Consider the following 144,179-nt stretch of genomic DNA (forward strand, 5'->3'; position numbering starts at 1 on the left):
GGCCCTCTTGAAGTTTAGGGCTACTGCCTTTCTGTAGGCCCTTGACACTCCACGCTGGATGGTGAATTCCAGCAAGCAGTGATTGCTGTTGCCCAGGTGGTCGAGGACCTGGAGCCATCTTACCAGGTCATTGCCTGTGGCCAGGACCAGGTCCAGCAGGGCATTCCCCCTGGTAGAACAGTGTACCTCCTGGGTTAAGTGGAGGTCCTGTATCTCAGCCAGGAACCTCCATGAGCATTCCGACCTGCCTGACTGCTCCTCCCAGCAGATGTCTGGGTAATTTAGATCACCCATGACAACTACATCCCTTGCCTTAAGTGCCTCCGTGAGCTGACCTGAGAATTCGCGGACCAGCTCTTCCCCTTGGTTGGGAGATCTGTAGTAGACCCCCACCTTTAAGTCCCTTTCCCCATGACCCCCCTTGTATCCTGACCCAGAGCACTTCAGCTCCTTTGAACCCATCCTGCTGGTAAAGGATGTGTATTGCTCTTTGATGTCAAGCACCACACCCCTGCCAGAGAGCCAGACTCAGCCAGGGATAATGACAGTGGTGTGCAGGTGCCTTCTTCTAATGCCTGCTCCCAATCAGCAAGAGACACAGGGTATAGGGTGGGCCAAAAGTGAGGCACAGGAAGGATAAATCTGTACACTGCCACTGCTGCTATCCCTGGCAGCGCACAACACCCTGCACAGTTCTTCCCCTCAGCTCCCAGCTGGAGGTGGCAGGATTGGCACTGGGGCTCCCCTCCTAGCTTAAAAAAAAAAAAAAAAGTATGAAAAAACCCAAAACCCCTCCTAGCTTTTTGCAGATGAAAACAATTGCTTTTAAGGGTCTTTCCAATTTATATTTAATGAATTTATATAAGAAATCTGTTTAGAGTGTGCAAAGTTGTGTAGCTCAACCTTTAAGGGCTACAGACTGTAGGCAGTGCTATTGTCAGCATTACAGCTGTTTGAAGGGCAACTATTCAAGATTCTTATATTGAAAAGCATACTCTAGCTGAAACGTTAGCTACTTTCTCCAGTGATAAAGGACTAGGTCAAAAATAAATAAATAAAAGGACTTTGGTACCCAGAATGGGGTTGATGCAGAATTTAAGTTCCTAGATCCCAAACTTTGATCCTTAAATCCCACGTTCATTTACACCCTAACTCAGGAGGCATCAAAACTCCATAGATAATGGTTTTTTTTTTTTAACCTTTAAGTTCTCTTAGAGCCTAGAGCTCTTCTTTTGTAAATGGCCAGAAGACTCTCAGTCTTCACAGGGCTGAGCAATATATAGGCTAACTATACACATTCAGGTATGTTAGAGGGGGGTTAAATTGGTTCAAAATGGCTGCCCAATATCACATAAGTTGGGGGGTGGTGGCAGGGTGGTTGGGGGTCCAGCAGGCTGGAGGGGATTGGGAGGAGGTGAGACCCAGAAAGGACTGGGGAAGGAAAGCGCTACCTGTGGGTGAGGTAGGAGGCAGGCACAGTCAGTGGGTAAGGTGGGGGAGGCAGGTGCAACCTAGAGGTGGGGTAGTGGGGGCAGGCATGACCCACAGGGTTTTGCTGGGACCTGGGACTGTCTGGTGGGATCAGGAGGACTCATGGAGGGGGCTTGGAAGGATCAGGGGCTATTCTTCACCCCCTGACCTCCCCAGTGAACCTACACTCCCATCCCACACCCACTGAATCTTATGTGCTTGGCTGCAGCAGCAGAAAATGCTGATAAAAGTGGCTACACCTGGAGCAGCTTGTGGGAAGGGGGTTGAGAGGGCTGGTTGGTTAGAGGAGGTGGGGAAGCAAGGGGCCAGGGTGCCAAAAAACAGTCCAGTGCAGGGGTCGGTAGGGAAAGAGCAGCCCTGCACAGGGAAAGTATGCAGAAGTTCCATGCACCAGTTTGACCTAAATTGAGTAAGTCTGATGCTACATGGATCCAGGGTTTATCTTAAACTGGGTTCTGCAATTTTTAGACTGGTTTGTGTGCATGGCACTTCTATACAGCTACAGGTTTAGACTGATTGCTGGTCACTGAGACTGGCTCTATAGATTGAAGATCGGCACGGGGATGAACCAAGTTAAATTGAGCAGTCAGTTTGGGCATTTATACACATACCTTTTCATCCCGTAATGTGCTGGAGATCTGGCAGGCCAGAGCAGACTCAATTTAATCAAGTCTACTCTCCACATGACTTTAATAGGTGCAATCTAACAACAGTTGTTATACACCTACAGGTTTACATTCTATACAGTGCTGTGTTGACTGCTGTTCCCTTCCTTTCCTTTTAAGAATCTAATTGTTTCAACAATCACCCAGGCTATAAAATATTCAGGTAGGATACTTGTAGGATATCTTCCTCATATTCATAGATATTAGGGTCGGAAGGGACCTCAGTATGTCATTGAGTCGAACTCCCTGCCCAGGGCAGATGAGATACACATCCAAATGTTTCTTAAAAGAAACCAGAGTAGGTGCTTGCACCACCTGTGGAGGAAGTCTATTCTAGGCCTTGAGGCCTCAGACAGTAAACAAGTTTTTCCTTATGTCCAGCTTAAAATGGTCTTGGAGGTGTTTGTGGCTGTTGGACCTTGTCATCCCTTGGGGCTCTCTGGTGAACAGGCGTTCCCCCCAGATCCTGATGCACACCCAACTATGCACCCATGATAAAATAAATGAGACCCAAGTATGACAAACACTTGCAGAATGAACATCTGCTTTTGGGTGATAGTTCAGTGGAACTGAAGATGCTACTGAACAAGAAAAGGATTTTTGTCTGTTGTCATTACATTCTGAATGACTGAAGTGCTTTCTGACAGTGTCAAAAAATACTTTTTATAGAGCAGAGAACTGACCTGCTAGGATGATCTTTATTTTAAAATTGCACCAATTGCTGATAGTGGGTTTGGCAAATAACATATTCATTTAAATTTTGCTGTGAGTGATTGGAACACATCTGGATTTCAGCAGGCTGGGCTTGGGGGGTGGGAGGGGAAGGGTTGAGGTAGGAATTTCACACGTTTAGGACCATGAAATCAAGTAGTCAATTGACCGTTCTTATTTTAAGAACATATGTAAACTATGGCTGGTTCCTCCTTTCATTTTTATTTTAAATATATATAATTATATATATATGTGACTGCCGGGTTTCAATTCCCCGCCCTCGGGTGGTTCCCCTTCTGCAGGAAGGTGTCGCTCCCCTCTGGGGATCACTTTGGGATCGAAGCAGCTCTCTTCTGGCCCAGTCCCTGGCCTTGTTCTCGCCCACCACAACTTGATGTTTCGTTCAGTGTCAAGGTCAGTTCGTGGTATGCTCCACGGCCCAGGATCCCTCGGCGGTCACATCACGGGGCTCTGCCACCCCTACACCCTGGCCTCATGCCACCTTCCGTGCGTTCTTCTTCTACAAGTCAGGTCTACAGCCGTAGGGTACTATATTCCTCCCGGCCTGCCCCATTTGTGGTGCTTAGCTCTATGCTTGGCCCACGGTCCCTCTGGCCTCTCCCTATTTGACCCTGGACAGGGTCGCTGCACAGGTTCTGGCCTCACCACAATACCCTAGACATCCCCTTCTATAGGGATACCAACTTGGTTCTCCCTTCCCTGACCAGGGATATCCCCTGCCCTAACACAACTTAAATCACAACTACTCAGCTTTCACTCAGCTAAGCCTTCTGACTAGACTTCACCGGTCCTTTCTAGCTGTGCTTGACTCCAGCCTTCCTGGTGCCTCCCTCAGCTCACTGTACCGTGACGTGGCGGAGATCCCCACCCAGTGGCACCCTCTCGGAGTTGTCCCAGGGTTTCTCCCCTGTTCTATGGCTGAGCCTTTGCAGCGTCGCTCCGGCACTTCCCCCGGGACCCACGCTGCCGTCCCTCTGGTGCTTCGGCAGGTCCTCCGTGACCACACTTACTGTACCTTCTGCTTCTGGAGCAGCCTCCCACCACGCTGCTTATCTTCGCCCCTCCAGCCCCTCTTCCACCTCCTCCGTTGTCCTGGTCACTGCCGCTTTCTCTGGCAGAGTTGGTGGCTGCTCTCCCTGGGGGCTATCCGCCCCTCCCACTGGTGGAGCCGGTACCTGCTCTCCTGCGGGGCCCTCCATTTTCTCCACTGCCACAGCCACTGTTTTTAACCTTGTCAGCTGGCAGCTCCCGATGATGTCACCGGCCAGGTGTACCCGCATAAAAAGGCGGCTGACGTGCCACACGGGTCTTTCCAGTGGTGTCGTGTGCTCGTCGTCCCACTCTGCCGGTAAGTCCCGTTTATTATTTGGTTCCCCGGGACAATATAAAAATAAAACATTGATGAGATTAATATCAAAACTGATGGAAAGCATTTTTGAACAAATACTGGGATTTAAGAATATTATTGTAATTAAAACCTTTAAACCTAAGGGGTCTTGGTTTTGGTTAAGTTGTCTCTCCCTCCTCAGTGTATTTGCAGAGAGGGACAAATACTTTCCTTCCTACTCTGTTTGTTTAGGGAATTCTATTTTTTGTTTGGGGTGGGGATGCAGTTGGTTTGGTTTGGTTTTCTTTTTCTTTTTCTCATTACTAAACTACCAATACATTTCAAGGTGGTGTCCAAGGTTAACCAGCTAGAACAAGCAGTTTTGTCCAGGCAACATCTGACTTTTAAGATATCTGGCTCCCAGAAGAGAACAGAGAATCTTATAGTATCTATGCTCCATATCAAGTTAAACACCTTGGCACAGAATCTGAGCAAGGTTACATCTGTCATAACATAGACATGGATATAATGACAGTTCTGAGGCGTTTCTTTCTTTTCCCCCATAATAAGCATATATCCTAAATATAATTTCTAGATGAACAAATCAAATTTTGTATATATATGACATATGTGTATATATATGACACTCTGTGTGTGTGTGTATATGTGGTTTTTTTTTTTTTTGTTACTAGTGGTGATCTTTAGAGACTGATGACTAACAAAAGGATAATTCTTTTGGTCCCAGAGAAGTGGTGCAGGGGCAGTCCATGGGCCTGATCCAGCACAGGTTTGGTGCATTGGGTCAGTTCAAGGGTGCAATCCAGTGCGCTGGCCCAGCCTGCCTGGTCTGACCCTGCATGCTGGATCTAGCTGTGCACCAGCCTGAACCCACACACTGGATCTGGCTGCAGAGTGACCCCACACTGATTCCATGTCATGCCAATGTGATCTAGTATGGAGGACTGCATCATCTAACCCACAGGACTCTCCACAGAAATTTGAGTTGCAATTAACACTGTCACTGTGTCACTGCTGCCAAATTTTTGGATCTGTGAGGAGACCCACAGGGTGGATGACATGACTGGAATAATACACAGCTCATCCTGCTTGCCTCCATGTAGCTCATTGTTAGTGATTTACATTCTTTGCTTTGCCGCCTACTTGTTGGTCAACATTGGCCTTAGTTTCTCTGAGCTTTGCTTTACCTAAACATAAAGTGAAGATAATAATGCTGATAGCGTTTTGTGACACTTCCTTAGGTGATATGCATTAAGCTGATAATACCTGGGGATTAGTCTCTGATTTTGTTCCGCTTGCAGACAGACAAGAAGAGACAGTATATACCATGTGTGCTCATATGCTGTTAAATCAATACCCTGCTGGAGGGAGTCTTCCACATCCATTATAAATAATGGGCTGAGTGCTGCTCACGGCAACATTGATGTATATGCAAAGCGCCTCCATTAACTTCAGCAGAGTTATTCTAGATTTATGGTTTTTACTGCATGATTAGCTTAACCCTCTGTATCCTGAACTGTTTACATTGGAAATTAACACTTAATCCAAGTGAATAGCTGGGATCAACTTTTTCTGATGGGACAAAGAAAAGTTTTCCAGCACTGGAAGATTTCTATATCCTCACCCACTAATTTAAATGGGAAGAGAAAACAAAGATGAGAAGTGCAAGAATTTATATTAACATCAAATCTCCTGAATCATGGTCATCCAAAAAACACAGTGGTCCTGGAAACCATTCTCTCTGGAAATATAAAGCACTTATTTTCAAACCTTTCATGATGTACTAGGCTTCAAACCTGTCACTGGTTTCTCTATGCAGCAGAGCTTTTTGCCATCAGTTTAACACAGCAAAGGCTGAGTCTTGTTCTTCACACAAGCTTAACTTTCTCTAGCTGGTCATCAACAACCTGGCAGGTTTACTCTGTGGCACAGGCATGCATAGGTGTGCCATCATAGACTCACTAATGACCCTGCTTATCAAGGTCAAGAAGCTCCTTGTGGACTTCTTCCACTAGCTCCAGTGGGTTCTCTTCTACTTGATGCTAGTGAGGGAGGTCAGGCCTTGACCTGGTGAGCAGGATGGCTGCCTTTTGCCCATGAACTCTTCAGTGCCTACCCTTTGTTGGTGAACCCTTTCCTGGGTAAAGGCTGGCCTTTAACTTTCCTGAATTGGGGGAGGAATCTCAAACTGAATAAGGAACTGCTTCTCTTGGATCATAATTGCCTGACCTGACACACACTCCCACCCTTCTACCTTGGCCTTGACCATGCCTGGCAGGCCTTCTTCCAACTGACAGAGACCCCACCGCATGCACCAGCAATTTCCAAAGATGCTGCAGGAGCCCCTGGTCCATAATGTAAACTTACAGTAGGGCGCACCTCACCTCATCTCCAAAAGCCACATCACTTTCCTGCTCCAGTTGCATACACCCAAGGTGATGTATCGCCTCAACTCAGCCCAGTCCACCTGGATTTCAGCAAAAGCCCTAGTCGATCAACTGGACCTGTACTCTGTCTACTTCGTTTTGTGGCTGAAGTGAAAGCTGTCCTCCTTGCAGATGTGCTTGCTTCCTTCGACCACCTCTGCACATGACAAGTCCTTCCTGATAGTAGTTCGCTAGAGACCCCCACCTCATAACTGCCTATTTCTCTGGCTGCAGACAACAGTCAGAGTGGTAGGCCCAGTACTTTGCATCCCTCCCTGTGCCCCATGAGAACAGTGGTGGGATCTGTTTTGGGATACTGTTTGGGAAGGCACTGTAAACCTGGACAATTAAAGTACATCATGCCCATGTCCTTGCCACCTGCCCTGATATGATTTGGAGGTGGCACCTACTGGCAGCAGCACAAAAACAAGCCTGTCTGGGTGGCATACCCTGTACAAACTACCCATCACCAAGAAAACTCATGATCTCTAGTGCTGACTGCTGCACAGGGCCCTGGCCACAGGCACTTTTGTCCATCACCTGGACCTGGTGGTGTCAATGACCTGCCTTCTCTGCAAGGAGAAGATGAAGAAGCTATTTTCTATTCCTTCCTGGACTGCCCCTGACTGCAGTCACACCTTGCTGCCCTCAGCACCCTCTTTGGCACACTGGACATGGACTTCTCTGAGATTGTGGTGGTTTTTTTGTTGTTTGTTGTTTTGTTTTGTTTTTCCCTACCCTGAACTGAGCAGATGAAGGAAGCCTGATTTGCTCAGTCACCTTGGCCTGCCGGGCCAGGCTAAGATGGAAACCTTGAAAAGTGACAGAAACTGGCTCTCGGGGGATAGCTCTGATGCCATGCTTCTTGGTAAGGGAGCCTGTCCCACATGAATTTGGACATGTCACCCTGCAACAAATGTGAACTATTTTGTGTCACACTAGGACACTGAGGAAGCATTCTGAAAGGTCAAACCAGGATAACATGGAGAAATGGTGGATTTAACAGCAGGAGGGTTTGGGGGGGAAATTCATAAATGCTGGAAGTACTTGAACATAATAATGGATACAATTAGCAACATAGCTAGCTAGATGTGTATATAGATGGGCTTAACTGAAAGCTATTCAGAGTATCTGACATTCTTCTGGAGCCATTTTTTTCCATAGCCTCTTAGTCTCCTGACCTGCTAAACCTCTTTTTTTTTTTTTTCCCTCTCTCAACAATTTTTAATGAAAGTAAATATGATTGAGGGGGGAAAAACACTATTCCTGGGAAATATTGTACATAATGAATAGGGAGGCAGATTCTCCCATTTCATTAAATGAATGTGATTATAAAAGCCAAATAAAAAATGTTACGCTATCAAATTATACACCATATGTTCTGTTAGATTGTTTCCTCCTTTCCACTAGAAATTGTACTGGAATTTCAATAACAGTTATTCTTAGCTGACAAATGCTGCAGATATTAAGTGGCAGGGTCCTAGAGAAGATATTGGATGCTTCTAAAGATCATTTAGAATGGGGCAGGCCAGCTTGTGGCCACTCTCTGAGGGAGAGGGCAGGCAGCACAGTGACAAATGGCAGGAAGCAGGGCAGCAACTAGGGCAAGAAGCACAGGGCTGGGAGCAGAAAGCAAAACAGCAGATTAGACTGGGAAAAGGGATCAGAGCAGTCCTTGGGGAGAGCAATGGGCTAATTTGTGACACGCCTGCCAAGAAAGTTAGTCCCAATTTATTCAGAAAATTCTGCTAATTTTGCAACATAAACTGACCTCACGTTGCCACCCCTATGAGAAGTGGTTAATGAATCAGGCCTTGCAACATGTTTTAGTTACTCCATATATACAACATCTGGAATAAAGGTCATAAATAGCATGTAGATACCTCAGCCCTCACAACAATACTTATTTGAAAGAGTAACTGCTTTCAAAATTGATGCTGTTTTAGGGAGGTCAAGTCAGAGAGCAGGGCTAGGGACTAGAAGTTGCACATAAACTGGTTTAAGTGATCAGAAACTTGTTCAAACCTATAACAGAACAGATGCTCTGTACACATAAACCAGCTTCAAAATGGCTGAAACTGGTTTAAGATAAACTTGGTTGAATGTAGGATCAGACTTAACTAATTTGGGTTAAACCAGTTTATGAAACTTCTGTCTCAGACCCCTTCCCATTTCAAGTTAAATCACAGCCCCCCAGCATGCTCTGTAGGCCTGGGCTGGGCTGTCTACTCCAGAGAGCAGGGCTGGCCCCATCCCTCTGCTCCCTAGCTGGAGCGGTGAGGGCTGGCTGCCAATGGGTTGGGGGAAGGGGCAAGCCCAGCTGGAGATGCAGCTGTCTGCAAGGGGAAGGACTGCCTCTCTCCCTGGGGTGGGGTCTGGGGCCAGGGAGGGGGTTAAACACCCCTTCCCTTGCTCAAACTTACTGCTGGCTGTGACTGAACTACAAATCCCAGAGACACCTGGAAACAGGAAGAGGAAGTGATGAGCAACCCTGCAGAGTCCTACTGCTGTAGTTCTGGACTGCAAATCCCAGACACCTTGGAGGCAGCAGAAAGAGGAAGTAAACACACAGCTGAAGCTGAAGGTGTTGCACATGGGGAGGAAGAACCGGCACCACACTTACAGGTTGGGGAACTCCCCTCTTGCCAGCACGGAGACGGAAAAGGATCTTGGAGTCGTCATTGACTCCACGATGAACATGGGCCGGCAGTGTGGGGAGGCGGTCAAGAAGGCCAACCGTACCCTGTCATGCATCCACAGATGCATCTCGAGCAGGTCCAGGGAGGTGATCCTACCCCTCTATGCAGCACTGGTCAGGCTGCAGCTGGAGTACTGCGTCCAGTTCTGGGCGCCACACTTCAAGAGGGATGTGGACGATATGGAAAGAGTTCAGAGGAGGGCCACTCGTATGATCAGGGGTCAGCAGGTCAGGCCTTATGAGGAGAGGCTACGGGACCTGAACCTGTTTAGCCTCCACAAGAGAAGGTTAAGGGGGGACCTTGTGGCCTGCTACAAACTGGTCAGGGGGGATCAGCAGGTATTGGGGGAGTCCCTGTTCCCCCGTGCGCTCCCAGGAGTGACCAGGAATAACGGTCACAAGCTGGCGGAGGGTAAGTTTAGATTAGATATTAGGAGGCGCTACTTCACAGTCAGGGCGGCTAGAGCCTGGAACTGGCTTCCAGGGGAAGTGGTGCAGGCTCCTAGCCTGGGGATTTTTAAAAGGAAGTTAGATGAGCACCTTGCCGGGGTCATCTGACCCCGGTGCTCTTTCCTGCCAAGGCAGGGGGTCGGACTAGATGATCTACCTAGGTCCCTTCCGACTCTAGCTACTATGAAACTATGAAACTATGATCCATGTTCTAGCACCCCCTGGATTCTGTCCTGAGCCACTGCAGGCATGTGGCTGCATTTCCTGAATCAAAGGTAAATATCTGTTCAGTTTTGTTTCAATTTAGTCTGTGCAGTTTAGATTAATCTGCAAATATTGAATCAATTCAGCACTGGGTTTTTTGACTGTACCTAGCCCAGAAGCACAACAATCAGGTTCTTCACCCTGGGCAGCAGCAGAGGCAATGGCAATACCTGCTCTAAGTCAGTGCCCGTGGCTGGTGTCCCTGTCACGCCGCTTTAGTTACGCTACAGGAGCAGAGTCCCTTGCTCTTTGCCACAGCTAAATAAACTACCAACAAAACTGAATTTTGTACCAAGTCTGAATACTAGCTTAATTATAAGAGAAAATAACTTACAAGACTAAGAGTAAAATTGCCATCTGGTAACTTGGGTTTTAATATTCAACTCGTCTCAATGGGCAGTATACCTTCATCTCTTTCGACTCGGAGTCTTTCAAGGACCGATTTTATTGTGTTAATTTGTTATGTTTGGATTCAAGCAGACTTGTATACAAGCCTCTAAATTAAGGCAGTGGTTTGAGATAATAGGAATCTCTAAATCAAACAAGAATTACTTAAATTGAACCATATAGGCTCTATGTTTAGGAGTAAATCATGGCTGTCCACACATGTGGAGAGAAGGTGCAGAGAGCAATGCAATGTACTCATTTATAATGAAGCTGCTTGCTCTTTCTAAATGCTGAGAGTGGGTGGAGTCAGTAGCACTACATAGCACAAAGGGACTGTGCTTGGGAAGTCTGTGGGTGTGTTCAGGACCTTACTCCTCTGTGCAGCTACTAGCACTATAAAGGCAGCTCTGGAGGTGAGCACTGGCTGCACTCTCTGCATATGTGTAATGCCACTGCTGAGTCCCTTGACATCAACATATATTATAATTTCTTCTCATCTGTGTATGGGTATATCATGAGGGCGGGCAATTATTTCAGATGGAGGGCCACTTACCCAGTTTTGGCAAGCTGTCAAGAGCGGCATGGGTAGCCCCACCTCTTCACAGGTGTCCTGGCCCCTGGTCACCATCTTGGGACCTATGTCCCAATGTCTTGGGACCAATATCCCAGGGCCAGCCCTGATGAGGCCCAGAGCAGGGTGCAGGCTGACAGAGGTCTGTGGAGCCCAGCTGGGCTGCACCAGCAGGCAGAGGGAGAAGCTGGCCCAGCCCCATAGAGCTCTTGCCAGCTGGGACCCTGTACCCCTGCTCTGGGCCCTGCTTGTGCTGGCCGTGTTCTCCCACACCTGCTCACCCCCAGTGTCCCCCCCAGCCCTGTGGTACAGGTGGGGGCAGCACACAGCCTCGACCCCCTGCTCCACAGCAGGAAAGGAGCTGGGGTTGAGCTGGGGGGGGCGGGAAGCAGGCCCTTGCTTGCCCCGTGGCTGGCGCTCCCTGCTGCAGCCTCTTGCAGCCCACATGGGGCTGTCCTGAGCAGGCACAGGCAGCCCCACATTGGCTGTAAGAGGCTGCAGCGTGAGGTGCCAGCCACAGAGCGGGGGAGGGCTTCCCCATGCTCTGCACCAGCTCGTAACCCACCCCCGCTGCCAGCCTGGGCCCCATGCCAGTTCCAGGCTTGCCCACTGGGCTGTGTATGGCAGCAGCAGCTGGGTCCCCCCGCTTGCTGTGCCGGGCAGCGTTTGCTGCTTCTGCCCACCCAAAGCTCGTGCACTGGACAGTATAGGGATGGCGGTGGCAGCCTCACTGCAGATTACCGTGGCGTCAGCTCCGGGCAGGAAGCAGCAGCAAAGACTGCCCAGCACGGCAAGCAGGGGGGGCCACAGCTGCTGCTGCCACTGCGCAGCTCTAACGGGCAAGCCTGGAGCCAGCACGAGCCAGGTTACAAGCTGGTGCTGAGCACGGGGAGGAAAAGCGGCCCCTTGCCTGCCTCGTGCCTGGCACCCCACGCTGCAGCTGCTAGCAGCCCATATGGGGCTGCCTGTGCCTGCTCAGGACAGCCCTGTGTGGGCTGCAAGTGGCTGCAGCAGGGAGCGTGGGCCACAGGGTGGGGGAGGGAGCTATCTTTCCCGGGCTCTGCACCAGCTCCTTCCCTGTCCTTCCCCCACCCACCCTTTTACATGAGGTTCTGGTGCCAAAGCAGCCACATGGTCCTAAGTCAGAAGCCCCTGCTTGGGCTTCCAGTTGGGGGGGGGCAGGGCCAGCTGGGCCCTGCTGTTGTGGGAGCCTGCCGGGCTTCCCCTGGGTCCTACAGTCCCTAGTTCCTGTCATCTCTGACAGGAACCAAGAACAGATAAATTTTAAAATTTCTAAAAAAATTTAGGGGCCCCGTGGGCCACATAGAATGGCCTTGTGGGCCAGATGTGGCCCACAGGCTGTATTTTGCCCACCCCTGGCATATCAGCTGTTTTCTTTTCTTTCCAAGTCACAATTTAGTCCTTGCTAATTAGGCCACAAGACTGGTGTGCCACGCAAAATACCTTCCAAAGAGATGATATATTCTTATTTTGGTATAATAAATTTATCCATATTTCTTTGTTTACACAATGCTTCCTAATTTAAATGAAAAACCTCAAGGATATAGACAATGTCATAAAATATTCCCTAGCTTTTGTTTTTTGATGTCTAATTTTTTTGTTATAATTATTCTTTTTGGATGTTAGTACCTGCATAAATGAAGCAGTAGCATTCTACAAGGTTATTTCTTACCCCTTATTCATGGTTGTGTCAGAGAGTTTGTAAATATTAGGAATAGCCTTTAAATATAACTTATGAATCTCACAAACCCTGGAAGTTCCTGTTATGTTTAAAATTAGTCAGAAAGAATCCAGAGGCAAAGTTAGAAAATAAATGTATATATGAGCATTACTTCAGAGCTTAAAAGCAGCAAAACTAGATAGTTCTCTGAGTAAAGAAAATAGCCAGTTCTTTAAGAACTCTACCTGCACTTAATAAAGACACTAAATCAGCAGAAGGATGCAGTGTATGCAATTAAATGAACTCATGCACACTCAAAATCAAGTTTGTTCATACATGTACAAAAGAATACTGACAAGTCAATACTGACAAGTGCAGGGTGCTGCACTTCGGCAGTAGAAACCAGCAGCACACTTATAAGATGGGAAACTCCCTTCTTGAGAGCACAGAGGCAGAAAGGGATCTTGGCGTCATTATTGACTCCAAGATGAACATGGGCCGATAATGCGAGGTCACGGTTGGCAGGGCTAACCGGACCTTGTCGTGCATCCACAGGTGCATCTCAAGGAGAGCCAGGGAGGTGATCTTCCCCCTCAATGCGACGCTGGTCAGGCCCCAGCTGGAGTACTGCGTCCAGTTCTGTGCGCCCCACTTCAGGAGGGCTGTGGACAACATTGAAAGGGTCCAGAGGAGGGCCAACCGCATGATCCGGGGACTACAGGGCAGACCCTACAATGAGAGACTGCAGGACCTAAACCTGTTCAGCCTTCACAAGAGAAGGCTGAGGGGAAACCTGGTGACTGTCTATAAACTCACTAGGGGGGACCAGAAGGGTTTAGGGGAGACACTGTTTCCCCTAGCACCCCTGGCATGACAAGGAACAATGGACACAAATTATTAGACAGTAGATTTAAATTAGACATCTGCAAGAACTACTTCACAGTTAGGGCAGCTAGGAGCTGGAACCAACTTCCTAGGGAAGTGGTGCTGGCTCCTACCCTGGGGGTCTTTAAGAAGAGGCTTGATGCCGACCTGGCTGGACTCATTTTAGTCCAGTCTTTTTCTCCTGCCCAGGCCGGGGGTCAGGCTTCAAGATCTACAAGGTCCTGTCTGACCCTACTTTTATGAGTCTATGAATTTGTTAACAAAGAATTGTTGAACGTGGTTATATCCCCATGAAATGCAAATCCATCAAACAGAAAAGCTCCATGCTGGTATTCTAGCTTGACAGCACTACAGTCTATATTTACATCTCCAAGCCACCTTAATCATAAAGGAACAGGCAGGCAGGCATATATTTTCTTTGCTTGGAAAGGCACAGGAAGCCAAAATTTGAGTCCCAGTCAAGTGTCAGATAATTCCTTTGTTTATTAATGCAACAGATGACAAAGCACAGAGAGGCACTGATACCTGTATAATCTAAGATTTAAAGCTGTGTAGCTGTAATGTGGCTGTGACTGTATCACATAAACCTGGTACAATGGGTGTGAGATGAGAGTTTTTAATTTACTTAAACACCCCTATCTCTTCTTCCTTTCACTTCCTGGGTGTAGTTAGTATTGCTTTCTCTTTTCCTTTGTGCTCCTTTTCTTCTTTCTTTTTCCTCTATCCTGTAGCTGAGGACAGAGACTCTTCCAAGGGAGAAGCCCTACTCCTATTGTCTGGTGCTCATGAAGCTATAAAAAGTAAATGGCTCTGGCTTTTGCCTTTCCAGACAGCTCTAAGCAGCTGAATAAGAATAGGCTGATTAGTAGTAGCTGCTTTTTTGATGTCCCACTATCGTTGATTAGATAAGAGAAGTTACCTAATCACTAGCAAAAGTTCATCTGCATTTTAAAACAGGCTAGAAAAGTGCTAATATAGAAAGACTTATAGTGACTTGATCTAAACATGGTTAACATAGTTAATATGTGTTTAAATAATGCATGACGGCTCCCCCTGTGTTGTCCAAGATGGCAGACATAAGCTGGGTTTGCCACCCTCAAGGCATGTTGCAGAGCTCCTTTTCTCTGGGGTATCTGAGCAAAGCCAGACAGATGGACATGTGATAATCGGATGTTTGGGCTATTGCTGATGTGATTGTGAGTCAGTATTATTGTGGTTTGTGTATGGATGGTCCTGCAAGGATTTGTGCTATGTGATTTTTGATTTTTTTTAATTTTAGTAATTATACGTCTCACTTGTTCTAAAAGCACTTATAAACAAATATAAAGTTTTCAATTAAAATAAAAATGCTTATTTTATATTCTATATGCGTGCCTTAGTTTCATCCCACGGGGCAAAAATTTCCAGAGTATCAGTCCTCATAGCTTATAGCAGTATATCTTGCTACCAGCAACAAAGACAAATGGCAGCATTGTTATTCTATGGACTGTACCTTTTCAATAGCTGTATTGCAAACCTCAGGCTGTGTCTGGGTTGGGTGGGATGGAGTGGGGGAAGGAGGGGTGAGATCTGTCTGCAGTTCTCTGGTTTCAGGCTTTGTCAGTTGTTTTAGCAGAAGATGATAGTGCTTTGGCAGGCTGTTGTAGTTTTTGTCTGGTCAGCTTTATCTCACTCTACCATACAGGGACCTATCACTCTTTGCCTCTGATGGGGCTATTTCTGTTGTTGTGAGTGAAAGACCTAGAAACAGCCTAAAATTATTTAGGACACTTTGAATAAGGCATCATACAAATGCCCTATTCAAGTGCCCTTGTATGCCTTGAATAGGGCATACAAATGATGCCCTATTCAAGTGTGGGTTTTTTGGGGGTGGGGGTGGGGGTGGTGGAGGGGCAAGGTGGAGGAGGAGCTTAATCTTTTTCACTAGTTGCTTGTTTTCACCCTTCTGTATTCAGTGATCTATTATCTGAGAGCAGTAAACAGTGACATAAAATGCAAGGTTCATTTTGCTGAACACTGTCTTTGACTAAAGGTCGTTAAAGAAAAACTACAGCTTGGTGGTGTCAGGCATCTGTATAAAATTATTACATTCTTAACTGATCAGTATTTTTCTTGTATAATTTTTGGTCAGGTGAAATAAATGGGCTATTTAAAAAGAATTGCTTAGTTCAGGTATTTGAGGAAAAATCAGCGAAAGTTTTATTTCCCAATTAATTGTGTTTACTGTTTCTTTCCATTTTTGCTTGTTCTTCATCCCTTTTTCCACCAGCGAGTGCTCATATTAAATCTTGATTCTAATTCTCTTCCAAGTCTATCAGAAGAGGAACTCTACATGAAGCTGGTGAGCTGGTTTTGTATAAGTGTGTATGTATTGTCTGTCTGTCGGTCTGTCTGTCTGTCTGTCTGTCTGTCTCTCTGCTAGAACAGAAAATAGGTTTAGCTTTCTCCTGCTTTTTTCATGTTGTCAGTACTAGCAAATACTGACACTTATCACCTGCTTAACATTACAATCTTAATAGCAGCCTTCAAAAAATAAAAATAAAACAGCTTAGGTAGTGTATGCTTTCTTTTTTTCCCCCCTTTCTTTTGTGGTATATAAAGCAGGCTTTAGTTGTATTAAGGTTTCTGCCTGCATGCTTTTCCCTATGCCCAGCCTACAGTTAGAAGTATTACCAGTTTAACCAGGTGGGGAAGCAAGGAGAAATGCCAATTTTTTCACTGTATTTGACCATTAAAAACAATTGTACAGGTACAGTTATACCAACCATATAAAGTAGTATAATGAAAGAGAAAAAACTTCATGGTATAAGCAAGCCATTAGAAATACCGGGAAAATAAATTATGGTTTTCCTTAGTTCTCTTTGGAAGACTCCTACTCATATAGGAAGTGTTTACTGGGAACCTGTAACATATTTCCTGGGTCCCCAGAGTAGGCCACTGTAAAGTGTTTGTTTGTATGTGGCCCACAAAATATCTTTTTAATGGTGACTCTTTTCAACAGAATGAACTGGGCACTAGGACTGCAGCCATTGATTATTCAGTAGTAATTTACTAACAACCCTTAGCAGCAGCTCAGTAATTATCCTTATTTTTAAATTTTATGTATGTAAGGCATACTTTATTTCGTCTATTGAACATAAAGGTACTGCATGGCAGAGTTATGTTATGTTCCGCTCATTAAGCCGCCCTCCATGTACAAAAGTTTGGGATCCCCTGTGACAGGATCTGCCTCCAAGGGGATGGCCCTGGCATTCCCAGGACACTCCTATTCCAGTCCTGTCTTGCTGGTCTCTCAGGCCAGCACCCTATGTCTGCCTGCAATGCTCTGGACAGCCCATGCTCACAGCAGTTCCCTCTTGCCCCAAGCAGGAGTGATGCCCAGCCCAACCCCCACTTCCTCCCCCGACCTTCTAGCCAATGTTCGGGAGCCAGGCCAGACACTTGTGGGCAGGATGGCACCTGCTCCAGCTTGCCAACTTTGCTCCTGCACAGCAGCAGCAGTGCCTGCCCACCCACCTGCCTGGTGCACCACACTGCTCTGTCTCCTTGCTGGACTACACCTCATGACCCTGCCCGCCTGCCTCTGCCTGCAGCAGCACCACTGACTTGGAGGCTGCCAAAATGCAAGTTTGCCAAAGGCACCCTTTTCCCTAAGGCTGACCCTAACAGTCTGACTTTTCTGGACCCCTTCCAGGTCCCAGTCTATTTGCTGTATGGGGTACTTCCTTCTGTTGCTGTATAAGGCATTCCGGCTCGTTAACATGTTCCTCTAGTTGGAAGAGCTCCACTTCCCACATCTTCTGTTTCAGTCTCAGTTGCTTGTCCAGTTCCTGATTTCCTTGGTCAGCTTCGCGTTGGTCTGTCGGAGTAGTATGATGGAGATTGGGATTCACTTCCAAGGACAAATATTCTGCACTGGTCCAGTCCTGCGGAGCAAACCAGGAAAGCCAAGGCTGCAACTGAACTCCAACTAGCTTGGAGCACCAAGGACAATAAAAAGTCCTTTTTCATATATGTGGGGAGCCAGAGGAAAAGCAAGGGCAACACTGGACCCCTGCTGAACCAGATGGGACAACTGACGCCCAGGAAAATGCCAACCTATTAAATCGGTACTTTGCATCGGTCTTTCATCAGTCCCATGGGACGCCCATGCCCACTATGGGACAGGGAGGTCTGGGTGAGGGAGATCCCCTGCCCTCCATAAATGCTGACCTCATGAAGGGACACCTAGAGAGGCTGGATACCTTCAAGTCAGCTGGCCCTGACAGTTTACACTCCAGGGTACTCGAGCTGGAAAGCATCATAGCCCAGCTTCTGGCATGGATCTTTGAAAACAACTGGTGCTCTGGTGTAGCGTCCAAAGACTGGAAGAAGGTGAATGTGGTGCCTATCTTCAAGAAAGGGAGGAAAGTGGATCCAGCTAACTATAAGCCCATCAGCCTGACTTCTATCCCGTGGAAGATCTTAGAAAAGTTTATTAAAGAGGCCATCCTTAATGGACTGGCCGATGCCAACATCCTAAGAGGTAGCCAGCACGGGTTTGTTGCGGGTAGGTCTTGCTTGACCAATCTCATTTCCTTCTATGACCAGGTGACCTATCACCTGGACAAGGCAGAAAAGATTGATGTCGTATATCTTGACTTGAAACTGCCTCTCACTCCTGACTTGCAGCCCCTTTCCCCCTGAGCCCATGGACGGATTGATGGACACACACACTGTCTGTTACCTGGGAGCAGCTTGCTGGGGCTTGCACCCAGAGCATGTGACCCCCGACAGCCAATCACCCTTCCTGCTGCTCCCAGCCCCAAGCAGCCAAACTGCTAGTGCCTGGGAAAACAAAGGCAAAGCAATAACCTGGACACTTGCTTACATTTTAAAAACCCACCCAGCCAAAAAAAGAGAATATGTACAGTAACCCTGCACCTCAAGCTTGCATTGCAAGCAGTTTGCTTGCTCTGCCATTTCATCCACGAACAGGTGGGACTCCAATAGTTGGCCTTTCAATTACTCATAGCCACCAGCCTCGTGATGACTTCCCCTCTGTTTCTGCCACTTTTGGGTTCTTGTGCCTTAGCGGGCAGCTGTTCAACTAGCTTCTGTTGCACCCCCTTGCAAATGTGTTGGGTGTCTGTACTTTGCAGCTGCAACTTTTTTCATTTTCATATGTAAATATTGTAAGGTATTTAGTATCTGCTCCAACAATCCCTGACTTGTTGGAGTCTGTGCTTCAGTCTGTTGTAACCATACCCGGAACATCTCCATCCTCTGTGTCTGTGCCAATTGTAGCTTCCTGTGATCACTTGCCTCTGCATGCTGTTGTGCAAAGAGCTGCAGCAGCTGCTCCTCCACAGTGGTCCCTGGTTCCCCCTGGTTTGGGCTGGAATACCTCTCTGACTTGCCTTTTACTGACTTGTTTACCCTCATTTCACCTCCTCCAAACTCTGCATGCAGGGCTAGGATCTTTAACTGCTACCTGTTCCTACCAACCCTTGGTTGGCCCACAGGTCTCCTTCCTTTTAACAGGGAAATGTCTTCATGGTGCACAACTTTTTGGCTAATGCATCACATGTGACAGAATCTGCTTCCAAAGGACAGTTGCGATGTTCCCTAGAGGTCACTCTGATTTCTGTTCTACCTAACTGGTCTCTTGGACCATGACCCTATGTTCATCTGCCATGCCTTAATGTATAGGTAAGATATGGGAGGCTACCCTCAGAGATCAGAGTAAGCCCTGGGTGGCCTCCTCCTGGCCCCAATCCCTACCGATTCAAGAAGTTATGCTTCTGGCCTTCCCCTGTCCACAGGATCCCTGGCCCTGCATCACCTACCTTTTGTGGCTCAGCTGTTCCCCAGCTCCTTCCCCCTTCAAAATCAGAGCCAGTCTGAGCCTCTGGCTCTGGGCTAGGCTTATATAGCCCTTCCTTCTCCCTTTTTCTGGTCATTTGACCAGCACTCTTCAGGGCCAGGCTCAGGGTTTCCTCTTCCATCCACATTAACATGCTTATTGTTCTGTCCTGGAGCTTTACATCCCCTCACCTGCTGCCTGCCTCCCCAAGTAACAGAATGACTAACCTGCAGCTAGACTCTCTGTGGCACTGCACTGTCTCACTTCTAGAAATAGGGGTAGGGTCCCCTCCTACACTCCTGTCTTTGCTGAAGAGCAAGGATACATCTGTAAAGGCTTCCTTTATTCAAGCCGTTAATCAGTCACTGAAGTCACACTGTTGGTGTAAAAATTGAGCCAAAAAAAGAAAGCACAAATAAAATAAAGATAAGGGCATGATTCTCTGATGCTGTAATTTAGTACAGTTCATTTCCCTCAGTAGGCCTATGTCCCCCATTTTGTATTTCTGTTTTTGATTATTCCTCCTGAGATGTAGCACCCTGCATTTGTCTGCATTGAAATTGCTGTCCTAAGGGGTCAGGCCAGTTCTCAGGATCTCAATATTGCACTGTTAGACAGGAGGGTGTGACATATTTGCACATATGCACATGCACACACTACCAACTCAGGCGCATACACATCTAAACCAGCCTAGGCACATGCATACCTATCGAGCACCTACACACTATACACACCAAAAGTTAGACAAAAATCAATTGGCAATACCCACACACTCAGTACACATACACAAATTACTAATTCATATATCATGCACACAATGACATATATATATATATATATATATATATATATACACACACACACACTCACCAGTTCATATGCATACAACCCGCCTACACATACACACAGGTGAGTTCCTAACTTGGATGGTATGGTATGTATGTGTGTGTTTGGGGTACCTGGGATATTTGGGGGAAGGTTAAGGTGAGAGAGAGTTAAACTGTAGGGACTTGAAGTTGCCAGAATCCAGATTAGAACCGGTGGACTAGAGAAAAGCTGGCTGAAGAACTGAGGCTTGGGTTTACTTAAGATCAAGTGGCCCCAGAGTTACTCGAGGTCACTGGTGCAAGGGAAAAAAATCCAGGTGGCAAGGAGGAGATAGTCAGAAAAAAAAGCGAGGCAGAAACCTGGGAACTTGAGGCTGGAAACTGAGACAGACAGCTGAAATATTGGGGCAAGGGGCAGTAGTGGTGGCAAGGAGGAGACAGTTAGGAAAGAAACTGAGGCAGAAACCTGGGAGCTCAGGGGAAAAGGCAGTGGGGACAAGGCAACAGCAGTGGCAAAGATCCAGGGAAAAGGCAGTGGGGATAAGACGGTGGCAAAGAAATGGGGTTTGGAGGCAGAGAGGAGCTCAGGACAGGTGTTGGAGGTGGCAGTGAACCAGAAGCAGGAGAGGGAGAAATGAGACAGAAGTTAGAGGCATGAGGAGCAGAGATTGGAGCAGGGCAGAACTGTAGTAAAGCAAAACCCAACTCAGAGGTCCAAATAAGTTTTATTAAATAAACAACACACTACACAGCCCCATGAAGTTATTGGCACATGCACACACATGCACACTGGCAGCAGGAGAGAGAGTCTCAGTGGAAGGGTTGGAGTCCAGGTAGGAAAGAGAAGCAGAGTCCAAGTCCTTGGTTGAAGAGGGGGTGAGGGGTGATAGCTACCTATCCAGGCTGGAAAGGGGTCCTTGTCCAGTAGGCGTTGTCCAGAGGGGGGTCCCCGGCAGGGCCTCTGGGTGGGTAGGTGGTGTGGCATGGTGCTGGTCCAGATGGAGAGGGCATCCCAAGGAGTCAGTCTTCACTACCCCTTTTATAGTTTCTAGGGTCGGAAGAGACCTGAGTAGATCATCTAGTCCAACCCCCTGCCATGGCAGGAATGATTACTGGGGTCAAACGACCCCAGCAAGGTGTTCATCTAACCTCCTCTTAAAGACCCACAGGGTAGAGGCTAGCACCACTTCTCTTGGAAGTTGGTTCCAGACCCTAGCCGCCCTGACCGTGAAGTAGCACCTCCTGATATCTAGCCTAAATCTACCCTCTGCCAGCTTGTGACCATTATTCCTGATCACTCGTGGCAGTGCTCGGGGGAACAGGGACTTCCCCAGTGCCTGCTGATCCCCCCTGACTAGTTTGTAACAGGCCACTAGATCCCCCCTCAGCCTTCTCTTCTGGAGGCTGAACAGGTTCAGGTCCCATAGCCTCTCCTCATAAGGCCTGCCCTGCTGCCCCCGATCATACGAGTGGCCCGTCTCTGGACCCTCTCCATGTTGTCCACATCCCTCTTGAAGTGCGGTGCCCAGAACTGGACGCAGTACTCCAACCGCCCTAACTGTGAAGTAGTTCTTACAGATGTCTAATCTAAACCTACTCTCCAACAACTTGTTATGCTAGGGGAAACAAGATCTCTCCCAAACCCTTCTGGTCCCCCCTAGTGAGTTTATGGGGCAGACTACCTCTGATCTCCTATGGGGAGGGCCTGTCCAAGCAATGTCAGTCTTGTTCCAGGTGTTCTTATTGAGCATGTGCAGCCTTAGCACAATGGTGGTTTGCCTCATCTTTTGTTTCTTGAAGGCTGGGGGTGGTTCCAAGGGCTGGGTCATTGGTCCAGATATTGGTGTTGACGGTTCAGTCATTCAGAGGGAGCTATTTTAGACCTACTGCCATTGTCTCTCAAGCACCCTCATTCATCCCCATTCATCCAGGAACCAAGTTACATAGGAGAGGTACGCATGAGTCAGAGGTTATACAACAGGGCATGGGGAAAAAGATGGAGACTTGACAAACGAAATGGAAACTTGACATGACTTATGCTAACTTACATATGTAGGCCTAAATCGTATAGTATCAGTAAAACAGTAATATAGACCAGTAAAAATCAATATAAACATAATTATGCAATATAAAGAGAGGAAAAAAACAAAACAAATGCAACTTGCTACCAAAATAAAATGCTGAAGCTTTTCCTATGTCTTGGGTCACTTATACTTATCTGTAGGGAATAGAGAGAGAAAGTAAGTCAGAAATGGTTAAGGAAGGGGAGGGAATGCATTTTAAAAGGAAAAAAAAAAAAAGAAACTGTGGGTTTTGCTACAAAATTCATCCTGTTAGCTTTAGCCAAACTTTTTTCTGAATTGAGCTTGCATCCTCCAAAGTATTGACAGTCTTTCTCAGTTTCATGTTGTCTGAAAACTTGTTCATGAAAAGGTCTATGCCAGCATCCAAATCATTCATAAACATGTTGAATAGCAGCAGGCCCAAGACAGACCCTGTGAGACTCCGCTCAAAACCTCTTCTCATTATGACTGGGACCTGTTATAATTACCCTTTGCTTACGGCTGTTATCCACCTTTTTGTAGTAGTTTTATCCAGCCTACATTTCTCCAATTTATTTATGAGACAGTCACAGGAGACCTTGTCAAAAGCCTTGCTTTAAAGCTCAGATACATTATATGCACAGCATTTCCTACATCCACCCAAGTAGTTACTTTGCCAAAGAATATCAGGTTTGACACAATTTGTTTTTCCTAATTCTGTGGTGGCTGCTTGCGATTAGCCATTCCTTCTCCAGATGCTTGCAAATGGCCATCCTTAGGATATGTGCCAGTAACTTCCCAAGTGTTGAGGTGAGACTGACTGACTGGTTCCCCGGTTCCTCCTCCTTACCCTTTTCTTATAGAGGGGCACTAATATTGGTCCTCTTCTAGTCCTCTGGTACCTGGCCTATCTACCACAACTTTCTGAAGATCATTGCCAAGAGCTCTGAGATCTCCTCTACCAGTTCCTTCAGGACCCTGGGATAAAGCTCATCCAGCCCTGCTGACTTTAATTCATTCAGACACAGCAAAAACTCTCTGACCATCTCTTTCATTATCTCCTCCTTCAGCTTGCCCCTTTCCTTATCTAGATAATCCCTACTAGGTGTCTGGCAGCTCATTTTTTTGTGAAGCCTTTCATTCCCTAATAGGAGATTGATATTTCACTTGTTCTCCAGTCCTCAGAAAGGCACCTGAACCTGTAACATAAAAGCAAGATATATAGAATCATAGAAGTAGGGTCGGAAGGGACCTTGTAGATCTTCAAGTCCGACCCCCCTCCTAGGCAGGAGAAAAACTGGGATCTGACTCCAGCCAGGGAGGCATCAAGCCTCTTCTTAAAGACCCCCAGGGTAGGAGCCAGTACCACTTCCCTTGGAAGTTGGTTCCAGCTCCTAGCCGCCCTGACTGTGAAGTAGTTCTTATGGATGTCTAATCTAAACCTACTCTCCAACAACTTGTTATGCCAGGGAGCGCTAGGGGAAACAAGATCTCTCCCAAACCCTTCTGGTCTCCCCTAGTGAGTTTATAGATGGTCACCAGGTTCCCCCTCAGCCTTCTCTTGTGAAGGCTGAGCAGGTTCGGGTCCTGCAGTCTCTCATTGTAGGGTCTGCCCTGTTGTCCCCAGATCATGTGGGTGGCCCTCCTCTGGACCCTCTCAACATTGTCCGCATCCCTCCTTAAGTGGGGCACACAGAACTGGACACCGTACTCCAGCTGTGGCCTAACCAGTGTCGCATAGAGGGGGAGGATCACCTCCTTGGCCCCACTTGAGATGCACCTGTGGATGCACGAGAAGTTCCGGTTAGCCCTGCCAACCGTGACCTCGCGTTGTCGACCCATGTTCATCTTGGAGTCAATAATGACTCCAAGATCCCTTTCTGCCTCCGTGCTCTCAAGAAGGGAGTTTCCCATCTTATAAGTGTGCTACTGGTTACTACTGCCGAAGTGCAGCACCCTGCACTTGTCAGTATTGAAACGCATCCTGTTTTTGTTAGCCCACCCCTGTAACCTATCCAGGTCTTGCTGCAGTCTTTCCCTCCCTACTAGTGTGCTCACCTCACCCCAAATTTTGGTATCATCAGCAAATTTAAACATGTTGTTTTTCACCCCATTGTCCAAATTGCTGATAAAGAAATTGAACAGCGCAGGCCCAAAGACCGAGCCCTGGGGGACTCCACTGCCCACTTCCCCCCAAGTTGAATATGACCCGTCCACCACCACCCTCTGAGTACGACCCTTCAGCCAATCTGCAATCCATCTGACTGTGTAGGCATCAATGCCATAGTCGCCTAGTTTTTTAATGAGGATGGGGTGGGAGATGGTGTCAAAGGCCTTGCTGAAGTCCAGAAAGACTACATCCATGGCGACACCTGCATCCAATGCTTTTCTGACCTGATCATAAAAGGCAATCAGGTTGGTCTGACATGACCTGCCCCTAATGAAACCGTGCTGGTTGCCCTTGAGCATCATCCCTGAAGCCGGCCCATCACAGATGTGCTCCTTGATGATCTTCTCAAAGAGTGTCCCTAGGAATGTGGTAAAACTAACGGGCCTATAGTTGCCTGGGTCCTCCCTCCTCCCTTTTTTAAAGATGGGGACCACGTTGGCTACCTTCTAATCATCCGGCACCTGGTCCGAGCACCACGAGCGCGCGTAAAGCTGTGCCAGGGGCCCTGTAATAACCCTTGCTAGCTCCCTCAACACCCTGGGGTGGAGAGCATCTGGACCCACTCATCTGAACATGTCCAGCCCCTCCAGAAGCTCTCTAACCCAGCCCTCCCCAACCTGAGGTCTGGAGGTGTTTCCCTCAAGTCCATCTTGCATCACTGTGGGGAAGTCCTGGTCCCTGCACAAGAAAACAGAGGTGAAGAACTGGTTAATGAGGTCTGCTTTCTCCTATGGTGCAACCACCAGATTGCCCAGCGTATCTTGCAGGGTCCCCACGTTTCCCAGTGCTTTCTTCATCCTCCCTATATATTTGAAAAAGGACTTTTTATTATCTTTGATCTTAGACGATAGTCCTAGCTCTATGTCCGCTTTAGCTTTCCTGACAGCCCCCCTACAGGTCCGAGCAGAGGAGGTATACTCCTCTTTGGAGATAGCACCCCCTCTTCCACCGGGTGTATTTTGCCTTTTTGGCAATCAGGCATTCCCGGACACCCTTGGTGAGCCAGGGGGGCTTTTCGGCACTCTTGCCCCCCTTGCTTCTTGTTGGGATGGTCACCCCTTGGGCCCTGAGTATCATCTCCTTAAGGAACTTATCTTGGGCACTGAGTTCCCCTGCCCTTGAGAACCCCAGCGCCTCTCCCACTAATCTCCTCAACTCGTTGAAGTTGGCCCTCCTTGAAGTCTAGGGCTACCACCTTGTTGCAGGCCTTTGACACCCTGCGCTGGATGGTGAATTCCAGCAAGCGATGATCGCTATCACCCAGGTGATCAAGAACCTTGGAGGCCCCTTACCAGGTCCTCGCCTGTGGCCAGGACCAGGTCCAACAGGGCATTTCCTCTGGTGGGACAGTGCACCTTCTGAATTAAGTGGAGGTCTTGTATCTCAGCCAGGGATCTCCTGGAATGGTCCGACCTGGCTGACTGTTCTTCCCAGCAGGTGTCTGGGTAATTTAAATCACCCATGACAACTACATCCCTTGCCTTAAGTGCTTCTGCAAGCTGACCCGAAAATTCTCGGTCCAGCTCCTCCCCTTGGTTGCGGGATCTGTAGTAGACCCCCACCATTAAATCTCTTTCCACATGGCCCCCTTGTATCTTGACCCAGAGCACTTCAGCTTGCCCCTCCTCTGACTCCATTCTGCTGGCAGAGGATGTGTATTGCTCCTTCACATAGAGTGCCACACCCCCGCCTTTCCTTCCTTCTCTATCCCGCCTGTAAAGCCTATAAGCCCCTAATGCTAACTGCCTAGTCATGGGATGAATCCCACCACGTTTCTGTAAGCCCTATTATGTCTGGGTTTGAACTGGCTATTCTGAGGGTGAATTCCTCCTGGATGTTCCCCATACTATGAGCATTTGTATAGAGGCATTTAAGGCCTTGCATAGCAGCGTGTGCCCGCAGAGAGAGAGAGAAAATATGGACTGACTAACTACACTAGAGTGATATATACATTAATAGGTTTCCAGGCCACCTTAATCATGAAGGGGCAGGCAAGCATGCATATATTTTCTTTGCTTGGGAAGGCATAGGTTGCCAAAATTTGAGCCCCAGTCACATTTCAGATAATTGCTTTGTTGTGGTCTGCAATAAGAGAATGGGAAGTAGTCCTGCTTTTTGGCAGGATTTTTCTGCTTCCTAAAGATCAGTTCCACTGAGACTAATTTGTTATGGGCTTCCCTGTCTTATTTTACTCTTAAATAGATTCACTTACTTGAGAACCAGAGCTAGGAAATCAGGAGCCTTCAAAGGAAAAGGACTCTGCCCATGAACTAATTTGAATAAACTTTTTTAAAAAGAGGTTTATGTTTCTTCACATCCCTCCTGGTCTTGAAAACCAGAATAGGCATCTGTGCTGACTTGAATTTAAATGGTCTCTGCAGGCTTTTTAATTCCAAAGATTTGTTTATTTATTCATTTGGTTGCTTCTTAGTTCTTCTGTAGGGATAATTCTGAAGAGCCTCTTATGTTTGAGTACTTGCCTTGCTATTTTAAGCTATTGCGTCTTCAGTAGAGCTTATCCATTTATTAGCACTTAAAATGTGCTTCACCTGTTGAATTCCATCCAGTTCTCTTTACTGTACAATTTTACCTGGAGCTTTTCCTTCCTTTATACATTGTTAGCAATAATGTATTTGAATATAAAAAAGAGACCAGTTAGCAAAGAACAGGGCAAGTATGAGATTTGGAAATACTCTCATTTGATTCAAGACAGATAATAAACCATCCCACTCCACTGGTTGGAGCCAACGTTTTCAAAATCAGGGGTTGAAATTAGATGCCTCACCAATATCCTCATCCATTAAAATGCCAGTGGTTCCTGTTTAAGATCTGTCATGGCTATCTATCTTGTTCTTCAACTACATCTCATTCTGTGCTCTGTAGCTTCAGAGACCAAATAGATCTCTGCAGGCACACAGATCTTTGTCTACGCAGGGGAACATGGCTGCCTTGGCACTGCTGCCTCAGTCTCTATTTAAATTTCCCACTGGAATTTTGTGTTACTTTCTATAGATAATTAACTATTTATTGGACCAGAGACACTGGCTCTACAACTCAGTGGTTACAACACTCACCTATTTGGGAAACCCAGATTTAATCAGACATCTGAGCCTGATTTTACAATATCTCAAGTACATGCTCCAACTACAGGGATACAGGCTATTTTGGTGTCTCTCTGTATCTGGAAAAGTTCAAAAAGTTGACTCTTTCCCTTGTGGAATAAAAACAAATGTCAAAATCTCTTTCATTTTCTGAAAATAGGTTCTTATTTCCTAGCTGCACCTATATTTTACATCTGTGCTGTTGTTGTTTTCTATTATGTTCTAGATTCTCCTTCCTTTCAGTTTAGTGTGGTATCTGAGCATCTTCCATAAATAAATAAAGGAAATAATAAATATTGACAAGAATTTGTCACATGAATTGCCCTACTTTCAAGAAGAAATTGCCTACAGTGGGTTTGGGGGGTTATTTTAAGTAAATTGAAAACTGGATTGAAGAAACAAGTTTGCCATTTGGATCTGAAGGTGGTGAGGTTTGAAGTACTTCTTACTAACAACTTCTTAAGTTGTGTGCTCTTGGATTAGCACATGAGGAAGCCCTTGTCTTCTGCACAAATGAGCTTCACTCTTGCAAGAAACAATTTCTTGTGCTAGAAGAAAGGGGTCGTCAGAGACAGTGGAGGGCCTGAAGTATGTGGAGGCCTTCGCAGACCAGACTTCTTACATTCTGCCCCTGCATGTGTAGTGAACATAGAGACCCTAAACTGTCACCCTGTTCTAAATGCTATCTCCAGCTGACTCTGCCATGTTTTATTCTCCCACATTTTATCATAACTTATATGATAATTAAGTTGTAATAGCTCTGCACTAGCTGTGCAAACTATGCTATACATCATCAAGTTGTATCATGTTCATATTGGCCCAGCTCCAGTTCATACCGAAGTTTCTTTATACTGTTCAACATCTTCATTAATGATGTGGACATTGGAGTTAGGAGTGGACTGGCCAAGTTCGCCGATGACACCAAACTTTGGGGCAAAGCATCCACGCCAGAAGATAGGCGGGTGATCCAGGCTGACCTGGACAAGCTCAGTAAATGGGCAGACAAGAACCTCATGGTGTTTAACACCGAAAAATGCAAGGTTCTCCACCTTGGGAGGAAAAACCTGCAGCACCCTTATAGGCTCGGCAGTGCCACGTTGGTTAGCACTACAGAAGAAAGAGACTTGGGGGTCATCATTGACCACAAGATGAACATGAGCCTGCAATGCGATGCTGCGGCTAATAAAGTGACCAAAACGCTGGCTTGCATCCAGAGATGCTTCTCGAGCAAATCCCGGGACGTCATTCTCCCCTTGTACTCGGCCTTGCTGAGGCCACAGCTGGAGTACTGCGTTCAGTTTTGGGCTCCACAATTCAAAAAGGATGTGGAGAAGCTTGAGAGAGTCCAGAGGAGAGCCACGCGCATGATCAGAGGTCAGGAAAACAGATCTTACGATGACAGGCTGAGAGCCATGGGACTCTTTAGCCTGGAAAAGTGCAGGCTCAGGGGTGATCTGATGGCCACCTATAAGTTTATCAGGGGTGACCACCAGGATCTGGGGGAACGTCTGTTCACCAGAGCACCCCAAGGATGACGAGGTCGAACGGTCACAAACTCCTGCAAGACCGTTTCAGGCTGGACATAAGGAAGAATTTCTTTACTGTCCGAGCCCCCAGGGTCTGGAACAGTCTGCCAGCGGAGGTGGTTCAAGCACCTACATTGAACACCTTCAAGAGTAAATTGGATGCTTATCTTGCTGGGATCCTATGACCCCAGCTGACTTCCTGCCCTTTGGGCAGGGGGCTGGACTCGATGATCTCCCGAGGTCCCTTCCAGCCCTAATGTCTATGAAATCTATGAAATCTATAGCCACCATAGATATTTAAGAACAGGAAGTGCAGAACCTGAAAAGTGCAAAGGCCATGTTAATGCCAGTATGTGAAACATCAGTTGCATTGCCTGTATTTTATACTGGGATTGGGAGGTGGCAAAATCAACAAAGCCACAGACCTGCTCTAGTTAATGTTATGAACTAGCATAGAAATCATAAGCCACAAAAGAATTCTAGTGCTACTTTTGTCTCCAGTCTATTTAAACTGCATGAGCTCAGGGTAGCCTGCATTCTGAACTGGGGGCAAACTGTAGCTCAGTTATAAATTTAATGTTGTGGAATTTCATAGATGTTCTTAAATAACATGCTATTTACTTCTTTTATTTTCCCAGAGTAATCTAGATCAGGCTTGTCCAACATACGGCCCATACGCCACCATGAGGCCCGCCAAGCCCAAGGTGCTGTGACAGGAAACAAAAGTAAACGCTGTTTACTTCATTCCTACCACTTGTCCCTCCCCCAGCCCCTCAGCAGCTTCCTAATGGCTGCTGAAGGGCTAGAGAAAGGACAAGGTTCCCATATATTGCCAATGCGGTGTGGCTCCTCCCCACTCCTCTCACTGTAGGGTTTCCCTTTCTAGTCCTGCCCCTCCCTTCCTCATTTGCATGTTGGCCCTGCCCTATGCTGGTCCCTGCTGGCCGCATGGGCTGGAGCAGGTCACGGTGCAGCGGACGGCCCTGGGGGGGTGCAGACACTGGCTCGGAGGGATGCTGCAGCCAGACCTGCGGGAGATGCTGTGGCTGTGGCTGCGGCTGTCAGGGCAGGAAGCCGGTGCCATTCCTGCCTCCCCATATCCCCCTGCACCCGCAGACATCGCGCTGCGGGTGGTGAGTCGTGGGCCTCAGGAAGGGAGGGAGCCCCGCCAGTTGGGCTCAGGCTGCCCCAAGGGAGGGAGCAGGGGGGTGTCCGTGCACATTCTGCACCCCCCTGTAGGGTCCCCACACATCCCCCTGGCTGCTCAGCCCAGGCAGGTGTGGGAGCATTTTGAGGCCACCCAGGTGGCAGGGAGGACATGGCGGGGTCAGGCAGTGCCCCTGTGTCCCCAGGCCATGGCCGGACTGGACAGGCCACGCGAGTGCCCACTCCTGTACCGCCCTCCCGGCTAGATGTCACCCTGAGAGAGCACCTGCAAATAAGAAATTAAAGATCTGTGATGCATTTCAACCAAGTATTTGAAAACTAGGAGGCATGAAACCATAGTAATAGAAAACTCTGCTAACCTTTGGAAAAATCAGATCCCTGCAACAATTCTCTGGAGTAAATACAGCATGATGTTAACAGAGGTTTTAAATTCAAAAATTATTTTTGCCCCTCTACAAATTGTGGCTTTCCATGTGGACAAAGGCAGGGAATTAAGGGTGCAGCGGGGTGTATGCTCCTCTCCAGCACTGTTAGGGGGTTGTTTAAAATAAAACAGTGCTACCAGACCAAATTGTTTTTATTTTGGATTTTAAACTACACTTCCAGACCCATTTCATTGTCGCTTCCTGCAACTTCATTGGTGTCAAAGGTCACGTGACATCACTCCCTGATGTGATACCACTTTCTGTGAGGTCTTTGAATATGGCTTGCCGGCCTAGTGGGTAATAAGTTCATGATCCAGCCCCACATTCAAAAACGGGACACGCCTGATCTAGATAAACTACTGTAACTACATTTTCTCTTGCTTTATAGAAGTAGTCTTGTGCTGTTACACCCATTGTACGCTGTTGCAAAGATTATCTCCTTCCTAACTCAAAACTGTCACCTACTCCTTTGCATACTTCCTTTAGTACCTCCCTTCTTACTACTTCTAACAAATGGACTAGTTTTCACTCTTAGGCCTCTTCAGGATTTATCTTTGGTTTACATATCATCTTCTAGGTGCTTTACTAACAATGCTAACCTTTTATTGGTGATTTGTTTCATTTTCCCACAATGACTTCTGTGTGTTCTCTTTAGCTCTAATGTCCTCCTTCAGTCCTTCCACTACAGCAGATTTCTCCCAATATAGCTAAATTCTCAGCAATAGGTAGGCACTTGGAGTGCTGTTAACATTGCTTATTACATTTATCAAAACTATCCAATTGTTATCTTAAGGTGCCTTCACCCCATCTGTTGTAGCTGCTACTTCATATCTATGTACTTAATGTGCAAGCATTTTGGACTTTTCCTTGCTGGAACTTTTTTCACTCTCTTACATGCGCTGCTTTATACAGCTACCTTATGTATTTTTTTTATCTTGACCAACTACCATAACTAAAGGTATTAGACATCTTTGGAGGCAGCACTGGTTAATGCTGACATTTTTGGTCAAGTCAACTGATATTCTGTTCTTTAATCCTTTCAAATGGCTTACCATCACTGCTTGAAGGACATAGTTTTCCCACAAGATAACCAAAGGCGCAGACAGAAGTGACAATTTTTGTCTGATCTGGCCCCTGAAAGTGATCTACATCTGTGACCAAATACAAAAGCACAGCTGTAGTGCATTCTAAAAGCCTGTGAAAAATCTAAACCCTCATTAAATGAGGGTTCAGATGAAAGCACTCCGAAGTGGAGCACCCTTGGTAACTTCTGTCTCCACTTCCTGGGAGCAGGGTTCAGCTGAAGCAGCCCAAAACTGCTCCTGGTGCTGCTTTCTGAATGAGAAGGGAGGAAGAGCATGGAAGGAGCTCATTTTGGGGGTTTCCCAGCTGGCACTGGGGAAGGGGCAGGTGGATTGGAGGCCTCCACCCATAACACGGGAGGCTCCAATTCACCAATCCCTCCATTCCAGTGTGGCTGGAGAAGACCCAGAATGGACCTCCTTCCACTGCCTTCTCCACCTTCCATCCTGAGCCAGCATGAGAGCTTGGAGGCAGGGGAGGGGTGGTAGAAGGAAAGGGGGCAAAGCTAGGGGAAGAGCCTCCAGAGAAGCACCTTGAGGCAACTATATGCAAACCAACTGCCATCCCAGGAAGAAGCTATTTATTCCAATCTAGCAATTATGCTGGATTGGAAAAAGGATAAAAATTCCCATGTTGGGGTAGACATACTTTGCTCCAAGGGGTTGTATCAGTGTCTGCAACATTTATTTTTCTTGGGGAAGCTCAAATTTTTGTAGGATATCCTGTTAATGTGTCTGTGACGTATGGTGTATGAGCTATCCTGAGATAGAAGCAGTGAAGACCAAGCACAATAATTTTATTGCCAAGGGAAATGGAGTTGCTTTCTGTGAAAAAAAAATGAATATGCCTAGTTTCCACCATGTTTAAATGTTTAGGATAGGGGAATTAGTTACCCCAAAAGTAAAAAGCACACTTGTTTTGTGTGTGTGTGGTGGTTTCTTTTTTTTAGCAGTGAAGACAAGTCCTAACACCAAATAAAGGTATAGCATAGACATACATTTGGGGAAGAGAACAATTTTTTGATATCTATATTCATTGTACTTAGTATAACAGGGCCTAACAAGAGCCTTTAGACCAATACTTCTCAACTGGGATGCCATGGCACCCTGGGTACCATAAAAATCTGCCAGGGATGCCACAGTGCTGGCACTGCCAAGGCAAAAAAGAAATAGCAAAAAACATGTGGGGCAGTTTCTCCCTGCAGCAGTGGCAGCCTGGAGATACATGCTGCTGCCACCATGTAGTCATATTGGAGCTGAACTGAGAAGAGCTGCAGCAGAAGCAGTACCCCTGTCTGCATAATGCAATATAGGCAGGTGTGCCTTTCTGCTGCAGATGTTTCTCAGTTTGATTCTAACATGCCTCCTGGTAATAGAGTTGCACAGCATAATTTCCCCCCACAGAGGCAACAGTGGCTGTGCCATGGCACCCTTTTGGCCTACTCCTCCCTCCTCCCATACCTCCCTGTATCCTTTTGCCCAACCCCTACTCCTCCTACTCCCTTGACACTCCCCACATGATGTGTGTGCAGCCTGGCACCACATCCCTGTATCTGGATGACCTCAAACTCTGTCCTTAGAGCCTCAGGGCTGGAATCAATGAGGGATCACCCTGGAGAAGTAAGAGAAGAAGTTGCCCTAGTGGCTCCTGATCCCACTAATGGCATGAAGCCATTTGTGGGGAGTCCACTGCTATGCAAAAATGTTGACTGGACTACAGTAGAGCTAGGACTGCCTGCCAGCACTGTCTGCCAGTTACCTGAAGGAGTGAATATAATTTTATGATATTCATCAAATCAGTTAATAACATGTTACATAATACAGGAATTGTACTGTTTATATAATAGTATTAACCATTATATTATACTAGTCTTAATTGGGAGGCTACTAAGGGGGCTGACAGACATGCAGCTCCCTACTATAACTCATGGTGCTTTACAGAAAGCACCATGAGTTACAGCAATCCCCCTGACAGACATTTGCTGTTTGGGCTCCAATCCACTGCCCCACCCCCACTCCAGCATGGGCTGGGCAAACCCCAGAAGGCAGCTCCATCCCCGGCCTTCTCCCCTTCCTCTTCTGAAGACAGCACTAGGGTTAGCCCAGGCCTGCTCTTGGGCAGGGACAAGCAGAAGTTAATGAAAGTGCTCCACTTTGGAGTGCCTTCATCTGAACCCTTCGTTAATTTTCATGAGTGCCTTCATTAATTGTGGGTTTAATTTGTCCAATGATTGGGCATTTTTAAAAGCACTCTGCAGCTGTGGACTTCTGTTGGTGCACAGCTGTAGAGCACTTTAAAGGGGCTGATCGCATGACAAACATAACTTCTGTCTGCACCCTAAATTTTGAAAAGATTTGGAAGGGTGCCTTAAGTTTAAAAAGGTTGAGAACCACTGCTTTAGACACTATCATAATACAAATAATTAATAGTAAATAAAGCTTGTTTGGAACCAAACCCTGAGGATGAAATCTTGGCCCTATTTTTTTGAATGGGAGTTTTTCCATTGTCTTCAGTTGGGCTAAGACCTTCATAGGCCAGCTAAAGCCAATGCTGTTAAAAAGTTTTTAAATAGCCTTTGACCTAAAGTTAAACTCCTCTTTTCTCTTTGCTGTATACATAACCATCACTTTCCCTTCGAATTGCAAAACATCCTGAATTGATACTTTGCCTTTTTTAGGCAGTGAGACCAGTTTTTCCAGTTATTCATTCTTGATTAACTAATTATTAACCTAAAGATTATCTGTAAAAGCAAAGTCTCCTTTGGTTTCTTTCACATAAGCTTCTGAAAAGCTTTATCAATACTGGGGATAAAGTACAACTCTGATAGCTCTTTAATGCATTAAAAGCAAAATCTCCTGTACTTTTTCCATCAGTCCCTTCATAAAAGGGTTAGAGTACAAACACTGAGTATAATTCATTTTCAGCATTGTCAAGATTTTTTTCTTAATAAGGGCCAAATCCTGATCAGAATTGAATCACACACACATTCTTTATATAAACACTTAATTTTCTATCCTGTTGATATGGCAGCATCTTTTTTGCTTTCATCTGTTTATTCGGACTTTGTTACAACACATTATAACAAGATTTCTGAATTTTCAGTACTTTGCAATGCAAAGGAAAGTGAAAATATAGAACGATTTACATGAAGGTGACAACAAATTTTACAAAGTATCAATGACATAATGTTTACAGCACTCCTTTTAGGCAAGTGGATATTATTACAGCCAGTCTGCAGATGTGTTAACTGAAAAATAGATTGATCAATCAATTAATTTGCTTGTTCAGAGACAGTCAGTGGGTAAATGGAAGAACCCAAGAGTAAAATCCAGTTCAAATGCCTCTCAGTCACCACATCACAACTGAATTATTTTTGATTCCTCCTTAAGCATTGAAGTTACTGATTAAGTTAACACTTTAAAGTATAATTTAAAGTGACACACTCCCCACTGAAATGTGCCTAGCAGAGGAAATAAGTTCAAACCATACAGAAAAGAGGAGAGAAATGCTTTTGTCAGAAAGGAAATATGAATCTGAAGTCTATGACTTGCAAAAGTAGTTTTTAACTTCCTCTGGTGGGTGGCAAATTGAAAAGCTAACTGCACTTTATTATGCATCAGCAGATGCATGACAAACAGAACCAAGGAAGTGATACCCCTCTATCAGGCACTGGTCAGACTGCAGTTGAAATACTGTGTGCAGTTTTGGGAGCCACACTTCAAGAGGGATGTGGATAACCTGGAGAGGGTCCAGAGAAGGGCCTCTCATATGGTTAAGGGCTTGCAGGCCAAGCCCTACGAGGAGAGACTAAGGCACCTGGACCTCTTCAGCCTCCGCAAGAGAAGGTTGAGAGGTGACCTTATGGCTGCCTATAAATTCATCATAGGGGCACAGAAGGGAATTGGTGAGGCTGTACTCACTAAGGCACCCCTGGGGGTCACAAGAAATAATAGCCATAAGCTAGCAGCAAGCAGATTTAGACTGGACTTTAGGAGGAACTTCTTCACAGTTAGAGTGGCCAAGGTCTGGAACGGGCTCCCAAAGGAGGTGGTGCTCTCCCCTACCCTGGGGGTCTACAAGAGGAGGTTGGATGAGCATCTGGCTGGGGTCATCTGAACCCAGCTCTCTTTCCTGTCTATGCAGGGGGTCAGACTCAATGATCTCTTGAGGTCCTTTTCGACCCTAACATCTATGAATCTATGAATATATAGCTATTTACAGAACCATCTCTAAAATGTCACCTAACAGTAAAACCTGTATTTAGAGCCACTTTCAATAAACAAGACTTCAGAATCTTTTATAATTTCCAATTAAAATACTTTATACTCCTAGACAAACAAAAATCACATCTACAAGAGAACCAGTTTTTACTAGCTCACTGGATGTCCCTTTAAAACAGGTTTCACTGTAAATGATTTGTACTAGGCATTAAAACAAATTCTTATCTCTGACAATAAGCTATTGTTTACAGTGTCAGCATGTTTTCCAGTATTAGAGTAATTACAATAGAAATTGAAACTTGCCCAACCTGTTTACTCTGTTTTGCAAGATGATTGCATAATCCTAGCTACCTTTACAGCATTATTGAAAGAGCTTTTAAAGGTCTTATATTGACAGATTTTACCCAGCAGGTGTAGCAGTTTTAAAAAATGCATCTGAAATAGATATTGGAACAAGAGTCAGAACCTGGTCTTTTGCCAAGAGAACAGACTCTGAAAAAATGTTGTAAGAAGAAAAATTCCAAATGCAATGAAGGCAGGCAAAGTTCCTTGAATAGATGTGATATCTTTTATTAGACCAACTTAGTTGGAAAACATTTCTTGGCAAGCTTTTGGGCGCAGTCACTCTTCTTCAGGCATGGGGAATCTCTACTGTTCTGCAACTCCAAGAAATGAAAGAAGCTAAAAGTGTGGCAAGATGTCAATTAAAACGTAAATAGGTAGAATTAGAAAGACAAAAGGTGAGGCAGAGAGGTGAAGTAGAGCAGGGAGGAGCAGGGGGAAGAGAGCAAGGAAAAAAACGCTGAATAGAGTACAAAGTAGAAAAGAGGCTGCCAGGGAGGTACCTGGTGAATCAGATGTCAGAAAGCTTGTAATGTGTCATAAAACCAATGTCTATATTGAGTTAATGATTTGATAATAATAAATCCAGTAGATTTATGAAGTTAAGTTTGTAGACTCATCTACAGGAGGTGTTTTCTAAGTTCCCTTTGAAGACCCCTTGCCTGCCTATGTCCTTAGACCAACATGGCTACAACCAAAAACCCAATGCAATGAAGAAACTATGGGAACATAGGACTAGCAGTGAATTTTTAGTCATCTAATCCTCTCCCCTACTGTTCTAGGCAACCACACCATGTAGTCTTTTTCACTTATACACATGCTCCAAGAATGGGGGGAGGAATGCTTGAATTAGAGTGGCTCTGAGAGCTGCTCTAATTAAAGCTCCCAGAATGTCACATGTATCTTCATCCCTGTGATGAAAAATGGTGACGGGGCACTTTAACTAAAGCTCGTCAAATGAACTTTAGTTAAAATGGCAGTGGGGGTGCTATTTTTCAGCGTGGGGTTGGTAATACACATGACACTGGAGTTTGCTGGAATGCAGAAATTACCATACTCTAGCAGACTTGATCAATCAAGTCTGGAGTAGCCTTGCTGTATAGGTACCCAAACGATCAAGATCCATCTTATCTGTAGTCACTAGTTAGGGTTTTTTGCCCCATCACTTCCATAGAAAGGTTACAGAACCTTGTTTTTCTGCTGGTTAGAAAACTTTTAAAACCATAGGGTCACTGGGCTAGATTCCCAGCTGTGCCCAGCCAGTGCAAGATGCAGTTCAGTCACCTCAAGAGAGAGAAGGGCAAAGAAACACTTAGGACACGTCTATACTTCCTCCAAACAGTATTAGAAAATGCCACATTGGAGTACAGCACACGCACTCCACACATGCCACTCCTTAAAACAGCTGTCAGTGCAGTGTTAGCTACTTGCCAATACACTTGCTGTCTCAGGTTTGCTGGTACATGCCCAGCACTAGCTAAGGCAACGATATTGTACTAATGTCAGGGGTAGTGTGTGCAGAGGGGATGAGCTGTGTTGCACTCATGCTCTGTTGTGCAGCCTAGAGGTGATGAAGCCCTGTCATTTGTGCCTCACTCCCCTGGTTCTTGAGTACCTACTGTCTTAAAGGGCTGATCCAACTCCCCGGTAGAGTCTTCCCTCAATTTTAATGGGGATTGGCTCAGAGACTTATGATTCACAGCAGAGCTTAAAGTTCTCTGAACAATGTTAAATCATGTTAGTGGCAGTGATCTCGCCACACTCCTTTTCCCCCAATAACATTTGCTCTGTCCTGTGCCAGAGGCAGTTTGATGAAGACTAGGGACAGACATTACACACAAACCGGTTTAAGTGATCAGAAACTGGTCTAAACCTGTAACAGAACAGACATTCAGTGTATATAAACCAGTTTGAAAATGGCTGAAACCAGTTTGAGATCAACCTGGTTGAATGTAGTGTGGTTGTAGATCAATCTGGTTGTTTTATAGTGTGGTCCTCATCACTGCAAGTGGTACAACAGTGGTACACCAGAGCAAATAGGTGTGATGGGCTAACTGATGGTGATTTGCCCCAGGGGTTTTGAAAGGATAAGAAATGTTTGGAGGGCTTTCCTCACCAGTCAGGCCCCAGAGACTCACCCTCCATGTCCCCTGATTGGCCCCTTGGATCACATGGAGGGGTATAAAAGGGGAAGCACAGCTGACTCACAAAAGACCAGCAAGGGACTATGAGGAAGGAGTCTCAAAGAGCTGGCAAGAGCTGGGCCTGCAGGCAGCAGTTGGACCCTCAGCAGTGTGGCATGCAGCTGGCAGGAGAGGCTCCCTGCTGGGCTCCAGGATCCCCCTATGAGAGGCTGCAGCCAGCAGGAGAGATTCCTCCGCTCCAGCAAGAAGTTGAGCAGTGACCCGAGAGGTTCCTAGCTCTGCTTCCAGCTCCTCCAGCAAGAGGCAGAGAAGCTCGACATGAGGCAGGGGCTCCTGGAAGGTCAAAACCCCTAGCAGCTTGGACTAGGACCAGCACTGGTGGCTGTGTGGTAGAATTTCTGCCTACCATGCAGAAGATCTGAGTTTATGGCCTAGCTGGGCCAAGTAGGGGTGAGTGAACTGACATGGAGAAATTCTTTTTGCAGTGGAAGGGGGTCATTATGTTTTCCCTTTTCCCCCACTCCAGATACCCTATATCTTTTGTTATTTGACATTTTGTATTTTGTGCCTCTTTTATATTTCGCCACCCAGTACTGTTCGTTGTGCTGTTTGTGTTTTATACTTTGTTAAACCGGTCTTTTGTCAACTGAATGAATATGTCTACAAATGTAAATGCCTAACCTTTATTGAACCCTGCCCCCTTGGGGCGTTGTAGTGTCCCCTATACCCCTTGGTTTATACGCATTATGTTCCTACTACTGTTTTCCTCACTAATGTCATACGCACATCATAATGGTGGTATCGATGTGTGAGGCACCAAGAGGGCGAGCTCCGCCCTCCTTCCCGCAACCATCACAAAAGGGTAAAACAAACGCTGACATATCACTACTTTCGTTATCAGAGCGTCACCAACATAGGTGAGGTTGGCCGGTCTATAATGCCAAATAAGGCCTGAACACAGAACCCTGAGAGGTGATGGGTGACATGCTCAGCGGTGAGCTGGCTGTTTTCACCTAAGTGATATAAGGGAGCGCACAGCCGCACCCAAGCGAGGTCGTTTATCACCCACTTCAATTATCACAAGGGATGCTAGCCTGATCACCTAGCTTCCGCCTCCTGTTCGCGATTAGCAACTGCCAAATGCCGTTTCATTGTTGGCCCCGACATGATTAGCAGTCTACTTCTTTGCATCTCGTTTCTCTCCTCAACCCTCACTGTGAGTAAATAAACCTCTACCTTCAACTACTCTCCACCTCCGTGACTATCACCTCACCACCTCCTATCTGGGGACGTGAGCTGGACTCGCATTAACCATCCCATAGAGAGCTAAACGACCCTTCTAACCCCGCCGTTCCAGTCCCTTGCACTGTGATCGGACAGCAGCATGACAACTAAAAGGTATATGGTTAAGTCCCACTGATGATTTGGTTCTCCTCTATAGGGGAAGGAAGGTCCCTACACCTCCCACAGCGCTCGTTCACTTGCTCTGATCCCTTCAATTGGAGAGGGGGTACATCTTGGAGTACCGCCCAGGTTACATAGACATATGGGTATTCACTTTAGGGAGTCGGAGGCATCCAGATGTGATGCTAGCCCCATTGTTCCCTTGTGTGCCACTGGGTAGAGTAACTGACATGCCTTGATCATGTTAGCCCAATGGGTCACTTTAACCTAGGATGGCCGTATGTCCTGGTTTGGCTGGGACAGTCCCAGATTTCTTAGGTCATCCCAGGATCCCAGCCAGTTGATGAAAATTGAAACAGAAGTCCCGGAATTGGCCACCTATTATGACCCTTTCTTTTTCTACTGACTCCACTGCATGAGTGTACAGCAGCAGAGCTGGCCTTAGGGAAAATGGCACCCTGGGCAAGCCTGTATTTTGCCTCCTCCCACTCCCCTTAGCATTATTTTACCTGTAGGTCCCCCACAAATGTGATCCTTAACAATTTTCTCAGAGTCTTGACAAGGATAGAGGTAAGGCTAATCGGATAAAGGTAAGGCTAATCTTGTTCATAGCACAAACCTTCCTAATTACACCTCTTGGTAAAATAAGGGGGGACTTGCCCAGGAAGTGATTGTGTAGGAACTGGGATCAGTTAGGAACAGCGGCAGCAGGCAAGTTATCTATCTCTGCACCTGTCAGGCTAGCAGGGGGAATCCCTGGGGGAGCTGGTCTGGGACAAGGCACAGGTAGGAAGAATCCACCCACCACTACCTGCTGGCCTTAGCTGAGTCTAGCACCTTGCACAGCCACTTCCTGGTACCCCACACAGCCGCCACCTCCCGGCTGGAGCAGCTCTGAGGGTCCCACTGTGCTTGGTTCAGTCCTGGACAGCAACAGCAGTGAGTGAATTCCCACTTCTGAATCTACTCTTTGCCTGCCTCATCAGATGTTCCCCACCAGCCTGGGTCTCCAACCACATCTCACCCCCATCCCCTCCATGGTCTGAGCTCACTTAGGGGACCCATCTCGGGGAACTGGAACTGCTGGTGTGTGAGTGGAAAAATGTGACTGCACCACCACATGCCCTCTGGATTCACTTCTGCTCCTCTCACTGTCGAACACCCAACTTCAGTCTAGATGGTCTTCTGCAAGAGGAAGTTACAGCCCTGAGCTAGGCATCCAGGCTTCTCATACAATGCATAGGGAATGTCAGGCATCCAGAAGAAGTGTGCTTACACAGGTGATCAGAAGGCACTCCTGATCATTTTGTAACTTTTGCGCTTTACACAAAGCAGTTATAGTTACTGCACAATCAAACTTAACAGATGTTTGATATTTAATGGTGGGGGCTCAGAGCCTCCATGGACTGGCAAAGGTGAGGAGGCAGGGGGTGCTGTCGCATTCCTCACAGCGTGCTCCGCAGGCTCCCTGGAACAGAGTGCCAAGAAGGGGCTAGCCATAGCCTCAGTCTTCCCCATGCCCTACCCAGGGAAGCTGGCCAGGGCACCCCCAACCCCTGTAGTGTGATTTTGCTGGCTGTTTACTGACTGTGCCTGGTAGTTCCTCCCCAAAGAAAGTGTGTGTGGGGACTCTTGGGGGAGGTGTGGGGAGGGGAACCAGGCAACCAGCAAAATCATCCTGCAGGGGGTAGAGGTGACCTACCCAGCTTCCCAGCCAGTAGAGATGAGCAAGCCCCAGCCTTCACCATGCCCTGCCTGGGGAAGCTGGCCAGGACATCCCCACTCCTTTCACTGAAAGCTAGGATGTGGGAGGGGGGGAAATTGAGCCCCCCTGCCACATGGGCCAGGTCCCCCTAAGATCCCAGCATGGGTAGCTGGGCTGAGCCTACATGGTGGAGGGGCTTGGATTATCCACCCTCCCAATGCCCTAGTTCCCAGCATAAGCATCTTGCCAGCAGCACTAGTTGCCATGCTGGGAGCTGGGGCTAGGGGGGAAACTGAGCCCCCCTACCTCATGGACCCAAGTCAGCTCCCCACCACAACCCCAGCAGGGGTACCTTCCCCCACCTCCTCCTTCCCCTTTCTCCCCCACTGTGCAGGGAGGAGACTTATGAGCACCAGCCCTGCCCTGCAAAGGCACAACGGATGAGGGTGGAATCACCCAAAATTAACCTCAGGCACTCTGCCCTACAGCGCCTTCATCTAATAGCAGATTAACAAGAGGTAATTTTTCATGTGACTGACATTTTAAAAGCGCTCTGCAGTCATGAATGTTTGTTATATTACAGCTGTAGAGCACTTTCAGGGGCCTCATCACATGAAAAAACATAACTTCTGTAAGCGCCCAAAGAGATTTTTTTAGAAGCTAGCCAGTTGCAAAAAGTCTCTCCTAAATAAACATGGTGAAAGAAGGGTAGGGTGACCATGGCTGCAAATATGCATGCAAGCACATGCAGCAGCTCAAATAGAAGTGGTGCAAATTTGAGCAGGGGCTTTTTGCTTCAGTGCATGTGCCCAGACATGCACTTTGGTGTGGGGCAAATTGTGCTACTTGGGGCAAAATAAGCTGTGCTGTCCCCAGGAGTACAAAAAGCTGCAGTTTCTGGGGCCCAGCCAATTGGTACCTGGGGACACTACTCCTTGTGCTAGCTGGATTGCTGAAGCAGTCCTAAGAGTTTCCTGCACCCTTTACCACTAAAGCAGTGTGGCAGTGGGGGCTGCTGCCTAGCTGTGACCTGCTGCGCACCTGCCAGACCTGGATGGGGGCTGCACAGCCAATAGAGGCATCTGCTTCTCTGGGCCAGCTCCCAGTGGGCTGTGGATATAGAGTTGGCCTTTGTGCAGCACTACTGCCATGTGTGCCCCCTGCCTAGCCATCTGGGAAGCTATCACCTGGAAGATGTTCCCAGTGTGGTGGCCTGCTTTGAACTGCGAAAGCACGTCCTTCTGGCCCCAATTAGCCAGAAGGTCAGCCACTGCCAGCTGGGTCCAAGGTGCCAGCTCTGAGCAGGCAAGGTCCTGCCACTGGCCTCCCTAGCAGGAATTCTGGTGTTCCCTATTAGAAAACTGAAAAATCCCTTTTTTTAAAAAATCCCAAAGTCACTTTGTAAAATACCCCAAAATCCATGTTTCTCCACAAGTAAAACAAAGGACCAGGAGAGAGAGGGAGGGAGAGAGAGAGAGAGATCACTTGAGCAATGTTTTATTGATATATCTACAGTGTTAAAGTAATTTGGAAGCTTACCAGTCTCTCTATCATCATAATAAAGTAAATTCTAAATATGTATGTTTTGCTGCCCCTCCCCAACAGGGGCCAAATGGCCCCCACAGGGGCTACCACCCCTCCTGCAGGGCCCACATGCCCCACCCCTGCTTGCTCCCCCAGCCCATCAGATTGCTGCCCCACCTGACGCCATCCCCTGCCGGCTCCTGCAGCCCCCTCCGATGGCTGCTCCACCCAAGTCCACCCCCACCTACTCTCCCAGGCCCCCCAATGGCTGCCCCTCCCAGCCTCAGAGGCGGCACAGGGGGGTAGGTGGGGGCTGGGGCTGGATGGGGCAGTGATCCAGGCAGCTGGGCAAAGCAGGCAGGGGTCCCCCCATGGTCCCCTCTCCCTCCTCGAGCCCCCCTCACCCTCTACTTACTGGCACTAGAGCCTGGGTCCAGCTCTCTGCAGCTAGCATGCTGGCTGCTCTGCCTGGGCAGGCAGTGTGCTTCAGCACCAGGGTGAGGCCAGCCATAGAGACACTCTGGCTGCTACCCAAGCATCTCTGTGGAGGACCTAGCCTTCTGTTGCGTCAGGGCATGGCCCAGCTTTTTTCTGCTGTGGTTTTTTTTTTATCTCTGGATATTCAGGAGTCTAATTTTGCCCCCATGCTGCAAATCTGCAGCACAAGGAATGGTTTCTTGTTCCCGCAACAAAGGGGTTTAAGACACTGCAAGACACACATGCAGGCTCGTCTGGATGCACCCCATATGTCCCAGTGATTATTGATCATGCCAGGTGGTGGGCACCATTGTGAAACTAGGAAAATATGGTTATCCTAAACCTGGGGTGAGAAGCAGGAGGTATAGAGACTAGCAAATTTCACAGCTGCAGTTCAACACCAATGGAAGTTCACTTGGGGAAAGTCTACCGGTGAAAAATCTTAATGTACCCAATCAGGGAGTTCTGTAGATTATTGACTGACCTAGAAATTACAGTAAAATACATTAAAAGTGCAATGAGATAAGAAAAGAAAAGCACCCCCCCGCAAAAAAATCTATGTAATGTAATATTTTAAGAATAAAAAATCTTATTCTTTTTTTTGACTTGACTACATTTCAAAAACTTGTTGGTTTCCCTTTGGGGAACAGGGCATTTCAATGTAGGATCAAAATCTAAGTTAAACCATCACAGAATGGTTTAGCTACTAATTTAAAAAAAAAAAAAAAAAGAAAAAAAAACAGCATTTAGTATGCAAAGGAAATTATCTTTCCATTTTCTAATACTGTAGGGCAGGGATTGGCCCATATGCCAGATCCGGGGCCATCCCTATAAACGTGGGGCAGCAGTTGGCAGTGGGGAGCTTTGGCTGTACTGTTCCAGTGCCACTGTGGGACTGTGCACCAGCTGCAGAGATAAGCAGCTGCCAGATCCTAGTGCCTGCCCTCCCACCTCTGACCCAGGATGGGTTTTTCTGGTCAGCAAGCTGGAAAAGGTTGCCTGCTCTTGTTGTAGGGGCATCAACTGTTCCAAGGCAAAGGACAGCTGTTGGAAAGAGCAATTATCTGTTCATTAAGCTGTCAACTTTGAAAAATGTTCAGGCTACTTAAAAAGAGCAGAGCACAGTACTCAAAGCTCATCTATGTCTCTCCCAACTATATAGTTGGTCCAATAAAATATATCTGTGACAGAAATTCCTGTAGGAGAATTCTAAACAACCTTAGGCTAAGAAACCATACACAGCTGGAAGAGTACTTTAACAAAACATTTAATTTTGGACAGTTTTTCCTTGAGAGAGAGGACTGGGAATGAGAGATAGATTTTATTCTTGGCTCTGCTGCAGTCCTAGTAAGCTCCTCAGTTCCTATCTGTAGTTCTGGATGAATAATACTTAGGGCACAAGAACAAGCTACCATGAATCAAAAAAGCAGCACCTTTTCTGTACTGCCTAAGTGGATGCTTTTATCCCACAGCAGATAAAATCCAGCCTCTGGCAGCCTAGCCCTTAGCAATAGGTATAAACTATGGCTTGTTTGCTTTCATGTACTGTGGAGTGAGAGCATTCACTTGAGCAATTGCTGTAGATTCACTAATATACTGCAAATCTCTGTGTTCAGAGTGGGTTCCATTTGCTGCTTTATACATATTTCCTCTCAGGTGTTAACTGCATTACTGATTCTTTCCTGAGAGGTTTAAAGACCTTCTCCTAGCTTCCTGTACCTTTCTCCTAACTCCTGAGGTGATAGTAGGCAGGAATCCAAATTCCAGCTCCAAGAACTACTGCTGCCTCCTTTTCTTCACCTCTTTTTCTCCTCTAAATTTTGTTTTCATGCTTTGAGAAACTTTGCTTCCCCTGCTAGCTATTCCAGTAGAGCAGCTTTCACATCTAGTTCCAGCAAATTGCGTTATCACTTTCCCTATCAGTTAAGGTAGATACTGAAACAGTTAAAAAAAAAAAAGGGGAGGGGGGTATTATTACTGTGGTCTGCTTACTTGATATCAGGATGACACCTGTTATTGAAGACTATATTGATCTCTACTACAAAGGAATGGTAGACTCTGTTGTTTTTGTAGTTGAACTGATTGCCTCTGCTACGTGATTTTTAATTTTTTTGAACAAAAAGTAAATTAATTGAAAAATGAGTTTTGTGGGGATCAGTTATTCATGAATTCAGGATGAATAGTTTTCAGATTAATAATAATACAGGGAAATGTCAACATCTTTTGTTTCTGCAGTTTTTAGATGAAGCCTTTTTCTTTGGAAATGGTGTTCCATTTTATTTTGAAATATTGTGTAATCAAATGTTTTCCTCTGTTTTAAAACAGCATTTCTTGTCTTAAAAGAAACTGTATGATTAAAAGAAAAGAGAACAAAAAGTGGTGGTGATGGCATTAGTAATGATAGTAATAATGATAATGGTAGATTTAATCACCTGGAACTAGAACAGAACATTTTGTGTGCTGAGTGAGATTTCCCAGATTGTCTCAAACATAATATTTTTTTCCCCATTTTTATCATTTTGGAACATCCAGGACAATGATCGGATGTGGTATTCAACAGTTACCTCATTCCAATCTAAACAAAAATAGCCTCAAGTTGACTATAAATCTTCACAAGATAGAGCAATAATTATTCCTCTTCTTCTGTGCTTTAATTACCACTTACATTGATAAAATGTTGACATTTAAATGATCTGCTGGCATCCCTCTTGGGACAAAGTAATCATTTAATATTTTTTGCCAGAGAGATACTTAGCCCTGTTAGTATGAAGTGAGGCAGAAGGCAGGGCAAGGTGGCACCTTAAAAACTAGTTTTGTTCCAGGCTGTTTCCAGGCAGAGGCTTGCTGATCATTACTTGCTGATCTTTTATTTCTCCTATGTCAAAGAAGTGGCTTTAGTTCCTTTTTTGGCAGGTCTTTTCATCTTTACCAGTAAAGCTGCCTATACCTATTTGTCCAACAACTCCAGTAATCTCAGAATCCACATGATGTCACACATTGTAATTCATCTGGCAGAGCTCGGTACTTCATCACACGTATGAGTTATCACTTTTCCATGTGAATTCACTGGACTTGTTGAGATTAATCAATTTTAAACAGACTATTATTTGAAATAGTAGATTTTTGTTGATACTGTACAGTTTGCTTTCTGGTTTTAGGACCAGCATTTATATGTCAGTGGTAGCTTTTCCATTGATTTAAATGAGAGAAGGACTAGATGTATAGAAACTAAACAGAATATTGACTTCACATTTCCTAACTGCATTAGAGGACTTAATTACAAGGTAGTGTTTACTCCACATCAGGGTGAGGAGCCCCAACCTAAGGATGAATCATTCTCTTTTACTGTAATGAGTACGATTATCTTATTATACTTTTCGTGGTGTATAATTTATTTGTTGACACAAAACGTTATACAACAAAAGACCTCACTCATCCACTAAGACCATGATGCTGAAATCTAGTTAATGTTTAAAATATTAGCCTGCACTGTATGAAGAAAGCAGAATTAAGTCTGACAGAAACAGACCATGTATGTATCTAGATGTATCAGACTATGAAGTTGTTTTATATTTAAATCATCATATGCAAATGTTTTCAGTTTGTCTCCAGTGGTTCAAATAAGTAACAACTTTGTTGCAACTATTTGAAAAACAATGTAAGATTATTTTCATTTTTGCTTTGCAACATATATCTCTCTAGGCCCCATCTGTACATGTCAGTTTAACTGTGGTGACAAGAAGTCAATTGTATTTATCCCCAAGGTTGATGCAGTTGAGCCAGTTTAATGTTTGCTTAAATCACAGATGCAAGACAAAGCAATTTAAGCAAGGATTAAACTGAATGAAATGTGTTTATGTTACGCGTTTACGTCAGTTTACTTACACAGCATCATTAAGTCACCTAATTAAATATAAGTTAAAAAGTAGTGCTAAGTCTATAAGGCCCAGCAAGATGATCTGGTATATTTGTTACTGAAGGGGAGTCTATAAAATTGTTGCAGAACAGAACTGGGGCAATGATACATCCTTGCTCAACCCTAGTTTTAAAGACAGATGGATCCGTCTCCAATCTGCTACAAAGAACGGTCACAGCCATCTCGTTGTGGAAAAGCCTCAGGACCTTGATGCATTTTTCAGGGTATCCAGTTCTTTCCATAAGGCTTCACAATTGATGGAGTCAGAGGCCTTAGTAAAGTCCAATGAACACTGTGGTGGCGCACCTTTGGGTGCTTGCTACTTTAAGAGCCTGAGTAGGCTGTGAGGCAGCCTGCAGGTGACTGCAGAGCCAATCAGGTGGTCACATGACAGCCAGAAGGCTGCCTAATTGAAACAGCAGCCAGAGAATAAGAGCAGGGCCTAAGGCCCAGAGCCAACAATGGCTGCTGTGGTAACATTACCCTGCTAGACAGCTGCTGTTCCCAGGAAAATCTGGAGGTCAGGGTGGGCACTATGGGGCTGGAGAAGGTTCCTGGGGACCCAGTGGGGTTCCAGGCCCCAAGGAAGTGGCCAGGGACCTAGGGAAGTGTCAGGCCAGCCTAGGAAGGAACTTACAATAGTATGGGCCTACTGAGGGGTTAGGCAAGCCCCTGATTAGAACTGGCTGGGACTGAGGCCAGGGGGCTCAGACAAGCCCAGTGGAGTATAGGGCTGCTGGACATAAAATCTCTGGGACTGTAGGCAAGCCTGGTATGTTAAATGCTTTATGGTGGGCCCCAGCTCTACTTCGTAGGGTGGTCAGCTGCTGCCACACTAGCTCTCTGAATTTTGACTGGTCAATGCAAGTAAGGATATCCAGGGGTTAAAAAAAAAACAGAAGGAAAAAAGGTGGAATGGTACATGCAAAAGGCAGCTTGCACCACTCAGAACTGGAGCCTGGACAGGATCACCACTGCTGCAACCCTGGGAGGCCCCCAAGAGCCCAAGTAAGGCTTCTGGGTCCAGCATACCATCCCTGAGGTAACCTGCCACGTGCCAGAGGACACATGCATGTTTGCCCAGAGGGAACAGCTAGTGGTGGCACAAAGTGCACCACTGCTTGTTTTCCCCAGGAAACCAAATGTCCATGCATGTGTGGATGCAGCCTTCAAGTCATTTCAAGACCCATCAATGAGATGTGATAGAGATCATCCTTGAGTTGAGGGACTACTGCTGATGGTGGGGGCGGGGGGGAATGTTAGAGACTAGATGATTATGTCTTTATAAACAGTACTGTTAACTGCTCTTGTAGAAAATTATATGCCTCCTCCCTATACTCTCTGACTGTATCAAGAACATAGAGGCACAGCATTGGCAGGTGAAAGCTTTAGCTATATTTATGGTAACTAACCATTTTAGAAGATGACAGTGCACATTCACATAATTATTATCCCTAAAGAAGAGGAGGCATCATGCATCTCATTGGTGGGATAAGAAGTCTCATCTTTATAAATGCATAAGTTGAATAACACTCCCCCCCACTTACCTAACTGGTTGGGAAACTTCTTAAAGTTCACTTAGGGAAGAAGGGACCTCAGTTTTGGGGGGTTTTTAAGGTCTTGGCTATAAGATTTGCACATAGCCACTAGCATAAAGGCATGATATTATACTCTGTAAAATTACCCACTGATTTTAAAATACTTTATGAACAGTACTTAGGAACATTTGGCCGACTTGTGCCAAAATTCAGTCTGTGAATAATGGGAACTTAAGATGCATATTTAAAAACATTTGGTTAGGAATGTGATTTTTTTTTTAAATGCATATCCCATTTGAGACCCCAGTGTGGATAGTTTTATACTAATATGAAGTACTTATACACTGTACTGGCTTTAAGTGCATTTTCACAGGACTAAAAATAGGCTATTGTACTTGTCCAGAGTAGGAATTTACCAAAACTCAATGGCTAGGTACAGACAGTCAAAAAGCCCGAGGCTGAATCAATTCGGTCTCTGCAGGTTAGTTTAAACTGCACAGATTAAATTGAAACAAAAGTGAGCAGACATTTTTACCTTTGATTCACGAAATGCAGCCACATGCCTGCAGTGGCTCAGGCCAGAAGCTGGTAGGTACTAGAGCATGGCTCTCTTGTGTTCTCTTCCTCTTCCTGCTGCCCCCAAGGTCTTGGGGATTTGCAGTCCAGAACTACAGCAGCAAGACTCTGCAGGGTTGCTCATCACTTCCTCTTCCTACTTCCAGGTGCCTGTGGGATTTGTAGTCCATAGTTGAAGCCAACAGTAGGTCTGAGCAGGGGAAGGGGTGTTTAACAACCTTCCCTGGCTCCAGCCTCCAGCTGGGGTTTGCTTGTTGGGGGCAGCTCTACCACCCCATCTCTACGACTGGGCTACATCCCCAGGCAGGCTTTCCCCACCACTCTTGTCAGCTAGCCCTCAGTGCTCTAGCTAGGAACTGAGGGATGGGGCCAGCTCTGCTCTCTGGAGCAGACAACACAGCACAGCCCAACTCAGGGCTGGAAAGCATGCTAGGGAATTCTGATTTAACTTGTACCAGGAGGGGTCTGGGACAGAAGTTTCATAAATAGTAACATCAAATGAGTTAAGTCTGATGCCACATTCAACCAGGTTTATCTTAAACTAGTTTCAGCCATTTTGAAACTGGTTTATGTGCACTGCACTTCTGTTCTGTTACAGGTTTAAACCAGTTTCTGATCATTTAAATCAATTTATGTGCAACTTCTGTTCCCAGCCAATGTAAATGGTGCTCATTACAGAAGTGGTCTGGACTATGTGCCCTCCCAACTTACCCTGCTCAGGGCTCCCTATACTTCTAAAAGTAGCGTTGAAATTGATAGGACCTCCTTCCTTCAGGGTTGCTTTAGAATCCCTGAAATGGAGAGCTCTCTTCAACATCATCAATTTTACAATTAAAGAGAGTGGAATTATTACAATGTAGACCATGGGGCCACAGTCTGTGTATTTATATAGTGCCCACTTTTAAAGAATATGCAGGTGTCTGGTGTTTGTTACAATGTAAACGAGAGGCCAAAACTAGGACTGTACTCCTGTTATCCATTTCAGGAAATTATACACTCATTTGAAATACAAAGGTGGATAATGTGTCAGTGTGGCTTCCTGCATGATAGGAAACTACATTTGATGAAGCCCAATTGCAGCACTTGACCACATTCAAACTGAGGATTTTAAGACTAATGTATTTATAGTAATAAATGAAGATAAGGTAGTAGGAATGCTTGTCAAATGACTACAGTACACTCTTAATAACACAGGTGTTTGATAATGGTTGTCAAGTGTCAAGTACGAATGCTTGTCAAGTGGCAATAGTACACTCTTGATAACACAAGCATTTGATTATGGTTTCTATTTTTGTTGGAGTAGAGGCAACATTCAGGATTTCCCCCTTCCCTGGACTCTTTGTCTCAGATTCCCACCACTACTGTCAGGTTCCCACTGTTACTCTAAGGTCAGATTGGTATGGACTGGGGTGGGGAGGGTTTGCTTTCTTCTGTAGAGGTGGGGGGCTGGCCTTCTTCCTTGGGCTCTCCAGGTTGTTTTAACCACCCCTGCAGTAGCAGGACATCGGCTTCTGTTGTCCCCCTATTTTGCCTTTACTAGGGTGCAGCTGCTGCCTTTGTGATTCTGTGACAGGGTTGACTGTGTAGTTTTGACTTGGGAACAGGTTAAGACAAGGATTTGTATGGGATGCTTTGGGTAGGGATGAATGATCTTGCCTTGGGGGACCTTCAGCAGTGACTTCCAGCCTTACTCTTCTGATGCTATAGACTGCTACTGTGAGCAAGGGCTCCAGGGTTTTGCTCCCCCTCTCTGAGCCTGCTCAGAGGAGGTCCAGAGCAGTGATTCTCAGCCTGGGGCCCTGGGGGTGCCTCAAGATCCTTTCCAAGGTGCTGCACAGTGTTAGCATTGCTAGGTGTGCAAACATGAGGCCACAAGCTAAACCCAGAGGTTTCAAACCCAGTGTTAAACCCATTCCCACATGCTGTGGACGTCCAGCATTCTTTGTGAGGGAAGGATTGCTGCGTTCTTGTTCTGGAGTCTAAAAGAAGAGCCCAAAATGAGGAGCTGGTGTTTTTTGAGGGGTGGCAGGAGTCTAACAAGGGCTGAGAGCCACGACTCTTAAGTGGCCACCAACAGGTGAACACCAAAGCACCTGAGACTGAAGTGCTGCCCGCATTACCGTGACTCATGGAGCTGAAGCGGGGGTGCGCGTGCGTGCCTGTGTTTGGGGAACGTTTCTGCATGTGGAAGGCTCTGCTGGTGCGTGTGCGGGTCCCTGTTTCTGTGGGTGCTTGTGCTTTGTGTAAGGTGTGCGTGTGCGCGCCTGTGTGGAGGGGTCTTCCCGCGTGCGTAAGCAGGGCAGGGGCGCGGGGAGCCGGCGGCGCAGGTCTGATCGGACGCAAGCGCCCGGCGGGCTGGTGGCGGAGGCTGCCCTGCCGCCGGGCGGTGCCGGAGTCTCCTGGGAGGACCTGCAGGGGCGGTGCCTCACGTTCCCCTCCCCCCCAGCCCGCGGGGCGGCCGGAAGTGACGGCTGCACTCACCTGCTGGGGGGGCGCGGCGCGGAGCGGAGCCGTTGGGCAGGAGCGTGAGGCCGTTGCGCTGTCGCCGTCCCGCTGGGGCCATGGGGCGCGCGCGGAGCGGGGCCTCGCTGCTGCTGGTGCTGGTGCTGCTGCTCGGTCGCGCAGGTGAGAGCGGGCTCGGGCCGGCAGGTGCGGGCCCGGAGCCGGGAATTCGTGCCGGGCGGGGGCGAGGCCAGACCCGCTGGCTCTGCTCCCCTGGGGGGGGGGGTACGTAAATGTATTCTAATTTATGCCGCTGGAACGTACCTCGTTCGAATGTCCGAATTGATTTCACTTGACTTTACCCTGAGCCCTTCCACGCCCGCATGCAAATAGGCTTTGTGCAAATGAACCGTATGCAAATGGTCTTTTATATAAACTTGCTTTGTGCAAATGTGCGTGGTTCTATTTAATGTGTATTCATGAGGACTTATTTCATTTTTCAACTTATTAACTATATTAAAAAAAATTGAAAATTAAAATGATTTGTTAAAATTTGTCATCTTTAACTAGTAGTTATTTTTATTTTCTTTCTGTTTCTAGTCTATTTGATTGAATTAATTTTTATTCTGTTCGATTGGTTTTTTGTTGATTTCTTTTGGTCCTGCTTTGGGCAGGGGGTGTGGACTAGACCACCTCCTGAGGACCCTTCCAACTCTTGTTTTCTTTAATTCTATGCATGGGTTTAAATGGATGTTTGTGTGTCTCATGCTCTTTGTGGTAGAGGCGCTGGCCCCTTGGCCACAGCTGAGCCTGATGCCCCCCTCTATGTCCAGGGGATGGGAGGCAGGTCCCGTTTCTCCAACCAATTCCCCACCCCCACTTAGGATTGGGTGCCTGGGGTGGAAGGCAGAGGAAAGAGCAGAAGTCCATCCTGGTGGCTGAAATAGTTTAAAGCTTGCTAGGAATAAGGGAGAGAGTTTAATGAAAGGGGGAAGCAGCATTAGAGCCTCTGAGGCTGCCCATTGTGTTGGAGAAGGGAGGTGGCAGGGAGGTTTCAAGCCCTTTCATAATCCTGTGGCAGCGTAGGGATGGCTGCAGGAAGCCCAGGGCTCTGGGGCTGTTTTGCTGGGGTCTCCCTGCCCCCGGGGAAAAGGCTGGTGTTGTCTTGTGAAAAGATGACTTGTAGACAAAGTTCATCTTAACTGGCCTGTTGGTGCCAGGGGCAAGAATCCTGGAGGGCAAGGGTTTGTATGTGGTAGGGAAGAGCACAGACCAGCTTTCCAGTTGCCCTTTTTCAGGGCTCTACAGGAGAGTTGTAGGAAACTGCGTCATTTTCAATCAGGAGGGACAGAAATCTGATAAATGAGGCAAGGATTTCTCCAACTCGGGAACCAACACCATTCTCTCCTTTAATAGTCCCTGATCTCCCAGTACTCAGCTGCTTTTCTTTGGCTGATTGTATCTGCTACACCCGAGAATTTTTCTCTGCCTCTCCCCTGTGCTGTGCCTGGTGTCCTAGACTAAGAGACCTGAGGAAGAATGTGTTGGTATAGTCAGACAAGCTTTCAAAAACACAACTCTGTAGTTGGTCCAAGGAAAGATCTCACCCTAAGAAATCCTTGCCTCACATAATTTCTGCATCATCACAGCTAGAACATCACAATGCTACCGTAAATAAGTGGGCATGTTGCAGTTGAAATGCTTGTTTTCAAAACCTTCCAGTTAACTTTTGTATTGGTTTGGATTCTAGGCAAAAGATCATAAAGCAGCTGGGGAGGTTAAAAGCCAGAAAAAAAAATTCAGCAGTGGTAGGGTGAGCCTTTGTTTCCTGTTGAAATGTTAATGCCATTGTGGGTGTTACTGTTGTATTAGGGCATTACTCATGGGATCGCCATTCTGTGTAGGATAACTGCCAAATCCTAATCTCCTAACATACTTTCTGATAATAGTTGGAAGTTGCTTTGATGCTTCCTGAAACTTAACCTACCAACCTCTTCACTGATTTTAGTTTTTCTTTTGTATTTTGGTGCTTTAGTTTGGAGTTTATTGCTAACTGATAAGTTGAGACCTTCTTTTTTTTATGCTTTGACTCTTAGACAAAATAGCTGGTAACTTTTTAGAAAACACATACATACCCCACATAATTACTTGTTTTATTTATACTAGTATCACTTCCTAGTTCCAAACGTTCCTGCTTGTATACAGGTAGTTTTCCTTGATTAGGTGGTAGCATATCAATAGAATCCTTGTAAAAATGAGAGTAAAATAACCCAGTTTGTGCTACTAGTTAATAATATACAACTTTTAATTCTACTGATTTTGAAAATATTGCTTCATACTATTGCAGCCCTTTCATAATTGCTTACTATACCTAAATTTATAGATATTCCCCCCCCTTTTGTTTTATTTTCCCTCTTTCAGTTAGGGATGCTTCTTGGCACACAATTTTTGAGGAAAGACTGTTTTCTGAGCACTTTGAGCAATTTTCTTTTTACCATTTTATATCCAAGGAATTAAGGCAACAAGGAAACTCAAACCAAAAGATTTTACCAATTTTGAGACCATGGTTTGAGAGGAGATGAAATGTTTGGGGCCAACTCTCTTATGTGGGGGGGGAGGAGGAGAGAAGAGAGAAAAGAAGTGGAAAAGAAAAAAGGGAGGGAGAAGAGAGAAAGAGATGGAGGAAAAAGGAGACAGAAAGAGAAAGGAGGGGCATAGAGTCTAGGGTTGCATGGGTACATCAGTGTTTTATAAACCCGATCTTTGGCTTGAACAGCCTGCATAGGGTAATAAAAGAGATTACCCTGAGAAATCCTTGCCTCATGCAATTCCTGGACCATCATGGCTGCAACATCACTCAGGAGCTATGCACAAATTCAGAGCAGAGCTATGTTGTCTTTGTATAATGTTGTGAGTGTTTAGTAAATCGGACTAGGATGCGTCAATTTGGATACTTGTGGGGATGGGTCCAGTAGGGAAGGAACAATTGATTGCTTTGGTTCTGCAGCCCAAATATGCTTCAGCTAAGGGAGTAAAGGGTAGCAACAGCAGGTTATCCTCCACATAGGTGAAACCCTCCAGGAAGGTAATAAGTCTGCTTTGCCTGTGGATTTTGCATGCATTGGTTGGCAGTGGAGGATTGTTGAGGTTCTTGTATCCTGATTTTAATTTGTGGTTCAGAGGAGGAGATTGTGCTTCAGTGGTCACAGTCTCTATATTGTAACCCATCCGTTTCTTTCTGTTCTATTCCCTTTACCTTCTGGTAGCCCATTTCAAATAAGGTTAGTAGTTCCTTGTTTTTGCTGCACCAGCACTAGAGGATTTCTTGGTTTTGGCAAACCAATGTCTTACAAGTGGAAAAGAACAGTTGATAGGGAGAGAGTCTTGTCTAGCCTTGGAGCTTTAGGTTGGATTGACTGGGGATGGATGGCAAGTGTGTAGTCTGGTCACCACATAGGAGCTATGTAGATAGATGGGTCATTGCAGAAAGAATCTCTGGCAAACATAGCTACCGCACTCTCAGATAGCTGAAAGAAATTATTCCTGATGCATGAGGAATCCACTGTCAAAACAGATTCCTGTTCTAAAGCATGAAGGTGCCAACATTTCTCAAAGAAATATTCTTAATGTGGCAAAAGTGCATTTTTCCTAATCTTTGTTATCTGAAATAACTAGAAATTAGTGCTAGAAAAGAAGAAAACAAGCAGACTGAGCTAGAAACTCCCAATGTTTAAAGTTTGGTAAAGTTGTAAGTAGCTGAAAATAGTCTTTTATAATAGAAAGGCTTAGTTGTGCTTATATTTAAAGTTTGTGCATCACACTAATAGAATGAATTTCCCAAATAAAGAAGATTAAAGTAGCTTCAGCAATATGAACAGTAATGTAGGTATTTTTAACCACTTCTGTGTTGTAAGATTTGGTGGGGTGGAACCCCAAATGCCTATTAGCAAAGGGCTAATTTAAATGATGAGTTGCCGCCTCCTTTCAGAACTGCTGAAATAGAGTCCTGGGATTCTTGTTTTCCCTGGCTCTTGCTTATGGGCTTCACCTCTTTAAAACTTTGTGGCCACATAGATCTTTAAAAAAAAAAAAAAAAAAGAAAAAGAAAATGAAATGCAAGTAGAATTGGTTTCTGGTTTTTTCCTCTCTCAACCTAGCACTCCTGCTTCAGGGGTGTTTGTGTAGTTAGTTTGCAGAAGAGAGCCCTTTTATCCTACTCAAGCAACATGTGGATCTACCGTATTTTTCGGACCATAAGACGCACCTGACCATAAGACGCACCCAGTTTTTATGGCAGGAGAGACTGTGTGCCGGTGGCCGGCCATTTTTATTGCCGGCTCCCGGCGTAAACAAGCGGCGGATGTCCCGCTCGGGCTCCGCCGCCTCCGTGGGCAAGCTCCGCCCCGTCTCCCCGGGACACGGCATAAACAAGTGGCGGGTGTCCCGCTCAGGCTCCGCCGCCTCCGCGGGCAAGCTCCGCCCCGTCTCCCCGGGACACACACCTTCGGACCATAAGACGCACCCTCGTTTTCCCCCCACTTTTGGGGGGGAAAAAGTGCGTCTTATGGTCCAAAAAATACGGTATGCATTATTTCTGTTGTCTAACTTTCCCATGCAATTGTGAAGTAATTCATGCCTGTTTCACGCTGCCTTCAGGTTTCTGAAAAGCAGTGGTGAAATTAGCCTGTCAGATAAACTCCATTCTGCTGCTTTTGAAGATTTAAAGAAAAGTAGTGTATTGGTTCACATTTGGAAAGAAATCTTTCTAGTTATAAGAATTAGACACTTGATGTTTAGCTATTTTCTTATACAGCTTGCCTGAGAGAGCTCTTTTAACACTAGTGGGTGAATACCCTTTTGGCATACTTTTTTTTGAAGTATGGCGAAAGGATTTTTTGTTGGTCTTCACTTTTAGTGTCTTAAATTTTGTTGTCACTTGTTTGATGTTTTTCTTCTTTAAAAATAAAGCATTATTGGAAACTGAGCAGTGATTCTTGAGTTCATGAACTTTAACAGGCTGCATTAAATTCTTTTGGATAAACAAAAAAAATATTTGTAAGTTGCTAATTGAAAGTCATCTGTCAGGGTTACTTCCCCTGTCATTCTTTACAAAAAAACAACAAACCAACATTTTGTGGATCTCCTTCAAATCTGGGTTTAGTAGTATTTGAAAATACATCCTCATGCCTATGGAGAAAAAGAGAGAGAGAATGTTAGCTTGAAGTTTATAGCTTTTCAGGGTCTCCCCCTCTCCTGCACTTGTGAACTCTTCCTTAATAGTGTTTGTTTTTCATGCAAGATCCTTCACATCTATTTTTTTAACTGCTCTCAAATAACCAAACATCCTAACAACACCTCTTCACTGTCCTCTTTTTTTTTTGTTTCTCCTTCAAGCTGGCTACTTGAGGTCAGAATGATGCCACATTGTTTAAATAATTATACTTAGTTTTTAGTCGTCAAAAGCACTTTCCAGGATTAAAAATTACTAGCTGTAGGTGTTCCTTGAACATTGCAGAAATCTCTTGCTAAATCAATTAGTTTCTAGATTGTAGCATCCAAAAAACATTTACTTTTAAGCGCCACATTTTCTTTAGTTTGAGTAATAACTGTGCCCCTGCCCCCTTTCCCTTTCCCCCTTTTTTTCCCCCCTGTGCCCCCTGCCCCCTTTTCCCACAGTACTCACGTGTGTAACATATGTTTGACTAGATCTGGGTCTAAGCTGCAAGTATTACCTGGTAGAGGTATTTTATGTGAAGAAACATGATCCCTAATTACCATATCTGTGCCATCAAATGCCCTGTATGCAAACTCCACTTTATTTTAAGCAAAATTGTGCTTTTAGCAGTTTCACTTATACCATTCCAGTAATGTGCTGCAATGAGCTATCAGTAAAAGTATGGTCTTCCTAGTAAAAACTGCATCTATAGTAGGAGCACTCTGCTAGTATGATAAACTGGTATATTTTTATTAGTAAAGCATTATTAAGTTTTAAAGTTTAGCCTAACGCTTATTGCCAGGTAAGATACCACCACTGGACATGGGGATGTGATACCAGCAAGTTCAGTCTTTGGCAGGCATGCCACAATTGAGCACAAATAAACTCTGCATCCTTCCTGAGTGCCACTTCCCCCCAGCCTGCTTCATCTGTTTCTCTACTTCAGGGATGGGCAAAATATGGCCCCTGGGCCAGATGCAGCTCACCAGACCATCCTATCCAGCCTGCCGGGCCCCTAAAAAACTTAGAAAACCAATGTTTATCTGCCCCTGGCTGCCTGTCATGCGGCCCTTGATGGCTTGCCAAAACTTGGTAAGCGGCCCTCTGCTCAGAATAATTTCCCCCCCCGCTCTGCTTTGTTCTTCGTGCTCTGTTTGCTGCTCTGCTGCCTGCTGTGCATCACAGGCTGCTGATTCTGCCACTGGCACGTGCCGCAGGTTGGATACCCCTGCCTAGTCAATACAGTGATGCCAACATAGATTTAACAATGCCTACTGAAGTTTTTTGTCATTTGAGTAGTGTTGTATTTATGCTGGTATACCTGCTAAGGGACTCTGTCAAGATGCTCATATCTATAGTTTCAAACTTTGCCAAGATGGGTATGCCCGTAGTAGGGCTGGAAGTGACATTGGGAAGTTCATGTAATCCAACATTATGCTCCAAAGCAGGTACGTCCCAGTCAGGTTATGCTGGCAAAGGTTTCAGACTTAGATTCATAGATTCGTAGATGCTAGGGTCGGAAGGGACCTCAATAGATCATCGAGTCCGACCCCCTGCATAAGCAGGAAAGAGTGCTGGGCCTACATTACCCCAGCTAGATACACTTGTTTGTCCTTTTGCACTTTGGTGACAAACTACCTACATTGTTAAATTATGGCTGAACTGAACCCATGTGAAATGTTTAATATTAATTTAATTGTATCCAGGAGTTAAACATCTAGTATGCAAGTAGAGTATGGGAACATTTCTAATCACAAAGAGCTGATTTAAGTAGATTGGCATTTTTGAAGAAAATTATAACCAAAGGAGGACTGGAACTTATCTCTGGAGGCCATCTAGTCCAAGCCCCTGTTCAAGGCAGGATCATCTCTCTAAACCACAGGTAGGCAACCCCTGACACACATGCCAGATCATGGCACACAAAAGCATTTTGCTTGGTACTCATGCCTTGCAGAAGGCATGAGCTGCCACAACAAGGATCAGGCACCTCACAGCTCCCCTGCCATCAGCTGCTGGGATGTCAACATCTTATTAGTCAAGTTTGCAAGTGTGTTTGACACTCTGCCCAAAAACATTGCTGACCCCAATCTAAACCATCAAGGTTTTTTGTCCATTGAGACTACTCCAAGCAAAACTACATAAACAATCCTCTCATTCATCCTCAAACACAATGCCTAAAAAAACATTGTGACAGGCTGGTCTAATCATTGGCCATGCCTTTGATGCAACTCTAAAGTAGTTGTTTGTTAGGTGGGAGGCTGTCCATTTAGTGCCCGATGCCAAGGGCATAATACATGGCTCTGCTCCTACTCCAGGGGTGGGCAGTTATTTTAGCTGGAGGGCCGCTTCACAAGTTTTGGTGAGCTGTTGAGGGTTGCATGGGTAACCCCACCCCTGGTCACCATCTTGGGACCAGAAGTCCCACCCCTGACTCCTGACCTTTGCCACCAGAAGTCCCTCCCCTTGTCCCTGGAAGTACTCATTTTTGGGTGGGGGTGTGACCTTAGAACCAGAAGTTGCACCCTGTCACGTGGTCCATCGTAAGATCCATGTACCAAACCTTGCTCCACTCACCACAACTCTTCCAGAATCTCTTGTCCTCATCACATGATCCCCAACATCAGAAGGTCTACTGTTTGACTGGGAAACACTGCTGTACCACAGGACCCACCCTCACAGTGCATAGCCTGCTCTTGGCGCCCCAAGAGTCCTGCCGTTTAGGCCACAAGGCACAAGCACAACTTATCAGATAGCAAGGGGTTGTGACCCCTCATCCTGCATCATCAATAGGGTTTCAGGGCCATCAGACCTCTCCCAGAACAGAACCAAGCAAATTGAGTTGAGGACTGCACACACACAATCTTTCAGAACAAATCACTTTAAGAAAGTATTGATAAAGTATCATATACTAGAAATCAGACACTACTGTAACAGATTTTAATTCAATTAAAAATATAATTAGAGTAGTGATTAATTTAACATAACTTTACCCAACCCAGCCCACCCCATCCAGCCGTTTTGCAGCAGCAAAAGTTGTCCAGCCCCCACTTTTCTGCTCACCTGTGCTGTCATGATCCAGCCCATCCCAGCCTGCCCCACACGGCACAGCAGAAGTGGGCCCAGGCCCAGGTTTCCCTCATGGGCACTGTAGGACCTGTCCTGTCCGATCCCGAGCAGCATGGGGTTCAGCAGTGGCTTCCCCTCCCCAGTGCTGGCCTGTAAGCTTTTGGGCACAAACACAAATGCCTGAAGAAGGATGTTTGTACCAGAAAGCTTGCAAAACCCCCTTTTTTCCCCCAACTACTGAGTTGATCTAATGAAAGATATCACATCTACCCAAAGAACCTCGTCTGCCTGTGTCTATCGTAACCATTGAATTTTTTAACATCCAGATCAGCTGCATTTTTTTTTTTTTTTACTGTTTACACTATATTGCTGAACTGTATCATCACAGTTGCTGTTGTCCCAGAGAACCTGTTTTACAGGCTTATGAAGCTGTATTAGAGTGGTATCCAGAAAGGCCTTTTTGAGTAACCACAGAAATGGTGAAGTCTGACTCCGTAATTCACTACAGAAAATCCCATGGGTTCTGATGCTGTTACAATTTCCTAGTCCAGTGGTTTTCAACCCTTTTTCATTTGCGGACCCCTTTGGAATTTTTGAATGGAGGTGCACAGACCCCTTTGAATTGTAAGTGTGGGTATTTGCCTATTTTTGATTGATTTTAGTCATCTTTGTGGACCTCCAGGAGTCTGCAGATCACAGGTTAAAAACCACTATCTTAGTCCATTGCAAAAAATGAAGGCAAAAGTGGAAACAGTGTTACTGCTCCATGTAGAACTGGAGGCTTCTGGTGCTTTTAAGATTTCTGCAAGGTGGTAGGGATGTTGTAGCAGTCCCTGTAGACTGCTTGAGATTTGACGGATTTTGGAATTAACCTGTGTATGACAGTAGAACCACTGTCTGGATTTGACAAATGTGTGCCCTTGTTGCAGATTGTTGTCACCAATTGGAGCATTACTTTTTTGTTTTGGCTCACAACCAAAGTAGCCCAGTGTTGCTTATAACTCCAGGATGGAAATGAGTTTTACCATACCACTTTTGTGAACCAGCTCTGGAATGTCAAATGTAAGGATAAGAACGCTTCTTTCTGGGGAAAATAGTGGTAGATATCCTTCAGAAATGTTTTACTTCGGATAATTACTGGTTTATGTAGACATCCTTTTGACATTGGGAAGCCTGTGATGTATAATGATTTGGCAGCCATTTGAAGTTACAGAGGTGCACAGTCAATGATTTAAATAGTTGTGAATTTTAAACTTTGCAAGAGCCATCAAACTTAGGGCTTGCCACACTATATGCATACATCAAATGCAGGTATATCCAAGTGAAGAGTGATTCAAGCTACTTAGTGGTAATGAAACCTGTTGTAAAACATTTTGGTAGGGTTGTGAATACATACATGAACATAATCTTAAGCTTCTCAGGGTATTTGAACTTATCAAGAGCAAAGCGTAGGGGAATTCTTTCTTTTGCTGAAGATTGCTGCCATGGATGGGCTGTTTGCCTTCATTGTAATTCTGCATGTATGTTTTTGCAGCTGTTTGTGACCTCTACCTGAATACAAAAACCCAGAGAAATATGTGCAAGTTCAGAAGGGTGGTATAAAGTGCCTTCAGGGGACTGAAAGCAGAATGTAGGACTGAAAGCAGAATGTAGCTGTCTGACCACAAATGGCTGTTCGCTGAAATGATGTAGTGATTATCATATCTGTTTGTGGAATTTTGCATAACATGTTAAAACAGGAAATTTTCATTGAACCTGTACAGTGTCAGTATAGCAATATTGGTTGCATCTAAAGCCATTAATATAGTCTGCAGAAAGTGTCTATTAAAAATTGGAAATGATCTATGTGTACGTGTTTAGATTGAAGGTGGTGTTGGTTGTAGCTCTGTTGGTCTGAGGACATACGCAGACAAGGTTATTTGGGTAAATGTGATATCTTTATTAGACCAACTGAATAGACTATATTTGCCTGAATATGTGCCTGAATAGACTATATTTAGTCTATTCAGTTGGTCTAATAAAAGATATTACATTTACCCAAATAACAATGGCTGCCTAGATTGAAGGTGGGCAAGGTTCTTTAGTTAAATGTGATATCTTTTATTAGACCAACTGAGTAGTTGGAAAAAAGTTCTTAGCAAGGTTTTGGGTGCAGTCACCCTTCCTCAGGCTCTGCTGGTGTGAGACTCTGAGAAATGAGAGAAGATAAAAGTGTAGGATGCCAGTGAAAATGTAAATAGGTAGAAACAAGCAGGGGAGGGGCGGGGGAAGAGAGCAGGGAGAAAGAGAAAAATAAAGGTCAGAAGGAGACAACAGTGATAAAATACAAGGTGGAAAAGAGGCTGTCTGTGAAAAAAGGAATAGCTGGAGATCAGGAAAGCAGGAATGAGAGAAGCTGAAAATGTGACAGCCTCTAAAACGTGGCTAAGTAGCCCAAAATGCTACTTACTCCACCTCATAGGGGGTTGGATTTGGGTCCAATTTCTAGACAAGACCATAATGGTGGGTTTTGTTTAAAGCGTGTCTAATCTAAATGGGTGCATTTAATGTTCCTCACACAAAAGCTTTCCCAATAGTATGCAGTCTGGTGCTATGAGGGTCAGTGGGCAAGAGGGAGGTTAGGGATTCAGAAGACAAAAAGCTGTGGTCCAGAGGTTTTTTTGTTCATAGAATCATAGAAAAGTAGGGCTGGAAGGGACCTCCAGAGCTCATCTAGTCCAACCCTCTGTCTGAGGCAGGACCATCGCTATCATATCATAGAAATTATGGGCTGGAAGGAACTGCGAAAGATCAAGTCCAACTCCCCTGCTCTGGGCAGGAATATTGCTGAGATCAAATGATCCCAGCAAGGTGTCCGTACAGTCTGCTCTTGAAGATTTCCTAGGTTGGAGACTGCACCACCTCCTTGGGAAGTCTCTTCAAGCTTCTGGTCACCCTTACTGTAAAGAAGTCCTTCTTTGCATCCAACCTGAAACCATTCTCTAATAGTTTTATGGCCATTGCTCCTTGTCCTGCCCTGGGGTACCCTAGTGAACAGTTTTTCTCCCAGCTCTCAGTATTCACCCCTTACATACATATAGATGAAAAATCCATCATTTAACCTGTTAGCCAAACTAAACAGTCAACTCTGACACAAACACAAGACAACATCCTAACCTGCCATGGAAAAAGCAGGGGGGGACAGTGGTGGACAAATGTCCTGCTGCTGCTGCTGCTGCATGGAGTGAATTTGTGCCTCAGCTGTGATGTTGTGAATGCTCAAAAAAGTAACTGCTTGAGATGGGGATGGGGAAACTAGGCATAAGCTTTTTCCTCACCTGCTCTTTTTCTTTTGGACTGACATGAACCAAAGGTTGCATGTTTGTCATCCGTGTTATAAAACCTGTACCAGCAGTGGTGCAACAGGATTTCTTCCCTCTAAGGATTCACTCTTCCTAGGCAAAATGAAGAGGGTATTTTTGGTTTACAACTTTGAATTCACGATGCCTGCAGAGCAAAGTTATGTAGATAGCTGAACTTTTCACAGGCCATGAAGGAAACATTATACATTTAAATCCCTAACCCATATTTCATTCTTTTCATTAGAGATTGATGTAGTTACCCAACTATGAGGTGCATTATTCATGGACAAGGATACTTCACCTTAGAAGTTCATTTAATGCGAAGATTTAAGTGTGTATATATATTAAAGAAAATAAAAGAAAAACTCTCCATAACTCTTCAAATGTACAGAACTTTCCTTTGTGACTGTTTAGGCTGGCTAGACCTTGAACTTCTTAGTTTAGCCTTTTCCAGCTACTTTGATTTATCTTATGGAAGCAAAGGAGGACACAACTCCACTTTTGCTTGTTACCATTTTAAAAACATTGCACTGCCAAATTAGTTTCTTTTCATTATTGGCATAATGCATGCAACATGGTAAGAAAAATTATGCAAAAGGCAAAATATGCTATTGTTCATTCTAACACTACCAGGAAAAATTGTCATTTGGTGGCTATGAATAGCTTATATATGGTCCACATAAATGAAAAATACATGATCACTCAGTAAACTGCTATGTTGTATTAGGCAGAATGGAAGCAAAAAGGAAAACAGCCATAAAAGGAGTAGAGGTAGAGTTATTTGACATTGTGCTTTGCTGCTTTCAGGTCCTGTACCTTGTAGCTGGTTCCATCCATCATTCAGTCCTTTTTTGTCAATGCTGATATTGCACGCACAGGAGAAAAAAATACCACTTTTTGTTATGAGGCTGAAACCATAGTACTGGTACTCTCCTTCACGCTATGTGTATTTAAATCTATGTAGAGCTGCTGATGGAATTTATATGACTTTTACGTAAATGCAGGCTGACCTAGATCATGTTGTCATTTAAATTAGTGTCCAAGTCCAGCTGAACTTCCCAACATAAGTTTTGAGGTTGTCCAATGGAATCGAAAGACCTTGGACAATAGAATAGATAAAACTCCATGCCTGAACTGGTATTTTTATTGACAATTCCTATTATAACTCCTGTAGGTAGTGTCTGTGCAAAAAGAATAGTGATCTTCAGTTTCCTATGGTAATGAAAGGAATAAAAGTGTTCCGTGCCTCTGAACTTGATAACTATGTCCCTGTAGAGCAAGGTCGTCAACCACTGTTGTTGCTAGGAAACTTGTTTAGTAACTTGTTCAGTTCAGGAACAAGTGCTTCAAGAATGTGAAGATAAATTGGCAACACAAGGATTGATACAAAAAGCATGGAAGTTTACCTAGATTGAAGAGCCAGTAACTTTTTACTTGTTTTTGATAGTCTGAGTATTTTGAAAAGTCTTGTTTTTTCATGGTGTTATTGCCAGCTCAGGAATTTTGTCCTGCAAATATGCATATAATTAATTCACATTTGAATAGTTTCCTTAACTCCAATTTCCAGAAGGAAAGCTAAGCACATGGACATGTGTTTTCAGTATCAAAGTCTGTATAACTTGTTAAACTGTTTAAATGCATCTTATCATTGATTGCCTTTGCCTTCACTGAAAAGAAGTAACTTTCTGGGCATTAAGCTGCAGACAAAACTAAAAGAGCAGCAATCCTTTGGCTCAGGCATGCTGTCAGTTTAATAAAATTGAACTGATAATTTTGCTTTCTGTTGTTAAAATTGCCTTCTAAGACTGTCATACTACAAACATAATTTTATTCAGTCTGCCTTATGCAGAGATGGACATAACTTTCATCATTTCCTGTTTTTTGTCAGTTTCTTTTTCCTGGATGGTCCCTTGACACAGTAAAAAGTTGTGGTGATTTGGAGAGTTAAGCCTGAATTCTAGATATGAAATTGCTAAATTGTTGAATGCATCAGAACTTGGATATATGTTTACACTGGTGTAAACCAGATGCAGACAGCTGATGGTAGTAACCTTTTTACTGAAGCAGCTTTACCAAATAAAGCTTAGAATTAATCTCTAAAAGAATCCTGATAGTATTACACTGATGTAATTTTACTGTTGTTCATATTTATTGCAGCCTTTGCTCAATGCAGTGGTTCTTGTCATTTTGAGACTCAAGGCACTCCTTGGAAAATGCCAGCGTTTTTTACTATATAAAAATGCTAAAGCAATAGAATTTGTTGCAAGCATCTTAGTTGGTCTTGTAAAAGATGTCACCTTTACCACATGGTCAGATTCCTAAAGCATTAGAATGCTTTTAATATACAACGGTTTCCTGTTTCAAATATCTGGGTTTATCACGTGAATTACCTTTGCACACCTAACTGTGCTAATATTGTGCAACAGCCTGCATAACCCTTGAAAGGATCTCAAGGCAGGCAAGGGTTCTGTGGTTGAGAATCACTGGCTCAGTGCACCAGCTTCTGTGCCACCTAGCGATGAGGTATACTGATAGCTGATTATTTTTCGCAGGCCCTGCTTGCCTGTCTGTTTTGTACACTGGTCTAAGTTTCACCAGTATATAGACCTAATGTAAATGATGCTGGTGCAAATGTCTTCTACATAAAACTTGGGAACTTACTGAAATCATGATTTCATGGATTTTGTGGTAATCTAGTACTGCCCTCAAAAACAAGCAAGCCCTGTGAAATCCACAGAAACCCTACAGAAAATAAAATGCTTCAGGGTGCTGTATCAGCCTTTCAGGGCAGGGAATGGGGGAGTGACAGCTGCCCATTCAAAGGGTTGCTGGCAAGATGACTTCCACCCCTGCCCTTCACCTCAGATTGGCTGTGAGGGCTGCCTATCATGTAGCCCTGACCTTCTCCACCAATCAGCAGTGAGGGGTGGGACTGCATGATGGATAGCTTGCACAGCCAATTAGCAGTGAGGGCAAAGCCATGAAGGGTAGCTCTTGCAGCCAATCATTGGTGAGGGCCCCTTGGCCAATCAGGAGCAGTAGGGGGCACACTGTGCTCTACCTGCAAAATGGTGTCAGACTCCCTATGCTGCCTGTGAAATGGGGGGGGGGGGCATCCTCTTTGAATTCAGGAGGTCACTACATGTAACTGCCATTCATGTAAGATTACCAAAATACTGCCAGGACCATGTGATACATTTACCAGATTCCAGATAATAGGAGAATGGGATGAGCAGTTCTAAGGGAAATTGGTTTTCTCTAACTTCTGTGCAGAACATTTGGGAAGGAGCTAGGAGAAGAACTTGAAGAGAAAAAAAGGTTGGACGTTAGTACTGATGTTTAAGTTCTGTTAAGACATCAGGGGAACTCATAGGACCTGCAAGGAAGGAAAACCCTTGGTAGGACAGGCGTAGAGGAGAGCAGTTCTTTTTAACTGTGGAACTGATTATGGGGAGGGGCAGCTGTGTGCAAGGAAGGAAGGATCCTAAACTCCTTGCCACACTCAGCCGGCCCATGGCATGGGTGTGAGTGTTGGAACCTTTACAGAACGTGTATTTCTGACTGCTTCCACTGTTTGTCCTGGAGGTTTACAGTTAACCCACACAGCCGACAAGGTGGGTGTTCTGGAAAAGGGGGTGCCTGAGCTATGTTGGTGTCCTCACTGATCTAAAGGGTTGAGGACACTTGGGAATTAAAGCAGAGCAGCCTAATGAGAGTCTAGCTGCAGGAATTTTAAGCAGAGATGTGAAATGGGAAGAGTACTTACTGGTGGGAAAACTTAATTGTATTTATTTTAAATTAGCATACATAAATTAAAAATTGCATTTATCCAGTTATCTGAGTCTTTCTGCCATTATATCATGCAAAGAGAAATTGAATTTAAACCACCAGCAGAAATCTTCACTCTCTCAGCTTTATTAATCATGATAGCAAATAGAAGGCTTTTGCTTTTTTTGCTTTGTGCCCAGAAGTCAACAACCTGGACTCTTTTGTATCACAGCAAAGATGATTGCAAATTCTGCTCACTCCTAACTCCCTGTCTCTCTCCGTTTGAGTGGGATCCAGGCTCTGAATATATTCTGTTCATGTCTGACAACATGGTACAAGGAGGTAGTTGTTTGTGTATTTTAGGTTTTAAAAGATGAATAAAATAATTCTAAGAACAGAAACTGGAATCCTCCTCTCCCAGCTGAGTGTCCTTTTTGTTGGGCTGAAGGCATTTTCTAATTGTATGAGGTTTTCGTTCTCTAATGAACCAGTGGCATAGCTTCAACACGAAGGGTGGAGAATGCTTCTTGTCACCTTGTTCGTTAGGGCACTCCAGTTAGTTCTGAAAGTGGGGTTTTGAACCATCTCTGGCTGAGAAGGGCAGTGTGTTCAGTTCCCCACTTCCTGGTTGACTTCTCTAAGGTGTTGTACAGTAACTGAGTGATGCCACAGCTTCCCTGTCCAATTGAGATTTTGAATAAAAGGGTTTGGCAGTTGTACTTTCTGGTGAACTCGTGTGTCTGACATGTTTCAGGCATGCTCTTAGAGGTCCAATTTTGAGGTGCCTAGGAAGTAAGGCAGAAGCTTTTTTGAAACACATTCTTGAAGTTGGGTGCCTAAATTCTTAAGTCTTGCTTTGAACCCTTTCCTGCATGTAAGGGATTGCTGTAGATGACTAAGTAGGCTCCCTTCCCACCCCCACCTTGAAAAAAATAATGAAGTTGCAATCCTTTTCTTAAGTGTACGTGAAACTGTTCAAAGCTTTAATCTGTAAAGTACAGGAGATATTTTCATAGTTTCATAGTTTGTAGGGTCAGAAGGGACCTGAGCAGATCATCGAGTCCGACTCCCTGCCATGGCAGGAAAGAGTACTGGGGTCAAATGACCTCAGCAAGGTGTTCATCTAGCTTCCTCTTAAAGACCTCCAAGGGTAGGAGCCAGTACCACTTCTCTTGGAAGTTGGTTCCAGATCCTAGCCGCCCTGATAGTGAAGTAATGTCTCCTGATATCTAGCCTAAATCTACCCTCTGCTAGCTTGTGACCATTATTCCTAGTCACTCCTGGTAGTGCTTGAGGGAACAGGGACTCCCCCAATGCCCGCTGGCCCCCTCTGACTAGTTTGTAACAGGCCACTAGATCCCCCCTCAGCCTTCTCTTCTGGAGGCTGAACAGGTTCAGGTCCTATAACCTCTCCTTGTAGGGCCTGCCCTGCTGCCCCCTGATCATGTGAGTGGCCCTCCTCTGGACCCTCTCCATGTTGTCCACATCCCTCCTGAAGTGCAGCACCCAGAACTGGACATAGTACTCCGGCTGGGTCCTGACTAGTGCCGCATAGGGGGGAGTATCACCTCCTTGGATCTGCTTGAGATGCATCTGTGGATGCATGACAAGGGGCAGTTGGCCTTACTAACTGCGTCCCCACACTGCCGGCCCATGTTCATCTTGGCACCAATGATGACTCTAAGATCCTTTTCTGCCTCTGCACTGATGAGACGGGAGTTCCCCAGCTTGTAGGTATGGCGCCGGTTGTTCCTCCCCAGGTGCATCACTTCGCACTGGTTTTGTTGAATCCCATCCTATTCTCATCCGCCCACTCCTGGAACCTGTCCAGGTCTGACTGCAGCCTATTGCTCCCTTCTGGCATACCCACATCCCCCCACATATTAGTGTCATCATGAAATTTGAACATGGTACTTTTTACCCCCTCATCCAAGTCACTGATGAAGATGTTGAACAGTGCAGGCCGGAGGACTGAGCCCTGCGGAACCCCACTGCCCACATCCCTCTAGGTCGAAAATGACCCATCCACTACCACTCTCTGGGTGCAGCCCTCCAGCCAGTTGGTGATCCATTTGTGTAGGTGTCAACACCACAGTCCCCCATTGCTTAATGAGAACAGGGTGAGAGATGGTGTCGAAGGCCTTCCAAAAGTGCAGGAAGACTATGTCCACTGCTACCCCTGCATCTAAGGATTTGGTGACCTGGTCGTAGACGCCCACCAGGTTGGTCTGACAGGACCTGCCTCTATTGAACCCATGTTGGTTGCCCCTAAGCATAATCTCCCCTGCTGGCCCCTCGTGGACATGTACCAGAATAATTCTCTCAAAAAGCATGCCCAGGATTGAGGTAAGACTAACTGACCTATAGTTTCCCGGGTCCTCCTTCCTCCCCTTTTTGAAGATGGGAACGACACTGGCCCTCTTCCAGTCCTCTGGCGCCACACCAGAGCACCACGAGTGCTCGTAAAGCCGTGCCAGGGGTCCCGCAATGACCGCAGCTAATTCCCTCAGTACTCTAGGGTGGCGATTGTCTAGACCAGCTGATTTGAATACATCCAGTCCCTCCAGAAGTTCCCTAACTAGTTCCTCACTAACCCTTGGCCTAGGTGCGCCTCCCCTAAGGTCTAAGGGGGGCTGTTCAGGAAAATGGAGGCAAAGAAGTCATTAAATAGGTTAGCTTTCTCGTCTGGTGTAATGACCAAATTTCCTAGCGTGTCCTGCAGGGGCCCCACATTACCTGGAACCTTCTTTTTGCCCCCTATATGTTTAAAAAAGGACTTCTTGTTGTCCTTGATCCAGGAAGCTAGTCCCAGTTCCATCTCCACCTTGGCCTTCCTGACTGCCCCCTGCATCCCCGAGCAACCGCAGTATAATCCTCCCTGGTGATGGCCCCTCCCTTCGATTGGGTGTGCGCCTCCCTTTTAGCTAGGAGACATTCCCAGATGCTTTTGGTGAGCCATGGGGGCTTTTGCACCCTCCTGCCCCCTTTGATCCATGTTGGGATTACCTCCCTTTGGGCTTGGAGGATTATCTCCTTAAGGAGTGACCACTCTTCTTGGACACCTGGCTCCGCTCCCCTCCGGGAACTCAGTGCCTCCCCGACTGTTCTCCTTAGCTCATTGAAGCCCGCCCTCCTGAAATTTAGGGCTGCTGCCTTGCTGTAGGCCTTTGCCACCTTGCACTGGATGGTGAATTCCAGCAGGCGATGATCGCTGTCGCCCAGGTGGTTGAACACCTGCAGCCCCCTCACCAGGTCATTTACAATTTTGTGTTGGTGTTTTTTATGAGAATGATTTTATATCCCCATTGAATATTTTAATTGCATCATGTAGGCAGTTAGGTGTCCCTTTTTCATTATGGTCATATGATTAGATTTCTTAGTCTTTAAGTTTAACAGAAAGCTCAATCACTGGATTCCTGTACAGGCACAAAATACAGCTTCCTTTGCTTTCTACGTTGTACAATATTTGTGCAGTAATGCTTTCTATGAATTGCCTTAAGCCATATCTGATTTACAAGATTAGTGGTTCTTCTGCTCTGTTTCACATTGAAAAGCAATTTAAAACTATTACTGCACAAAAGAGATTTTATTGTATTACTCCTGACATTGCAATTCTATAAGTCACCAACAGTATGCTGAAAGTTACTCTGTTGTTTAAGACTTTCAGAAATAGATAGCATTTGTAGCACAAATCAGTTATGGGTAAATTGGGAAGCTTTTTTGACAACTAAGACCTAAACTGTTGCCTATTGAGTTCTTAATTTTTAAGCTTGGTAATTAAACAACTATCTTACCTAGATACATAGCAATATTGTGACATTTGTTTTAATCTTTGTCACACCAAATTTACCAAATTTAAGTTGGATATTTTCCAGAGAAATGCAGGGATTTACGACCATGGCATTAATTTACTTTTGTCTTACTTAAATAGGCCATACTTGTATTTTTTTTCCCCCTTTATTGGTTTCACATTTTGTCTCATGTTAACTTTTCCCATTTTCTTTTTTTCTTTTTGGACTGGTCATCTCTACTCTATCATATGTTCTTATTAATACTGGGGTTTATTTTCTTTTTGTTTAGGGTTTTTAAAGTTAGAACAGGTTTTTCTGTTTTTCCCCTGCTACATCTTTGCTATTTTGTTTTGATTATTCCCTTAGTTGCTGCCTTTTTCTCTTATGTGCTGCCTTGTATGTGTTCCCTGACTCTTCAGGAATAAATGGATTTGGTTTGCTGGTCATAGTTTCAATAATAGATGTCTTCCTAAAAAATCAGTAGGATTTATGCACCTAAGTAAATACTTTTTTAAATGTCCTGCACACTTGATGAGACAAACTGTAAAATAAAATGAAGAGACAAAATAATTAATTCTTCCAATATAAAATGTTAGCCTTAGAAATATTTTGAATGAAAGATGATTTACAAAAGAGAGAAGTGTTCCTGTGTTCTTCAAAATTCATAATGATATTCTGACTTTCTAGGTGCTCTTCCCAAATATTAGATCTTGTCTCCAGAAATTGGACAGTAGTATTATGACTAAGTGCTTACAGTGAATTTTCTGAAGGTGTTTGAACGTGAAGTGTTTTGTCTGAAACCGCCCAGATTTCATGGACCTTTTTGCTTTGTCTGAAGCAAGTGTGGTACTTCCAGGGGTAGGAACCTAATGGTAGATCTGCCAGCTTTTTTTATCATGGAAATCGTAGAGAAGTAGGGCTGGAAAGGAGTCATCTAGTCCAGCCCTAGGGTTTGATTTAGTTTAGCTTACTTCCCAACCTCATTTTCCCCTTCCCTTCTGTCCTTTCACCTGCTTTAGCCAGGTGATTTCTTTCTTTCTAGCTGATGTCATAAAGGAGTGCCTCTGCAGGAAAAAAGCTTGTACAAAGTTTATGCTCTGATCCTTAAGAGGAACGAAGGATTGCACTTCATCTTGGACTTAAAGAAGCTCAGCACTCATTTACAAACTGAATGTTCAAGATTGCTGCATTAGCTGTCATTAGAGGTGCACCGATATATTGGTCCAATATTGGATCAGTACTGATATAAAGAAAATTGTTTATACTGGCCTGATGGGGCCGATAATTTGGCCAATAAATGCCCATGCGGTGCTCAGCTGTAGTGTAGCGTGGAGCAGAGCTGGCAATGTGGAGAGCTGCCTCCAGCTGGTAAGTCGGGGTAGGGCTGGGAGCAGAGCTGTGGTGAAATTTGGGGTGGCTGCAGACTCCTCCCAATGCTGTTGGAGCCCGCTCAGGCCCCACGCAGCAGTGGCTTTGGCTCCACCCCACAGATGCAGCCCACCCCACGCCATGCACATCTGGGGGCACATGCTCCTGCCTGCCCTCCCGGGGTGCAAGCAGCAATGGGAGCTGCCCCCACCTGACAAGCTGTGCCACCGTCCTGCCCCTCTTTTCCCCACCCTGCTGGGCAGCAACTATCCCTGCCCCCTCCTTCACTGCGGGGGGCATTGATCTGCACCTCCCTGCCGCTTCCGTCCACCCTCCCCTTCCACCACAATGGACTTACCACCTGGAGGCAGCTGAATTGGAAATCGGATCAGTATCAGCTATCAGTATTGGCCCCCAAAATCTCTACCAGTACACCCCTAGCCATCATTGTACCATCTTTTTAGGAGAGGGACTACTTCGTATCACTTAACCTTAAGGCTGCATATTTTTATATAACAATCTGACCTTCCCATAGGAAATACTTATGGTTTGTAGTGAGTCAAGACCATTACTTGTACAATGGTATTTTGTTCAGCCTCTTGATAGCCATTAACAAGAGTACCTCAGTAATGACTATGTATCTTGGACAACAAGGGGTAGGAAAATATCCCCACTTAAGCAGTGTACATATATTCAGACAATCCCAGGAAAATTCCCCTGGGTTTTTTTCCTGGTTAAAAAAACTCAAAGAACTTACCTAGACCCTTTGAGCTGCTGAAGAGCAGAGTTTGCAGTGCTGATGCTGGATAGCCAGAGGGTGCCCTGTGCACACATCTCAGTGGCTCTCCAGACTCCCTCATTCAACCTGTGTTCTGCTTCCTGCCTGGCTAAAGCAGTGGAATCCAGTGAACCCAGGTTTATCAAGGGGTGCCAAACTTACCTGGGCACCAGGCCAGATCTAGACCACTGGGCTCCTTGTGGCCCAGATGCATCCTGGAACTTGAGGAATGTTACTGTGGCCACTACGGTGGCAGTGGCAAGGGGTCCAGAGGCAGTGGTGGGCCCAGGGGAGCAAGTCAGGGGACAGCAGTGGCAAACCACCCCAGCGGGGCCAAGTGGTCCTGGATTTGGGAGCAAGTCATGCCTCCCAACTCTTAGTGCCCTCTGGTAGCCTCATGGGCTGGATAAAGAAGCTGAACAGGCCAGATCTGATCTGTGGGCCACATGTTTGACACCTCTGTCCTTAAGGAATAGTTCAGATCTCTTCAAGGTCAAGCATCACTGGACTACAGTAGTCTGGGCCTTATGATTGCCTGTACTTTTATTCCCCTTAGGTGTTTGCAGTCAAGAAGCTTACTCTGGGGAGGCACTCAGAGATGGGAGACAATTACTGTATTGGTTTGATCCACTGTGATTTGGTAGATGCCTTAATCCAATGTGTACAAAGGGCTGCCCTTTCTCTCTCAGTTTTTAAAGGAAAACTCCCTGTTGGGATGAGGAGCTCACATCAGAGACCTAAAAGCACAGCATGTCTGGTTGTTTTAGGAACTGAAGCGCCATGGGACTCTGTTAGAGAAATGCAGTCTTGTAACAGGCAAACTGTTTCCTTACAGAGGTGGGATGATTTTGTACAAGCGTATCTGATAAGAAACATTGTCATGATGCCATCTGTCATAATGTGCGCATGATGGCTTAGTATGCAATGCAGGAAAGCTTGACATTCTCTTTTATATGTCCTGAGCTGTTGCATGAAGCTCATGTGTTGGTCAAGTTGTTTTCTATAAATTACTTTGTCACTTCTTTATGACTCTTTCAGAGATTCATTCTTTAGTCTTATATACTGAAATCATGTCACATCAACATTTGTAGGCAGTGTGCCTGACCAGCCTGCTTTCCTTCTATGATGAGGTGTTTAGCTCTGTGGATTGGGTGGTATCTTAATTTCGGCAAGGCTTTTCACACTGTTTCCCTTGTCGTTCTTATTAATTAACTAAGGAAATGCAGTCTAGGTGAAAGAAAGGTGGATATGCCCTGGATTGTCAGCTGCACCTTTGAGAGAGAATCCAGAATGTTCCCATGGCTTTCAAGAGTGTCCTTCAGCCCTGAGCCCCTCTCTGCCATCTGTTGCTTGACCACTGAAAACAGACTGAGATTTCCCAAGGGGACAACTCCTTGGCCTACTGTGCCTCAGCTTTATCAGTTTTGTCTTGCCAGCTCTTAGCAGAGGAGATTTTGCCATCTTAAGACTCACACGCATCTGGCATGTGCTCAGAAACGAGCTCTCCTCCAAAGAAGAGGCCAGCCTTTTCGGTCAAATACTCTGAAATCACACTTCACATGGATGGTAAATTATAAGACAGCTTCTGTAACTGTATGTTTCAGACAGGGGTAAGAGGTATAATTTGGTTTTACCCCTCCATCTTCTATTTCCGAGCCAGTCAGAGTTTTTGCTACAGTTAGTGTGCGTTGCTTAGCTAAGACCTGGGGGACTAAAGAATCCAACGCCTCAGAAACTAGACGCCATTTTTCTGTTCAGAAAAAACTACTCGCTTAAGTACGATGTCTTATCTTATCATTTATGTTGCTCTCTTTGGATCTTATATGATGAATATGTGCTTTCTAAATGTCTTGCTTCCAGTGGACATCTGATGGGAATCACACTTGTCAAATTAATGCTTACATCCTTTTAGCCTAAATCGGTATCAGAGAGAGAATTTTAGTCCTTCGCTGATTTTTCTCTAACTGTGAGAAATGTCTATCTTTGAATAGTTTGTTTGCAGGTGTCATTCTTGTTAGAGACTTTCTAAAACATAAATTTGCCATTGTCTGTAAGGGCTGTGCACATGTGTCTTGGACCACGGACCAAGTCCTCAAGGGTCAGTCTGGCCAGTCATTAAGTACAGCTATTTTGGATGTGAATCCTTAATCGTTACTCTTTCTCGGCAATATAAAAATACCATAGCTCATACAAATGAGAGAATGACTTGCATTTTATCTTTAACTATCCATAGACCATATAGCAAATCCAACTCTGGTTCACATTAGTATACACAGGCATTACCCCTGTATCAGCAGACCTGACTCATGGCACCACGTAAGTGTGGTACTTCACTAACCACCCAACTACTGTGGGTTCCTGACAGTAGACACCTAATTGGATCATCATGCCCAATGTCTGGTCAGGAGGAGGTATCAAGAGAAGTTTCCCCTAGGGTCAGTCCTTGATTTAGTATTTTTTATTATCTTCTCTAATGATTTGCAGGATGGAATTGAATGCACACTTAACATCAGATGGCACCTGTTGGGTAGAATTTCATCTGGTGGGTAGGATTAAGATACAGAATTATCTTGATAAGTTGACTAGAAAATGACTGGCTAGGTTACAATACTGCAGAAAAGGACCTCGGGTTTATAGTAGCCCAGAAGCTGAATATGAGCCAAGAGTGCTCTTGTTGCAAAAAAAAAAAAAAAAAAAAAAGACCAATAGCATACTGTATTTAATAGAAGCATTACTTGAAAACCAAGGAAACTGATTCTTCTTCTTTATTTGGCACTGGTGAGCCTCCAGCTAGGCGAATCTGAACAATTTTGGGCCTCTCACTTCAGAAAGATGTCAGCAATTAAGAATCCAGCAGAGTACAACAAACATGATTATAGAGCAGGGGTTGGCAATGTTTTTGGCCACTGTGCCAAAAACACTCCAAGTCAACCCACAGCTCAACTTGGCATGCCAGGGACAGATGGCAGAGGAGCCGTGAGGGGCCTGATCCTTGTTGCTTGCAGCAAAGTGCAGGTGCACCTCCAAGCAGATAGAGGTCTGCTGCCCCACACCCTCCCCGCCATCCGCCCAGAGACGGGCTTGCTGCTGCCATGGAGCCTGTCCAGGGGTCTGGAGCCTGGTGCAGCTATTTCCAGCCTCCCGGTTGCCTGCCACAGCCAGCCTGGGCCCTGCTTGTCAGAGAGCATGGGCTGCTTGTGGCCTCCTAGCCACCTGCTACAAGCATCCCAGGTTCTGTGGCCAGCAGCAGCTGCCCAGAGCCTAGGTTGACTGTGGTGCACTGAGCAAAATGGCCTCATTTACCATGCTCTGGCATGCGTGCCAGGGGGTTGCTGACCCCTGGATTAGAGGCCTGGGAAACTTGGTTTACAAGGAAAGGCTTGAAAGATGTGGGATTATTAAATCTGGAGCAGAGAGGACTGAGTGGGATGCAGATAAGGCTTCAAATACCTGCAAGCTGGTTTTAAAGAGAAAGCCAATGTTTCTTTTTTATTTATCCTTTTAGGAATAACACCTCTCTTAATATGTTTCCCATCCAAAACATGTCTTTGCCCTCAACTGCCTCCCCTCACCACTAAAACAAAACTTGTCACAAAAATTAACATCTTTTAAAAAGTAGTCCTCTAATATGGAATTAAAAATCCAGTAACCACTATTTTTGTCTGTTAGTATGGTGTCACTGTAGGGCAGAGGTAAAAGTTGTTTCATTCTGTTCATTATAATTTTTTCACCATCATATGTTTTGTACTTCTAAGTGTAACCTGAATTCCAAATTTCTTTGAGGAGTATTACTTGATTTTTTTTTTTTTTTTTCCCCCCAGAGGGAGAAGAGGCATAGTTACAAGAAGTTTCATACTTTTGTAGTTGTTAGGGGCTGGAAGGAACCTTGCAGATCATCGGGTCCAGCCCCCTTGCACGTTGGCAGGAAAGACTGTTGGGATCAAATGATCCCAACAAGAACGGTATTAAGACATTTTTTGAAGATTGCCAGGGTGGATGACTACCACTTCTGGGGGGAGCCTGTTCCAAACCCTTGGCTTGTGGTTACATGGTTATACATTTTCTTTTTAGTTGTTGCTCAATGGACTTGAAGATATCGCTTTGTTCTTTTTCACTGTGGAGAAAGAAGAAAATTGGGACATCCTCAGTAGTTTAATTTAGAGAGGATCTGTTTGCTAATCTGCTTCCTAAAAACCATAGTCTAACCAAGACAATTAGTCTAGATTCATTTGACAAGAGTTGTAAAAACTTGTTAGGATACAGCTAAATGTATTTTTAAAGTATTTTCTTCACACATAGACTTTCCTTTATTATGTTTTAACTAAAAATGCAATAGTAACTTAGCATATTTCACTGTTCCTCCTAGAATCCCTTGTGTGCCTGTTAGACTTGTGGCTGTTGGCTGTGTACCTGCAAGTGTTTTTTCTGTAATAAGCAATATTCTGATCTTGATCAAATTGGGAGTTTGGCCCATCCCACAGTGGGCAGAAATCCTAATTAATAAATGTTATTTGTACTTGATTAACCCCAATTCCAGAAAAAAAAACAGTGCTAACAAGATTTGGCCTGGCGATTGTATGGTGCTTCAAACCATACTAAGTCATTGTTTATCCAAGCAAATGTACTTTGGTAAAGATATATTCTTGCACTGACTGGCATTGTTTAGCTGGAAGCTAGTTTTCAGGAAAAATGTTTAAATTGAGTTTCTGTATTGTATGACCTCTTACTAAACTGTTGATTGTTGTGTCATGTCAAAGAAAAAATACTATTTAAAATCTTGTCATGTTCTGTTTGCTTTTCTCTCTCAGAAATTGAAATGTTTATTCAGAATTGGTTATTAACTCAGGACTGTCTGACTTTGTGGCTGGAAGGTGCATGATGCACAGGCTCCATCCCCACTCCCATGGGCTATGCCAGGGGCACCTCACCTCCTCCTTCTCCCTGGCTGTGCTAGCAGCGTGCAAACCCCTTAGTCTCCTCCATCACAGGGCAGTAGGAAAGTTTAATGCCAGATCTGTGTTTTAAGCACTCACAGGTTACCAGTATGACAGCTGTGAAATAATTGGAGGTTGGTTTAGGGCATAGGTGTCAAAAATAAAATTCATGGGCCAGATCTAGCCTGTTGGTTTTGGAAGAGCCCCACGTGTCACATGCACAAGCCCCAAGCCTGCATGTGGCACGTGGAGCCTATTTGGTGCACATGGCTTGCAGCATACCGGGCTGAGCCCAGTGCTGCAGTTACTGCACATGGCACGGGGGGCCAGTCCAGGGCCCACATGCAGCACCCACATTGGACTGGCCCTGTGCACTGGTGGACCCACAGACCATGTGCCTGCGGCAGAGCCAGCACAGGGCTGGTCCAGCGCAGTCATCTTATGCAGCATGTGGCCCATGTGGCCTCAGCACTACAGTCCAGGATTGGGGTCAGTGTATGTATAGGTCCACATTTTATGCACTGGACTGGTCTTATGCATTGGCTCTGGTGTGTGAGACTGGTCTGTGGAACCAGTCCAGCCCACAGCCCAGCCCCATGACCCTCAGATGGTGTTGACACTGGATAGGGCAGGGCAATTTGCTGTGTTAGTGTGAACTTAGCAGAAGGCAGGGCAAAGTGGTATCATAGGTTCCAGACAGACTTTCCACTTAAGACATGATTAACTGGTTAATCATGTTTTAAGTATTGGCCTGGCCACATGTTCAGTCAATTAATGGTGTGATAAAAACTAGGCATAAGTCACAAAATTACTGCATAAAATAAATGTAGTAACTTTGTGGCTGGTTCCTACTATGCTTTTAATTGGTTGTGTGGCCAGTGCCCCACCTCTAGAGAAAGCAGGAACCTTTCAAGACTGCAGTGTGCTCCAGAGGCTGGGGGTCCTGGTCAGTTGGCTTCCAGCCAGAGTAGTGCATCATGCCCAGGCATATAGCAAGCTTTGTTCCCAGTTGGGAAGGACGTGGTACAGTTCCCAGACTTGGGGCTGATCTGCTGATGGGGCTCCCAGCCACAGAAGTGCATAGTATGCTCCCCCAGCTGGGAGCCAAGCTTGCTACCTGCTGGTGCAGGGGGAACCCAGGATAAAGCTTCCCCTGAGCCAGCAATATGGTGCAATGGGATCTGGTGTAGGAGCTCACAATTGCACTTCCTTATGGCATGGCAGGAAGCACAGTTGTTGGGATCTATCATCAGATCCCATCCTGCCTTTTATTGTAATGTCTGTTAGCATGTTGGGCAGGTATGCCACAAATTAGCCCTGCATCCTACTTAAGTGCTACCCTGATCTCCTTTCCATGTCCAATCTGCTGCTCTGCCTTGTGCTTCCTTTTCTGTGCTCTCTGCCTCATCTGCTGCTTTTTTCTGCTTCCTGTCCTGTCTGCCGCCATGTTGCTTGTCCCCTCTTTGATCCTGACTTCTGCCATGTGCAGAGGCTGCCCAGGCGACTTGATATGCATGCTGCAAGTTGACTACCTCTGTCATAAACAGATTGACAGAGGAATAAACTTTTATAAGCAACAACTTGCTTTGTCAAATAGAGAGAGATGTTAGAGGTGAAATTCTTATTGGAGTTGTTCATCTGTGTAATAATATAGTAAAATTAAGTTATCTTCAGTATTCTGGTACTTTTAAAATCTCAGTGGTTCTCATCCAAAGTATGTGCTTCCTCTGAAGCTCTTACTCTGTTTAAAGTATCATTTGAATGTGACACTATTCAGTTTTTTGGAACAAGACTGAAGTTTAATCCCAACACATGTTCCTAAAGGCATGATTTGTATCAGAGTTGTCCCTTTTTAGGAATCACCAGGGAAATTTTACATCAGATATGCACTTATCATTGCAAAACGTTTTACACCTTAGTCTTCTGGTCATTTAACATTGACTTTTAGTAAGATACTGTCACAGAGCAACTGATTTCCAATTTCTAGACCTGCAAAATTTCAATTAATAGTTTGCACCAGTGGTTCTTACCCTTTTTAGACTCAAGATGCCCCTTGGAAAATGCAGACTCTTAGGGCTTTCTTACACATGCTTTGAGGCAGGGTGCTTTAATTAGAGTGTCTGAGAGCCACTCTAATTAAAATGCCTGCAGTGTCTTGTGTATCAGTGTCCCCACACTTTAAACTGGCGGTGGGGGTGCTTTAATTAAAGCTTGTCAAACAAGCACGCCTGCTGCCATTTTGAAGCATGGGGATGCTGATACATGTGGAAGCTGGTTGGAGTGCTTCAGCAGGCTTGATTAATTGAATCTGCTGCAACATGTTGTAATTGCAGCATGTGGGAGCAGCCTCCAGGCTTGTGCATGAGCACCCTTAGCTTTCAACTCTTTTTTGACTACAGGAACAATTCTTCTGTTGCAAAGAGCTCAACAAAAACCACAGCAGGTCGGAATGCTTCTGGCACTAGGGATTCCTTTTTGAATTTTCTGGCTTTATCTTTTCCATCATCTGTAGGTGATTGCACATGTAACAGTACTACTATTGAATGGCAGCCTTAAAAAATGTTTCATGACACCCTGATTGAGTATCACAGTATACACTGGAAGAAGTGCTTCAGTTTGTAAGCTTTCTCATCACATTGGGTCTGGCTCTTCATTAAAATACATGAATACACATGTTGTAGATTTACCATATTTACTTGATTCGAAGAGGAGGAATAGAAACTGTTTAGAACAGAGTAACAAGTAAAAATGCTGTACTTGCAGCCAGTGCTAGGTCCTTCTGGCTGTCCATGGCAAGGGAATTGGCATGGTGCCAGGGAACAGCAGGGTCCAGCACAGCATAGGAATCCATTCCTGGCTCCATATTGATTCTTTGTGTTTATTTGTGTTTTACATTAAATTGAACAGAATCTGGCTTGGAATCTTGCTGTTCTTTAGGCATGCCATGCAAATTAAGATTAATATGCAAGCATACAAATCTGTTGTGTTCTGTCCCCATCCTGTCCTCCCCCCCCCCCCAAAGAATCAAGCAGAAAAGGCTGACCTAAAAATTAAATCTAAAAAGTCAGTCATTTTTGGAAAAGATTTAACTTGACCAGTCCTTTAAAAACCACTATTGTGTGCCTTGCAACTAATACAACAGTGCAGCTTGATACCCATCTGCATTAGCCAACCGTAGCGGTATGTTTTATGCAGTTATGGTACTAAAATTGTGGATGTGCATTTGTTATTCAAATGAAAAAGTTTAGTCAAATGTTTCAGGATTAAGAATGTAGTCATTTTGCATTTACTTTTGCACAAAGCTATGACGTGTTGGAGTTGAAGATATGGGAAAGGATGTAACTATGTGCTCATTTCAAGTAATTACTTAGCTGCCTTTGGTTTGAATTATTAACAGTGTTTAAAAATTTGCTTTGTAGTTTAGCAACACTATACAGCATTTGTTAGATTGGCTCTGCAAAAAATATTGTTTATTTGCCAACAGTTCCAGTATTGTACATTTAATCATTCAGTTTCTCTGAGGTTAGGCTGTTACAGAAATAAGGTAACTTTCAGTGAAGTGGAGCTTCCAATATTCACATTAACTTCAGTGGAAGTTGCAGGGTGCTCAGTATTTTGGATAGTAGAATAACATTTAGATGTGGAAGTGTTTAGAAATTTGGCTTTAGGCATCCCTGTTTGAAATTCTTGGCTTGTAACTAATGTAAGCCTTATTGTGAAAACAGAATGTTTATTTATGTTTTGGTTTTGGTTGTTGAATTATGAGATATTTAATGGTTTGTTTCCGCGACCACTTTTCTTTCTAGGTGTAACAGATGGCTTAAAAATAACTCCAACTGACCAGCCTATGATTGAAAAAGCTCAAGGAGAGAAAGTTACATTGCCATGTATGTTCACACTCTCACAAGAAGATGAAGGCCCATTAGATATCGAATGGGTTTTAATACCAATAGATAATCAAAAGAATGAACAAACTGTGAGTACACAGAGCTTTTCAAATGCAATTTAACTTCTAGTTTGAAAAAAACTTCATAAATTAAATCCTTCCTTCTACATCAAACCTTTTTTTGAATTTCAAGATGGGAAACGTGATCTTGTTTAAGAATCAGCAGTTATAAAATTGGTGATTTGTATTTACTTTTCATAATAAAAATATGAGTATGAGTTTCAAAATATGAGGATAAGTACTTGCTTACTATGGACTAGTAGTTTTAAAAATTAAACAGTTCTGGGATGAATAAAGTTTATTTTCCATATTTTGTTGACAGGAGATAGTCCTCTCCTAAACGAAACAAATCCTCATTTGCCACAAAAATAAATAAATAAATACCTTTTGGTTTTATGACATGCTAATCTCCTTAGAACCTATCCTTTGAAGGGATGAATATTAGATGAAGCCCTTTGGGGGCTTCTGACTTTCCCTACCTTCCTGACCTCCCCACTCTGGGGCTGAAACTGGAGAGGGAACAGGCGGAGTGTCTGAGCAGGCAAACCACATGACCATCCGAGCTGGAATGGGGGCTTAAAAGGGGCTGCAGGTCCCCCTGGCATAATCAGTGCTCAAGGACACACTTTGGCATGGACAAAGATAATGGTAGGAGGGAGGGTAATGGAGGGTGTTTGACGCTCTCCTATTTTTTTCTCTTTTTTCAATTGAATTATGTGCTGCCTTGGGAGGGGGAGGCTGACTAGGTTTTGTAGACAGCTGTGACACTTCTGAGGGGGGCAAAGACAGAGGGAAGGCCTTGGAGGGAGGTCTCCCCAGAGTAGGTAGGAATGGAAGGGAAAAGAGGTAGGAAGAATTTCTATTTTCTTTTTACCAAGTTATTGAATGTAGGTTGGGAAGGTGGGTTGGGAGGATGTTCTCCTTAAGAGGCAGGAGAGCAGCAGTGGCACACACTGTTTTTTTGCGTGGGTGGGGGGCAGTTAAGTGTTGTACTGCCTTCTTATTTTAATATCTTCTTCTTTGACTTACTTTCTCTTACTGTAAGCCTTCATGAACCTTCTGGGGGAAGGGTGAGGAAAAAGGTAATAAATAAATAAATATGGAGATTTGTAGCGCACAAATAGTGTGATGTTTTTCTCTCAAAACTAGAAGATATTAGCCAATCTTGGTTCATCAGTGAGATGTTTGGCTCTAGAAATGGAGATGTTTCATTTCACACCAAAAAAATTGTCATGTGGGTTTTTTCTGCATGTTTTTTTGGGCTGAGTTTATTTAAAACCATGAAAAAAGTAACGGCTGGCCAGTTTTTGAAGAAATAAATTGAGATTATTTTCCAATATTTGATCTACAGATCTGCTTGAAGATTTGTTTGGTTTTTTTTCTTCCTTTTAGATAATTATGTACACTGTAGACAGGGTCTATAGTAACTACTATGAAGGCATGCATGGACGAATGCAGTTTTCCAATCCTGATCCAAAATCTGGTGATGCCTCCTTAGATATTCTAAATCTAAAGTCAACAGACACTGGCACATACCAGTGTAAAGTAAAGAAGGCTCCTGGAGTTCAGAGCCAAAAAATACAATTGACGGTGCTTGGTAAGACATCTTTCTTCATCCCTTTCTTCCCTCCCCACACCCTCCTCAAAAAAAACGCCCCCATATAATATTGGTTGGTTTATATTTTATATACAACTTCTTCTGTTTGGAGTTGAAAAACTAGTTTTGATAGCGCAAAAAATTCAGCTAAATAATTTATCAAAAATTTCATTCTTGAACACAGTTCCTGACTTGATTCTTATATTAATTAAATATAATTTTATCTATTAGTAAAGCCAGCAAGAACTAAATGCTACGTTGAAGGATCACAGGAAATTGGAAATGACCTGACCCTAAAATGTGCAGCACAGGAAGGCTCCCCGCTCTTGTCCTACAGCTGGAGAAAACTTGTTGGCACTGGCACAGAACAACTTCCGGCTACATCTTTACTGAGTATTCTTTATCTTTTCTATTTTTTATTTTAGTAATATTTTTAAGATGGGTAGTGGTTTTGTATTCATGACTTATTCATGGTTTGAACGTGAAGCACTAAATATTTCTTGCCAGTTTTAACATAAGACAGGCAAAGTCTTGACACTTGCATATGAATTAGATGAAAGAAGCCAACAGACATTCTATTTTAGTTTACTGGTAAATTATAATGAAATAGAAGTAACTATTATAAAACTAGTCATTATGTAGTCTGTACTTCATATTAAAATGAACTCCTAGAAATATAACAGTATCCCTGAAAGCTCATTGTAAATTCCAGGCTAAAAGTACCTAGACATTATTAAAAATGTGAGTACCTATGGTGAACGAAGAAGTTTGGAGATGGTGAATTAGGGGAGGACTAATGTAGTAGTGTTTGATTGCAAGCAAGTTTGGGGAATGCTTAAACTATTGGCTTACTAAATCAAAATAGAACATTAAAATTTGAAGTAACGGACTCAAATTGACCGTATCTGAAACTTGTATTATCAGCTGTTAAATTCTTTTACTGTTGCTTCATCTTGCTTAAAAGAAGGCTGACACTTTAAGGCAGAATTGCTGGCCAAAAGGGAGAGCAATATCTATTGTAAACATCCTTGAAATATTTCATTGTATATTATGTGGCTATAAAAATAATTATAAACTAAGTAATTCATTCTTACTTTTGTTGCTACCCCTTTTAACATTTGAAAAGGAATCAGTAGGTTACAGAGGCATCCTCACAGTTGCTTTTGCTTTCATGGGTGCATCTACACGTGCTTTACTGTGCAGTTGACTAATTAGTTCTGCAGTAAAGCATCACTGTCTACACGTATGCCGATATGATGGCACAGTAAATTAACCGCCAGAAGATAGTAGTGCCCCTGATAGTACTATCTTTTGGCAGAGTCACTGTGGACAGTGACTGGGACTGCAGTAGTATGAGTCAGGGTAGAGAAGCCCTGGGCTGGCAGCAGGCTTTGGGGGTCAGTCCTATGCTTCTGTAGTTTTGGCACACTCGTACCCAGTTAGCCCCACCATCTGGAGCCTGGGGCTGACCCCCTGGGGTTGCTCCACCAGCTCAAACTGCTGTGGTCCTGGGTGCATGAGAAGATGCTGTGCCTGGGAGCCACTGACTTGAGTGCAAACTGTGCCAGAGTTTATTGAACTGAATTAATAGCTTGTGTAGATGCACCCAATATGTCTTAAATTGTTTCCTTATAACTGAAGCTTTGACAGGAGTGCTGCCACTCAGATAGCCACTAGCTTGATGCTTAGGGTTTTCTCTAAGGAAATGGAGAGAATTTGGGTTTCTTAGATTATGGGTCAGTGCTATAACCATCTGAACTATTGGGTAAGGAGAAGGCATAGCTCTCTGGCCTGATTTTTAAGTAGCTCTTTTTTCTGAGTGAGAGAGATGTGTAGGCACCTGCCTTTAGCAGGTTTCCAACTTGTAAATCTGTGAAAGGAGGCCATTTATTTATTCAACTAAAAATAAGTCACTTGATCTCAATTTTTGGCTCCAGAGCTTCTTTAGGTCTAGCCATTAGACTCTCTAGGGCATGATGACGTGAATACAAAACTTGCTGTTGGGCAAATTGGTCACCCCAACAAATCCAGAGAGTATGCATAACTGAATAGTCAATATATAGCTGTTGAAGAGTGTCTACTTTTCATGCAGTTGCACAAGGCAATTTACTCTGAACTAACTGGATAAGAAATAATAGCAAATAAAACCCTCAAATCTACTTTTACTAGGCTTTACTGATACCCAGGTAAAGATTTTATGAACTGGATCAGGGGTTCATTAGCATAACATAAGTAAGGTAGATAAGTTTTTTAAATAATTTCATATATGCTTTGGGTTAACTCCTGTGAGAATATTGGCTAATTACAATAGAAGAAAAATGCTAATCCAAATTTCTCTTTCAATGTTGTAGATAAAAACACAGGAGAACTTTCTGTGAAAAATGCCTCTCAGGATAACTCTGGTACATACAGTTGCATTGTTTCCAACAGAGTTGGCACAGACGAATGTTTTCTTGTGCTGAATGTTACCCCTCGTAAGTATTTTCTTGTGAAATATTTGACTACACATACTTGTTTATTAAAGAACTAGCATAACTCTGTTATATGATTTGAAGGGGGGAGAGAAGATATACACAGTTGAACAGATAGTTGCCATTCACTTGAGCATGGAACATTCTTTGAGCTCGAGAAAGGTGGTCAGTGGTTTTTACGTGGCTTTCCATACAAATAAAGAATTATTCAAATTTAAAATTACAATTTAATTGAAACACATTTGTATTATTCAGTAGTTCTGTGGCATAGGAAACCATGAATGTTCTTACTTTTATTTAAAGGTAGGAGAAGAGATTTATCTGTTCATTTGACCCTTTGAAAGCCAGTACCATAGCCATTTCTTTTTCTCTGTTCTAGCTGTAAATGTAGGTGGCATAATTGCAGGAGCAATTATAGGAACATTGCTGGGGCTCTGCTTACTGGCTTTTTTCATATCGTATGCCTGTAAGAAGCACAAAGAGAAGAAATATGAAAAAGAAGTGCATCATGATATTAGGTAATGACTCATGGTCTTAAGCCTCTGAGTGGTAATCTCTGAAAATTAAAAAGTAATTTCTGTCCTTTCATTAATAATATGCTCGTTATGGGAGCTGAACATTTTTCATTGATTTGAGTTGGTTCATTAACTCAGTGTAACAGCTACTTCCAAAACCATATATTTTTAATGTAGTATGAATGTAATTGTTTGTCCATACCTATTCTGTAATATTCCAAAATATTTTGTTTGGTTGAACAGAGATTCCTAGTGTGACAAATATGCTTTTAAGTAAAAAGTTGAGTGCTATATTTATTGGGATTTTTGCTGGAATAGAAAAAGCCAACTAGAGAAACTTCACAGAACATGTCAAAACACCAATGCAGTCCTGGTTAATCAACTTCTCTTTGCAATTTTATTTTTCAGAGAAGATGTTCCCCCTCCAAAGAGTCGGACTTCAACAGCCCGCAGCTATGTAGGCAGCAATCGTTCTTCTCTGGGTTCAATGTCTCCTTCCAATATGGATGGATATACCAAGACTCCATATAGCCAAGTTCCAAGTGAAGACTTTGAACGTACCCCTGAACAAAATTCAAACTTTGCATCGCCAAAGGTAGCTGCACCTAATCTTAGTAGAATGGGAGCTGTCCCTGTGATGATTCCAGCACAAAGTAAAGATGGCTCCATCGTATAGAATAGGGTTAAGTTTTAGTCCTTTTTATTCATTATAAGTATTAACGAAACCTATCTTGTTCTACTTACATTTAAAAAGCACAAAAATTTCCAGGTAGAAAATGAGTAAGCTAATTTGAATCTTCCCTTTTAATTTCAAAGGTAGTCACAAACCTTCCTTTTAAATTTCAAACATAAGGGGCTTGTCTACACATGCATTTATGATGGCTTAAATTTATGTGCAGTAAGCAGGAATAGGCTGGCATCAACACGTGCAGGCGTTAAAACCCATTAACGCTGTGTGTGGACTTACAGGACTGAAGTTTGGTCCTGAGTCAGTCCACACACAGAGCATTATTACACAGTAAGGTGTCTACACATGAGTTACTGCACAGTAACTAATAGGGCATACATTTTGATACCTGTGTCATGCAGGTATCAAATTTATGCTCAAATCAGTGCAAGTCATCATATTTACTGTGCAGTTTGGGCATGCATGTATAAACACATGCTCGTACTACATGGTAACTTTGGTTACTGTGAAGTAAATGCACACGTGTAGATGCGCCCACAGTATATTAACAAAGCATTGATGTTCCCAACTAGATACCAGCACTGACCATAATTAAATTTAAGTTAGGGTGCTGAAGAAATATTGTTAGACTAATGTGTGATTCTGAGTAGAAAAAAAATGCAGTGCATTTTTCTTTTTTACAAGTGATAAGACATTCCAGCTGTACAGCAGAGGCTTGTTATCATTTTAGAGACTTTACTGTGTTTGGAGTGACTGAAATGTTTTAACTCCTTTGGGCCACTCTTCTATGAAATCTACAATGACCGAAATATGAAATAAATATTTTACAAAAAGTCTGTGAAAATCTTTTAACTTGATTTGGAGCATTTTCTGAAGTGCTGAAACTTAATTCAGGGGCAGACAGTTGCAATGAACTGAAGCAATAAACTGATACACTTGATTTCATTAGTTCCAACAAGTAAAATTTATAACAGAAGACATAGCATGTTTTTTGAGATCCTACGTTTAGTAAAGGAACAAGAACTTACAGTCATGCCAAGAAACTTAAACCTCATTTGCTGGCATTAAAAAAGGCACTATAAATGTGTTACAGAACCTAACTTTTCAAAACTTTGGGTCAGCTATTTCTGTCCCTTGTATCAAGGTATATCCCACAGGCCAGCTCTGTGTGGAACTGTTCTATCCTGCTTGGCTACCAGCAGGCCACTGAAAGTGGGGGAGGCATAGTCTGTCACAGAATCCAGGGCTCTTAGGCTCCAGTAGATGTGATCAGTGGCAGGAGGGATGATACAGCCCTAGTCACCCTTCAGCTGCTTTGCCTGTCACTAGTGCCATGGCTCCACTTGTTCGTCCACTAGCCCCATGCTGGACCTGCTATATACCTTGTGCTGGAGCTAGAGCTGCCACCACAGCACAGAGCACATGGCTCCAACCTAGAATGGTGTCAGTGGTGGCAGCTCTGGCATGGGGCATGTGGCCAGAGGTGGAGCTGCATCCTGTGCCCCATGTTGGAGCTAGAGATGCCACTGTCATGTGGCATTCGGTAGGAATGAGCTGCTATCATATGCCCAAGGCTAAATCTAGCCTGCAAAGAGCGCAGTGGGCTAGATCCATTCCAGGGCACAAGGTGAGGTTGGCACTCCTGCCTTAAGGAATGGGCACAGGTCTATTTACAGCAGAGTTTCTCAGCCTGCAGCCCAGTCAGCATATTGCTGCCGCCCATGTGACATCCTGTTAAAACATTTTTTTTTTTTAATGGAAACACAGGCAGTAAATTGTGTGGCTGTGGTCTACATAACACATTGGAAGCTACAAGTGTAGGCCACCATGGCAAATACGTTGAGAACTCTTGATCTAGTACTACATTATTGTCAAGATTTTCAAAACCTTGCAATGACCTGTAAAACAATAGTTTCCTTCCAAAACAATGGCTTGTTGTTTTTTTCCTTCCCAAAGATTTAAATATTCAGAAACTGTATTTGACTTCAGTGAATAGCTGTTAAATACTCAACTTTTTGTAAAATCTGGCCTTTTACTTTGGGATATCATTTTAGAATACCAATACCAAATAGGTCATTCCATTCTTGTTGATAGAAATAAAAAGTTTTGGTAATTTCTCTTTGCACTGTGGTTATCTAAAAATAACTTGTTGAGATTTTTTTTTTCTTGGTGGGGGGGAAAGTCCAACATTTTGCACCTCTTGCAAACACAGTGCTATAGAGAAGTAAGTGTTTATTTTTTTTTCTCTTGGTTTCAGACCTACTAAACCACTCTTCATGAATTCTAATAATGCCTATTGGGTAGTTGTAGATAATGAATTTAAACTTTCAACCACTTTGTGTTTTGTGAAAGTGACATTTTTCATAATAGAGTTTCATGAATTTAAAACATCAGTTGTAGGTAACACACTGCCAAACATTTTAGTAAAATGTAAAGGAATATAGTATGCAGCACTGATCTTAATGCAGGACCATGTCTGGTACTGCCTGTGTGAAAGATACTAGGTATATCTCTGTAACAATTTGAGATAAAAGGTTTTTCAAACTTATAGGCTATAGTGTCTTTTTTTCATTGACTAGATCTGTCTGTGATAAGCTTTTCAGCACATTCCTAAATATTTGTCCTAGCACTAAGTAGGTATACAACTTTTGATTTGGATTGTTATGTAGGGTACATATCCTTTCATACTGATTTTAGAGAGTGAAGTGGATATTAAGCATTCTCAGTTTTTTGTACACAAACTTCCTACATTTGGGACATCTTTTAAGGTTGTAATCTTATTGTTAGAACTAAGAGATTTTCATCTGTGCCTTTTCAATAAACTTTATGCCTGATTGTAACATAATTTTTAAATGAAATTTCTGGTGCCTAAATTACTGTTTGGACAGGTGCTTTTAGAGATGAAGGTAGTCTTCAAAACACAACACTGTGATCTGTTTTCTTATTTTCACATATTGCTTGTTTGTACTTCTTCATGTCAGTTTTCAGATGTGACTTAAGGAATTTTTCTTAGTGTTATATTTTAAAGTGCTTTAGTTTTGTTTGAACTTCTATTTACAATTAGTACTGCTACTGTAAATTGTTCGCTTTTCTATTTTATTAGAATGGTGGAGGATTTAAACTAATTTTTGTGCTGAATGCTACTTTTTAGTCATTTTCCAGACAAGACTACAAAAGTTAATTTAAAAAGTGTTTTTAAACAATTTTCAAAGTTTAGAGATGAAGATAACCATTTTTCTCACCTGACTATAAGTGCTAAAGAGGTGCTGTTAAGGTTAAATGATATACTCATATGTTACCTACCCCAAAATTAAGGTGTTTATTATTTTAAAAAATATGCTGTTATCTCAGTTGTGAGGATGAATTAGTCTGTGCAAAACTACAGCTGCCCCATGGATTAAAAACCAGCTATAGGGCTGGACAACAAGTTTACAACCTACTGTGCTTGTTTTATGTAATTGTTGACATGTGAGGTGGTTAACACTGTATTTTCTATTACTCTTGCACTCCCATCAGGTAAGCATGAAACACTAAATCTTATACTAATGTATACAAAAGCAGGATTTGTTCAAGTATGTCTCAACGTAGCAGGGAATTAAAACATTTTGTGTGCAGTGAATGGGAAACTGCAAAGCAGCAGGGCACCTCTGGTGCTGGCATTGTCTCACACAGCCGTTGTTTACAACTATGCAGAGAAGTTTACATGATCCAGTAAATAATCATTGCACATAAACATGATTTTATTTCAAAATTGCTGTTGCTTTGTGAAACTTCTGTGTACGTATAGTAAACTTGAGTTAATTTGCTGCAGTACCAATTTGGTGCTGTCCTAATACCCAGCTAGCACCATTATTCTGCTCCCAGATTTTTATTCCCTATAACTGGTTGCTACTGAATAATTTACTGTTGTTTGCATTACTCTTGGAGAGACAAGTTAACCAGAGCAGAGTATTTAACACTCTGCCAGTTAACAGGAGAAGACTGTGTGGACATAATGGGAAAACAGCAAAATGTACTCTCAAGACATAACTATCAGGTCTGTCTGGCTGTCATTGTTTAGGGAATAAGGATGCTGTCACTTCCCATGACTGTCTGAAATACAGAATCCACTTGACTTGGTATTGGTAGACTTTATCCAAAACTACCTAATATTCAGGCCTTATTAAATGGCTAAAGCATCAAGAAGACCATTTTATTGCAATTATAAATGGATTTCAAGTGTTAGTTTTTTCTTTGGAATCGAAGCATTCTACTATTCGATTTATAGATAGTAATGATTGTTAAAGCAAAGACTGGTTTAACAGTATTTTGCCTATTAAGAGCTTGGATGGAGGCCAGCAGATTGAACAAGGTCAAAAATAATAGATAAGACTACTAAGGAAAACTCTTAGAAGTAAGGACAACTAGTATACCAATTAGAACATGACTTTATCAGTACTTCATTCCATCAGTTGTAAATGGCTAAACCCAAATGAACTGAAGAAACAATTACTAGTTTCCTCCATGGCGATGTAATTACTTATCAGCTAATATATTTGCTTGGTACAAAGAAAGCATTAGCTTTCATTAAATAACAAATTTTGAGGGCAAGGGAATTAAATTAGCCCTGTTCTGATACAGCTGCCAAAAGTGTATGGCTTTTTCTAACTGAAATTTCATGCAGGTAAATTTTTAAGTATGTACTAAATCTTAAAACGGTGTTGAATGCAGCAAGAGAGAAATTAATGTAATTTGTCACTTACAGTTAATCCATTAAATGTGGCATTTTATTTATTCAATAAGTGCAAATGGGCATATTTTAAAAAATGTTATTAACTTGTAACATGTCATATTAAATGTTGGCATTCTTCCTGCCTAGTAACTGTATGACTAAATGCTACAGGCATGTTTAAAAACATCCATTTGCAGAAAATCTCTAGTTTAAAGGAAGTAACTTCTGTATACAGTAATTTTCAGATGATTTTCACAATCTTTCTTAACTAGAAGTACCTTCCATTAAGCATGGTAGGGCCTCATAAGACTGTTTAGATTATGTAACCCCTATTTAGACATTGTTTTTAGCTTTCCTGTGGTTTTTGTGTTGGATCCACAATGTTGGGGTTGATTTCAGTTCAAACCATAGCATAAATACGTAAAGAAGTTATACACTTCACAAGCACAAAACATAATGTTTGATATTGGTATGAATTTGAGATTTTGTATTTAATTTTTTTAAAGTATTTAAAGTTCAGGCATTGAAATTTGTAGGAGTTTGTAAAGGAAAACAAACCTTTAATATACAGTACTGTAGCTTGGTGACAGACTTGTGTACTCTGTTGAAATAAAATTGTTAGAGAAAATAAGAGTCTGTCTTTATTCTAAAGCAGGGCTTGTGTGTGGCTTAACTTTCTCACTGTTTTGAAGCATCCTAATGAATGTGACTGACTACTATACTTGTACTAATCACATTCTTCTAATATCTTTTACAAATCTATATGGGGGGGAAAAGGTAAACAGCTAAGTAGTTTAAATTCTTTGTGGGAATATATATGCACTTTGTTTGTCTATTTCTGTTGTTCCTAAATTTTAGGTTTGATTTGATTTTCAAATTGTTGACTGCATCTTTCATTGTAGGAATAAAATATTTGAGTATAAATGTCACCTTCTCAAGGCAACTATGATACTGTTCTAGATACAACTCTTTGAGACGTTATATATCACTGCTCCTCTTACTGAGTGTATGTATTCAAGATAAGTTGTTTTTTTCTTTGAAGCTCTCATTAACTTCCATAAGCTAATTTTTGGTGTTTGTAAATTTCTGTTTTTTACAAGATATACTTATTCTTAAATCTGCAAACACTGCAAATTCTAAGTCTATGTATAATAGGTTCAGTAGTATTAGCTACACATTTTTAATGCTAACTTTCATTGACACTTTGCAGATTTGTCTTCACATTACTTAATTAAATTATGAGATTCTAGTTGCATGACCACTGGTCGTAGATTTATACCACTATGAATTTAAGGAAGCAGCTGCTTAAGTTTAATTTTTTATCATATAAAATATTGCAGTGAGAGCACCTTCTAATTGTAATCGTGCAATATCAGATGTAATTTTTAACATCACTTAACCAAATATAATTATTGATCAGCTAAGTTTAAGAAGATAGTATGCATGAAAAGCCTATGATAAAAATATTTTGCCAGTATAGCAGTTCTTTAACCTTCCAGTCCAGAGTCATAATATAATCTAGGTATTAATATTCAAGAGTAACCTTTATGCAGAAATTTAAGGAAATTTAATAGATTAACTGGGTTCTAAATCTAAGAAATGAAAGCAGATGGATTACTTTTTTAAAGTTTATACACATCTGAGGCACTGCATTCTTAACCAAGTGTCATGAGTCATCTTAAGGGTGTGACCCAGTTACTTCAGTTGATGAGTATTCACTGTGTAGGGGAGGAACAATGCCTGAGAGAATATAAATCATAAATACTTAATATGTACATGCATTTAACGAGTTCACAAGGAAAACATGTACAGAATACTAATTCAGCAATAAATTGTTTTTAAACTTTAATAAATCTGGACCCACTGATTTCCTTCTGTTGCCTGGATTTTCTAGTTGGAATGATCAGTTGCCTATTCCAGTACTGCTAGCAGTATTTCCTGATTACATATTAGCCTCACATCTGGGCAGAGACCTCCTAGATCTTTATAGAACAAGGGGCATTCAGGCTGGCAGAAAATCCTATTGGTATTGGTATTACTTAGATTTCTCCAGCAACCTTTGTGGTTGCCTGTAGAGGTGCAGGGATGCTGATGCGACATGCTGTAATTACAGTGCATTGGAACAGACCTAATTAATAATGCTAATTAGCACACTCTAGCAGCCCCACCTCTTGTTTATTCAGAACTTTAGTTAAAGCACCCCTGTCACAATTTAGAAGTGTGGGATGCTGTGCTACAGGTGTTTCAGTTAGAGTGGATCTTGGAGCTGCTCTAATTAATGTGCCCCCCTGCAGAGCACATGTAAAGATGCCTTACATTTCCATTTTTCAAATTTTCTTTGAGACAAAATACAGGAAGCCCATCCTTATGCTTTTCATCCCTTTTGAGCTAGAAAATTTTTTTGGCTGTTGAAGCAGACTAAGAAATTCTGGATATAACTATTTTGATTGAAGTTTAAGTGAATTAATACATTGCTCCATTTCCCCCAAGCTGTTTCCTCACTTGGTCAGTTCTTTTTTTCCATTTCAAAACAAAATCACAGAGGTTGTACTCTGGTTTGTATCCCCATTCCTTTTCCCTAATTCAGGCTCTTACATCAGAAGTTGAAATCCATAAGAACTAGGTAGCTAGTCCTGAATTCTCACATGTAAATATGTATGGTCCTCTCTAAGCCATTAAAAACCCAACCCACTAGGGCCATCATGTGAAACTGAATAAATATTCCAATTCTGCTTGCATGTCAGAAAACTGCCATCACATAATACCTTTTCAGTTGCTACTGATTTGAATGGCCTTGGAATTCTATTTTATCCATTTATCCAGTGCTCTGAATTCAAGTCCCCTTAATTCAGCTCACTTTTGCAGTATTTTGTTGTGAACAAAGCAAGCAATAAGGCAGCTTCTCCAGTTTTTACCAAAGTTAGACCAAAGATGTAGAGCACTTGTTTGTAGAGCACTCATTTGTACTGTATTTTGGTTCTGCATTTGTCATTGAATGAGTATATCAGGATGGGACCTTGACCTTGATAGATGTACAAACTGATACTGCTTCCAACTTTTTAACTTCAAATTATCCACAATGAATGCGTAATAATTCTTGAGAGAGAAATCTCTCTCTCTTCTCTTCCTCCTCCTAATCTAACGGCGCTCTGTTTATCAGGTACCGCAAATTTATAATATTCTTTTTCATTAAAAACAATTCATAAGTATATTCTCCAACTATTTATTTTCAAGTGTCAGGAAAAATACTCTCTTAGAAGTGTTCCCTGGTGAGTTAAGAATTTTAGGGAGGAGGAAGTCTTCCCTGATTTGAGAAGGAGCTGTAGCTAGGGACCTAGTCAAATTGCGACTTCATGAATTTCACAAAGCGTGTGCGTGTTTGTGTGTGTGTGAAAGTGGAGGGGGAGGTATTGTAAAGGGGTAGTTACTAAAAATAAAATACTAGCTACCCAGTGGGATCCAATAGTCCTCCTGGCCATGCAGCCTGCTGGGGGAGTGGGGGCTGCTGACTTGAAGAGGAGCAGGCAAGATGGTTGCTGCCCCCTCTCCTCTTGTCACAGATTGGCTAACCTGTCATGTGGCCCTGCTTCTCCACCAGTCAGCACTGAGGAGTGAGGCTGTGTGACAGATGGCCCTCTCCACCAATCAGCTACAGGGCCATTAGAGCCCATTGGCCAATCAGAGGCATGTGGGGCACCATGATAAGGCTTGTGAAAATGGCAGCTGGCCCTGCAATCTGCCCATGAAATTGGCTGTCTGCCTCTTTGAGTTGAGTAGGCCCCTAGCTATAGGAATGCCAGGTACTGTCAAGATTCTGGTCACCAGGCACAGTTAAGCTGTTGAATAAACCTGATTTACGATTTTTTTTAAATTTGTGGGACAGGGGCAACTCCCCCCCCACCCCCCCCGACTGTTCTTACTTTATTTTTAGGAAACAAAATTCCATTTTTTTTAAATTTCAGGTTAATCAAAATATTTTAATTCTGATCATTTTTAGGTTTTAACCTTTTAAATAATATTTCAGTATGAAAAATTGCTTCTAAACCTTTATATCCCCCAAAAATGTTAAAACAGGCTATATTGACATTTTCTAAACATTTTTCTAACTTTCTAAATAAGTTTTAGTGAAATATTTCAAACAGTACTTTGCCATGGAAAACTGTTTTGACAGTTTTTTATTTTCATTCGGGTCTCCTGCCAACTCACTTCAGTCTACCATTGCAGATTGGCATCCCTCCCAGCTGCCTGTTACCTTCAGCGTATAGTAATCAATCAGCATCTGTTTTCATGTTTTTTGTGTCTTCTCTCTCCCACTCCCACCAAAGCAGAAAATGGTTTGGGAATTCTTTTAAAAAAAAAAAAATGAAATTCAAGATTCTCCTCCATAAGTTTTAAAATGTAAATTTCCCCAAGCTCACACCAACACATCAGTGAAGGTATGTTGATATTTCAGCTCCTCTCCTACCCCTCCCATTGTGTCAGGTCTTACAATGGTAGCAAATTTCTATTGTGAATTACTGACCTGATTCAATAGAGGGGGAAAATGTACTTTATTAAAACATGCTTTGTTTTGACAAAAAGGATCTTCAAGAGGAGAGTAGAGAGTCACCTTGCTGGAGTCACCTAACCTCATTATCTTTCCTGCTTGGTGCAGGGAGCTGGACCTGATAATCTTCCAAGGTCCCTTCTGGCCTTACAATCTATGAATCTATGACAGTTTTGTTTGAAAGGCAAGGATTTCTTGTGATATCTTTCATTGGACCCATTGTATAGCTGGGAAGCTGTTTGACAAACTTTTGAGCATCAAATGCCCTTCTTCCATTCTGAGAAAAAAGTTAGTGTAAGATAAATATCAGAGAAAATCCTTTGTGCAAACATGATTTGTTTTGATTCTTAATAGTGTGCTGGCAGATGATATGCTGTAGAAATAAGGAAGCCTTAAGAACACTTCAAGTTCTTGTTTTACTGTGAATTATATTTGTTGATGAGAGAATTTCCTCCACCGACAGTTTACACTGATAGTTTCCTGTTCTAAAACTTCATCTCCACTATACAGGCTTCTAGCGCCTGAAAAATAAGAACTGGCCACTCTAGGTTTTTCACAGATATAATAAGTTTGTTACAACTGATGAGAAACAAATACAAGGACCCACTACAAAGTGTACGCTTGTCAAAATACATTCATTACTTTTATCTTTTCTTCCATTATGGTTTCTACCTACCATACTAGGTCAGGTGGAACATCAACAGACTTGACATGGAATGTGTAGAATATTGTTAATGCAGAAACAGAATTACTTTTGATGTTTAAACTAGATGACATCTCTGGGGCGCAGCTGGTGGTTTGTGAAACACTGTCAAGCACTTAAGTTGTGGCAGCTAGCACTGTATTTTTTATGAGTAAGTAGAATGTCCATTCCCATCGCTTTTAATTCCATAACTGTCAAGAGGAGAAACATTTCTTCAAGATTTTAAAAACAATATGATATTACATGGCAAAACTTTAAAGGTGCAAGCACAGGTTTTGAAGAAAAATATTCCTCTTTGGTGCCGATCATCCATGTAATATAACTTTTTTCTTAAGCAAAAATAAAAAGAAATGCGTCTCAGAAGAACTATTTACTTATGCTTAGCCCTAGATGCTTTACATCTACATACTACACATCTTATCCAAAACAGTTACTGCTAGTAAATTTAAACCTTTTGAAATGTTTCCTCCATCTTACCTGCCCATACCTTGTAAACAGGTAATGATGTGAGCATTTCAGAATTTTCATTCCTGTTTGTCTAGTGACTATCACGAATGCTTTCAGTTATATATATAGAGAGAGAATGTATTAATAATGCTGGGTGACGATGCAAATGTAGAAAATTCAATTAAAGATTACAAAATGAATGTGTGTTGGTGATGTGTAAATGTGACCTACTAAAATAACAAAAACCCAGCTGCTTTGAGGGACAAGGAAATTTGAAGGCAGTTGTATGGTTAGGCAAGAAGTTAAAGGGAATAGATGCCCTGCAGTGAGCTTCCAACACTCAGTATCCCTACTGCCCCAGAACAAGTGGTCTGCACCATGATTTCTCACATACATTTATCAGAAGATTTTTTTTTTTTTTATTAAATAAACTTACCTGAAAAATTACATCTTTACCTGCTGTCCAGTCCCTTGTGATAGTCCATTGTTATGTTGATGGCATTTAGATGTTATATGGTACCAGAGCCATCTAAGATGCTTTACAAATAACATGACATATCAGTACTGAATATTATCTCAGTCAGATACTAATACACCACTTGACTCCAGTACTAGTCAGTAGGAGTCATTTGTGCAATAAATGTGCTTCAAAGAATTAGATCTTTTTCTATTTTAAAAAATAATTATTCAAATGATTCAGTGAATTAAGTGCCTCACAGTATTAAAACTAAATTTTAAAATTCTGATGTAATGTTTTCATAATCTTGTTTAGATATCTTAAGCTAATGAAAATAATATAACTAGATGATTGTAAGTTTTATTCAATGTACTTTGCTTTTCATGCACAGACAGTGCTTCAATATTGATTGTAAAGATTTTACAACAAACGCTCTGTTATCCAGCATCCCCTGGGAATGGGGGATGCCAGTTAATCAACTGTGCACCATCCGGTGCATTCCCTGGCATCCGTGTGCCAAGGGACACGGAGGGGGGCCCCCATGTAGGCTGCTTTGCCCCAGGCCATGGGCAGAAGAAGTGAAGAAGACGAACTCAGCTCGTGGCGGCAAAACTGGAAGTAGGACTTCTGGTTTTGCTTTTGCTGTGTCCCTCAGATGCCGATTAGTGGAGCTTTCTGGTTGATAAAGTGCTGGATAATACAGCTTTTGTTGGTATTAAGAAAGAAGTTCTGGACTTTTTTTAAGTGACTTCATGTATTAATTTTTGAATATGCACCTATTTTTATAATTCTGGTTTCATTTATAAGTTTACGCGCTTTAAAAAAACACATAGTAAGGCTAATTGGACTGAGCGTCTCCCACAACAACAATGTTAAAGCATTTAAAAAAACCCTTGGTTAATAAGAAAAAGTCCTGTAGAATTTGTGATTCATAATATTTTCTGATTTTTGCAGAAGGAAAAAAAAGTGAATTGTTGGTAAAACTGAGGATATCTCTAGCTAGTATAAAAGGGCTAGTAAATGATCAACTGATTGCATATAAAAGCTACTATTCTACTATTAATCAATTGTTACAAGTCCAGCTACATCATGAATCTATGATGCTGAGTCTACCCAGCTGAATCTATTCAGCGTCCACAAGAGAAGACCAAGAGGGGATCTGGTGGCCATCTATAAACTCACCAGGGGGGACCAGCAGAAAATAGGTGAGGCTCTGTTCCCCTGGGCACCACCTGGGATAACAAGGAATAACAGCCACAAATTGATTGAGCGCAAGTTCAGGTTTGACATCAGGAGGCATTACTTTATGGTTAGGGCTGCCAGGCTCTGGAATGGGCTCCCAGGTGTGGTGCTCTACCCTACCTTGTGGGTCTTCAAGAGGAGGTTGGATAGATATCTGGCTGGGGTATTATGATCCCAGCACTCATTCCTGCCCAGGGCAGGGGGTTGGACTTGTTGATCTGTTCAGGTCCCTTCTGACCCTAGAAACTACAAAACTATGAAATTATAAGAGATTATTGCATAAACAGAACTAATACATATTTCTTTCGGTATGCTGTAACATCAATTTATAAATGATTAATAGCTTTAATGTAAATTACACCTTTATTTTCTGTTTGTTTGCTTCATAAAGGAAGAAAATACCTATATTTTATACCTCTTCATGTTGGTGGTTTTCCTCCACTCATATAAAGCTCTTCTGCTTGTACCAGGGCATAAAAACATGGGTGAAAGAATCCGTTTATGCAAAACAAGTTGCAAGATGGGGGCTATGTACAAGACGCCAGCAGACAGCAAATTAAAACAAATTAGACATATCTTCCCCTCTTACTTCAATTATGTTCCTTTATAATCTTTAAGTGTAGTTAATAGACAATTTTAGAAGCATTATCAAAGATTTTTCAAATTGACAATGTTTCTTTTACATAAGTATAAATATTCAAAGTGATCATTGAATCTGATGCTAAAATAATATTTCACAGTACCAGTATATTTTAAACTGTGCATTAATAGGTTGCAGTACTAGCCTTGCCACCAAATTACCATCTTTTAAGTGTGGCATTAATAAAGCATCATTACATTTAAGGTCTAAGCCAAAATCCATTGAAGTTGGTGGAAAGATTCCCTCTGGCTTTAGTGAGATTTGGATCAGGTAACTTTATTTGTTCAATCCTTAGGGTACAATCCAGGAATAAACAAGAAAAGTATGAGAAACAAGGTAATCTGAAAAGCATTAGTAAATACATTAGTCTCCAACCCCCTCCGAAACTTTTCTCTATCAAATTTCAGCAGCATTGTGTTTAGAATTAAAATAGGGTAATGAAATTAGGCGGTTGATTTGAAAATGTTACCAAATGTACCCAGTTCCAAGGTGATGCTGAATTTAAGATGGCCTCCCCCCAATAATTAGTTTCTAAATAAAGAAAATTATAAATTTCTTATAATTACAAATTATAAATATAATTTTCCATGTCTAGAATGTAATTATTGGAGGATTGTCTTAGCAGTGCAGGGGGATGAGGCAAATTTCAGGCAGGAGAGCAGGGGCAGAGGGTGGGGGAGGGGAAGCAGGGGTAAGGGGAAGAGGCAGCTTGACTCCTTCCCCTTGCCCCTCTAGTGCCTGCCTCTCTACCACTTGCTTCCCCACCTGCCCGTTCCCCCCCCACACACTGTTTTCCTCACTAATGTGGGTGCATGGGGAACCCAAGAGCTGCTCTTACCCCATGCTGCAGGGAGCAGCTGTACTGAGTCCAGCTCAGCAATGTACAGGTTCCTCCTTCCTTGCCTATCTCCCCTGGCCCCTCCCTCATCTCTGGCCAGGAACAGATTGGAAGGAGGGATCTGGACGCTGCCACAATTGCTCCCTTCAATATGGAGCAGGAGTGGTTCTGTAGCTTTCAAGTGCCTGCAAGAGCTGAGAGTTACACCTCTTCTGCTAGGAGCTATGTGGAGTTGCTGTGCAGGAGGCCCAGCTTGGCTAGAGACTACAGCAGCAGCACGCAGATTCCTCTTTCCCTGCTTGGCTCCCTTTCAGCAAGGGGAACAAGGGAAAGAGCAGACTCTGGAAGCAGGTACCTACATGCTGCCGATGATGTCCCTGGCCCAGCCAGGCTCTCCAAACCACTGCTCACCACTACCTGCTGGAGCAGTCTGGTACCCAATTCTAAGAGGCAGTTTGTTTTTTTCCATTATTAAAACAGGTAAGTGTCAGGAAAGTGAATATATGAGAAAAGGCAAGAATTTTTTTAAGTGATATGGTTGTACTGTTGTCTTATTACTGTATGTTCTTCTCATGTCACATCTTGCACAGTTAAACAAAACATCAAGGCCTTACATCATCAGTAACAACTTTAAGATAAAGAAGACGCTAAAAAATTAATTAAATTAAATTTCTGATTGAAATTAGTTCATCAACAAATTTTAAAAGTTAGCTGTGAGTAAGAGTACATTTATTTTTAATTTCCCTTTTTTGTATACGTTTAAAAGTTACGTTGCTTGGTACCAAAATACTTTCGTTAGTGTTCAAATCTACCAGCTAATTTTTACTATGTAATTTAACCCCTTTTCCTAGGCTTAGTCCAATATACATGTTGGTAAAAGGCATGTATATTTTTCTAGTGGGACTAATTGTCAGAAAAGCCACTAGTTTGTTGGTTGGTTTTATTTTGTGTTTTCCAGATTCTGCAACTGGAAGACACTGTGTTCTTTATGCCTTTAAAATTCTTAATAGGAGTCTGAATGTGAAAACATCTCTGTCTCTGGTTCACCTAGTTATGCTGGAATTTTAATCAGCACTTTGGGCATAAACAGTAACCTGCTGACAGTAAAAATTGGGTCACTTCAGCGCACAGGAAAATTTTGATCAGGCAGCATCCTCCGTTCTGGCCAAACCACATTTATCTAAACTTCCTGGTCCCAATCATACACTTTATAGTTCATAAAAAAAGATTGTGGCAACTGCGGGATCCTCACTGATGCCAATGGGGCCCTGCATGAGAGAATTCTATGTGTGTTGAATGCTGTCTTTTAGGATTCTAAGATGGTGTGCATAATATCTGAGGAGATGTGATCTTAGTCCAGTGCATTAGAGTAGGACTTGAGATATAGGCTCATTTCCTGATCCTGCCACTGCTTGATTTCACACTTGATTTCCATCAGTTTCTCCATCTGTAAATATGTATATAAAACTTTTATGGATGAGTAGCACTCAAGAATCAGAAAAATAGGCTGGGAAGATTAAATCATCCCCATCTAAGCCATCTGAAAAATGTTCATCTAACTTACTCTGAAAGACTTCTAAAGATGGAGATACTACAGTATTTCAAAGCTTAGTAATACCTTCATAGTTATAAAGTTATTCTTAATATACCACCTAAATTTCCCTTGTGCAATACAAAACATTTACTTGTCCTATCCCCTGTGGCCACAGATACTAGTCTGTCTCCATCCTGAGTATAAATCACCTTTTGGATATTTGAAGAAGGTTTTAAAATTCCTCCTCAGTCTCCTCTTTCTCTGAATAAAATAATCCCATTTGTTCTAAGCTTTCCTTTTGTTTTCTAGATCTCTAATATTGTTCTCTATTGGGCTCTAAATTTTCTACAACTTTCTTGAGGGTTGATGCCTCTAGATGGACCTACTATGCTAGAAAATGCCTCGCCAGTGCTTCAAGTGTCTTTATTAAAGTTGATAATGTGCCTTTGAGGTACCATGAGATACTGATACCATGGAAAGATGATTTTTGTTAACTGTTCCACTAGCCATAGAAATATACCACATTAATTGTGAGTTTAAACTCACTTTTGTTCTAAAAATAGATTTACAACAACATGAAAACTAATGTAGTTTAGCAAAATTTATGACCAGAAGGGACTTCTGGATAATCTAGTCTGACCTCCTGTACCCAGTTAAATTGCACTCAGTTTCCCCTTTATCAAGTCTCATAACTTGTACTTGATTAAACCATATTTTCCAGGAAGTACTTCAGTCTTGATCTGAGGATATTAAGAGATGTATAATTCATAAGTTCCTTTTGTATAATTTATTCCATTAAATAATCTCCTTCACTGTTATTATCTAAAGATAGATAATGGTCTATCTTTTCATCATAATTTGTTTTGCTTCAGGTTCCAACCATTTGTTCTAAGCCTTTTTGCACCAGAATGCTCTTTAGTACAAAATATTTTGTCCCTGGGAAGATGCTTTTACAACGAGCCTGTTTTATCAATTTAAGACCACAGTAATATTTCCATAATCCCATAGTGTGCCCATTATTTTGCTCTGGACTAATACCAGGCTAAAAAGTCTATGCTTAGGTCATTCTGCTTGCCTTCCTTGAGTCAGGCCTGGGCATTAACCATACTTCCAGTACTAAGTAATTCCCATGGTACACTGAATCTTATTACATTGCCAATTCTTTTAGGACTGGAACAGAAATTACTGTAGTTCTCATATGATACAACTACATCTTTTTTTCTTTTTAAAGCATATCTTTTGTTTCATCAGTGAAATGGGCATTACACAGTTCTATTGTTTTTTTGTAATTTGTCTATTTAGTTAATTGCTAACCCCCCAACTTTTATTTACATTTTTATTGTTTATTTTTCTTTCTCAGTTGTCTTCACTTACAATTTTCGTAATCTTTTGGAAATCATTCCTTGTGCAACGACAAAATTATGTGCATATACAATTTTTTGTTCAGACTTGTCTGTTTGACCACTTCCAGTGTAACTAAGTCATGATCTGCCTTTGGTCAATTACCAGTGCTCAGTTCAGGGCTTTTGTATGTTTTAATGAGATCTAAAATAAAATTGCCTTTTGTTGGGTGCAATATTTCTTTTGCCTTGCCATCTGTAACATGGAAAACTAAGGATGTTTTATCACTGATTGTACAAAACCACCTACTATATGTCTCCAAAACTGAACTTTCATGATGCACTTGTTGATTATTGTTTATTTCATTATCATCTTGTTGTTTAAGGGATTTACCAGCAGGGGAAGGATGAGTTAAGGAAAATAAAGGTTGAAGGTCTTAGGAATGAGAGAACTTTGGATAGGAAAATCTTGAGAAATGGAAATTTACCCACTGAAAACCCAGATGTGAATAACAGTTCATTAATCCTCCAAATGTCAGCTAAGAATTTATTTTGCTTTTGAAGCAATTATAATCTGAAAGGGAATTCCTCTTGGGAATGCTGGGCCCAATTTAGTTTGTTAGGAATAGTTGTTAATAGGAGTTTGTACCTGCTGATACCGGAGCAAAACATAGCTTGCTACTTTTTTCTTGTCTAGTCCTGTCTACATCCCTATTTTGATGCCTAACTGCAAGTTCATTTGCATTTTTAATATCCACATAGCCAAAGTCTAATGTTTTACAATATCACAATAGGTTCGCTGTGTATTTCACATATTTTTACCAGAATAGGAATGTCTTGTTAATTGTACCTAGATTTGTTCATAAAAGGAATTGGGACTAGGGCATGCATGATGGAGGGCCCTTGATTCTGAGATTCATATCCCTTCTATGTTATTTGACAGAAACTGTTAACATCTTGGTGCATTGAATGGCAACCATCTTTGCAGGCTTTTCTAGGAGGGCTGAGCATCTGGGGCAGATTCAAGGGGCAGGAGTTTAATCTTTCATTGGGAAACATTATTTATTACTTATTTGGAATATGGTACTACAATAGAGAACAACCTGGGCTATGATTCTATTTTGTTAGGTACTGCTCAGGCAAAATAATAAAGAGCATGCCCAAGATTTTTCAGTCTAATTACAGCAGATGTAACACGGTGGTCTGTCCCCATAAGAGGAGGTAGCTAGGCTGGCTGAGGTGGTACAGCTGTGTGAAGTCTAATGAAGGAATGGCTTACTAGGATCAAAAATCCGAGTAGGCAGAACCAGAGGGAGGTGCAGAGGAGAAGCACCAGGGATGGGAGACTTCTTGGCTACAAGGAGAACAAGCCTGGGATTTGAAAGCTGAAGCCACAGCAGACCCCTCTGTCAAAGACAATAAGGATTTTCATTTACTTGCTTAATTTTGTTAAATGACTGTATATTACTATGTCATGCTGACACGCTCCAGGCAGCAAAGGCCAATGGGTTTAAAGACTGCATATTACCGAGGCTTGCTGAGAGATGCTCAGGGAAGGGGAAAAGCTGAAGTGAAAAGGTTGTGAGGCAGCAACCGGCTACAGCATGGATGTAACCAGAAGACCTAGTCTGGATTTCTTTTTATAGGTGCATTACATGGAGTGTAATGTAAATCAGTATTTTAACACAAAATATCCCTATACTCTGAAAAAGAAAGAGAGAGCATAAGACAAATATACCTGACTATTTTTGCGTGATGGATTGATCCCTTCTAAATTACTGGAAAAAATAATAAAGAGAGAAATCTAAATTTGCAAGGTAAATCCCAGGAGGATTCTTGGAAGAATGCACCTTCTTTAGAGTGTTTCTTATGACTACAAAACCACCATATCTGCATGCAAGCCACATGTACCATTTCCCCCAAAATTAGGCATCCAAAACTGAGGTGAGTTTTTGTTTTGTTTGATTTTAAGTGAGGAACCTGATTTCCATGCTGGAATAGAGACTTGGGGATGCTGGAAATGACTGCTGGGGCTGGCGCCATGCTGGGCTCTGGTTGCACACACAAGTGATAGTCTCTACTCTTCAGTCAGCTCATTCTCTCTTTGCAAGCTCTGCAGTCAAAATTTTAACCCTGACAGAGTCACCACTGAATTGGCAGCAGCTTTAGGCTGAAAAATAGACTTTTCCTATCCTGCATGCAGCTTGCATTCAGCAGTGGCTCCAGCAAAAAATCTTTTTTTTTTTCTTCATTCTGCCTTTCCCAGAACAAGATCCTTGTTTTCTGAGAAGGGGAGGGGGATGATGTACAAAACAGTATGTATACTGTATATCAAGGGAACAAAGCAAAGTAGTGTTTGAAAATATAATTTACATCTGTGGAATTGTCACTGATGCATGCAGCTGGAGGGTTTTACTCAACAAATGTGTCAAATACTGGGAAAGTGGGGAGTGATGTAATATAGTATTAGAGGTACAGTCTGTGTGTCTTCACTGACGATCTAGGAAAAGAGATGGCTAGTATGCTTGTTACTTTGAAAAATAACATGGAACTGAGGTAGCTTACCTTCATTGAGTACTGAAAAATATTAATAAAATGGCACCTAATACATTTGGAAATGGAATATATGAAAGTAAAATGCCACTTGAGTAATCTTAGTTATCTTTGCATATATGCTGTGTAGGTGGTATTAACTAGTAAAGGGTGTTTTTTGTAGAAGGGGGACTCCAGGAAATGAGTACTTCCAGAAGACAGAAGGGGTGAAAGCAGACAATATGATGATGTTACGCTATGTTGTGGCTCTACATATAGGTCTAAGCTATATGGCACGCCATGTCACAGAGCTAAGAGGTGATTGCTCCTTTTCAGATGAATTGAACTAGAGCATTGCATTAATTTTTGGAGACCACAGTATCCATAGACAACTAACCAAAATGATTCAGTGACTGATAGGACTGAATTATAAACAACAGTTCAAATAAACTAAAAAAACATCGTAAGTATGATTAATGTGACTAAATACCAAGATTGATGGGGAAGGACTTAGTAACTATAATAAGTATTTAGAAGGATATCACAAACAGAATTTTAAGGGCAAAACAATTGGTATTTAGAAATGATAGCATGAAATTAAGGTAAGGTAATTTTATTTCACAAAATTTTAATTCACAAAAATGTCTGCAGGACAGTGATGAATGCGGAAATGCCAGGAGACCTCTTGCTTGTGATTTAAAAATGGGTTTGATAACAATAGTAGAAGAGATGCTGTAGTGTAGATCATTTTGTGGCAGCTGTTAGATGAAGACGGCAAGTGTCTGATCCTATTTTCTGTCATGAAAGGCAGTTACAAAACTCCATTGACTTCCATAGTAGCACAAACAGGTTCTAGATTTCTATTGCGAATGGGTCTTGTTCTCCACTACTTTACAGTGATTGTATGTAAGGATAACGCCATTGATTTTCAGCTGTATTAAATTTAGCATTATTTGACTTAATTTAGTGTTTATCTTGGTTACAAATTTACTTAATTGTACCAGTGTAGCACCTTTTTATAAATTAATAATGTTCACTTTTTTACAGCATACCATCGCATACAAGATTCGTGACATAACAGTGGTATAAACATGAAGAAACAGGCACCATTTTCCCCATGAATTTCAAGTACGGATAAACTGAAGTCTGTTGTGAAATGAAGTATTGTTTTTGTTCTTTACCTATTTCACTTAGAGCCGAATCTGTATTTTTTTTTATTTTAAGTAGCAATCCTTTCTATTAATTTATAATACAAAATTTGAAATGTGACTTTTAAAACTCAGAACTATTTTAAACAATCTATGAAAAACATTTTGACAAAATAACAATCGAAGTTTACACAAATCAACTCAGGTAGCATAAATGTATTTTGGTGCTTAAGTTAAATTCACTTGCAGTTTTTTTAAGTTTAGAGTGAGCCTGAAGACTGGACTTTTTATAGGAAATGTGCCTTCTATTTAAGTACTGTGATGATGCTCTTAATTCTGTTATAAATATAAACCTTTTATAAACATGCTTCTTTGAAATAATTTTGCTACTTTGTATTCCAAGCCTGTAAATTTTCTCATACACTTTTAATAAAACATTGTATTATGACGGATACAGCACAAGTATGTTATAGCATAATCTGCTAATCTAGTTGTGCCATAAGCGGCATCAATTCATCGCATTATCTTTACTTTTGAAGTCTTAATTGTACAGGAAAAGGAGCAAGCGGTGTGAAAGTAATGATGAAATGATAAAGCTGGAAAAGATTTATTGGTCTAGTTTTCTCCTATTTTAGATAAGTTTTAGACAATGCTGACAGAGCAAAGGCACTCTGTCAGGTTCAACCAGCTATGAGAGGCTGACCTTGCAACAGGTGGATCTGGCGAACAGTACAGGATCTGACAGACTGTGGTTCGGAGGAAAAAGACATGGTGAAGGAGGCACTTCCAAGTGCCTCCCCATAGTTGCCAAACATTTTAGAGGTGCCCTGTCCCAATCACAACTACTGTAATTTGGAGCATCTTGAAGGACCAAGCTAATATGGAGTGACCAAGTATCAAGGGAGCGCAATTGAAATGTAAATCCATCTGTTTACCTACATACTCCTGAGGTACACTGTGTATTTATGTACATATGCATTCATATACTCTGCTAAGTTATAGACTTACTATATCGCTTTGAGGTAATGAATTAGATAGCCTGAAGTCCAACTGGCAAGAAACTAGTCAAAGTAAAAATCAGATAAGCGTGATAGTTTTCTGGTGGGGAAGCAGAAACTGTCTTTTTAGTAATATATGTCAAAGATTTCTTTAGATTAGGAATAAACCTTTTCTTTAAAACTCCTTTGGTCAGAATGCAAAGTAATCAAGGTTAGTAAGTACTTAATTTATATTTGCCATTAACTAATCATTGCTTAACTACTGAAAAACGTTGTAAGAGCTGTTGTCCCAAATTGCAGTGTCCTTTTAACACTGAAGTGTTGCAAAAGATAAAGCTTTACTTCAATACAAATGTGCATAACTTGACTGAGCACAGGGAGTTCTTGACAGAACTGAGAAAGCAATCATAGTCTGTGCTTAGTTCAGATTTCAAACTAAGAGAAAGCAAAGACTAACATTTAAAATAAGATGTGCGCATTTTGCAAAGGGAGAACATAAGATTCACCATTTACTGGGTCAGACCATAGATCCATCTTGCCCAATATCCTATGTCACAGGGGTGGAGTAGGTGCTGAAAAGGAGAGTAAAAGGTGTGACCAGAGCTTTTTCCCACTGTTCCTCTCACTTGCAGCCTCCAGCCTTTAATGTCCCTGAAGTTCTCATTCAGAGGCTGTATCCTTAACTTCCATGCTACTGATACCCCTTTTCTCCAAGAATTTGTCCAATCTTTTTCTTTTTTTGTTTTTTTTCCTGAATCTGGCTAAACTGTCAGCTTCTACAACATCTGATGGCAGTGAGTTCCACACTTTAATTATATGCGGTGTGCAAAAGAACTTCCTTTGGTTAGTTTTAAACTTACTATCTAATAATTTAATTTCCTCACCCCTAGTTTTTGTATTGCATGAGAGAGTAAATAATAAATCCCTGTTAACTTTCTTTTTGCCATTTAGTATTTTGTAAACCTTTATTGCGTGTCCCCCAGCAGCATCACTTTTCTAAACTAAATATGCCTGTCCTCTTTAGTCTCTCCTCATATGGAACTTGCTCCATATCACTAATCATTCTTGCCCTTCTTTATACCACCTTTGGTTCTTCAGTATCCTTTTTGAGATGTGAGGATCAGAACAGGACACAGTATTCAACATCTGGACGGACACACCATGGATTTATGAAGAGGCATAATGATACTTTCTGTTTTGTTCACAATTCCCTCCTTAGTAATTCCTAACATTTTGTTTGCCTTTTTGATGGCTGCTGAGCACTGAGCTGGCAATTTTAGCAAACTGTCCATAATTATTCCCAGATCTCTTTCCTGTGTGATAACACCTAATGTAGAGTAGAGCCCATCAGAGTGATAGGTATAGTTTAGGTTATTTTTTCCCAGATGCATCACTTTACAGTTATCTACACTGAGTTTCATCTGTCATTTAGTTGCCTATTCTCTGTCATGCCAGATCCTTCTGTAGTTTCTCACAGTCCACCTTGATCTATACAACTTGAAAAAATTTTGTCATCTGCAAATTTGGTCACCTTACTACTCACCCCCTTTTCCAGATCATTTATTTAAACAGCACTGGTCCCAACACACATCCTTGGGGGACCCTGCTGTTTACTTCTTTCTATCCTGAAAACAGACCATTTATATGCTTTGTTTTCTCTTTGAGCCACTTTCTAATCCACAAATTGACATTCCCTTTAATCCCATGACCATCTAATTTAGTCAAGAGGCTCTGATGGGGTCCTTGTTGAATGCTTTTTGGAAATCCAAATATACAGTGTCAGTTGGATCACCCCAATCTACCTGCTTATTGACATCCTTAAAAGCTGTAGTAGGTTGGTGAGGAATGATTTCTCTGACAGAGTCAGGTTGATTCCTCCCCAGCAAGTCAAGTTCATCCATGTGCTGAGCATTTTTTTGGTATATTGTTTCTACCCATGAACTCATTGAAGCTCTGTGTGGGGGCCTGTATAGTCCTCTCAGCACTTCAAGGGCCTAAATTATTCATATATTAAAATTGTGACTGAATCAAATGATATCAAGGAAACACAATGGCTTTATGAATAATTAATTTACAACTTGATCTCTCATAACCTGGAAGACAAAACTGAAAAGCCTAAATCTGAACATTAGCTTTTGTTAAACGGGTAGATATGCCAGATTAATGTGGTCCCAGGAAGCCAAATTTGCATTAGGAATGCCAGATTTTTAACATAAATATCTGAGATTTTGGATGTGCTCTATACTGAGTGGGCTTGGTACCAAGCAGCAGCTGTTGACTGAAAAATATATTGTGTTAAGAACATTAAGTCATTTGTTCTGAACTGATTGCTTACCCCATATAGTGCAGGATGTACTGATGTTCCATAACCTGACAGAGTTGAACAGTCTGAGTTAATTAGCACTGAAGTATAAAAGTGCTTACAAAACATGCTCCATGCACACTGTACATTGTAATTTATTCTACATTAAGTCAAATCATGCTTCATTAATTACAATAATTACAGTAGTCAGCCCTTCTAGACAAAGGACAGACAATGGAATTATTCTGCTTGCTGCACTAGTGCCATGTTCTGCTGTCACTTACCACCTTTGAGTCTCTTGCTTGCCAATGTTATTTCCCTTTGCTCTCAAGCTTAGGATACAGTTTGAAGCAACAAGGATATTTCTTGCCCACAGGCAAGACTCATTGTGGGCTTCCCTTCTATCCTCTGCCACTCATATTTGTGCCTCTATGCAGACCTCTACACTTGGAGATCCCTCCTTTATCTTTAAACCAGTGATTCTTACCCTTCATAGACTAAAAGTATTCTTCAGAAAATACCAGCTCTTTGCTTTCCCTTGATTTTTTTGACTACAGAAAAATAGTAGGGCAATTTTTATGTTGCAAAAAACTCCAAAAGACCACAACAGCTCAGAAGTTCTTTGACGCAGTAGATATTTGAAATCTCTGGGTTTATTTTGTGAATTGTTAGTCAGCTAGAACACACTGAGATTGTATGGTTGCAACAGCCCTAGTGAACTGACATGAAACTTTTAGCCTAATACATAGAGACCTATGTTAAGGAATTAAGAGACCCATGATTTGGTCCCCATTGCCTTTATAAGCATGATGCTACAAGGGTAGAATAAAGTGCACACAGGGCTGTCCCTGGGGGGGTGTGAATCGGAGCAACTGCCCGGGACCCCGCGGAGCTGGGTGGAGCAGTGGCAGCTCCACATCCAGCGGCTTGCAACACCCCCCTCCCCCCCCGATGGTGGTGGCAGCTTCTTCAGCCCGCACTCTGCTTAGGTTGGCTCTGAGTGCACCACTTAATTGCTTATCTTCTTGCGGCATATCACTACTTTCATTTGTATGATGACTGCTTTGTCTCTCACATTACAGTTTGCTCTGTGCAGGTGATCAGGTTATGGAGTCTCCATCCTTGGAGGTTGTTAAGACCCAGCTAGACAAAGCTTTGGCTTGGATAATCTAGTTGGGGGATGGCTCTGCTTTGAGCAGGGGGTTAGACTGGTGACTTCCTGAAGTTGCTTCCCATCCTATAGAATCATAGAAAATTGTTTTTTGTATTCATTTGTAGCTCTTGACTTGACTTTGGTGGGGCCCCATGTTGATGTAGATATTTGCTCCCCTAAGTTACATAACAGATCAGCCTCTTAAATTATAAACACCCTGACAGAAGGACCATTTCTTGCCTGTTTGCAAAACACCTATGTGGAGTATCTGCTGTTGTTATGGAATGATGTGACAAGGCTCTGGAATATCTGAAGAATTCAAGGGGTCATCTTTCATATAGCTATGCAGGACTTGAGGAATTCTGAATGGATCATAGAAAGGAGATGGATAAATACATTGTTTAAATGGTGAAAAAATGACCTTGTGCCAGTTTGAAAAAGCCACAACTGGTAGATGTGCTCCATGAAACCAGTTTAGGCCCACCCAATCAATGACATTTAGCTCTGGATGACTCGGAGCTCCACACAAACCAGCTAAGAACATTTTGAGATGAGCCATTTCTATACAATGCCAGAGCTACAGACTGGAGTCAGACTCAGTTCACTCTGAACTTTATTTATTTTTTCCTAACTTATAAACCAGGGGAGAGCAAAATATGGGCCAAATCCAGCCCACAGGGCCCCTCTAAAATTTAAACAACTAATACCCTCCAGTTGCTGCCTGTCTGAAAGCTAATGAGGCACTGGTGGCAGGAGCTGCTGGCTGCAAGAGCAAGCAGCTTGGGTTCTGGTTGTGCCTCCACCCCAGCTAGAGTGCCAGGAGCACCACAAGTGTGGAGCTGGCACAGCCTGATGGCACAGGACTTCCCATGGCTCCTGGCACTCTAGCCTGCCACTAGGCTGGGCCTAGCTATCTTCAGGCCGTGCCATGTTGGTCTCTGCCATGCAGCCAGGAACCACATGCTGCCAGGCTGGGCTGGCTCCTGCTGTGCCATGCAGGTCCCGGCTATGTAGCCAGGAACCTTGTGCTACCCAGGTGGGCTAGGCCAGGTTGGCTCTGTGCTGTGCCATGCAGTTCCCAGCTGCAAGATGGCATGTGGCCCCCCTGACACCAGTCAGTGACTTGGGGGTGGGGGGGGACGGTTCCTCGGCACCCAATCTCACTGGCCAGGGCATGTCCCCTGGCAGCTGATTTCACTCACCGTAGAAGCAGCTGTGCCGCTTCTGGAACTCCTGCAGCCACTTCAAGAAGCAGCACGGTCACTTTTGATGGCAGCTTCTCCCCAGCTGGCACTTGCAGGGGGGGCACTGGTGCTTCTGCCTGCCCTTCTGCCCACTGGCTAAACATGGAGCGCAGATAGACAGAGGGTGCACTGGTGATCTCAGGGGGTGCACGTGTATCCCCTATGTGTCACCCCTGCCAGGTGGCACAGCATGAACCAGTCCAGCCCTGCATGTCCCTACCTCCTACCACTATACCCCACTTCCCACCATACCGCCAAGACACACACAACCCCTTTCACAGCCCCCACAACACACTCCCACACCCCACCATAACTGTACACTCTCACCCCCACCATATCTGCACACACATTAATAGCCTTCCACAGCCCTGACAGTCCCACCCCCGCCATAACCGCACACACACTCCCACACCCGTCACCATATCCACAGACACACTGACACCCTCCCACCCCACCACCCCTACCATACTCTCAAATACACCCATATGCTCCCACAGCCCCCACACACACACTTCCACCTCTATCATACCCACACCCCACATATATGCTCCCACATACACCCACTTTTTTTTTCCATTTTTTTCCAGTTTCAGGATGGCACCCCACCCCCAAAATGAGTACTTCCAGGGCAAGGGGAGGGAATTCTGGTGGCAAAAGTCAGGGATTAGGGGAAGGACTTTGGGTCCCCAAGATAGTGACCATAGGACAGGGCAACTGTCAGGGGGTTGGAGCTACCCATGCAGCCCTCGACAGCTTACCTACACTCCACCTGAAATAATTGCCTGCCCCTATAATACAACCTGGGGCCAAATGATCATCAAGAGTGATGGGTATTCCCCTGGCACAGTAAGAGCCAAGCAGGAACTACGTGATACTGGGCTAGGCAGGGTTAGCTCCATGCTGAGCCATGTGGGTTCTGGCTGTGGAGTAGGAACCATATGTGGCAGGGCCTGGTTGGCTTCATGCTGTACCATGTGCACCCTGGCTTCCCCTTTGGCCTAGGCAGATATTCTTTCTCTCTACTTGCTGACCCTGAACTCCAAAGAAATGGTGCAATACAGAGAGTTGTACAGGTGTACAGAGGGTTCCTTATGTACACAGATCTGTGGAAAGAAAGAGGAAACCATCTGGGCCATGCTTTGCATGTCCTCATGTGAGCTGTAGCATAAAGAAATGCCTGTTTTCTGTTCCCTTCTCACTCAGGTCTCCTTAAGTGGCAACAAGATATGCATGGGTGTCTGGTGCCTCTTGAGTCATGAGGGGCATGTGCCCCCCCTAACACCAGTCAGCAACCAATCCTGCTGGCCTGGAGGGTGGGGGGGTCATCTATGGCCACTTCTGGAAGTGGCGCAGCTACTTTTGCTGGTGGCCCCGCTTCCTGGCTGGTGCTCACAGAGGAGGCACTGGTGCTCCTGCCTGCCCCCCTACACACTGGCTAAACAGAGAGTGTGGCCTGACAGGGTGCACTGGCGCTTTCAGGGGGTGCATGTGCACCCCCTATGCATCACGCCTGAAGATATGGATAAATTGTGAGCAGCTAACTATGGGCTTTCTATTTAAAAGCAAAAAAATAATCCCCAGAATATGTCCCTGCCTGGCTTTTTAAGCAAAAAATCATAAACTTAAAATGACTGAGTTTTTACCCTGTTAATTTTAGGCTGTTAGTCTGGAGACTTAAACAAGTTGGCTTGGACCCCAAATTATAAAGTAAAGGTTTTTAAGCATGAAGTAGGAGCTAAATATAATATTGCTGTAAAACTGTGGGCTAAACAACCTTTCAGGGTGCCAGTTTCATAGCTGTTAGGGTCAGAGGGGACCTGAGCAGATCATCAAGCCCAACCCCCTGCCATGGATAGGAATGAATGCTGTGATCATATGACCCCAGCTAGGTGATTATCTAGCCTCCGTTTGAAGACCCTCAAGGTAGGAGTGAGCACCACTTCCCTTGGAAGTTGGTTCCAGCTCCTAGCCACCTTGACTGTCAAATAGTGCCTCCTGATGTTTAGCCTGAACCTACTCTCAGTCAACTTGTGTCTGTTATTCCTAGTTACTCAGGGTAGTGCTCTGGGGAACAGAGTCTCTCTCATTCCCCGCTGGTCCACCCTGGTATTTTTATAGACAGCCACCAAATCCCCTCTCAGCCTTCTCTTGTGGAGGCTGAACAAGTTCAGGTCCCATAGCCTCTCCTCATAGGGCCTGCCCTGCTGCCCCCTGACCATGCAAGTGGCCCCCCTCTGAACCCTCTCAATGCTGTCCACATGCCTTCTGAAGTGCAGTGCCCAGAAGTGGACTCAGTAGTCCAACTGCGGCCTGACCAATGTTGCATAGAGGGGGAGGATCACCTCCTTGGACCTGCTTGTGATGCATCTGTGGATGCATGACAAGGTGCAGTTAGCCTTACTGACCGCATCCTCACATTGGCGGCCCATGTTCATCTTGCAATCAATAATGACTCCTTTTCTGCCTCTGTGCTGATGAAAACGGAGTTCCCCAGCCTATAGGTATGCTGCTGGTTCTTTCTCCCTAGGTGTCAGTATTGAATCCCTTCCTATTCTCATCTTCCCACCCCTGTAACCTGTTCAAATCTAGTTGTAGCCTGTCCCTCCCTTCTAATGTACCCATCTCTCCCCATATCTTAGTGTTGTCTGCAAATTTGAACAAGGTGCTTTTCACCCCCTCATCCAAGTCGCTGATAAAGATGTTGAACAGTGCGGGCCCAAGGACTGAGCCCTGGTGGTCTCCACTGTCCACATCCCTCCAGGTCAAAAAAGACCCGTCCACCACCACCCTCTGGGAGCAGCTCTCTAGCCAATTTGCAACACATCTGACTGTCTAGGCATCAACACAACAGCTGCCTAGGTTTTAATTAGAATGGGGTGAGAGAGAGTGTCAAAGGCCTTCCTAAACTCCAGAAAGACTACGTCCACCACGACACCTGCATCCACGGATTTTGTGACCTGATTGTAAAAGGCAGGACCTGCCTCTAATGAACCCATGCTTTTTCATAGTTTTTCATAGACATTAGGGCTGGAAGGGACCTCGGGAGATCATTGAGTCCAGCCCCCTGCCCAAAGGGCAGGAAGTCAGCTGGGGTCGTAGGATCCCAGCAAGATAAGCATCCAATTTACTCTTGAAGGTGTTCAGTGTAGGTGCTTGAACCACCTCCACTGGCAGACTGTTCCAGACTTTGGGGGCTCGGACAGTAAAGAAATTCTTCCTTATGTCCAGCCTGAAACGGCCTTGCAGGAGTTTGTGACCATTCGACCTAGTCATCCCTTGGGGCGCTCTGGTGAACAAACGTTCCCCCAGACCCTGGTGGTCAACCCTGATAAACTTATAGGTGGCCATCAGATCACCCCTGAGCCTGCGCTTTTCCAGGCTAAACAGTCCAATGGCTCTCAGCCTGTCATCGTAAGATCTGTTTTCCTGACCTCTGATCATGTGCGTGGCTCTTCTCTGGACTCTCTTGAGCTTCTCCACATCCTTTTGGAATTGTGGAGCCCAAAACTGGACGCAGTACTCCAGCTGCGGCCTCACCAAGGCCGAGTACAAGGGGAGAATGACGTCCCGGGATTTGCTCGAGAAGCATCTATGGATGCAAGCCAGCGTTTTGGTCACTTTACTAGCCGCAGCATCGCATTGCAGGCTCATGTTCATCTTGTGGTCAATGATGACCCCCAAGTCTCTTTCTTCTGTAGTGCTATCCAACGTAGCACTGCCGAGCCTATAAGGGTGCTGCAGGTTTTTCCTCCCAAGTTGGAGAAACTTGCATTTTTCGGTGTTGAACACCATCAAGTTCTTGTCCGCCCATTTGCTGAGCTTGTCCAGGTCAGTATGGATCACCCGCCTATCTTCTGGCGTGGATGCTTTGCCCCAAAGTTTAGTGTCATCGGCGAACTTGGCCAGTCCACTCCTGACTCCAATGTCCACATCATTAATGAAGATGTTGAACAGGATGGGTCCCAGGACAGAGCCTTGAGGGACCCCACTGGTCACAGGGCACCAAGATGAGTGACTGCCATCAATTACAACCCTCTGGGTCCGACCATGGAGCCAGTTTCCCAGCCAGCGGATCGTAGTGGAGCCAAGGCCACAACTGGCCAGTTTGGCCAAGAGGTGATTATGGGATACCAGATCAAAGGCTTTTTTGAAGTCAAGATATATGACATCAATCTCTTCTCCCTTGTCCAGGTGATAGGTCACCTGGTCAGAGAAGGAAATGAGATTGGTCAAACAAGACCTACCCGCAACAAACCCATGCTGGCTATCCCTTAGAATGTTAGCCTGCGCCAGTCCATCAAGGATGGTCTCCTTAATAAACTTTTCTAAGATCTTCCCCAGGATAGAAGTCAGGCTAATGGGCCTGTAGTTAGCCGGATCCACTCTCCTCCCTTTCTTGAAGATCGGCACCACATTGGCCTTCTTCCAGTCTTCCGGCACTACACCAGAGCGCCAGGAGTTTTCAAAGATCCATGCCAGGGGCTGGGCTATGACGCTCGCCAGCTCCTTGAGTACCCTGGGGTGCAGATTGTCAGGGCCGGCTGACTTGAAGGTATCCAGCTTCTCAAGGTGTTCCTTCACGAGGTCAGCATTTATGGAGGGTAGGGGATCCCCATCACCTGGATCTCCCTGTCCCATAGCAGGCATGGGCGTCCCATGGGACTGATGAAAGACTGACGCAAAGTACCTATTTAATAGGTTGGCCTTTTCCTGGGCATCAGTTGTCAGTTGCCCCATCTGGTTTAGCAGGGGTCCAACATTGCCCTTGCTTTTCCTCCGACTCCCCACAGATCTGAAAAAGGACTTTTTGTTGTCCTTGATGCTTGAAGCTAGTTGGAGTTCAGTTGCAGCCTTGGCTTTCCTGGTTTGCTCCCTGCAGGACCGGACCAGTGCAGAATAATTCTCCTTGGAGGTGAATCCCGTCGTCCATCCTTTGTAGGCTTTCCTTTTTAGCCACAGGAGGTCTGCTAGGTCTCTAGAGAGCCAGGAGGGCTGCTGTGCCTTCTTGCTGCCTTTCCTCCATGTTGGAATAGATTTAGCTTGTGCATTGAGGATCGTTTCCTTGAGAAGCAACCACTCTTCTTGAACTCCCATCTCCCTGGGGTCATGGTCCCTGAGGGCCTGACCGACTAGCCTCTTGAGCTTGTCAAAGTCAGCTTTTCTGAAGTCAAGAACTTCTGTGTTGCTGACTGACTTGCCAGCTTTACGGCGGATGGTGAAGGTGATCAGCTCGTGGTCACTATCACCCAGCTTCCCATCAATCACTAGGTCACCGATTAGGTCGTCCCCCGTAGCCAGTACCAGGTCGAGCAGCGCTTTGCCTCTCATTGGCCCATAGACTTCTTGAGTCAGGTAGAGGTCATCCACGCACGAGAGAAAGCTTTGCGACCGTCTGGATTTTGCTGAGTGATCTTCCCAGGAGATGTCTGGGTAATTGAAGTCACCCATGACAACCAAGGTCCTGGAGCAAGCGGCCTCAGTCAGTTCCCGGGCGCACTCCTGGTCAAGCTCAGGACTTTGAGTGGGAGGTCTGTAGTAGACTCCCACCGTTGTGTCTCCTGTGCCGGACACAGCTCCGCAGCTGCTGAGGGGGTGTCTGGGGGGCTTCGGGGGAGCAGGGGTGCAGCAGGCTTCACCCGTGCGTCTCTCACTGCTCCGGAGCCTAACTGAGCCTTTTTTTTTTTCCCCCTTGTTTGGCGGGCCCTTTTAAACTGCATGCATGCGCAGTGGGCCTGCCGTTGGGGAACGCTGTTTTTTCAGGCCAGGGGGCCCCTGCCCGGGATTTGGGGGGCCCTGCCCTACAGGAGGGGGACTGGTAATTACCCCAGTCTTTCTCTTGTCACTCCCTGGGGGGCTGGGCCAAGTAGGAGCCTGGGCGGGGCTTGACCGGGCCTGGCACCAGGCAGCGGTCTCCTCCCAGGGAGCAAGGAGTTAACCCCTTCCCACTTTTTTGATAATGGGGACCACATTGGCCCTTTTCCAGTCCTCTGGCACCTGGCCAGAGCACCATGAGTGCTCATAAAGCCATGCCAGGGGCCCCGCAACGACCCCTGCCAATTCCCACAGCACCTTGGGGTGGAGAGCACCTGGACCTGCTGATTTAAACATGTCCAGCCCCACTGGAAGTTCCCTAACTAGGTCCTCCCTGACCCTAGGCCTGGCTGTGCCTCTCCTGAGTCTGTCCAGAATCCCAGTGGGATGGATGTCCTAGTCCCTACTCAGAAAAGTGGAGGCAAAGAATTTGTTAAAGAGGTCAGTTTTTTCATTTGGTGTGACCACCAGATTGCCAAGCGTGTCCTGCAGGGGCCCCACGTTAGCCGGTGCCTTCTTTTTACTCCCTATAAAAGATAAATCCTGCCAGATTTCTGCACCCCATAAATAGACTTATGAGGGAATTAGAACACTATACTGTACAATGTTCTGTAGGAGAGAGTCATGTCTATGGGCATTGGAAGTGGCTACTCATCTTTTCTGGATTCCAGATATATTTGCTTGGCATTGCTCTTTCATGCAGAAGAGGTCATTTATGAACAAGGATTAAGCTTTTCCATGTGAGAGATGATTCATGTACAGAAAATGTGCACAGTCAGGAAGGTTGAGATTTCAAAAATAAATTACAGAAGAAAGACTTATGGCAAGAACAGTAATACACTGAATTCTGAAGCATGGATGAAATGTGATTAATGAAAGCCAATTATAATAGGGACCACTCACTGGGTTGAAAACTGTAGCAATTATGCTCATTCCTCTGACAATTTGTGTTGAAGTTACTGCTTCTAATTTTTTTTTTTTGTAACAGATAAAACATTGATTCATGTTTCCATTTTGATTTCTTTATGCATATATTCAAACATATTCCCTGTGGTGATTTTCACATTATACTATAATTCAGCTTTGTTAATAAAATTTAAAGGCCTGTAATGATTGTATATTAGTAGTGTTCGATTGCATAGACAAAACTATATTGGTGTCAAACTGTTACTTCTTCAATCTGAAAGTATTTAATGCATTACCTCATACTTCAAAAAAAAGTCTTTTCCCATTTTGATCATAAATGCTTTTTTCTTAGGATACTAATATAACTTGATAATTAATGCAAATGCAGTCTAAATATGGACATTTTGAGAACTTATTTTTCTGCATTTGTGACGCGTGTTATTTAGGTGCAATGCATATTTATAGCATGTAATAAGATATGTATTTAGTATGCATATAACTTTTATATAAATGCATCTATATATTGTGAAGGAAAGGGAAAAGAGCATGATAAATATGGTTTCATATATTTTTTCCATGTGAATCAAAAGCAAAATATTCTATATTTTAACAAACACTTTAAGGGCACGTTAATAGAAATGAAAGATTCAGTATGGCACTCATTATAAAGTACTTGGGGCTACTCCAAAAGATTATTTAATTAGTCAAACATCCCTATTTTTGCAGACAGAGTGCTCTCCATGGAAATATTTAGGGCATCTACCTACAACATTAACTCTTTCCCTCAAAGTAGAACTTGCTTTCCACACTGTTATTTTCCTTTGACTTTAGCTTTCATATGCATTCTTTGCAAACCACATACTGCAGTGTTGTCTAATTCATGAGTACCAAAAAAATTAAATTTACTGAGAGCAACTGTAAACAACAAGAAACTGGGGAACAAGACAGCTGAAGCTGATACTTGACTAGTTTTTAATGCTTAGATTATCAGTTTGAATACACATTAGTGAGAACCAAATGTTATTGCCACTGGATGCTGTTTTGGAGCCAGCATGAAATGTGGCTGGCATTCCCATTTCATTTTCCAGTGGCCATATCCTGGTTATAAAGATATCACATTAAAAACATGGTAATTCTCTCAAGTGGTCATTGGTAATTATCATTCAGTGAAAGGTCCAGGTTTTGGGAGTGCTGCAAGTTGAGATGCACTACATTTTGGCCACTGGCTGGTGCCAGTGACTGGTCAGAGGGAAGGCCCTTAAAGCAAGTAATATTATATGCTAAATAGACCTGTCTGATTATTGGGATTCCTATGGCTTTTCCATGGTTTCATGGAAATTTTCATGGTAAATCATGCCTTACCTTTCTGAGTAACATGCCCAGAAAAAGTGAAAGCAGTATAGTTTCAGGAATAACTCTCTGACCCTCTTATATGTCCATGAGTTTTTTAGCTGAGATGTCAGACTGAATAAGGTGTCCCTCAAAACAGCGCTATCTTGATGTGTATAGTTAGGATATCTGAGGTATTTTTGTATATTTTGCATAGCTTTGCTTTTAGAAATGTAATTGTTGTCATGAAAAGGGATCCATATAGCTAATGAGTCAGGACTTATGTAAGATGCTAGATAGTCATCTAGTAGGAGTGCTTGCTAGCTAATTACATGATGAGATAATGCTTGCTTAAGAGCCAGCAGCAAATTCAGAACCAAATTTACTTAAGGTCAATTTATATTAACTATTTTTCTTGTGTATTCCTAGCCATCAGAATAACTCATTACAACAGCTTCTTATATTAGGTCAAATCCTAATTTCAATTGGAAGCACTTTAATGGACTTTTAAAAATAACTATCGTTATTGTTACAGAAGCATCCAATGACCCAATTCATGCATCAACCTCCCATTTACTGGGTGCTGTACACAGTAGCAGAATGAGGAGTGGGTGAGAGGGGCACCCACCCTGGCTGCCAAGTTAGGAGGGGTGCCAGAATCACCCTCCACCTCTGTAGAGTTTGTACCCTGGCAGCATATCATATCTGGAGCTCCAAAACAGTCCTTTTGGCCCCTGTTGGGCAGAGCTTGCAGCAGCTCAGCTGAGAACTGTTTAGGAGTTCCCAGCATGGGTAATATAGCTTCCAACCCCCACCCATCCTCCTGCCCCTCCACTCTCAATATGTATACGCTCTTCTCCCCGACCAATTTATCATGTCTTCAATATTTGTTCTGTTTTGTTTGTTTGTTCCCCCAGATGCCAGGTGATGAAATTAAAGGATTACAGGAAAATGGCAGCTTTCATTTTTAAAAGCAAATTCCTACACATCATGATTATGGTAAAAAGCTTGGCAATATTATCCAAATCCATTTGCCAAAGTCAAAAGAGCCACCCAACATTTTGTCTTAAAAACCAAACAGAGACTCCCCCCATCCACATCCACCACCAACCCAACTTTATAGTGATAAGAACCATCTCTCCCATGAAATATTTATTACCTAGAGAGATCAGGCAAAGAAATTGTGAGAGAAAAGGAGTGAGTATTATTACCCATTTTACAGAAAGAGAACCAAGGTACAGACAGATTAAGTGACTTGCCCCACAGGAAGTCTGTGGGGAAGGCGTGAGTTGAACCCAGATTTCCTAAGCCATAGTTCAGTACATCAGCTACAAAAGTATCCTTCCTTCCTGAAACAATATGTTCAATACCCATAAGAGGAAGATAAAGGTGTGTTAGTAAACATAGGCGTCTTTTGCACTGATGGGTTGACAGAATTATAATTTAGGAGGGATAGGAAGGAAATTGCAGCCTCATCACATTTTGTAGAGGGTAGGATTGTTTAATTATGGAATCATTTTTAGCCTGTGAACTTTTCTTTCACACATTTGAAAGATGACTGCCAGTGCTCTACAGTCAGCCATATTAATTGTATTCTTTGGATTCAGTTCCAGGGAGAAGGTCTATAAAATGGTATAGATCTCTCCTTTAAGGTTTGGTTTAATTTGGGCTGTGGCGGGTAAACCAAAAAAACTGTTGTGTCTGTTTAGTTTTCAGAGATCAAAGCACTTGTAGTGGAAAATTATATATATTGTGCCTTTTTGGAATAATTCATTGTGGCATATATTCCCAGTACAGATCAGATAATGAATTTCTGATCTGATAAGAGGATTACTATGGATTAAGTGTTCACTGAAGCAGGTACTTTGTATAACTAAGCAGGCAACTACAGCTGAAGTTAATGTCCTATTTGTACACTAGGGGTTGGCGGGGTGAGGGCTGTTTGCTTGGGGCTTTTTTGTTCATTTGTTTGTTTTTTGAACTTTGTGTTTCATCACTATTCACTGAATAGTGGATGCCATGCTGGAAATGAGAGTAGCTTGACAATATTTGTGACTAGGAGACAAATTGACTGAGTTCTAGCTAAGCACCTGAAAATCAGTAACTAGATTTTCCTGAAAACATTGGACTTGTGGTGGAAAGACTTTGGTTTTCAATAGTTTGCACGTTTTTGAACACAGAGCTGATTGGAAGCTACTGTATCGTAGTTTGCAGCATATGTTCAGAGAAGAGAAGAAAATGAGAAGAGCAACAGAGTCACTAGTTTGTATTTGCCAGTATTCAGTTCTCTGTGTATGAGTTATCTACATTTTTTGTTAGATCTGAAAAGAAATTTTGTTACCATATTACTGGCAGGGCATACTGTCAGTTGAATACTTGCAAAGCATGTGGTGATAGTGTGTCAAGGCTGTTAGGAGTGCTGTATGCCTGTGTATGGATGGTATGTTCCTATACATGTATATGCTAGTTTTTCTGATTTTATATTATTGTGGCTTCTGTCATGGTGTTTGAAGTTTTGATGGTACATTTAGAAAATAAGTATCATTTAGAGTTAGAAAGTTCTGCAGTATACCACCCCAGGAGTCACACTCACGAATAGTGTCTGAAGCAGGGTTACTCAGAGGATGCCCTTCTGATTACTCCACCCAAGGTTTCCCAAGGTTGTCCTGTTTACTTAGATTACAGGTTTACCAGTAAGTTGGCTTCTGGTAAATGAGCCAGGAGGCAGGAGATCTTTTGATGTGTTCTTATGCCAGTGCCTATCTGGCTGTCCAGTTCTTAGCTATTAATCACTGAGGGAGGGCCAGAAGGATTATATCCATAACAAGGCCTCTCTCAGGCTTCCTTCATTCCCTCCCAATTTTCCTCTGATAAAGTCTATGTATATATACATACACTTAACACTATCAAACATCATTTAATTGGCAAATTTTAATTCTAGTTGTCTTATTGAGACCCTAGAAATGAGCTGGAACCAATTCTTCCGGTATGCTTGCAGGTGGCAGTACACTGAAATCTACATCTCTGTGAAATTGAAGGGAAGATTTCTTAATATCATCATCTTGTTTTCATAGATTTAATAGATTTCATAGACGTTAGGGGCTGCAAGGGATCTTGTGAGATCATCGAGTCCAGCCCCGCCCCCCCCCAACCATAGGCGGGAAGTCAGCTGGGATTAAGTGACCCCAGCAAGAAGAACATCCACGTGTTTTTTGAAGGAGTCCAGAGTAGGTGCTTGCATCACCTCTGGGGGGAGTCTGTTCCAGGCCCTGGACACTCGCACTGTAAAGAACTCTTTTCTTATGTCTAGTCTAGGCCTTCCTGGAGCTTATGGCTATTAGACCTTGTTATCTCTTAGGGAGCTCTGGTGAACAGCTGTTCTCCCAGGTCCTGATGTACCCCTCTTATATAACTGTAGGCTGCTACCAAGTCCACTTGGTTTTCTTTCTCTTTATATTATGGTGTTCTCTAACAAACGTGTTTTTGACCTAACTTATTAAAAAACGAACAAAGATGTAGCACAAACTGCCTTGACAATATTTGCTTAAAGCAACCACTATCACTGCTAACATTTAATACTAAAAATAGAGTATATTATATTAGAGCTATTTAATATAGTTTTAATTCATAGCTCTATAGCAAGCAGTTTTTCTGCTGGGTCTTTTGTATTATCTAAATTGTAAATTCCATTAATTAGTTAGCTGACCTCTTAATTTCTTTGAACATTTGGCTGAATGTATCAATTGTACCATTTGCACTTTGCAGTCACTCAGGCTAGGTACAAACAGTCAAAAAAACCAAGACTGTCTTTGTAGGTTTGTCTAAACTACACAGATTAAGTTGAAACAGAAGTGAACAGATATTTACCTTGATTCATGAATGCAGCCATGTGCCTGGAGTAGTTCAGGCCAGAAGCCAGCGGGGTGCTTGAATACGGCTCTCTGGCTGTGTGTTCACTTTCACTTCCTTCTGCCCCCAAGGTGTCTGGGATTTTCAGTGCAGAATTACAGCAGCAGGACTTTGCAGGGTTGCTCATCAGCCATTGCTTCTTTTCCTGCTTCCAGGTGCCTCTGGAATTTGTAGTCCACAGTCACAGCCAACAGTGAGTTTGGGCAGGGGAAGGGGTGTTTAACACCCATTCCTGGCCCCAGCCCCCAGCCGGGGTTTACCTGGAGGAGCAGTCCCCCCTCATAGACTGGGCCGCATCCCCAGCTGGGCTTGCCCCCCTCTACCTCCCACCGTCTTGTCAGCCAGCCCTCAGTGCTCCCTGGAGCAGATAGCACAACCCAACCCAGGGCTGGAAAGCATGTTGGGATGCTGGGAAACTCTGATTTAACTTGAACCAGGAAAGGGTCTGGGAGAGAAGTTTCATAAACCAGTTTGTTCCAAATCAGTTAAGTCCAATACCACATTCAACCAGGTGTATCTTAAGCCAGTTTCAGCCATTTTGAAGCTGGTTGATATGAACTGAGCTTCTGTTCTGTTACAAGTTTAAACCAGTTTCTGATCACTTAAACTAGTTTATGTGTAACTTCTGTCCCTAGCCCAAGAAACAGGCTTCAGGGCCTGGTATCAGTAATCCTCCACTGTTTTCCTTTACCAACAGTAAATTACTCTTTCTTCCATATGCTTACTCAGATGATCTGGCCACTGAATGGCAGATCTGAAACTGTAACTCTATGCATTATTCAACTGTCTGGGATGGGAGTGTCCAGATAAGTAGTACGAATTCCTTCAGTGTAACCTGAGCCAATATCCATGTAATCTGTGTAGGGGTATAAGGAGGAATTAATGAAGCTAGTAGTATATCACACCCTTAAATAACGCAACTATAGGCATTGTAGGCAAAAGCATCAGCTAAAGTTTTGGTGTGCAGGGATGTAGTCACAAGGGGGAATCTTAACTTGTGTAACCATGTGGAATGAGTTGAATTTGGGCCTACCTAAACTTGGAGATGGACAAGAATAAAACTGTCTGTCTAAGCAGCATTAAATACTGTACTTTGAAATCCAGATCCAGCCATCCATTTTTCTTACTCTTCAAGAACGGAGTAAGCTTGAACTTGGATAAACACAAGCCCAAATTATCAGCAAGTTTAAATCCAGCTAACATTATGACCCAGCTAATTAACATAGGTGGAGATTTTGTCATTGTGTTCTATAGGAGCAAGAATGAGATCTTTGAAGTTTAGTCTCAACTCCAATTAAAATGCACTTGCTTGCATAGGAATATAAAAATACTTTGACTTTTTGCAAAAATTCAGTCCCCCAGCTATATTTTTTTCTTTCCAGATATTCCCAGAGAGGACTTATTTTTTTAGAACTGCAGGTTAGAAATATATGGATTGTTTGAGGCTACTATTGAAGTAGGCAAAATGATTGTTGCTCCAGTTTATGCTGTCCTAGGTGAGACACACTTTTGTAGCAATGAGTAAAGTAATATGAAAAGTGACAGGGAGACTTAGGTCTCCACATTGCTGAGATAGAATGAGGTCAAGTTTGGCAGAATGAATTAAAGTCAGCTGGAGAAGTCCTTTTAAAAACAATAGATTATAACTAACTCTGTAGAGTATATATTAAACCACTACTTTTTGCAGTCTTTACCTGCTCCTTATATCCCTTGATTTTGTAACAATATTCTCAGAAGTGGTTTCATTGTAGTCAATACAAATACATTTTCATTTCGTCTCATTGTCAACCACTTTAAGCCTGTTGGAAAATAATCAATAATTTTGTTAAGAATGTAAAACAAAGCATACTATGAACACCCGCATTTGTTTCTCTTGCTCACAAAGGAACTGCATCCTTCAAGACATCAAAAGCTATGTTGTCAGGAACTGAAAAAGGGACTATTAAGGAGCCCTACAGTCCTTTTGATGGTATGCCAGATATTTTCATAAGGCATTGGTTCAGCATATTTAAACATGAACTCTAGAGCTGAAGTAAAACCTGAGTAATTCATATATTTTCCAAATGAACCAGCTAAGTATGCATTTTCATTATCTGTGTATGTGTTTGTGAGAGAAAGAGACCTGAGACAGACCAAATCATTTTTTTCTCAAAATTCTCTAGCAGGATCTAATAAAGTGGCATGTGCAATAATGATAATTTATGGTGCTCTTTTATGAAATGCTTTGAATTAATTACATGTGGAATTCAAAATACTGTGCTGCTTAATCAATTAAAAAAACCCAAAATGACAAAAAGCCCAATGTAGTTACTGAAGTCTACCACCAGAGAGTGCTTTTGTCCTTCCAAATATTATATTAATGGTAAATAGCAAATATATAAAAGAGGCATGTACAATGTGCGGTGCTTATATTCTTTTGCTCTTGTAAATGTCAAACTGGCAGTTTATGCAGTAGTTATAATTGGGTTTGGTCTTTATTATATTTATGCTACTTGTGAGCACTGAATTATTCTTTTTCAGGTACCAAGAGGAAAATAATGGATTGAAATGCCAAATGTTCACTGTGCTGGAAAAAAAAAGATTTAATTGAATCCTTCTAATTGCACTTTGTGTTTAGTTCAAGAATAATTGTCAAGACAATTTAGAAACTGGCATAGCTGGAATAAATTGAGGCTAAACTGTTGTGCTGGGTGAACTGATTCTGCTACTTTTTTACAGAAGAGCAGTTTATTCCACCAGTAGTCTCACTGGAGTCAATGGCACTACCTGTGAAATAAGATGCTACTTGCAGGAAGAAAGTTAGCAAAACCAGGTGCTAAGGTCATCCATTTCTCATTAGTTATGAGGCTGTATGAGTATAGGAATGTTATGGCAATAAGGGACAACTAACATTTCTCCTGTCATCTTCCATGGGGCATCTGATCCACTGGAAAATATTTCTTAAATGCTGTAGTCTCCCGTGCCGTTCACCCATGAGTTGTGTCTGTAGGGCCTTTTCTGGCTTCGCTGTTGCTTAAGGAAGAGACAAGCTTGTTATTGGGATATATATTGGAAGGTCCCTCAGGGGGTCTTTCCTGCCATGTCTTGCTGGTATAAATTCTTTTGAATAGGAGGAAGATGTTTTGTCCTGCCCTTCCTGGTACCTTCGTTCAATCTTCCTGAATGCCCTTCCTACTTGGGGTTCCGCCTTCCCTACACCCCACTTAACTCCAGCCAAAGATGTCATTTCCAGATTACTAGAGCTGGTACAGTATGAACTTTGGTGTTTCGGCCCTCTGAATTTATGGCAGTCAGATTGGGATGTTATCTTATCCGAGTTTTTCCCGACCATACTTTGTCCTGCCTAAGCATCTTCCAGGCCCCAGGTTACCTTGCTCCCCAGCATTTCTATCTCTGTCTCTCTCTGCTCTATACTTGCCGTGGCTCAGACGTCCATGTTTTCTTGTCCCTTCAGGTCCTTCCTGGATGTAGTCTGGGTTAGAGGTGTCCGACATCCATGGTGCTTCTTTAGGTAAGTCAGTGAGCCTTGTCTGGCTCTGCCTATCTGGAAAAGCCCCTTTCTGGGGTAGCTACCATGTCCCTTCAGTGGGACTCTGTTCTGTTCCTGGCCACTCTGGGCCTGTCAGGGACCTCACTTCTGGTCCCCACAGCCATTCTTCTGCCAGGCTTTTTATCCCGATCTCAGGGGGCCGGCCAGCAAATTGCCATTAGCATGCTGCCATAAAGTGTGCCCAATGTGGGAGCCGGCCCTGGCTCCTCCTGGCTCCATCGTTCTTTTTCTCATTTTTCTTTTTACCATTTTTCTTTTCTCTCACTGTGGTTTCACTTTTGCCACACTTCTGTTTTGGCATAGCATCCCATCAGCTCTGCTCCTTGCCCAGCTGAGGTAAGTCTTTCCTGCCACAAATGCTCATGATTTTCCATCATTTTTAAACTTGATTTGCTCAAGGTGCTTAGATGAAGAACTCACCTCAAGTACAGATACCTCAAGACGTGGCTTCACATAGATATGAAACTATTAAGCCTCTTATTTTTATTTTTCTGTTACTGAACTTAGAATTATAGGGTGCCTATACACATGCATTAAAGCTGCTCTGATGTGCTCTAATTACAGCCAGTGGTGATGCATAGGGGGTGCATCCCCTGAAAATGCTAGTGCACCCCCTGACAGGCAGCGCCCCCTGCTTAAGTGACAGGCAGTGGGGGCAGGTGAGAATGCCAGTGCCCACCCTGGGAGCGCCAGCTGGAGAGTGAGGGCACCAGGTGAAGCTTCCAGGAGCGCTGCTGGCACTTCCTGGTTGGTGTGATCGGCCACAGGGGAGTCTCCCCGGGGGATCCTCCCCCACAATCAGCACAATTGGCCACAGAGGTACCTCTCGCCCAGTTGCTGACTGGCCGCTGGGGGGTATGTGGGCCCCTGGCCCAGGTGGCACCAGTCACCCATGATTATGGCACATCAGAGCAGACTCAATTAATTAAGTCTGCTGGAGCACAGTAATTGCCACACTCTAGCAGACTCCAGCATCATGTGTATCAGTGTCCCTGTGTTGAAAACGGTGGTGGGGTGTTTTAACTAAAGCTTGTTCAATGAGCTTTAGTTAAAGTGCCCCTGCCACCATTTTTCAGTGTGGGGACACTGATACATGTGATGCTCCAAGTGGAGCCAGGCTCTCAGATCCACTCTAATTAAAGTGCTCACCCCCACCCCCGGGTCTCCTGGAGCATGTGTATAAAATGCCTATAAGACTCATTGTTTTGTATTAGTCACCTAAAGCCAACTAAGGGATAGTTTGGACTATATCATTATTGAATGCCCATGTCCATTAAGACTTGCATATTTGCTCTGTAAGAGGCTACAAATTTCCACAAAGTCCCATAAACTCATATGGGGGTAACTGTACCCACTTGAGTAGTCCCATTGATTTCAATGAAAACATAATGTTCAACCCAGTTTCCCCCTCCTCCTCCCCATCCTCCCCATCTCTACCAGTCTTGCAGGAATTATTGGAATTTTGAATCCAAATTATATGACATATTTCCATTAATGAAAAGGCAGAAATGAGTAAATTAAGTGAGCCTGAGAGGCCAGTTTCTAATGTGGAAATTAGAATGTTAACCTATGTATGCGGAGATAAACACATCATACTGTGTTAACTGAAACGTTTCTAGTTCTTTCAAGCCTTTGGCCCTGATCCTGGCTCCTTGCAAAACTGAAACTTTTCTGACTTCACAAGTGTTTTCAGTGTATAGAAATATAGATATAGACCTTTCATGAAATCCTTCTCTAATGTTAATGTAGGCTATTTATAGTTAATGCTATCATCTTCCCTAAAACATCCATTTGCACCTTTGGATAATGCCAAGCTCCCATCCTGCTTGTTGATCCATTAAATTGTCCCCTGGGGATAAACTGTCAATGTTGCAAATTGGGCAGTGCTGAGCGTCTTGTTATCCTTAAACAAATAATTAACAGAATAACAATAATAGCTTTTAAATTAAGGGTTATTGTTAAGTTCTAAGGCTTTGACAAAGCCCTTGTAACTTCAGCAGTATCCCACTGTGTACAGGTGTCTGGGACAGAAAATCCTGATATAGCATAAAGCCGTGAATTGTTCCAATTACTGGTGAAGAGGAATTGAGAAATGCAGCTTTTTTAATGGCCTTTAAAAAAAACGTTCTAACAGAGCCTGAGTTTGAAGCCTAAATTGACTGGAGGGTGATCTCTTATTCGGTTTTCATTCAGAAGTATCAAATTAGATAGTGAGAACAGGTTTTATGGGTATTCTCTGCTGTGACAAGGCTGACTTTTTCACAGTTCCCTGTGATTATTCAGATACTTAGTTGATCAGCCTAATTGACTGTAAAGGCTTGGGACCTCTTAGTATTGTGCCCCTGGGAAGGTAGTCAAACTGCTCTCTCAAATGAAAGTGGGCCTCTACTTTGTGAGTTGCAAAGTGTCTAGCAAATTGCTGGAAGTTCCCATTTCTGTTTTGCAACAACCAGGATCAGGTCTCTTTTTTTCGTTGTTAACAAAAGCTAGATGTGTCTTCTCCTTTTTACAGTATTCATAACCAGAGCTTCTGACTCTCTATGGTATTTTCCAGACATCCTGAAAATAGCAGGTGGGTTTTTCCTGAGCAGAAATCCATCTTTCCTTTTGTCATGCATTGCTCAAGAATCTATGGGCATCTTTACATGTGCTTTGGGGTGAAAGGGGCACTTTAATTAGAGTGGCTCTCAGGTGCTGCTCTAATTAAATCACCCACAGCATCTTGTGTATTCAGTGTCCTGTGCTTCAAAATGGCATCAGGGGTGCTCTGACTAAAGCTCATTTGACGATCTTTAGTCAATTAAAGGGATTAATCAAGTTGGCTCTGACATGCACATGTCTAGGTGCCTATTAAGGCTTCAGTTGAATAAAACACTTAGCCAGGTACATGAATCTGTCTCTGACCAGGAAAGTTCTTGATGCCATTCTTGTAACTTTTAAGCATGTGTTTAAATACCATTGGCCTCAATGAAACTTAAACTCATACTTAAAATTAAACATGTGTTTTAAGAACCCTTGTTAATTAAGACCTAAACAAACAAAATGCAACTTTTAAAATTCAAGGAGCCTGGCTCATTATGTCATCAACAGGGATCCTGGTTTTCTCTGATTAAAAATTGCAAATTCTCTGATTAAAAACCCAAAATCCATGTTAAAAATTAAAGGTCCCCCACAACCCTCCACAGCACTGCTGGTGCCCTGCATTCCCCCACAGTCTTAGCAGCCCTCCTGATGCCCCTTGCAACAGCCCCCCAGACCCACAGACATGCAGACACTGACACCCACCCCAGCAGGTAAGTGTATGTGGGAGGAAAAGGAAGGTGCTGGGGGGTAGATCAAGAAGGTGGGGAGTGTGCCCCTGTACCCACTCCCAGGAACGGGGCCAAGGAGTGGGGGCAGGGGTGCCACTCTGTGGGCCACACATGTGCCGGCTGGCCTGCCAGGATGTTCGCACACAGACGCCACTACCACAATTCTGCCACTACACCCTGAGCTACCATCCCATGGCCACCTGAACATCTTTGTGGGCAAGTGGCACAGGGTGTGGCAGTGGCAGCGCAGTGGCAACCACCGTGTGCAGGCCACATACGCACAAGCACTCCAGGCAGGGCTGGGGGTTTCCTGCCCTTTCTGCAATTGGCTCTTGCAGGCTGGAGCTGTGCCAGCCTGCAAAAGCTCTTTGCAAAAGCGGAGAATCCATGGATTTCTCTGCTAAAAAGAGAAATTCGCATTTTCTCTGATAAAAACAGGGAATCTGTGGTTTTATCCATTTTTCCATGGGAAATGGAAAACCTGGATCCCTGATCCTCACCCATCTACACCACATCCTGTAACTCAGGACTGCAGGATGACACATCAGCTTCAGAGGCAGAATTTCAGGCACACCTCTCTATTCTGCGTGGTTTTTTGGTTTTTTGGGGGGAGGGGTTGTTTTTGGCTAGTTTAGGTAGTTCTCATTTTTCATGCTTACTGTTATGAATCACATTTTGAGGTACCCAACTTACCCAAGCATTACACAGGGATCCTAGGCACCTAACTCAGGACTGTGATTCTAAGGTACATTGTCAGTCGAGCTTTAAGTACATCTATATGAAATAGCTTATCCACTTGGAGTTGTTTACATGGGTAAGTTCATATGTAGCAAGCTAGAGTGTAAAATTATAGGGCATTAGCTACTAAGAAAACTTACTATGGTAAAATCACACCCCAGCTCGCTATTCAAAATCTTATCTGAATAGACAAGGACTATGAAAGTAAGCCTTTGCGTGAGGTAGCTTAACTCCACTTTCAAATTGCAAGCTACTTTGTGCTCAGGAGAATAAGGTCCCAAATGAATGTGAAGGCTCCTAATGTAAGGAAGTCTGTCACTGACATATTTATTCCCTGAGGATTCTGATCTATTTTCATTGCTTTCAGCACTCATCTCAACATACTATATTATTCAACCATTGTTTATTTCTCTATCCTTGCTGGCATTATGTAGCAAAAGAGGCACACCAGAAATAGTAGCTATGCCCTCCTCCAACGCATGGCAGTGACGGTTTTAAAAAATCGAAATAGAAATTGCATGTTTAAAGTAAATACCTGAATCTGTTGCTTTACTTTTACTAGCATCTTCAGGCAGGAATTCCCATTGCAACATTCTCATTAGCCCAGTGTTTCCCAGATATTTTATACCTGGGAGACACTTTTTTCTGGATTAAAATTGGCAGCAAACTTTACTCTGAGACCCAAAAAGGTGTGTATGTACCATATTTACTCGATTCCGAAACAAGACCCCTCCCCCCCATTTAACATGTGGAAATTAGCCAGTCATCTCAGAATCAAGTATAAGGCAGTGGTAGGGAGGACCCAAAGCTGCAGCTGCTGCCTTCCCCCTTTCTGCCTCTGCATTCCTGCCTCTTAGCATGGTCCCCATCCCTTCTGCTTCCCTTCCTCCCCTGAAGCCTCTACTACTCTTCTGTCCATGCCACCCCAACAATTTACCCTTGCTCCAGCACTGCCTCTGCACTGCCTTCCCCCTCCCACTTGCCCCCTACTGCCTGACCCCAGTGCTCCTCCCACTGCCTGCCTCTCCATTGCCTCCCTTCTATACATTTTCCATATATTGTCGGGGTTAGCTTAAATTCAGGGTCATTTTTAATGTAGGTAAATATGGTAGGTACGTATTCTTCACAAGATAAAGGGAAATGCTGGACCAGAGAGAAGCAATTCTATACAGAAGTGGTAAAAAGTTCATTGTTGAAAAAGCCTTATCTGGAATCCAAGAAGAGGCTTGTTATGCTGAACAGGCCTCTATGGGTTAAACCTTTGCAGTCTCTGGAACTTGTTGGAAAAAGGAGAGAGAGAGAGAGAGAGGGATGGCCAGCACAGGTTTGTTGTGGGTAGGTCTTGCTTGACCAATCTTATTTCCTTTTACGACCAGGTGACCTATCACCTGGACAAGGGAGAAGAAATTGATGTCGTGTATCTTGACTTTAAAAAAGCTCTTGGCAAAACTGGCCAACTGGGGCCTTGGCTTCACTGTGATCCGCTGGCTGGGGAATTGGCTCTGCTGTAGGACCCAGAGGGTGGTGGTTGATGGAAGTCAATTGTCGTGGTGTGCTGTGACTAGTAGGGTCCCCCAAGGCTCTGTCCTTGGGCATATATTATTCAACATCTTAATTAATGATGTGAACATTCATATCAGAAGCAGACTGGCCAAGTTTGCCAATAACACCAAACTTTGGGTCAAAGCATCCACACTTGAGGACAGGAAGGCAATCCAGGGTAACCTGGACAGGCTCAAGAAGTGGGCAGATGAAAACCTGATGGTGTTTAACACCGAAAAATGCAAGGTTCTCCACCTTGGGAGGAAAAACCTGCACCATGCTTATAGACTTGGCAGTGCTACACTGGCTAGTACTACAGAAGAAAGAGACTTGGGGGTCATGATTGACCACAAGATAAACATGAGCCATCAGTGTGATGCTGTGGCTAGTAAAGTGACCAAAAAACTGGCTTGCATCCACAGATGCTTCTCAAGCAAATCCCAGGACATCATTCTCCTGTTGCACTTGGCCTTGGTGAGGAGTACTGTGTCCAGTTTTGTGCCCCACAATTCAAAAAGGATGTGGAGAAGCTTGAGACAGTCCACAAGAGAGCCACATGCATGATCAGAAGTCAGGAAAACAGACTTTATAATAAAAGGCTGAAATCTATGGGACTCTTCAGCCTGGAAAAGTGTAGGCTCGGGGGTGATCTGGTGGCCACCTATACGTTTATGTGGTGCTCACCAGGATCTGGGGGAATGTCTGTTCACCAGAGCGCCCCAAGGGATGACAAGATTGAATGATCACAAACACCTCCACGACCATTTCAGGCTGGACATAAGGAAGAACTTCTTTACTGTCTGAGCCCCCAAGGTCTGGAATAGACTGCCGCTGGAGGTGGTTCAGGCACCTACTTTGAACACCTTCAAGAGACATTAAGATGTTTATCTTTCTGGGATCCTATGACCCCGCTGACTTCCTGCCCCTGGGGCAGGGGGCTGGACTCGATGATCTTCCGAGGTCCCATCCAGCCCTAATGTCTATGAAATCTATGAAATACAAGCTTCAGATCAATAGAGACAGAGATGTGTCTTTTCCTATAACTGTGAAAATTCATCCTGTTATGTGTGACCATGCCCAGAGCTTGCTCTTAGCATTAAACTAAAGAGATTTTTTTGAACCGTGAACATTGGTAATAGTTGCCAAAGGATCCCAGGCATTTCTGAATATAGTGGGGATAAGCTGCAGAGAGCATCTCATGTTCAAATACTGAATTCCAAATTTGCTAACTAAGAATGCAGAAAGTCCATTTCACAATCCATTGCAAAGACCATCTTTCTGGGTTAATCCTTAGGTAATAAATACTGACAACAATACTGCTTTAGATATCTATAGCACATAAAACTTGAAAGATCTCAAAGCACTTAACAAGCAGTTATGTTTAAGCTTTATAAGGTACCTTATTTCCATTCTACAGATGAAGAAACAAAAACATTAGAAACTTACTTGTGCAAGGTCATGCCAAAAGTCAGTAAAAGAGCTAGGAACAGAACCTGGATGACAAAGCTCTATTCTATCTCTGCCTGTCTTAGCCCTGCTCTCACCCTTTTGTGCTGCTCCTGGGACTCAGAGAAGCAGGAAAGCCAGTTAAACTAGGCATCTGTGGTTTCCTTTGATATGGTACAAAAAGAGAAGGAATTCTCCCATATATCCTTAGCTTGAGATTCCCATGGCAGATCTCCAGAACTGTCTCAGCAGTTAACATCCTCAGAATAGGAGTCATTGTCGGGTTGTGGTGAGGCATGTCTGGCGCATGGGCTAGGCTAAGTGTACTGTAGTAACCCCCACCCAAGTTGGGATATTGTCTGTTTACAGATGTCAGTTGGCCTAGGTCTAACCAGCTACCAGATTGGCCCAGACAATCTGGAAACTGTGACATCTTCAGGATGCCACCCTCCCCACGCAAGGTGCTAGGGTGGCAGAAATCCAGAAACATAAGCTGATGGATCTAACCAGAGGTATAAAGTCATCAATTAGGGAAATAAGGGAATTAATTGTGTGTTTAGGTTGCATATAGTATGTTGTCAAGCTTTTTTCCATAAATGCACATGCTAGAAACATGATTTTATTTTCAACAGGAAGAAGAGATTCTGAGGTTGTCATCTGACCTTGAGTTCTAGGCCACCTGTTTGTTCTGAGATTTAATAGCAGGTCTATAAAAGCTTGTTAGAACCTCACCTGTGAGTGTGAAGGGAGTATTTTAGGTTTGAATGCCAGAGACTGGAATTGGCCTTATGGGGTTGGTCAAGTAAAGAGTAGAGGAGGTGTTTGAGACTGTGAGAATATAACTTACATTTGATCTAATTGAAACAATTTTTCCCAAGAAACCATGCTTCTATTTTGATATGTTGATATATTTGATCCGAAAAATAATAAAATCAAAACATGTTCTTCAGTGTGAGGTAAATGCTTATATACGGGTTTCTGTTTTGCAATGAATAGACAGATAGAATCGGTGATCTCTTCTACACCAACATTTGTTATAGCCAGTAAGATATTATAAATGTTACGGAGGGCAGAAATACTAAATAAATTTAGTATTATTTTAGTAGTTTATATTAGTATTAGGCTCGGCAGTGCTACGTTGGACAGAACTACAGAAGAAAGAGACTTGGGGGTCATCATTGACCACAAGATGAACATGAGCCTGCAATGCGATGCTGCGGCTAGTAAAGTGACCAAAACGCTGGCTTGCATCCATAGATGCTTCTCGAGCAAATCCCGGGACGTCATTCTCCCCTTGTACTCGGCCTTGGTGAGACCGCAGCTGGAGTACTGCATCCAGTTTTGGGCTCCACAATTCAAAAAGGATGTGGAGAAGCTTGAGAGAGTCCAGAGGAGAGCCACGCGCATGATCAGAGGTCAGGAAAACAGATCTTACGATGACAGGCTGAGAGCCATGGGACTCTTTAGCCTGGAAAAGCGCAGGCTCAGGGGTGATCTGATGGCCACCTATAAGTTTATCAGGGGTGACCACCAGGATCTGGGGGAACGTTTGTTCACCAGAGCGCCCCAAGGGATGACGAGGTCGAACGGTCACAAACTCCTGCAAGACCGTTTCAGGCTGGACATAAGGAAGAATTTCTTTACTGTCCGAGCCCCCAAGGTCTGGAACAGTCTGCCAGCGGAGGTGGTTCAAGCACCTACATTGAACACCTTCAAGAGTAAATTGGATGCTTATCTTGCTGGGATCCTATGACCCCAGCTGACTTCCTGCCCTTTGGGCAGGGGGCTGGACTCGATGATCTCCCGAGGTCCCTTCCAGCCCTACTGTCTATGAAATCTATGAAAGTATAGTAGTATATTTTGGCAGTTGTGCTCTTTCCTTCCTGATAATCAAGTTGCTCGTTTAATTGGCCAAGCATTTGGGGTAGAGGGGAGTGTCTTTTTGATAAGTAAATTTAAAAAATGAGAATGTTAAAATTTTAGGAAATGATAGAACATACTGTGGGAGGGCTGCTGACATAATGTTACATGATGTTACATGAGCCACAGCACTTCAATGCTGAGAGCCAAAAATAGAAATTGGTGGAAAAAACAAATTCGAGAAGACAGAAGTAGAGGCTTGCTGCTAAGCTGCTTTTAATTGGTACAGTCCACTTCAGACAGTATCACAGCATTGGTCTACATCAGAGCTGTCTAAGTAGCAGCCTGGGGCCTTCACAGCTCCAAACCCCTGGAGGTAAGTGCTGCCACCATTCTCCCTGCCCTAGTCCCTCACAAAATTTGGGATCTTTGGTAACTGCTTGCAACTCAAGTCAGCAGTGGAGAAAAGGTTGGGTAAATAGATGCAGCTTTCACCTCCTGGGTTATGGAGCAACACCAGTGTAATGCCCCTGGTAGCCATGCTGACAGGCCATGGAGGTAAGTCGTGTGGCTCATAAGATGCCCCACAAGCTGGATCTGGCCTGATTTACATCTCTTGAGGACTTGACCCAATGCTAATTAATAAGCTGACTACTCTTAACTTTGTTTTTTAGAGCTTACTTTTGTCACAAAGGTGAGTTACATAGATCAGCATTCACTGATTTTTAGTTTAAATGATATTATTTTCCGAAGAGTTCTATGGTCTGTTTAGGAAAAAGCATTAAAAGACCACAAACTGAGGTATTATAACCTTGTTTTCAATATCTACGATTGTACTTAAAGGATACTGTCCCACTAAAGATTAATGTTGCTAATTCATGTAAGGAAGCTGAAGAAAATTCAGACTTTTTTTGAGCCAAAATTTGGCCCTTTGGTGTCTCGAATCAGCTCTTATATGCCTCATGCAACCTCTTGGAGTTTAGATTATTTTCATTTATTTGTAATAATACTACACAGCAGTATCTTGCTATTGAAACCTGTATATCCATTGCCCAAATATCTCTAGACAATATTTTCCCATTTCTTCCCAACCACCTTACTGTTGTGGTTCAAAAAATTCAGTATCCTGTTTTTATTTCTCTTTCCAGTACTTCTTGTATAGTACTGCTGATAGCTCCTTTAGTTATAAAATACTGCATTTGAGCTACTAGTTTTTTGCTTTGTCTAAGTTCTGTTGTTCCTGGTTACTGCAACTTGTCTTATGCTTTGGCATTACAATTGCAGCGTAAATAACTAATAATAAAATGTAATGAGAAGCAGACAAATCTAAATAAGTTCTTTGGTTATCATTTATAAACCAGTTAGGCATGTTAGTCTGAAGTCAGGCAAAAGGCAGGCCAGAGTAGCACCATAAGGATGCTGACAGATGCTCAGGCCTCTGCTCTAACTCATGACACTACATAAAACACCCTGAGTTAGAGCACCCTGCCTCCCCCGACTCAACAGACCTTCTCATTTTGGATGGGAAGGGGGAGGATCAAGCCTGCCTAGGGAGCTCACCCCAGCGGAGGAACTCCCGCTCTCCCCAGCTCTAAGGTGAGAGGGAAGAAGAGAGAGGGGCAAGCCAGCAGCAGCAACGTACTCCTTTAATGAGCTGCTGGATTACCCAGCCTGAACTGGAGCAGACAGGGCTTGAACCAGAGCCCCCCAGCTCATGGCCCCTCTTCTGGCTGTGATGCTAGAGGGGAGCCAGGCCAGCCCTGCCTCCGTGATGACCAGGGATCCAGGTTTTGTTTCCCATGGAAAAACAGAGTAAACTGCGGATTTTTCCCCTTTACTAAAGTAAAATGCAAATTTCTCATTTTAGCAGAGAAACCCATAGATTTTGTAGTTTTGCAGTGAGGCCTTTGCAAGCTAGCACAGTCCCAGCTGGGAGGAAGCAGAACCAGGGCCGTCAGGCAGGGCACACCATGTGCATGTACATACACTTGGCCCCAGGCAGCCTGGAGAGCAGCTCCTGCAGTTAACTGAGAAGGGGATTGAGGCTCCCATAGGGAAGGAGGTGGGCAGGGCAGGGGCTAGGGCTGCTGCCCTCCTGGGTAGTGTGTGGGGCTTGGGGTCTGGGGTCATAATGTGTGGCCTCAGAGTCCCGGCAGGGAGCAGGACAAGGCTGCGGGTGGCTTGTTCGGGGCAGGGGGTGGGGCCAGTTTCCTGCTGCAGCATGCAGTCCCAGGAGGAAGAGGACACCCATGCCCCCAGATCTGTGCGGGGAGTGGGAGTGGGTGTGTGCTGCAGGCTCATGCTCTGCACCCCGCTGCCTTCCCCCAGGGCCTCCACAATGCACCATGTGCAACCTAGTGTGGCAGAGTACAGCGACGCTATGTAGGAAAGTTGCTTGCCCTGTGAGCTCCACGCTGCCTAGTGTAACACCTACTATAACATATTTAATTTTTATTACAAAAAATATTCTTGTCATGATTCGTGTTTGCATACTGAATATAGAGGTGATTGTATAATAAATAAAAATTCTTAGTTGTGTATATTGTGTATGGGGTGTTTGGCATGTGTTTGCATGTATGGTGGAGAGTGGGTGAGTGTGTGTATACTGGAGTGTGGGGGTTTGTGTGGGGGTGTGTGGCTATGTGTGGGGGGCATAGGATATGTTGGGGGGGTGTATATGTGAGTGGTTGTGGGGGCAGGGTGTGGGTGTGTAGCATTTGTTGGGTGTGTGGGAAGTTGGGGAGGTGGGCACCCCACACTTCCCACATGGTGCAGCAGCAGGTGGGGGGCACTCATGCATGGTACAAGCTCTGGTGCCCAGTGGTGTGCAGCACCAGCCAGCACTGCACATCATAGCGAGGAACGCAGCCTCCAGCTGGGCCATCTCTATTGCCAGCACTCTCTGATGTGCATGTGCAGCCTCTGCACTTACGCAGCACAGGAGAGAAGCCCCACGCTCTGGAGCCACTGCCTTCCCTGTCCCTGCTGTGCAGGTCCCAAGACTCCATGGGAAAGCAGGGGCCCCTTCCATACTGAGCGAGTGCGGGGCCTGTGCATGTGCAGCAGGGACTGCTGGCAACAGAGGTGGCCCGGCTGGCCTGCGCCCTTCACTGTTATGTGCAGTGCTGGCCAGAGCCATGCGAGGCTGGGCATCAGCGCCACAAGCACCCTCACCTGCTGCTGCTGCCACTGCCACTACCTACCAAGGCTGCGCACCAGGGAGGTCCACGGAGCCCATGCCCCCCCACCTTCCCTCACATCCACATGCCTCCCACGCCAGGTCTGTACTACCCCAGGCATGGCCCCCATGCTGCCGCCAGCCCCAGACCCATGCTCTGTGCTCCTATCCAGCTGCAACTCCACCCCTGCCCCTACCCCCACCACTTCCCTACCTGCTGCCCAGAGTGAGTGGGATGCCAGGGAAGCCAAGCAGGTCCCTTGACAGTTGCAGCAGTAGCCCTGCCCAGAAACTGCATGCTGGCCCGGCCGGGCCTTTCCACCCATGAGGTATGTTGGGGGCTTGTGTATACATGGGCACCTCGCTCCCACCTTTGTGGGTGGAAGGGCTGGGTGGGGTACAATTCATTGGTGGGTGCTGTGGGCTGGATGAAAGTTCCTGGTGGGCCGGATGCAGCCCATGGATCATATTTTTCCTGCCCTTGCTTTAGTGTTTTATATACTTTGCTAAATTGAAATTTCATACACAGAAAATGCTCCTTAACAGAACTCTGGCTTGCTAATCCCATGCTTTTGTGCTTATCCTTTGGAGAGGAAAAAATAAAATGTAAATTAATTACTTAAACTCTGAAAAATGTTTTTCTATGAACTCAGTGAAGCAAATAGATGACAAACTTATTACTAAAGGGAATTCAGCTCCATTTACGACTGCTTATACAGTGACATGGGATATTTGTGATCTCTAAAGACTTGCTTTCTTTTCAGCATATTGCATGATAGCTTATATTGCATAGGAAGACCAGATTGTAAGAAAAATGAAGTTTTTGGGACATCTGTTTCTGTACTTATGGAAAATATATACTGTACTTCAGCAACCTTTGGTCTGGGGTAGTGAACTTCCTTAATCACTGAAATGTGAACTAGCAGACTGTAATAGCTTTAGAAACAGTTAGTTTCTACTACTTAATTACTACCAGTTTATTGCCACTCAATGCCTCATTGAAGTCTCCCATCATGATAGGTGAGCCTTGAAACCTGAGAATAGATTCTCTTTCTAATTCAGTTTATACCCCTGAGATGGGCAAACACATTCTGTACAAAGCACTGCCCAAACCCATAAAATTCATAGCTGATCAGTGACTGGTTAATGATTGCATAGAATAAAATGGAGTTCAGTACATTAGGCCCATGTGTTATCCTAGCTGCTTGGAAACTTGGCATCTACGTGCAGGGTCAAATAATAATACTTTCTCTCATGCAAGAGGACAAAGAGAGACTCTATGTATGCTAAAATTGGAATTTCTATTGCCCCTTCTCAAATACAGAAAGACAGAAACAAAGAAGTAAGGAAAGAAAGAATTTTAAAAGACTGATTGATTTTAATAAAGAATATAATTACAGTCTACAAACTCTGAGATGGTACCCTGGCTGGGGAAGTATAGAGGTGTGGGGGGGAGGGGAGCTGGAGTGGGAGTGGTACTAGGGGGGACGCGTGGCCCCAGTTTGTGGTTCCAGGGGGGTGGGGTGCTCTGGGAGGGCCCCCAAGGTCTCAGCAGCTTGTTTCAACCCCAGAGCTGACTAATCAGAGCAAAAGAGAACTTCCATTATGAAAAGAAACTAAAAGACCTTAGCCAGGTTCTTGGGTTTTTTCAGGACTAGTTGTCCTGGCAACCTTAATTCTGACATACACTAACTTTTCAGGGCTTCATTTGATAACGTTAATGTTCTTTGTCATGTTTCTTTAACTATAAATGACAATAAAACTGCAGAATGACTTGCTTGATTCCTATTTACAAATAAAGAAAACACTGCCCCAAAGAAATGTAAAAGAGCACTGAAGGTCATTTTGGGCTCTGCCACAAATGACAGTCGTTGCATGACTGGCCCCTTGAAAGTGCTCTATAGCCATGCCCTGGCAGAAATGCATGACTGCAGAGCACTTAAAAGTGCCCAATCATGTGACAAATTAACCCTCATGTAATGAAGTTTCCGATTAAGGCACTCCAAAGCAGAGCACTTCATTAACTTCTGCCTGTCCCTGTATATGATGGGGAGGGGTCTCCAAACCATGCATCCCCTGCCCCTCCAGCTCAGGCAGGGCAAACCCAAGCCCGGAGCTCCCTCCCCTTCCCTCCTCCCTCCTCCCATTCTCCAGACAGCACAAGGGTTGCAAACAGGCAGCTCCTCCTGGATTGGTTCCAAAGTAGATCTCAATCCTCTAGCCCACAACCAACAATGAATGTAACTGTTAGGTTGGGAAGTGCAGGGGTCACTCTATTTATAGCACTTTCTTTGAAGGACATCTGTCAGTGCCCTTTGTTGTTAACCTGTTCTTCAGTATATACACATTGCTCTGTGTACCTACAAGAAAGTGGAAGGAATTGGTAGGTCAGAGAAAGTGCATAGGAAAGGGCTGGGTTAATCTAATATGTTCCAACATACAGGGTGTGTCTACACATGCATTTACAGTGGTTTAAATTTATTACACAGTAAGCAGGAATAGGCCAGCATCTGCATGTGCAAGCATTAAAGCACATTCATGCAGTGTGTGAACTGACTTGGGACAAAAGTTAGTCACAAGTCAGTTCACACACACAATGTTACTGCACAGCAACTAATTGGGCATAAATTTGTTACCTGCATGATGCAGGTATGAAAGTTATGCCCAAGTTGACGTAGGTCACCATATTTACTGTATAGTACAGGCATGCATGAGTTGACGCATGCCTGTACTGCACAGTAATTTTGGTTACTGCATAGAAAATGTGCATGTGTAGATGAGCCCACAGAGAACAAACAGAGCTTTTCTTATTAGGTGTCTAAACATCTCAAGAAATACTTATAGGAAATGAGGAAAGATTGTGGAACTGTGGATGAAATAATTTATCACAAAAAGATTAATCTCCCTGAAAACTGTGGCAATGCATAACTTTTGGGGCAATTATTAATCTTTAAAGGAGAACTAACTGTGAGTGGGATGTTTATAACTATGAGCTTTGCTACATTTCTCCAAGGGAATTATTTCACAATGTGTAGGAGCTGGGCAAAATTGGAAGCTGAGATGCTTTCAGAACATCATGATTTCTTGGCATTTTTCCTAAAATATAAGTATATCTAGTTTCTGTTGTTAATGTTTGTGTAAGCCATTTGTAACATTGTCATGGTTAAGCATCTTTTAATTTGTTAGCCAAACAACATAATTCTTTCCCAGGAAAAAG

The 144,179-nt window shown here is 43.5% G+C and overlaps 1 protein-coding gene across 2 annotated transcripts; it reads left to right on the forward strand.

Moving 5' to 3' along the window:
* Positions 1–52,062: 52,062 nt before the first annotated feature.
* CXADR (CXADR cell adhesion molecule) lies at positions 52,063–108,155 on the forward strand. 2 transcript variants are annotated; one of them, XM_090060152.1, is made up of 8 exons: positions 52,063–52,252; positions 82,137–82,306; positions 83,669–83,873; positions 84,105–84,266; positions 86,225–86,347; positions 86,724–86,862; positions 87,268–87,454; positions 107,585–108,155. In XM_090060152.1, the coding sequence occupies exons 1-8, from the start codon at positions 52,189–52,191 to the stop codon at positions 107,624–107,626; spliced, it is 1,092 nt and encodes a 363-aa protein (XP_089916278.1). In that variant the 5' UTR covers positions 52,063–52,188; the 3' UTR covers positions 107,627–108,155. The 2 variants fall into 2 exon arrangements, with proteins under 2 accessions (XP_089916278.1, XP_089916270.1); XM_090060144.1 differs by lacking the exon at positions 107,585–108,155 and having other exon boundaries at positions 52,066–52,252; positions 87,268–93,031.
* Positions 108,156–144,179: the final 36,024 nt, after the last annotated feature.

Source organism: Crocodylus siamensis, chromosome 1 (genome assembly GCF_052110815.1).
Source record: "Crocodylus siamensis isolate JL-2025a chromosome 1, ASM5211081v1, whole genome shotgun sequence".
In the NCBI taxonomy this organism is placed as follows: Eukaryota; Metazoa; Chordata; order Crocodylia; family Crocodylidae; genus Crocodylus; species Crocodylus siamensis.

Coding starts and splice junctions, on each gene's coding strand:
- CXADR (XM_090060144.1), top strand. CDS start 52,189: ATGGGGCGCGCGCGGAGCGGGGCCTCGCTGCTGCTGGTGCTGGTGCTG. Junction 84,267..86,224: donor TCCGGCTACATCTTTACTGA/GTATTCTTTATC, acceptor TCAATGTTGTAG/ATAAAAACACAGGAGAACTT. Junction 86,863..87,267: donor GAAGTGCATCATGATATTAG/GTAATGACTCAT, acceptor TTTATTTTTCAG/AGAAGATGTTCCCCCTCCAA.